The sequence below is a fragment of the Rissa tridactyla genome, chromosome W (genome assembly GCF_028500815.1).
Source record: "Rissa tridactyla isolate bRisTri1 chromosome W, bRisTri1.patW.cur.20221130, whole genome shotgun sequence".
Classification (NCBI taxonomy): domain Eukaryota; kingdom Metazoa; phylum Chordata; class Aves; order Charadriiformes; family Laridae; genus Rissa; species Rissa tridactyla.
In genome coordinates, this window is record NC_071496.1 from 4,509,005 (window position 1) to 4,613,592 (window position 104,588).

The 104,588-nt window shown below is 43.8% G+C and overlaps 1 protein-coding gene across 3 annotated transcripts; it reads left to right on the forward strand.

The window, feature by feature from the left end:
* Positions 1–16,249: 16,249 nt before the first annotated feature.
* LOC128902104 (alpha-2,8-sialyltransferase 8E) lies at positions 16,250–87,750 on the forward strand. 3 transcript variants are annotated; one of them, XM_054184481.1, is made up of 9 exons: positions 16,250–16,393; positions 41,845–42,550; positions 58,799–58,906; positions 71,209–71,301; positions 73,930–74,016; positions 77,112–77,256; positions 79,539–79,651; positions 83,693–83,785; positions 84,758–87,750. In XM_054184481.1, exons 2-9 carry the CDS (start codon positions 42,420–42,422, stop codon positions 85,224–85,226), a joined length of 1,239 nt encoding a protein of 412 aa, XP_054040456.1. In that variant the 5' UTR covers positions 16,250–16,393; positions 41,845–42,419; the 3' UTR covers positions 85,227–87,750. The 3 variants fall into 3 exon arrangements, with proteins under 3 accessions (XP_054040456.1, XP_054040458.1, XP_054040457.1); XM_054184482.1 differs by lacking the exon at positions 16,250–16,393 and adding an exon at positions 16,674–16,714; XM_054184483.1 differs by lacking the exon at positions 58,799–58,906.
* The last annotated feature ends 16,838 nt before the right edge of the window (positions 87,751–104,588 follow it).

The following is a 104,588-nucleotide window of genomic DNA, read 5'->3' on the forward strand; positions in this document are numbered from 1 at the left end:
GACACCTCCCACCAGACCAGGTTGCTCCAAGCCCCGTCCAGCCTGGCCTTGAACCCCTCCAGGGATGGGGCAGCCACAGCTTCTCTGGGCAACCTGGGCCAGGGGCTCACCACCCTCAGAGTGAAAAATTTCTTCCTAATATCTAATCTAAATCTCCCCTCTTTTTCAGTTAAAACCCTCGTCCTATTGCTTCACTCCCTGAGAGGGTCCCTCCCCGTCTTTCCTCTAGGATCTCTTTAGGCACTGGAAGTTCATAGTTTTAAGCTTAGCATTACACATAGTTGTTCACATTTTTGGCATGATTTTGTAAGTACGAAGAACGGAGGCATAACTTAAAATACGGCTCAGATTCCACATCACAAAATGTCAACTACCACCAAAATGAAGAATCCACCTGCGGAGACAGAACAGCTCAACCCTGCCAAACGTTACAGGAGGGATAGTGCGCGCAACTGCAAGGGGTAGCTCTCATCACAGCTTCCGCACGCATCCTTCTTTTCCAAACACATCCTTCTCCTCTCCTCCCACCACTGCCCCTCACTTGGCCACCTCTCCCTCCCACTCCTGCTCTCCATCTCCCAGGGATTTTCAGGTGACACACTTTTGGGGCATTCAAGGAGAGGCTGGGTCTCCTCCTTTTGTAGCCAACAAACCAGCTCTAGAAACTGGTGGTCCAGCTCAGTCAAAAACCTCTTTAAAGACTTAATTACCAAAAAGCAACATTTTCACAGCCCCTCTCACAAATGATATCCCAGAAATTTTTCTCATTTCCATAATCCTTCTGCCTCTTGCTAAGCACAATTCCCAGAATCACAGAATGGTAGGGGTTGGAAGAGACCTTCGGAGATCATCTAGTCCAAACCCCCCTGCCAAAGCAGGTTCCCCTAGAGCAGGCTGGACCCTCCTTCAATTTGCATAAAAAAAATTCCTGACCCTCAGAAGCCCTGGAAATTAACTGTTAAAAACATGACATTTTAGCAAAGGAAGATGAAGTTTTACTAATCTCAGCCTGTCTCCTTCTGTAACGAGAGTCACCTGTAGGTCACAGGAGTGCAGGTAATGTGGTTATCCTTGCAATTCCCTTTCATGCATGAAGTGCTTCACCGGGACACCAAAAAAGACAGAATTGTGAGGAAAAAATGATGGGGAGTATTAACAAACATAAAAATCACACACCACATCACTAGTTTATACTACTGCTCAAGTAAAGAAAAATATAGCATAACCAGCACTTAAATAGATTCCTCATCTGTGTTTGAGTTGCAACTGACAGAGAAATAATGAAACACGCTTTTCTGTCGCTACACCAACAAAAGTTTCTAACAGTCTGGGGCTTAGCGAGCGCATCTGAAAACAGGGAACTTGTCTTCTTGCACAGATAAGATATTAATTTTACAAAAACAACCAACCCACCCCAGCTAAAAATATTATTATATTACAAAACAGGGGTTTTTTTTACACGAACAGATACACTTTCGATATATATAGTATTACTGCATATTCTCATACTAACTTTGGATCTTCAGTTCAACTTTTTCATTATGCATTTTCTCAAGAAAACCATGAAAAAAAGGAATACTTCTAATTAAAATAACCAAGTTCTTTTTAGAGATGAGAAATATCCAAACTAAGCAGCAGCCTGGCCCCTTCCCCCCAGAATGTATTATTTCCCCACTCTCCCCTACATTTATAGTTTCTTTCCATGTCAAAGTCTGCAACGGAGAAGACAACCAACTCACCCCTTTTTTTTTCTGCTAAAGAAAATTCAGAACAAACAAGAAAATTTTTAGACCGTGCTTCCAGTTTTGTCACTGATCCACCTCAAATGAAGGCACTTTATTTCTTAATTTGTTCTGTTTGGTTATTCTTCAATTGAATAAAAAACAGTGTTTCTTTTCCACAATGTTCTAGGGTGTTCTGGCATTCAAAGATTCACTCACGCAAAATTTACACACTTAGAAGATGACCTTGAAATATTTCTGTCTTCTCATTCTTTTCCACTTAAAAGAAAACAGCATCACTATTTTTCTTTTCTATTTTTAGAATTTTTCTGTTTTTAAATTGTGCTGTGCTAAAGAAAAAAAATACATCTGTACTGATAGCGAGAATGAAGTATAGTGCTATAGCTGTGCTATATACAATTATTTCAAAATGTAAATAAATAAGTATTGAGAATTATACCTATGCGCTCTTCGTGTTTGCTAATTATACAGTTCCTTAAAGGAACAAGCAAAATTTACTTCTGATAAACATTTAACAAGCACAGACATCACATTTTTAACTGAAACCTGTATTTTTTCCGTTGTCTCCAAGTTTCCAATATAGTTATATACACTGGCTACGCTGTAATTTTCTTTTGGGGCAAGGAACAACGTGACCACAGCAGTATATTTCTTCCTTATATTTTAAGCATACAGGTCTCCTACGCATGTCCATTTACACTAATTCTAAACATAAACTTCACGCACACGGTCCTCTAACAGGGCTGGATTTTCTCCTGTGTTGAAGCTATTCATATAATCTGAGACAGAATGGTACTGGAGTTGTAAAATCCTTGATTTGTCCCTAAAAACAATGGAGCCTTACTCTCCAGCTGGGATAATTATGTCTGTTACAAAAAGTACAATGAAAACAGAGACATGGAGTGACCATTATACAAGACATGGATGTAAAATGTCAGTTTTGTGGGTTTAGTTGCTTGGTGTTTCAAGAAGTCATTAATATATTACTATCACTTTGTGGCGGAGCTGGAGCAACTTGGGTTTGAGATGGAGAAGAATCCTTAAGTCATGGTGAAGGAAAGGAGAGGCAAGAAGCACCGTGAGAGGAGAGCGGGGTCAGGAAGAACAGGGGTGGGAGGAAAGGCAAAGACAAGGGGAATCTACAGCCGAGTTTAAGGCATTAGACAGACCGTGGGACCCAAAGCTCTCCAATATTATACTTCAAAAGACGTCATCGCAGTCTGGAAGGTGAAGAGGCCTCCCTAAGTGACCTCAAAGCTTCTGCTCACAGGTCTCACGGCAAGCCAACGCCGACAGCATGAACACGTTTATTTCAAACTTTCCATCCTTTTCCTCAATGACAAGACTGCATCCCTTCCCAGAAACTGAAGGTCCGGTGTCTTAGATGTTACTGTATCAGTACTTTTTGCCAGGCCTATAACAATTTAAGGCACAAAGCCTTCAGCCTGTAGGAAGTTAATATTAAGAGTCAAGTTTAGGTAAGTGGCACTCCTTTATTATTGTTTGGTTCCTCCCTTGGCCTAAATGACTATTTTTAAGAACTTAACACTGCTGGCTCACTTTTAATTCACTTTGTTATATCATAGCAGCTGTTCTTGTTAATACAATGGGGTAAACCATTTTTATGTTTCTGCCAAATATCTTGTTAATAAAATATAGCATATTAGCAAAGATAAAGAGCTCAGTTCAAGCATTAATATTAACGTCTTACCAGGCCTCCTGGCAGGGACTTCAGGATTATGTATTAATAAATGCTACCCACTTCCAAACATTTTATTTACCACTTTATTTACACAAATGCCAAACCAGAGTTTACCGTATGTGCTGTTCTGTAACGGAGGCATTGGCATCACAATTCTTTTTGGGTCATAAATACAACTGAAAACACAAAGCCAGATTAAAAATTAATAGCAATTTTAATTTTAAATGTTTTTCATTAAAGAGCTGTTACAGAGTTTATGTCCTGCTGTGACAGCAACCGGATCAAAGTTACCTTGCTATGGAATGCTTGCGGCAGGCAGAGGGGTTAAGGTCTTCCGCATGCAACAGCAAGCAAAAAACGATGGAGATGAAAGCAACACTTGTAGAAGGGAGAAACATCACCGCTTTATTACAAACAGAACATCAGTTTTGCCCAAACCCTCAAGTTTCATGGCCACTACAGCCAGACAATGACTTTGCTCCTTTTAGCTTTGGGTAGCCCATATCCCTGGCTATCAGCATCAGTCACACCTCCAGAGTAGTCTGCCTTCCTCCTCTGCAGGTAACCTCTTTCCCCTAAAGATGTTCAAATTCTGATTGTAACGAACCATTACAGAGCTTCAATTCAGCAATACATATTCTAAAAACAAAGAAAAAGGAAAACATTTATTGAAGCTGACTTAAGTAACTAGAACGTCCATTTCAGTAAATAATAATAGGTATACAATGAAAGATTAAAAGAATTAAAAAATATAAAAGGAAAGGGTTCCGATAGCATTAATCATCAAGAAATGCAAAGATTTACAAGCACCTGTTTATCACAGAAACAGGCTGGTAAATTCCGATTCACCAGAATAAGGAGAGACTCAAAGCAGGTGAAATGCATTACCAGAACGGCAGCGATTTAAAATAACGGGGCAGGCTTGCTAAGGGGAAAAATAAATTTAAAACAAAACAAAAGAACCCACGCTGCAGTGTTTCTAGCAGATTGATTTCCCTGAGAAAATGCTGTTGATCTGATTCAGGTCAGACCACCCTTCCTCAGGATCAGTGCTGCGCAGCACTGTATAATACAGATATTCACAGCCTTTTCCGAGCCTCGTTTGAAGTAATGCTTTTATCTCCTATCCTTACAAACACCGATGATCGGGATTTTACCCCAAATCTTGCACTTGAATTCCCTACACATGTTGGCAAAACGTTGTCAGCTACACTGACGAGGTGCACTCCTCACACCTGCAAAAGGAGGAGAAAAAGAGAAACAGCGGCACCTTCCCTACCCGTCCATCTGGCACCCTTCTAATAAAAGAGCATGGAAGGGAGATAAAAACAAATTAATAAGCTCCGCGGTGCCCGAGTCCCACCGCCGCGGCCAGGACCGCCTCAGCGCCGCCGCCTCGCCGGGCTCCCGTCAGCACCGGGAGGGCGGGAACCGCCTTCCCACCCGGCTCCTTCTCCGCTTCGGCCAGCCCCCGGGGCTGAGAGAGAATAAAGAGAAACTCCTGGAAAGTGTCACACTCCGGCAAGAGCCAGCCGGGCTGCCTTCCCCCGACCCGCCACCCCTTCCCCAGCCCCCTGCGCCTGACAGGCACGCTGAGGAAAATGGCCGCCGCGCCCCCCCCGCCCCGTCCCCTTCGTTAAGGTGGGGGCAGAGCCCGGCTTGCCTGAGAGCGGGCTGGCCTCCTCCCCACGGGAGCACTCGCCATCGTAGCATATGGCTGCGGATCCTACCTGCCGCCTCAGCCGGGAACGAGCCGAGATCAGCTGCCGCCGGGCTCCAGCATCCCCCGGCTCCCCCCGCTGAGCCGCCGCCCGCGGTGTGCTGAGGGGCGGGCGACCTCCCCTCACGGCGGCGGGTCCCTGCCCCGCTTGGCCACCGCCTGCTGCCGCTGCGACCCTTCCCCGGAGGTGAGCTGCCCGCTGCCAGCCTCCCCGCCGCTCCTCCCCGCGCCCCGAAGGCCGCCGTGACCCCCTCCAGCCATGGCCCCGGCCCCCCGAGGGTCTCGGAGGGGCGGCGGCTGCCCCGCTACTACAGGGGCTTCACCAATAATTCTCCCGTGGCTTCTGAACTCCAGGGTGCTGTGCGGAGATGGAGGAGAGGTCCCGGCTTCGACCATCAGGCGAATTCTCTCGGGTTGTGTCAGCTCTCGGGTAAACGGTAGGTGGAGCCCCGTCCCTTCCCCTCAGCGAGGGAGGGAAGGCGGCCGTGGGGGTTTGCCTCTCTGCCGCTGCTGCTGAGGAGGTTTTTCTCTCATAAGATGTTTAGTGGCAGGTTTGATTGCTTGCTTGGAACAGGTAGTCAGTCTGGGTGCCGTAACCCCTTATTAGTTACTTTTAAAAAGAGGTTAAATGACTGCTCAGCTCCCTGTTGGAACGTGAAGGTGGCATTGCCTCCCTTTAAAAATAACTTGCTGTCGTGAAAGGCACTAAAGTAATAACAGCACTTCACGGTTTTCAATGCAGACTTTCACCCGAAAATTGTCTTTTAGAAATATGAGGTAATTAAATTGTCAAGCGCAGAGTGAGCGCGTGGATGTCTTCACTGAAAGCACCAACTTCTGGGATCAAACTAAAGGAAAATTTATATCGTAGTACTTCCTAAGGACTGATGATCGGAAAAGACGACCATCAAATCAAACTATTGTGTAAGCATATTATTATATATAAAGCACTATAGATGGAATAAACAGCTGTATCGGCCATACAGAATGAATGGTCCTTGTCAGAAACCGCTTCCAGCCTCAGGCGTGGAAAAATACTGTTACTTCCAATAGAGCTTCTGCCCACGCAGAACTTGCAGGATTTTACTCAATTAGATAAAGTTTAGCACAATCAAATACATTTAAGATATGAAAATAGCAAGAGCAAGCACTCAAGAAGGAGCAGAAGAGTGAGAATGTGATTAGGAAATTCTGTCCTGCAGTTTTTTTTTTATTAAACAGCAATTTCAATGGTCATAAATGGCCAGCAGGCATTCAGAATTACACGTTACCTCAAAGGCATTACTCGTTTTATCAAAGAGCAGGTATTAGTTACGCCACACTCCTCAAAGTGATACTATAACAGAGGAAATGCCAGATCCGAGAGCTCCAGACCTCCTCTGGCCAGATGCTTAGCAACTTCGCATTGAATAGGCTGTATTAGAAACAAAATGATCTATTTGGCCAAAGTCCTTTACTCAGCCAAGAAAGAAAAAGGCTGAGAGCTTCTGGCCTATTAGCCCCTGTGACTTTGCATGTGCTGTTTTACTCATCTCTTTTCCCCAAACAAGAGGAAGTGTCCACCAAATATTTTGCTGGCAAGCTTTTTCTACCCAAAGGCTCATTTTTCTTCCAGCATGTCTTCCAGGGGTTGTGAAGCAGGTATCGGATAGCTTCCTTTCATCAAGCTGGTTGTGTTACACCAGAGGAAAAGCAGCGCTGTTTTGTTCTGAAGGGCTGGGCAGCACTCGTATGGACTTCTTCCGCAGGCTGAGGTTCAGCCCTGTGCACAGTTCTCTGTCAACATGGAGAGTTCTTTTTGAAGACCTGATGGCTGGTTACAAAACCTTTTCCTTGTGCCTGCGTGCATGCGCACACAAAATTTTAGGACTGTTTTCTACTGCTGGTGCTCAGCCATGATCCTATAAATATCATTGAAATTAACTTTATTTTTCTCTGTCTTTTATTGCATTCCAATTTATGCCAATCTGTGCAGGAAAACAAACCTTACAAAACTGTTGAACGGTTTCCAAATTAACAGGCTCCCTGAAAAAAACCCCTCAGTGTTTACTGGCTTGCCATCTCTATGGGCATTTTGTTCTTTACATGACCTCCTTTCCATTTAAAAATAGCTACTTTTACGCCAAGTATCTTTCAGCCTGTACACTACCTACAAAAATCTTATTACAGGTGCTAACCATTCCTCTTCCTACATTTTCTTTACTTGGAGCACAACCTTCTTTTGTATTTCGGGAGCAATTACTGTCCTTATTCTCTCTTCCACAGCGTTACCTTCAGCCATGGGTATGGAGAGTGGTGTACACCCATTCTGGTTGTAAATTCACTAAAATCAGTCAATAGAGCCAACTAAATTTTGCCTGAAGAAAGCTGTGCCTATAGAAATAGCTCAGCCCAAGGGCTCTGTGCCATTCAGCACACATTTTAAGGGCATAAGTGAAATCGAAGTGATATATTATTTTTGTACCTGCCTTCTTCACTCACTTGAATTTTTTTCATATGCTGTGATACAGCCTAGGAGAATCTAAAATGATTTCATGTAAGTGATTAATTATTCTGTGTTTACAGCAGTGTAAGGAAAAGTAGACAGTAGAAAATTTTGGAAGTTTGAAAAACTTGGAAACGAGAGGTTTGTAAAAGCATAGCTGAGGCTTCATGAAAAGACGTTGGTCCAAACTGTACCCAGTATTGCTTCACTGTTGTATCAAGGGTACAAAAAGCCAGAGTCCTTATTCAGAAAGATGTATTGGAAGAGGAAAAAGATTGTTTTGCTAGTTAAAACTTGTTGGTCAGGAGAAGCCGTGATGGGACAGGAGGAGCCATTTCCTGCTCTCAGTGTTTATTAGAGCTTTTAATCCATTTTCGCTTGCCCTGTTTTGCTCTGGATCCACCCTTTTTCATACACATGCATAGGTTTTTCCTATGTAGTTCCGGATTCTGCTTTCTATTCGATTCAGATAGATTTGGCTTGCTTTCCAGTGCATGGAGTACTTGGTTTTCCTTGGCTGTAACTGAGCCGCATGGTCCTATTTTCTATAAAAATTAATTTTGATAACATTCAGTTGTTTAGAGGATGGGCGTTATCAAAGATTATTTGTACACGGACTTGTGTAGGCAGGGAGAACCACCTATGCTGTCATCCAAGTTACCCACGCAGAAGACAGCTCTGACGTGAAAGCCAGGTAGCCCGTTTGGTCTGGTTTTGAGCCAGTAATGTCGGTCTTTTCTCAGGGAGTGTGTTGACTCAGGGGTGGCACTCAGTTATCATTACTATATAGCTTTTACGCTGGTGTTGCCTGAAGAGCGCAAGTCTGCCTTCGCCTGCTTGTATATAGGATTTTCCCCAGAACAATTCAAATTTGAACCCTTCTTGGATAAGAATGGCAACACCTTAGCCAGCAACTTAGCTTGTTCTGTAAATCCAGGGTCTTAATTGTGTCTTGTTCAAATGGATTGACTAAAATGTTTTCTCGTTTGCAGTATTAGTACTGATCATAGAATTGTAGAATGGTTTGAATTGGAAGGGACCTTAAAGATCATCTAGTTCCACCACCTCTCCCATGGGCAGGGACACCTCCCACTAGACCAGGTTGCTCCAAGCCCCGTCCAACCTGGCCTTGAACACCTCCAGGGATGGGGCAGCCACAGCTTCTCTGGGCAACCTGGGCCAGGGGCTCACCACCCTCACAGCAAAGACTTTCTTCCTGATATCTCATCTAAATCTCCCCTCTTCCAGTTTAAAACCATTCCCCCTCGTTCTATGGCTCCCCTCCCTGATCCAGAGTCCCTCCCCAGCTTTCCTGGAGCCCCTTGAGGGACTGGAAGGGGCTGGAAGGTCTCCCCGGAGCCTTCTCTTCTCCAGGCTGAACCCCCCCAGCTCTCTCAGCCTGTCCTCCCAGCAGAGGGGCTCCAGCCCTTGGAGCATCTTGGTGGCCTCCTATGGACCCACTCCAACAGGTCCATGTCCTTCTTATGTTGGGGGCCCCAGAGCTGGATGAGCCACACAGCTTGGTGTCATCCTGAGGGTGCACTCGATCCCACTGTCCGTGTCGCCGATAAAGATGTTAAACAGTGCCAGTTAAGACACTGCAGTTAACTGGGATTGATCTGTAGCCTATTTGTTTTATTTACCACTTACACTTCTCTAAACCTACCATTACCACCTCTGAGGGGATCCTCTGAAGACAGCATGTTTATTCATGTTTTAGTCAATTAACTATTTGGATTTGATTTCTAGTAATGATGCGTGAGAAGAAAAAAAAAATGCAGCTTTATTACTAAGTGACTCTACAAGAAAAGCTTTTGCTGATATAAGATGTCTGATGAGGCAACTGTTTCTTTATAACAGATCATTTGCATAATTTTTCGATCAATAGCAGGGACCAGTCCTGCAAATTTTTCGTCAAGCAAGCTGCAGACCATTTACCCCAAAATACCACTACGGATTTTCTGCATTACAATATTTCTATATGAATAAAAGCCTGTGATGGACGTGCTTATGGCAGCAAAAAGGTACCTGACCAATACAGTGTTAGAAAATCTGTGAAAGTGATGCCAGTAAACCTTGTAAAGAGCAGAAAAAAATCTAAACTTTGTGTTGCTTTTCGGGACTCTGAAAAGAAAATCCTATGAGTTGTAAGTTGAAGCTGTACGGTATAATAATTTTTGAAGGGCAATGAATAAATTCACTATAAACTTTTGGGATTTTCCAGGGCAGCCCTGCTTTTAAAGCTGAAAGTTGCCTTAATCTGTTGCCATAGTTTTTTTTTAACTTTGTAACCTCTCTTCTCAAGCAGCCTGGGGGTTTGAACCTTTGACTAAAATTCATCTTGAGATTCAGATAACCAAGGGTATATAGTTATGTATTAAGTGTGACTTTAACTTTTCTTTTCCTCATAGGCGTTTTCTTAACAGCGTGCAATTCCTTTAAGCTATTAATCAGAAAGCTGATGAGTTCTTTAGCTATTTTTTTTTTTTTTTTATATTATGCATTGGCTATAGTCAAGCAATCTCTTCAGATTTTGCCTGCACTTTGGGCATGCCTTGGGTCCATCTCACAAAATATTAGGCATTTAACAGAGAGATCTACATTGGAGGCCTTACTTAGCAATGAGGAGAGACAGGCACTTCAGGAAGGCATTTCAGCTTTTTGATCGCCTGTGATTTGTTGTGACTGAATGACTAGTAGAATATGCCACATGATATAATTTCTGCTCCTTCACTGGGTGGTTTGCAAGAATATCCAGTATTGATAGTAACACATAAAAGCAGCACCTATGACTTGTTTCAAAAGTACCGTCTCTGTGTTGCCTTTATTCCTTTCTCCGTAAATCAGTGAGATTGCTGTTGTCATTGGTTTGAAATATTTGGCCCCAAATGACTATTTTTGAAAACCCAAGCTGTAAAAATGAGCATTTTGCAAAGACCAGTGTAAATTTGAAATGGATTGTGTGATCATTTGTGCTAGCGAAACATGCTTGCTTGTCTACCCACCCCAAATGAGCAAGAACGTAACTGAACCAAGTTCATTTAGAGTTGAGGGTTGGTCTCATAAATTACACAGTCTCTTTGCCACGAGATCTGTGCTTGTGAATGAAATTAATAATGCTTCCCTACCTTATCCTAATTTATTATTATAATGCTTCTTATAATTAAGTATGATTGTTTTAAAGTATAATATTAAATATGGTGGTATGGATGGAGAAGTAGCTATGTTTTATCAAAGATTCAAGAAAGTTTAGTTGTTGTGTTCATTCAATTCTGGTTGTAAAACAGAATGAAGAGGAAGGGAAAGTACAAAGAATGTTTTTCTGCTTCAGGTAGAAGGCAGGCGGATTTTCTGCGATGAATTAAATAAGGGCTACCACTCAGCTTTCTGGTAACTTTGCTACATTGAGAACATCTGCCAAATTGCACTGAAAAGGTCACATTTTTTTTATCTGGGAGCAGGATATGTTTTGTAATTGATTGAAAAGAATGGCGTAGGCCAAGTGGCAATGCAATAAGTCTGCCCTGAGCAAAGCCAATGAGGAAGTAAACGCAATTTGAAGAAGCTCTATCGGGAACGAGCAGTCCCAGTGAACCCACGTGTAGAGGGTTTGAAGTCTTTAAGGAATCTCTGTATCTTTATTACTCAGGAAGCGAACAGATTAAGAAGAAGGCTCCCAGCTTGAGCCAGACCCAGCAGCCGGGTTCCTTCAATGGTAAAACCACTGTGATCACTTTCAGGTCTGGGATGGAGGAGTTGACACTTTGAAGCCCATTTGGATCAGCTGCCTGGGGCATTCAAACTTTATCTCTGGCTACGGCCTGCCAAAGTAGATGTGCCCCTTTGAGGCAAGGGATATCACAGGGCCAAGGCGCAGTGTGAGACGGCCAGAGGAAGTGCACCCTCACTAAAGGGGATGGGAACAACCCGCCACAATGGTCATATTAATCTGGGCTCATGAAGCAAATCCAGAGTTTCACCATCTTCCTCTCTTACCACAACTATGGTGAGGCTTGTAATAATCACCTTTATGAACGTTTTTTTTGGAAAAGGTAACTCAATATAGCCTTCTTCAAGCAGAAGATAACTGTCTTAGAGCTACTGTGGGGAGGTGAAAAGCATTACTGCTACAATAACACCACTGTTAAATTTTTCTTCTTATCTGAGTGATGATAGGATAGTTATAAGAGCTTTTTGTGTAGCCTTTCATTCTTCCAGGGACTCCCATCTTCTAACATAACTTCTTCCCTCACCTAGCATCAGCGATGAGCAGTTTACTGTAATGATAAATGTGTGCATAGTAAAAAATGGCATTATAAAAACTGACTGTAACCAGGGGTAAAAGTGTCTGTTGTGATGCTGAACATTTCTTCATGGTCAGTTCTTTACAAAGCAGTATTTTTCATTTTACAAGCAGAGGGATGATTTTTATAATGTCTCTCTCCCCTAGTGCTCTCTGGGAGCTGAATAATAAAATTTGGTACTCTTTAGTACAATAAATAAAATAGGACTCTGATGTAACCGTGAGGCATCAGGTTTCTGCAGAGCAGAGAATTTTGTCACTGATGCATGAGACAAAGTAGTATCCAAGCTCCAAGCATTCTTTCCAGTTTTTATTTGGTCATAATGCCAACAGGTCAATGGACCTGTTTCTGTCATTAGCGGGAACAGATAGGAACTTCTTTTAATCCTTGGCCTGAGCGTGTTTCATAATCAAATGTTCCTTTAAAGCTGGGAAATTACATTAACATAAGAAAAAAAAAAAAAAAAAAGACAAAAAGAAGAATTTATTTCTTAGGCACTGCCATATGCCATTCCAGGTGGAAATCAACAGGGTGCAGTAGGGCAAGGATTGTGGAGGGACCCTGTTGTGCTTGGCTGTTGGAAAGCATATGGTGCAATAATGTTCCAGCTCTGACTGTGAATTTTCCTTCTCTTGTATTCTCCGGCAAATATGTTTGTTCTAATATGTATTCAACTGTTCTGTTTGTGCCTAGGAATAGAGTGCTCCTCCATCTTCAAAACTACCTATTAGATCAAGTCCCACTTCAGAGAGAACCCCAGAAGAAACAGAGAAGAGGTATGAGAAATTTCCTCACTAATTGTCCGAACCACCTTTAAAATGTGGAAGAGGTTACAGAGGCTTGGATTTCAACGGCCTTAATGGAGACTTTAGGATGCTGAAATTCCAGGAGAAGGGATCTCTTCCCATCTTAAGCAGTAGCTGCTCCAAAGAAAAACAGTGCTGGTCCTCAGCCAGTTTTTGTGCCCCTACAGTAACGCTAAGCTGCCGTTGGCTTGGTCTCAAGACTTCCTTCCTAGCCTTGGAGGTGACTGCGTGGGAAGTATTGCATTTCAGAATTTATTATTTATTGTTTAAGTTTCTCAGTGCACTCTTCAGGGCATGAAGCTGCAGCAGCGTTAACCAAACCTGAGTTCCTATCATCCTGCTCTCCTGTGCTTGGCCAGGCACGTCCAGGACTACACAGAGCGCTTCACATCTCCAGGGCCTTCATTTGTGTGGAATCCAGTGAAATGCCTCAGATACATGTGTAATCAGAGACTATAGCAAAAAGTAGTGGTAGCTATATTTGTCTCAGTGTCATCTTTCAGTATCAAGTCAGCATACGATATGGTTTCTGAGTGAGGCTGTTGCTTGCGGCTTCTGAGGAAAAAGGCATAAATCTCAGGCACTTGGCAGTTTTGAAATGAGAAGCCCGTGCAGGGAAGTTTGTCTGTAATCATAAGCAGTTTAATGGCTGGTTTCTATTCTGAAGCTGGAAGGGTTTTTATGTCTCCTAAAACACATCATTATTACCTCTAATGTAACTGTGGGTATCTGCATCGTCCAATCCTTTTTAAAAATCCCATTAGGCTTTTGACCTCTCTGGTTTCTGTCTGCTCAAAATCCCTTAGAGCAAAACTAACCCCTTACAAAGTTCCCTGCACGTATACCACTGAGGGTGCTTGTACAGCACAGGCTTTCTGCACTGTGGCGTCCAAACGGTTAGCAACTTGGAGCCGTGTTAGCCAGCGTGGCTGAAAGGAAGTTGTGGACACGTATTTGGGCAAGGCTGTCATCTGCCAGCTTTGCGGTGTGGTTGTAGTACAGCTATAAGTTACAGGGCTGAAATACTGAGTTGCTCGCTATGTTCCTAACAGTAGCTGTTCCCCTTTCTCCCCTCTTCCTTTCCCTTTCTTCCCTTGCTTTGCCTTAGCTCCTTCTTGCCCCCAGAAGTTGAAAATGCAAAGTAATGCGAACTAACTCGAACTCATGTGCACTAGATGCAAAACAAATATTGCAGATTCTGTTACAAAGTGGAGTCTGATGTGCGCTTCCAGGCAGCAAATGGTGTGACTTGGCAGTGGCACGCAGAGCATTCATCAGATTGTTTCTCTGCCCTGCTGCAGTGCTGTTGTTGACACCGGTATATATTGGTTGAAAGAACTGGACATCATCATCATCGTTGCTGTGTCCTAGACAAAATACTTTCTCGTACTTCAGAAATGTTGAGCAGAGCAGAGTTGGAAACATTTATGGGAACGTCACTTGTGACATTAATAGCAAAATGGCAGCAGCATCTTGCTTTCCCGGCAAGTGCATGCTCTATTACTACTTTCCATCTGCTGAGTTTTTAATTTTATTGTGATTTATAATTTAATGTTTTTCTCTTTGATTAGAATACTGCTCCACAACCAAAGGAAAAGCAGGTAGCAAGGTTTTCAAATGGTAACAGTGGACACTGCTATATTGATAACAATATCCCTTGGAAGCAGTAGGACTTCATCTTTTCCCTGCTCTTAAGCAGCAGATCTCTTCAGTAGCCTGTGCATGCACCTTTACAGCATTTTTAACCTTGATGTCTTTTAATCTACTTTGATTTTTTTGAGGGATATCTGTCTGTGAATAATCACTCTTGAGATACTTAAGCTGAACTTGCAATTTCTCCTTGATCTCAGGATCTGATAAAAGAGTGTTCTCCCTTTCCTTTTTACTGCCTTTTCTGTGGGAGGACACAAAATTCTGAAAAATTCAGAAATGTCACCTTAAGGAGTTTGTAATCCTTTTTGCCCAACTCCTGCTGGCCTCCTGTTATATGGTGGTGATGGTGGTGGTAAATAAAGGATGAAGTCGTATTTCTGTAAGTGTAAATGCAGTAAGGAGTAAAAGCACAGGAAGAAACATATATAGCAAATCTTCACAATTCGGATAAAAAACCAACTCTTTCATGAGAAGTTTTGAGAAATGGTCCCATAAACTGTAGGGCTCTGAGGTGAGTTTATGGTGGAGCCAAGGGTGCTGCGAGCTCCTTATGACCACTGATTCTTCTCCATACTTGGGTGGCAGAGAAACATTTTATCCCTCCTATTCCCTTTTCTCCCAGGGAATCCTGTAAATGTATCTGGTTTGGGAGTTCTAGTCTACCAGTGGGAAATTTGGAGCATGACACGGCCATGAATTTCACTGTGTTAAAGTCCAGATTTAGTGGTGGTGTCTTTTAAACGGAATGCGTTGCCCAGAGCTTGGGGAAAGCACTTTCTAAGTGGAAATGTCAAGTAAACTAAGTTATGACAGAATTACAGAGATGGGAAATTGTAGCAGAAATAGAGAAGTCCTGCAGTGTAACATCTTGCACATTACCTCATCTGCGTGAGTGTATCCAACCAAGCTTGCACATTTATCCAGCTTTAAAACTTCAGACCTGATTTGAGGTGTAAAACGTGACGGAGAGTTGATAAGGCAGGGACATTGCTCCAGATGTCATCAGCAATCTGTTGTTATTGTTCAGTCTTACTGGAGATCTACCTGGAGGCTTTTAGCGGGAGCAGAAAGCTGCTTTGTGCTGCGTGTTAAACAAACAGCAGCAGGCAGTCCTGTCCTCAATTAGCTATTGATCTAATAGCCCATATTCTGCAAATTTTAACCTATTTTTTGTTACCGCTGTACTCGCGTCAGTGGCCTCAAACAGGTCAGTGTTTGAGTCGAGTTACTCATGAGACAGTTTGCAGGATTAATTTGTAGATTCGGCATTTAACTCAAAATTACACAGGAAAGAAGTGTTCTGCCCTTTTTTTTTTTTTTTTTTCCTTTGCTTTTCAGGAATCATACCTATAAAAAGTTGCATTGATTTAGAATTGTGTTCATATTTTAAGAGAAATAAACCTCTTCAAAGGCAGTCTAAACGCTTCTTTTAGATACAAACCCAAAGCTTGATAGTAGAAACGCTCCTTAGAGAAGTTTTATTGACTCCAGGGGATTTCAGTGCCACTGGAGCAACTGAAAAAGCTGTTTCCAGCAAAGGCAAGGATTTATCTCAAGAAAGAGGCTTCCCCCGACACAAACAGCTGCTTTTTGTCACGTAAGAGAGAAAAGCTGCAAAAGAAACAGGATGTAAAGGACGGAGGGAATAAAACTGCTGCTTCCCTGCAAATATCCCTTACAAAGTCTTGAGCATAGGAGGGCTTTCCAGCTCGTGATGCAAGAGCTGAGGCAGGGGGTGGGTTTGGTGGGCTGGGCTGAAATTTGTCATCAGGAGGAAATTGAAACCCAGCATTGGTGGAAGCTGTCTGTGATGCAGAGGTGAAGGCTGGACCTGGCTCAACGCTTAGGGGAGGCGAAAGAGGGGGACAGCCCGCGATTCAAAGAGCGAAAGAAGCAGGAGTCCATGAGTGGCAGTGGAGGAGAAACGGAGAGCAAGGGGCAATCTGGCATAATAGGAGGGCAGCCACAGCACGTGTAGAAGGTAAATAAGTAATCGCAGTAAAATAAGGGGCAATTTGATTGGAAAACGTCTGGTTGCTGCTGTGCTCCCGATCTGGATGGATTTCTTGCAGCTGGTATGTGCTGTTCTCCCTACAGCACGTTTCCGATACATTTGTGCAAACCTTTACAGGAAATCTAGCTCCTTAGTGATTTGCATTAACCCAAAAGCTTTTTAAAAAATTGTGAATCAGCTTCGAACACAACAGAACTTGTTTTCAAATGGTAATTTATTTTCTTTTTTTAAAGTAAAATACATTTGTATCGAAGAAAATGAGAGTTCAGAGACAGGCATGGAACATCTGTAAGAGGCATGCATGTTATGGGAGGGGGGACTGCAAGCAATACATCACTTGCAATTAGCTGCTGAACTTCATGTGTGCTTTAGATTGTTTCCCTTAGATGTGTTAGCAAGCTGTTAACACCTGCACTGAACATAATTGCCAAAAAAAAAATCTTGGAGTATTTAACTAACTCTCATAATAGTTTCATATGTTAAGAGAATGGCGTGGAATGATAGAAGTAGGAAAAAAAGAGGGATCGTAATGGAAACTGACTGTGTGGTGAAGTGTAAACAAATCAGAAGTCAAATTAAATCTGCTCAGATATGATTTGCCTCAACTTGACTTCTCTGGGGTTGCAGCGTGTTTTTTCTTGTGCTACCTAAATAGTATTTGAGCACTGTGCAGATGCTGCCAAGTTAACGAAACGAATATTATTTTGAGCACACAGATGAGCTTCAGGGATGAGAGATCAGGGCATTTGCTGAGGCTGCAGGTCCTACGGGACCCCATTAAACTAAGTAACAGAGCAAATCATCCAGTGTGTGGATGGAAATGGGTGAAGAAAGGAACCTGTATCTTAGCATCTGACCCTACAAATGTGACCGTGGCTCCGCCCTTGAAGAAAGAGATTTAAGATCTTATTTCCTGTTTCCAAGTAAATCTCTTATCTAGGATCTAGTATCCACTATCCACCAATATGTTGACAGATTGCAATAATGAATCTTTCCATCACATCCAGGGGAGGCTGCTAGCAGCATGGCACCTCTCTGACATTACACGCTCTAATTGCATGCAAGGTTTTTAAGAGTGCTGAAACATCACAGAAAAAAGATAAAAACCAAGAATTCAAAAAATGCTGGACCAGGACTTCCAGGATAAATTCCAATAGAGAAAATGCAGCTTGTTTCATTTTGAGCTTGTTTCATGGGCGAGGAAAAAAAAAAAAAATACTTGGCTATTCCTGCAGGAATGCAGAAGCCACAAACACAGGTTACAGTAGCTGCAATTCATTGCATTACAGAGGGATGATGCATCACCCATGTCCGATTGCAGCTTTGCCTTGAAGACCTAAATGACTCCCCAGCCGCCCGTTCGGCCCTGTGCTCAGCACTGCTTTGCACCCTGCCTCTGGGCGTAACTCAAAAGTTCTTGAAAGACTTTTTCACCGATATAGCAGAATGAGGTATTTGATGGAGTAATTAGGTGTAGCATTTTAAATTAACAGTAGCCAAACAACTTGATTTTTTGCTCAAAAATTATCCAAATTTTGTAATGCACAGGGCCAAAATAAGCTTGGTTTAGGATGAATGTACAGAAGCACCTAAACTTGTTTCTAGAACAATTCTAAGCTTTCTGAAGCACGTGAATATGTGAATGCATCGTGTTTTTGAAAGATTGCAACCATTTTTGACTAAGATATTTAAAGACTACAGGTTTCTTTGACCACCAGCGTTGGTTTCCTCCAGATCTAAATCTCTGCTTTTGCAGAGTGATTTTATTCTTGGCTGTTATTCTATTTACTGTAATATTAACTTATTTTTAGAAGTTCACTTCATATTTCAGGCAGAAGTGTGTATTTCTAAAGTACTGAAAACCAGCAGTGTTTTCCTGTCGGGGAAAGAGAGAAAATGGGAGTTGTTAGTATTTGCATTTATATAGCATTTTCTCTCAAAGGATATTGAAACACTTTGAAAATAGTAAGTTGCCCAAGATCCAGGGAGTTTTCTTTAAAAAGTTGTGTGATATTTGCTAGTCAATCACCGAATGTGACGGAGGAAATGCAGCCAGGAATCGCTGAACTCCGGGATTTACATAGGAAAGGAAACCTGGAAGAATGGAAAATGATCTGTCTCATTAAATAGTTCAGCCGTTCATTCTCTGACCCATAGGCATGGTATACTCTGGGTGATACCTGGGGGGCCACACATGAAGGAAGGGACAACCTTAAATTGTTGTAAAGTTGACAGATAACCTTTAGAGCTCAAGTTTAACTGTCTAGAGCTTTGGCAATTGGATCAGTACAGCTTTGGTACCATAGACAGTATTGGTATAGGATTTAATTAGAATAACCCCTTTTTATTGAATTCTGGGAGTGTCAGCTTGCTAATTTTACCTCTAGCTCCTTTTCAGACCAGCGTTTACTTGGAAAGTATTTTTTTAAATTGGGATACGGGAGGCTTATTAGGTCACTGAGAGTGACAGAGTAGAGATGCAATCAACAGTTCATCACTGGGAAAGAGGGTGCCAGAGGAGGTGTTGCAGGTCAGGTGAATTGATCTGACGGGACTCAGGGTCACAGACCAAGAAAATGACTTTTTATTGCATTTGCTCATCATCATCAGTTATAACCCTTAGCATTCATTTATCAACTTTCCAATGATTCCCCAAAGAATTAGGATGTATTTGCTTTACAAAACTCTCAAGGGCATGATTCTTACTATTTCAGCATTAAGATGTGAAAAGGATTGTTGTAAAATACTTAAATGTATTGCTTATAACTGTCATTACAGTCTCCGTTAGGAAAATCAGCTGTAATTGGTACAAGAGAAATAGCTTACTAAAAAATCCCACTGGGTCTCACCAGCAAGGATGTAGACCCACCAAGGAACTTTTAGGTCTCTTTTTCAAGAAGAGAAAGAGAAGTACAACCTCTGAAGTGAAATCTCACCCTACTGTCTTTGCCCTTGAATGCTAAGTTAGAAGAGCATCTTTCTGTGTGACAAATTTAAACACTGACAGTATTTCTGCATTCTTAGCTACTTGTGTAGTTTTAGCAAAATGCCTCTTTTTGGACCAATAACACTGGGCAAATCAGCAGTTCCAGTTTGAACTCAGTTATATCCATCCTCACTCAAGATCTGACAAAGAAATATCTGTTGGCCTGTTTTTACTGGCAACGTGAGAACGATGTGCTCAGTTACCAGTTCTGTTTTGCTGCTGCTTCTGTCAATATCCCATATGTGATTTTACGTGTAAAAATGGTGCGTGATCATCTTTGTTGGAGGCACTCTATATTCCATGTGATCCTGGCAAGCATTTAGTGTGTTGTGGTTCCCGAACTATTGTTATCTCCTCTTTTAAAGGAATTTCTTGTTTTTCAATCCCATTTATTTTAGAGTTAATTTTAAAATTGTATTACTGTTAATATGTCAATTCTGATATACTATTCAGTATCCTAGTAAGGGGCTCGTATCTATCAATATTCTTTCCTTGCTTGAGTAATGAAGCGCAACATCCGGTTCTGAAAAGAAAAGCAGCTATTAGTAGATGAAAAGCAATTTTAGTAGATGTCTATGTTTGTATTTATTGATGTAAAGATAAGCGTGTATATATTAAGATCCTGCAGTCCAATGGACATCTAATTTTTGGAAACAAGACTACAACCAGTGGAATATTCTTAGCATTGGTATCTTCCTAGACCTCCAGCTGAAATTTATACACTTTCCAGTTAGACACCTAATAATAAAAATATCAGTTTCAAAGAGCAGATCCAAAATATTGTGCAGATCTATTCCCTCCACCCCTCAATAGATACATTTTGCAAGGAGTTTGTATTCTTTATGAAGAAAAATATTGCTATGTTATGCGTTGGAGTAATCCACAGCTATTAGTGCCATTAAAATCACATGAAAACCAGGAATGTTGTTTCTTGCAAAACATTTTGAGCTCAGGAAAGGTGGCATGGCTCCTACTGCTTTTCATCTAAGCTTTTGACGTCTCTTAAGGCTTAGAACAGAATGAGAGGTGTTATTAGTTAGGTAAAGGAATCCCACCTGCAGTGCTTTTCATTATGTGAAAAAAAATAATAGTTTCAGTTAGGGGTGAAAGTGAATTGCTTGTGGTCCTAGGCCTCTAAACTCATTAGATTTTCTGAGTCATTTAGCAAACTATTTCTCGTATGATTTTTTTCACTGTTGATTAATTTTTGGCAGCCTTATATAGATAGATAGAGAGGAAAGAAAATCTGCTGTGAGACAAATCACTAAAGTTTTGTAGCATTTCAAAGCAAATTTATTAAGTGGACTTCTGGGAGCATTCATTCAAACATTACAAGAGGCTGCTGGGAGACACTGTGGAACCTCCATCCTTGGAGATACTCAAAACTTCACTGGAGAAGGCCCTGAGCAACCTCTCACAATTTCAGAGCAGGCCTTGCTCTGAGTGGCGGGTTGGACTAGACACCTCCAAAAGTTCCTTCTATCATAAATTAATCTGTGATTGTGTGAGTTTTGGACTCTATGAATGAGTTTAAATCCCAGTTCAGCCAAGGAATCTCATAATTTGAGCTGAGTAGATGTGTCACCTTGACCTTAGTTCCCATTACGTATTCAGACAATATGTGAGCAGTATTGATGCGCCCAGTCTGTCCTTCTGTGTTCACCATTCATTCCATAAAGCTTCTCCAACTTGCTACCCCTCCTTTCTTCCAGGAGTTTTTAAGCAACGATGAAATTTTAAATGATGACATTTAAATTAAATGATGACCTTTAGATGAAAGCATCCTGTTTTCTTGGTTTCTTTCCGTACCAGTAACAACTAGAGTGCTTTTTAAAGACGAAAGCAATATTCTCTCCTATGAAGACAGGCTGAGAGAATTGGTGGGGCTCAGCCTGGAGAAGAGAAGGCTCCGGGGAGACCTTCCAGTCCCTCAAGGGGCTCCAGGAAAGCTGGGGAGGGACTCTGGATCAGGGAGGGGAGCCATAGGATGAGGGGGAACAGTTTTAAACTGGAAGAGGGGAGATTGAGATGAGATATCAGGAAGAAAGTCTTTGCTGTGAGGGTGGTGAGCCCCTGGCCCAGGTTGCCCAGAGAAGCTGTGGCTGCCCCATCCCTGGAGGGGTTCAAGGCCAGGTTGGCCGGGGCTTGGAGCAACCTGGTCTGGTGGGAGGTGTCCCTGCCCAGGGCAGGGGGTTTGGAACTGGATGATCTTTAAGGTCCCTTCCAACCCAAACCATTCTATGATCTATAATTCTATGAAAACAGAGATATAAGAAGGAAAGAAGGTGATTTGGATGGGTGAAAATGTCATCTGTACATTGGGTTCGATCCGTGTTAAGTGTTGTAGTCTTGGCTCTGCCACTTCCACATTACAGGGTCTTGAGCAAGTCATGATATCTCTGGATGCCTTAACCTGCCCATGGCTTGGGGGCGAAGCTTTCAACAGATAAATCCGTGCTGTGGGCATCGAGCCAGCTGGGAGGTCAGGGGAACGGGATTTCATTTACCAGCAGACTGAGCTTAGCCCAGCCACCAGGCTAAAAAGACAGAGAACGGCTGAGCTGAACCCTGGCCCTTAGCGATGGAGGAGGCTGCAATGTATTTCCTATCACCACGTATCTATATCTCTACTCTTTTACATCATTGTGTAGATTCATGGTGCCTCATTTTGGTATTAAGCAGGAATCAAAGTAGCTACAGAAGTGTCAAAAAGAACTGAATGAGGCCTTATCCACCTCTCAAGAATGTGAATAGGCGTTTCTGCGTTGTCTTTGGTAATATTGGAATCAAACTGGGATTAATCTCACTTAGTTTTAGTTGTAAAGAAGCGAGCTCTCTAGTCTAAGCTAGTCATTTAAGCCCTTTCTGTAGCCAGTGGGGGGAGAGAAGCACACCCAATGACTGATTTGTCTGCCTGTCTACCTTAAAGAGCAATGAAACATGTCTGGAGATGCCTGTTTTCATCTGCCGGCTATAGCTGGAGTCAGGTGAACAGCTCTTCTAGACATCTATCACCGAGAGAGCTAACATTCGACCAAATGAGTTCTGCGTTTTACACACCACACACATGTTCTGAGCAGGCCCATAGCAAGAGCCAGCACATGTTTCCTCCAGAAGGGAAGCTGAATTTAATTTTTTTAAAATTTCTGTTCAGAAAAAGCACAATACGTGTCCTTAATTAGATGTAGATGTAATTAATTCTATGAAGACTGAGCATCAATCAAACTTCTTATTTGACACTTCTAATAAATATGCTTTTTTTCCCCCTCTTTCTGTGTATTTAAATTTAGTTTCTATTATTTGCATTAAACAGAGTGAAGTCCCACAGGTAAAGCAGTCCTGTGCTTGAACTCTGGAAGTTGAGCATGTAAAAAGAGGACATTTGGATCATGAACTTTAGGAGCTGGGTACATTTTTATGCATTTTTTTTCCTCAGAAGCGAGTCTGATAGTCTGGTATATTATTTACAGTTAAGATATTTGAATGAATGGACATTGCGTTACTATTTTGTGTTAGGAATTATCCATGTAAAGAAAAAATAGGGCTTGTAGTTCTTCTTAATCTACATGTGGGACATTCCTTGGTTCCCAGGGAAACCATTAAGGTAGGATTTGAAGAGTACCAATGAGAAAATGTCATAAAGCAGAGTTGGAGGCCGAATCTCTTATAAAAGCCTCTGAGAGAGAGTGAGTAACCTTAAACATTAACTAGATTTGAGGTGGAGGTTCCCATTAGTGAATCGGGACCTAAGAATTGCTCCTAAGAGCATGCAGAGTATTGAATGATACAAAGCAAAGTAATTTTAGAGATGTGATGTGGAGTTTTCAGCCTACATAATACTTTAATCCTCAGACCTACTGTTCTAAAACCATCAGCTGTGGTTAATCAGGAATGCTTACAGCAGGGATTGAAATGTTCAATTGGAGTTCACTCCTCTTTTCCAATCAAATTTTTCTCTCCCAACTACAATGCTGACCTACGTACTTGTAAAGGTAGGATTCGGTACATCGTTTGGATCCTCCTTTGACTGCAAGCCATATGAAAAATTGTATTTGATTTAAATGGTGAGACTCGCTTGCTATATTAAGCTGGTTAGTTTTCCCTCTGGACATTCACTAGTCTGTAATAACCCCTCCCCCTCCCCCCCAATTTTTCAGTGTTTTAAAATGTATTTTCAATGTGTTTTTGCCCAGAGATCTGGGCAGAGCTGAGTCGTTGTTCCTAAAATGTACTGGAGCCGTTCCATAGGATGGGGGATTCTTCCGTCTGGCTGGTTCATGCTGCTTAGCTGCTGCCTCTGACTTCCAGGTACTTTCCTAACTTCTTACACCTACTCCCTCAGAGTTTTTCTCATGCAAGGCAGGAGTGATCATACTGGGCTTCTAGCGTAATCCCTCCTGAGGACAAACAGGAAGGCAGGTGGTGGTACACATGCCAAGTGACACGATTTCATCATCACTGTCTTTAGCTGCAGGGAATCTACATCTCTTTGCTAACTAACCCATGTGGTGATGCTCACCAGCCTTTCGGAGTCAGATTAACTCTTTCCTTGAGGCTGAAAGGAACTGCCCAAGTGTCAAGAGAGGCAGAGTCCTTGCCTCAATAGCTTGGCTCTGGTTTTGCTCTTTTTGCACATGGTAGTTGACTCTTTGGACTCTGAGAAAGAGCTGTTACCCTCTGATATCAGGCCAACACTTGAGCAACACTCAAAGTCGGTGTCTCTATGTTGCTGTGTGAGTTCTTTTCAAATCAGGCAATGAATGATGTGTCTGTTATCTTTGCTGGGATTATTACAAATCGTAACGTAAGGGTTGTTACAAATCGCAATAACCCTCCATAGCCAGCGCTGGCCATCACGTAACCACACTAAAAGCCATCATCCAAAGGCTGGACTGAAAGACTTTTAAGCTTGATACCAGCTCCTAGTGTTGAAAGTTTGCCCAGCTGGAGCTGACAGGTCTGGTCCTCTCTATGCATGGATGACGTGAAGGACGCTGCTGGCTGCCCTTTCTCCTGTGCTGGTGCATCCGTCTCTGATTCATATGGAAAATCTCTGCTGCACACTGGCACGTTGTGAGCTGCCCGGTGGATGGTGTGCACTTCTCCATGTGCAGTGATGCCAGGTGGACGTGCAGGAGCTGCAGTGCAGTAGAGCTTTGCAGTGGGTGGGATTCATAATCAGAGGGTTGTTCTAAAGGTTTTTAGTTATGGAAGCGCCACAGATGAATTCTTCATCTGCTTTCACTAGGTGGTATTTCATTTATCATCAGAGCGCCTTGCATTTCAAGAGTTTATTCCTTTTCAGTTCATGGCTGTAGACTTAAAACATACAATTCACATCTCATTAGTTTATTGGCATTTTGAGGACGTATTCTCTGAAACCCATGGTTATTATTTTGCCTGAATCTCTTGCTGTAAAATAAAGAAGAGTTTGTGTCCTTCAGAGTGACCTTAAATGGCAGTAGCACAAAGAAAGCAATCACATGCCATTAGCAGCCTTCTGCTGGATTAATGGCCAGCAAAATCTGGTGAAGATGCCTGGAGCTTTCTAGCGTCACTTTTGTGATTTAGTACATAATTGCCCACGAGCAGCTACACAACATCCAGCAAAGCCTAGCCCTGCCACAACATCACGCGGTCAGGCCTGTGCACCCGCACGTCCCTCCCCACCAGCTTTCCAGCTAAGGCAAATTGAGGTCAAGCGCCTCTCCCAAGGTTGCACAGTGAGGCAGTAGCTCTCCGGCAGCTAAAATCCCCCATCTCTACATGGCTCTTAGGTTTTTTTTTTTTGTCCTGGCCACTTGTGTGACATGCCTTTATCCTTCTGCCTACTTGAACAGAGTGGTTTTATTGGAAAATCAGCCTGTGCTGTGTAAAAATAGAGAGAGACGTGATACGATGTTGTCCAAAGATTTCAGCAGGGCTTTCTTGAAAATGCCACATACCACTTATTCAGGCCATCATTTCGCAAACACTTTCCGCTGACAACAGCCAGCACAGCTGCCAAAAGAGTCCGTTCTTCTCACCCCTTCATCTCCGGCTTCCCTGCACGTGCCTCCGGTGTAGCATCCCCTCTCCTCTTTCCCGGGATTGTTTCTGTGCTTGTACAGTGAATCCGGACTGGGAGGCTGATCCATGTGAAAACTTAGCCTTTTAAATTTGTTTTCTGCTGGGTTTATTCTAAATTCTAAACTGAATTACCTCTCTGATAGTCGTGACGCATCTGTGCAAACATTAATGCTGTACGAGGGAAGAAGCAGTGCAACAGCAAAGACGAGTAGCTGAGAGCAGGACAGGTTTGCTTTTTCTGTTGGGAAGACCAGCTTAGGCCAGGTTGTAGTACTTGCAATACCGCAGCATCCTGTTATCTTCAGCCATTAAAAAACCATTCTGTCCTGGCACACCATGATCATCTAGTGTGGAACGGCAAGTTGGAAACGTTTCAGAAAGTGGTATTTTTTTTTTTTTAATTAGAGTCCGTTAGACCGGTTGCTGCACTTTCATTAAGCAATTTTGCAGATGTAGAAGAGTCAAAGAAAACCCTTTCTGTACCCAAAATTATATAATTTAGCCTCTTCCAGAGTCAGGAGATGCTGCGTTGCCCCAGGGCAGCATGCAAGCAGTGCACAGACCAGGCTTCGGATGCGGAAAACGTGCTGGGAGGAGAAAAGGCCTTTGACAGCCTCCCCAAGCTGTGAGGCAGAGGTCAGAGAGGGGAAGGGAGCTGTTGTACTTTGGATGTTCGATTTGTCAGAATTTGTTTAGTGAAAAAACAGAAATGTTTCCCAAAGCTCCTTTTCTGGGCTCTGGGCACATCTGTTATGTGTTCAGAAAAGGAACTAAAATAACACAGGGGGAAAAAAGTTAACTCCCTAACGTCAGACACGGAGAAGGAGTGATACCCACTTCTGGCTATCAAATTCTAACTGTGAGGGGGGGAAACTTCACTGTCTAGCCCACCCCAAAAGAGCTGGGCACAAAGAGGTTCCCAGTAGCATGTTCAGGAGGTTATGTTATCATGGATGCTCTGGAGAACGGGGTCTGACCCCGGGAATGCTCCTGGGAATGCCTTATACCCAGCTCAGTGCCTGTTATACTGATGTAGTTCATCTTTAACACAAGCAGGATTTTTAGGGGGAAATGCAGATTTTTAGCGATAGCCTGGTTGGAACCAAAGAAGATCCCAGTTACCTTCCCTCTTACTTGTCACCAAGCATCCGTAAAAGACTGGAGCCCAAGCAAAATGAGTCAGGACATGTGGGGTTTGAGGTACCGACAGAGCCTTTGACAAGGTCTGAAATGGGAATGGGAATAGAGAAAACAAGACAACGTCGCTTGGAGCCAAACAAAAACTCATCCGCACTAAAAAATGCCTCCTAAAGAACACAGTCTCTCTTCTGTGCTTGCTGCCAATTGTACTTGATTAATCAGGTTTCTGTGGGGGTGTTTTCCTTCACTCCATTTGTAACAGCATATTTTTTCATAAGTGATCTTGATCTTGTTGCGGATAATTCATCGCCTGCAAGATAACAACTGCTCCGAAAAGTTGCAATATTTTGCCTTCAGAAACAATAAATTCGTGTTGGAAAGCCATAAGTAACTTTTCAGGACATCAGCCCCGCAAAGATATTTGTTCTTTTAAAAGTAGTCACTGTGTGTTTCCCCCATGCGCACACAAAAGGAGGGTGGGAGTTCGGCTGGTTTTGATCCTGTGGAGTTGATTGAAGTTTTCCTGCTGGAGTCTATTAGATAGTTTCAAACCAGGGAGCATTTCTGTGCGATACACCTGTTTCCAATAGCTCCCCCACCTCCATAAAGACAGCTGCAGCAGAAAGTCCTATTCGCTCCGTGGAAAACACATTTTATAATAGTTTCCCATCCCCCAGCCAGATGGGATCAAGCTGAGGCAGCTGCAGTCCAGGTCCCATGAGAAATACTACAAAAAGTGCAATTAAAATAATTAGTTAATGCCATTTTTATCCGGCATGGTAACAGATAGGGGAAAAAAAGCTTGAAATAGCTGTTCTACGTATCAGTCCAGTATGATATTGGATGCTTCCCAGGATTGCTCTAAGCTTTCCGAAGGGCTTTAAAAGAGCTTGTGGGTGCTTGGCCGGTTGCTGGATTAAGGATCTCTATTACTGATGGTAACGGGGGTGGGTTAAAGCCACTTGCATAGTAGATTTTGCTGTAAGAACAAAAAAAAAAAAGAAAAGTGAATCTGAATTGATACTCAAGTGATTTAGATTCTGCTTCCTCCCTTGGAAATCGAGATTGCCTCCCATTGATTTAAGCATGTACTGGCTTAGGTTCTGATTAAGCAGAATTTGCCCGATGATTCAACTTTATGGGGGATGTACAAATGAAAAATACATGGCCAAATTCATCCCTGGCACAACTCAGTGAAATCTGGCGTGTACCCAGTCGTTAGCTGCTTGTTGTTCGAGGGTTCTCTGCTAACCTTCAAAAGGTGCAGCAAGTGAAGATTTCTTTTGTAGGCATTTTAACTCCCTTTCTTGAAGTCTTCATAGGAAACAAAGCAGTGTGTGTACCAAGAACCGCAACCCCAGTAAGCTGTATTTCTTATTATTATGTCAGGTGGTATTTAGTCTGCAGCCAGGTGAGATGACCAAAGGGTGAAATATAACCTAAAAACCAGGGCAGATTCTGTTAACGATCCTTAACTTCCCTGATTTCACTCTCAGATTTCATCCAGGGGTCAAATTATGCAAGCACGGGTATTTTTTTCATTTTATATTCCTGTCACTGTTCCCTGCCATCCCTGTGGGGGAACCTGGAGGTCAGGCATCTTAGCGAAGGGCATGAAAATAAGGGAATGTTGAATAATAAATGCTTGAGGTTATGCAAGCTGTTCCTATCTTTCACCTTCCTAACAGATGATTACAGAATCGCCTAGCTGAGGACGTTTTGGGTGGCTCACACAGTGATTCTGGGGTGTTAGTACGCGATCCGTGAAGCTGTCAATGCTCTCTCTCTTTGCCTTTGCATGGGTCGTCCAAGGAGTTTTTGAATCTCGGTAAGCACTTTGCCACGTGGCAGGGACTTCCAAAAGCTATACGCGATATAACTGGCCATTCCCTTTTAATAGTTTCAAATTATTTCATTTTTGTTGCTTTTTAAATTCTTTCAGTTCTAGCAGAAACCGTATTTTAAAGCATCTGATTTTCTTAAATTGTCTGGAAATATAACTCGCCCTTTCCTCACCCCAGACCATTTTTGAATGTTACTGGGGGGGAAGAAATATCACGACTCCCGTATTTGCCTTGTCTTCCTTTTGACTGTGAGAGGGGGGTTAATGGTGGAAGTGGGAAGAAGGGTTAGAGAAGGGGAGGGCTAGTCATGTGGACAGAAGGCCAGCAGCAAAGCTGGCACATGTTGTTTCCTTCGCATGAAAGTATGTTTTATTCATTTGCTGATGATCGTCTACAGTAGGTATGAGAGAGAAAAAAAAAAAGACCAGAATATTACTGGAAATCGAGGTGAAATTCTGTAGCTTTGTCTCCCTTCAATGGCAGGTGGCTGCAGGAAATGCGAGTTTCTCTGACAGTTTCGCTGGAATTAATATAGGTGACAAATATAATAATCCACTTTCAGCAGATTAAATATTAAGGGGGAAACATTCATAGCTCACTTCCTTATGTTGTTTACTTGGCGTTAACTTCAACTTGTTTTCATGATGTTTGCACACTTGACCCTCTCTCTCACCAGCGTTCAGGCATCCACCATACACATACCTGCAACTGAACTGGTCATCCCAAGCTCCTGCTATAGTCAGGAAGGACAAAGGCGTTTTTAGGATGTGCTTCATTTGACATAGCTTAGAAATTTACTTTAGGATTGAAAAAATTGCTAGTCTCTGTGGAGCAGATTGACTAAATCTCAGCCAACTGCATGGAGGGTTTCGGTAGGCTGTAGGTCCATACATTTATGGTGGGAGTCAGGTATACAGGTATATTAATACCTAGGTTTCCTGGTTCCCATGAGCTGTGTATGATACGTGTCTGTCTTAATGTTATGGTTTGAGGCACCCACAACAATTTACTGTCAAGTTTAGACAATTATTCTATCAGCTGATGACCCCTCCCCACCCGGGAAGGGAAATCGGGAAAACAACAAGGAAACCTGAAGGTTGAAATATAAACAGATTTAATAGAATAAGACTAAATACTTAACAACAATAATACTAAAGAACCAGTATTGATCCTGATGCCAATATAAAATATACGAGGACTATACTCAGCCCATTCCATCAGCAGAAGCCGTGCACTCCCCGCACGGACAGCAAATGTGGGACACTGCGAGCGCTGCGGCTTTGGGAGGAAGGGAAGGGCTCAGGGCTCTAGCACCAGGGCAAGGAGTTCTCAGGATGGCAGCCATCAAGGAAGAGAGAAGACTCCTCAGCAAACTTTCTAGTTTATATTGAATGTGATGTTCATGGTATGAAATAACCCTGTCGGCAGCTTGGGTCAAGTGCCTGGGTCTCGCTCCTCCTCATCCCTGCACCTGGCGAGCTTGGAAACACTGAGACCTTGAAACCCACATACCGTAGCTGGATATGAAATAAATATTTTCAGAAATTCAGACACTAGTGTACTCTAAAAGTGCAGTGTTCCCAAGCATTAGAAGACACCTTAGTGAAAAGTGAAATTGCTGAAAGAGAAATTAATCCTGTGACGCTCAAACCAAGACACTTAACCAGATGTTCCTGGGGCACCTCAAGTGGTTCAGGGTGGCAGTGCTTAGGGAACTGAATCCTGTGCCGAGTCAGGTGGATCCTGCTCTTGCAGTTCTCTGACAAAGCCGTATGTTAAAAGGCAGAAGAGTTTTTTTGCCTTACACGGTAAGTGGACAGCTTCGTGCAGTTGTCCTTGTTATTCCTGCAATACACCTGCAAGGCCAAGAAATGCTGTGATTGCTAGCTCAGAAATAAGGGAGGAGATGCTGAGGAGGGTAAAGATACTCATCTGCGTGGCATACGGAGCGTACGATGAGGTGACTAAGCAGTAGATGACTCCACCGCACCAGGCAGAAATCACAGATCAAGTGCTGGAAGCAGCCGCGCTTTCGCAGAAGTGCCGTTTTGCCTTCCCAAGCCAGCTTGGAGTCCTCAACACTGCAGTGTGTCTCTGCATGAAGTCACGAAGGCAGCTTGGTGAAACACGGAGCTGAGACCAAACCTCCTACTAATTAGCAAATGAGAGTTAGGTCTGTTGTCCCCACTGGGATGAGGATAGGGATGAACTCGGCTTTTGGCCTGCTGGGAGGAAGTTTAGGGTTTTACATTAAAAAAGGACTGGATAGTTCTGCAAAAGCAGCAAACTAGGGAATAGTTAATGATTTTTTAATTGAATCTCTTACTTTTAATATGAATAACCTATTAAAACCAATGGGGTATGAAACACTTGGAGCTGGTGTTTGAACTCACCTTGGATGGATATCGTTGAGCTGTAACTTTTTTGTGGCTCTGTGACTTTTCACTAGCTGCTGGGAAGATAATACTTTTAACAGGAACATGTAAGTTCTGGAGCACAGATGTGCCGTGATGGGAGAGCGGGGATGGCAAGGAAGGGCAACAGACATGAAATACAGAGTTAATGGCTTTCCTGCATATTTTAGGGAAGGATGATATGCCGGTTGCAGGCAGCAGTTGGTGAATTCAAGTATGTATTTAACATTCAAAGTCCATCTCTGCTCTGGGTAGGGCTGGTCAGAGCTTGCAGGGATTTACCAGGTTCATGGCCCAGAGCAAGATATGTATTCCCGTGAAGTTGGTGACCATCTAAACTAAGATCATGTCATAGAATCATAGAATGGTTTGCGTTGGAAGGGACCATAAAAATCATCTAGTTCCAGCCCCCCTGCCCCGGGCAGGGACACCTCCCACCAGACCAGGTTGCTCCAAGCCCCGTCCAACCTGGCCTTCTCTGGACAACCTGGGCCAGGGGCTCACCACCCTCACAGCAAAGACTTTCTTCCCAATATCTCATCTAAATCTCCCCTCTTGCAGTTTAAAGCTGTTCCCCCTCATCCCATGGCTCCCCTCCCTGATCCAGAGTCCCTCCCCAGCTTTCCTGGAGCCCCTTGAGGGACTGGAAGGGGCTGGAAGGTCTCCCCGGAGCCTTCTCTTCTCCAGGCTGAACCCCCCCAGCTCTCTCAGCCTGTCCTCCCAGCAGAGGGGCTCCAGCCCTCCCAGCATCTCCGGGGCCTCCTCTGGCCCCGCTCCAACAGCTCCGTGTCCTTCTGCTGTTGGTGCCCCAGAGCTGGAGGCAGCGCTGCAGGGGGGTCTCCCCCGAGCGGAGGAGAGGGGCAGAATCCCCCCCCTCACCCCGCTGTCCACGTGCTGGGGATGCAGCCCAGGATGCAGGGAGCTTTCTGGGCTGTGAACGCATGTTGCCGGCTCACGTCGAGCTTCTCATCCACCACTGTGCCACAGCAAGAATGTTTATCATGAAAGCCTGTTTTTTGCAGTGCCAGCCAATTCCTCTACTTCATCAACTGGAAGGAACAATGCTGAGGGAAAAGGTACGTCCTTCCTTCACCCAAAGCAGATGGATGCTGTATGTATCGATCTGAACTACAGCTTCCTTGGATTCCCAAGCCAAACCTGTAGTGGTCTCCAAGGTGAGGAGATCGGGCACAAAAATCAGCTGTCAGAGGGAAACTGATGACTGTGCTGTAGTTCCCTGCTGTGCTGAAAGGTCTCAAATTCCCTATTGCTTTGTATTTGATATCGTGCGTTTTTCCGGTTGGGAAAAGTGAATGAAAAAATGCTACCAAGGGTGGTGTATTGTGAGGGACGGCTCCAGGACTCGAAGAGGAAAAGCAAGAGAAAGTGGGAGGCTAGAAAGCTGGAAATTAAAAAGGAGTAAGGGACAGTCTTTGTAGACCCTTTCAACCTTTCTTTTAATTTTCTTGTCTGTTAAACTTTAGAGCAAAAGTTTAATCAGTTTATAATGACAGTATGCAATGGTATAGCATATATCCTCCGCAATCTTTTTGTCTTCACCACAGTAAAAAAAATAAATATGGAATGTAGTGTGATCATTGCCCCTTTTATTAAGCAAATATTTTGTCAGTGATTCCAGCGGAGGTGAACTCACAGCATTGTCCTTGTTTGCCATCTACTCTCATAGACTGCAAGGAGCTACAAATGCTACTAGTTATGATTTTTGTTAGCACATCAGGGAAGAGCTTTCCTCATCAATTAGCCAACTTTGGGACCAGTGGAACTTTCAGTGTGAATCTGGCATCGTGTTTCATTTTCTTAAGTGCCGCATGGCTTGCAAAAGAGGAATATTGATTCGGATGTTCCTGTGTCATCCACATCCGTGACACGATAATGGCACAAAATAAAGATCCAAAATGCCGATATAATATTTAGTTTTAAACGAATGGTGAAAAAAGCAGCTATGTGATGTAGAATACCTGCATTGCTGACTTTTCACCGTTTAATGTCCCAACATACTGAAGCACAATTGAAAGTTAGATGCATTGAGGAATACGTTTGCAGACTCCGAGCCCAATCAACCATATTTTTACTGTGCTTGAGCCCCAGATTTATCTTCCTCCTTTGCCTGGGTCCAAAGCCTTACTCTCTCACTGCCACTAGCTATTTTGTTGCTGCCGTTCGCTCACGTGGATCTTATTTATTGTCATTTGACAGAAACTAAAAATGCAGTTTAGAAAAGCTTTACCAAGAGTAATTGGTTCCCAGCAAGACCTTTCTAGCTACACAGTAACGTGAAAGCATCAAAGCGCCAGGAGAACTTTTTAAAAATGAGCTGCCCTGATGCTAAAATAAGCTTTAATTGATTGAGAATTGCACTGAGCCTGACAATGTGAACCATTTATTATTATTTTTCCTTTCAGGCTTCAGCTCCATGTGATTTAAAGTGACTGAATTACAGTTCCCACATACCTTCCTACCCACACTGCATGAAAAAAACCCCACGCACAAACTTCTTAGCTCCAGCGGAGCTGCTGGATGCACCTGGAAGAAAATAAAAAAGCTGTTTCAAAGTGAAATCTAAATAAAGGTGATGATGATGGGAATGTTCTGCAAAAAACCCCCTATTCTGGCTAAACGCTGTGCTGTGCTTCCCTCCCTCAGAGGAGAGCTCTCCTGGGGATATCTCTCCCTGTCAAAGGCATTTCTTTAATTCCCACTTTTAGAGCACTGGATCCCGGAGGCCAGATGCTGTCGCAACTCCTTGCGTTGGAGATTAATAATAGGCTGTGGATAAACTACCACTCTGGCTTCCCCATTTGAGGTTTTCAAAGAAAAAACACAATCAAGTGACTGTACTGTGCTATTTAAATAAATAACCTGTTCCAGGTTTGCTGGCAAAAGGTCAACACCACCACCAAAGACTGCTGATAAATGTGCAGAACTTTCTGGCCGATGGCAAGGAGGTCCTACGCCAGAGAGAAGGAAGCACTGGGAGTAGGTGGAATATAGCAAATGTCAATGGGGTAGATTATGGGGTTTCTTCTTGGCAGTGTGTTGTGAGGATGGAAGTCTGGTCAGACATTCATTAGTGATAACTAGTGGTACTTTTAAAAGTATGTCAGCCATGCTTATGGTGTGTTTGGGTGTGCGAGCAGGGAAGGCACAGATCACTACCTTTGGCCTGGGGAGTATTTTTAAACTCATGCCATGGGTCATGGGAAGCTGCAGTTTCCCCAAGGGCTATGCCTTGTTTAGGTCAGAACAACTCCCAAGCTAGCCCCAAGCTTTGGTTGAGTTTAAGATCTCATAGAATCATAGAATGGTTTGGGTTGGGAGGGACCTTAAAGACCATCCAGTTCCAACCCCCTGCCCTGGGCAGGGACACCTCCCACCAGCCCACGTTGCTCCAAGCCCCGTCCAGCCTGGCCTTGGATACCTCCAGGGATGGGGCAGCCACAGTTTCTCTGGGCAACCTGGGCCAGGGGCTCACCACCCTCACAGCAAAGAATTTCTTCCTCAGATCTCATCTAAATCCACTCTCTTTGAATTTAAAATCGTTCCCCCTTGTCCTATCACTCCACTCCCCGATAAAGAGTCCCTCCTCATCCCTCCTGTAGGCCCCAATCTCACTGTAAGTCCTTATCTGAGTTGTAGCCCTGGGCAATTCACTGCAGCCAAGAGCCAAACAAGTTTTTTCATTTAACTCCCAAAATTTCAATAGGAGGAAGATGCTTAAATACCCTTTTAGCTGCTGCCCTCAATCTCCCTGCCCGTGTCAGGCGCTGCCTGTGACAGCGCAGTGACTTTTACTGTTGCAGATCCAGCAAAGCTCAAACTGCTGGTAGAGGTGAGGGGTGATCCAGGCCCTGTCTATGGATGAGTTTCTCGGTCTGGGTGGCCAGATGTCCCCTTGGGACTCTCAGACTTGTTTGTCAGCCAAATGGGACATCATCGCCTCGGGTTTGCATCCTAGTATGTGTTTGCAAGCTGAGCAAGTTGCATGCTGCCGAACATCACCCCTAAATCACAATTCCTGCCCTCTGTCAAAGAGGCTAACAAATCTCTCTCTCCCCTTCCTTTCTTGCCTGCTTAAATTATAAATTCTCATGTCAAAAATTGGCTCTGCTAATGCCCCGCCTCAGCATCTAACACTGTCCTGTTCCAGGATTGGTCTCTATTTGCTACCTTAGGACAAATAAGCATGACCGAGGAATTCACGGCCGATCACAGATGCAAAGGAAGGAATTTGAAAGGGTCGCCAGTTTTATTAATAGCTATCTCCGTAACCGCATGCAGGTCAGACCGGACACTGTGCAGAGCTTAAAAGCTGAATCCACACTGTCACAGGAGGCGCAGAAGGATGTGCCTGGTCACAGTACTGTAGGGGCAGAGATTTGTTCCTTTAGGGTTGGTTGTCCACGTTTCCAGTGAGCACCTCCACAGTGCCAGAAGAGGAAATTAAAACGTATTTCAGGAAGAGTGGGGATTTTTGAAGACCACAGAAGCCAGCTGTTTGGTTTTTTTATTTATAATTTTTGTCATGGACTGAACTAAGCCAGGACTAGCATGGACTATTTTAAAAATGCGTCTGAAAACATGTTGGCTTTGCCTAGAAGAGTAACTCAAGTAAGCAGGTAGACTACCCAAGGCAACGCTCGTTGCCTCCAGTGTGTATTTAGTCACGTAATCAGTGCTGCAGGAGGACACCATGAAGAATGGTTTGAAAGCTGAATGTCTGGACTACTTGCAAGTTTGTGTGAACTGAAGCTGACGGTTAATTGAAGAGGAGTATACCTCCTTCCTTCGAAAATCAATGCTGAACTGTGGTAAACAGGCAAAGGTAACTTTACAACAGCCCAAATAATTTTCTAGAATATGTCTCTTCTACATCTTGATTATAAGCGTAGTGTAAAATTTCTGAAGTACTTAATTAGCTTGTTATTCAGAGGGATATTTACCCCCATTCTGGTTAGTAATACTGACTGACACAGCAGAACATAATACAAGATCAGACTCATTGTTTCTGTGAATTAAATCTAACTTTATATGCCATATTTTAGTTTTTTTTAAATATCTCAGATTACCATTTTTATTTTTGCTGTTAGAATTTATTGTTAAAATAGTGAAATATTTATTAACTGGCTTTTTCAGCACTAGGTAATGTGTGATCCTTATTCTGACCATGGGAAATATTTGTTCGTTGTAGTGGTAATGCTAGAATATTTCCAGGGAAAAGAAACGTCAAAACTTTCAGTGGCCATTAAACTTATAAAGTGAGTGTCACTGACTCCAGCACTTTCACAAGAAGGTTCTAAGTTTTGGATTTGATGAGCTAGGTGGGAGTTATGACTTGCTTGGGATACAGGCAGGATCATGTTCCCATTCTGAGAGCAAATGTTGGCCATGGAAACCCTTTGACCCCTCCACGGTTCTGCCAACACCTCAGTCCTGTTGATTTGGCGCTAAAGCCAAGGCTCCCATGCAGTGCTCCGAAATCAAACTTTTAAGAGATGATTCCTGTAAAAGCAATTCGGTCCTGTTTCTTTTTCCCTGCAGGGAAACTGAGCTTCCATCCTTCTCAATTACCTGCAGGGTTTCTGTGAGCCTGTACGGGATCATGACAATGATGCTAAACTTCCTATATTTTCTAGGAATCTGGAAACACCACTGGGAAAGCAAAGCTGTCCCTAGCATTGAGCCCTGATTAATTTCACACTTTGCTATATGTTTTAGCAAGCTATAAGGAACTGTCAATAGTAAATGTCCAGCACTATAGCCATGGCAGCCACTGCCTTAGAGCTTCCTACCAGCGAGAGGAAGACCTCGCTTCTTTTTCAACAGAGATGGTGTCAGCAGTGTAAAAAATATTATGCACCGAGGTCAGTTCTTCTCCAGTGCTTATGTGACCCATAACTGGAAGGAAACTGGTCATGATTCAATAGATGATGTAATGTATATCCACTGTGCAGACCATATGTTATTGTCAGGACACCTCCTCTTATTTAGGCAGCTCCACAGGTAGGAGGCCGGGTGCCAACGTAGATGTTGTCATCTCCTCGTGGCTTAGCCCTACTCAGGAGGAAATAAATGTTTACATCTTGGCTGAATCCTTTCAGCTTCCTTTAATATCCCAGTTTAAGACATATGGATTTGTGGCAGTGATGGGGGACTAGACATTGTGTTAACCACTAGATTATGCTAATAAATTCAAGTTTTATATCTGCAAAAGAATTAATATTGATAAGCATATGTTTATGAGTTTCATATTCAGTAGAACCTTCCAGGCATACACCTAATGTGCCAGTGCTTTGCAAAATCAGGGATCTGTTGACACAGGCATCGTAGAAACGGCAAATAGGCTTCATTTAATTTTAATTTAGGGGGAAAAAAAGATACTAGATCGGGATGTAAAAAGTGTTCTACTAAAACCTTTTACAGCCTGTAGTATTCTGCTGTGCTGTGTGTGAAGTTCTTCAACCTGCATAATGGTCTTGAAGAAGAGTGGAGAGTGGCGGAGTTCCTGAAAGGGAACATGAAGCATGTTTTGCTTTACTCTGAACCTGTACAGTACTGTGAGTTCAACATGTTCAGTCATGTACCCCTTGATTTAAACAACCAACAGACAGATCCTGCTTTCCGAGACACCAAATGCCCTTGCTTTCAGCTGAAATTAGAGTGTGCAATCAGTCAAACGCTAATTCAAATGACAGGTTCAGTGAAAGGTACTTAAGGAAATTCCCAATCAGGCCTGCCCATCCAAAGTGAATTCTTCTCTTTCATTTGCGTTAAAAAATAAACTGCAACTTAGAAATAAGGACTGAATATTGTCCTTTCAGCAGAGGCGTGCTTTTTCCCTGCATGAGAGAAGAAGAGTCTTCTCTCATGCAGGGAGAAGATTTTGTCCAGGTTTTGTCCTTTTGCTAATTCCGCTTTCCTTCTCTGGAGCTTCAGAAATATGGTCTTGGTGGTTAGCCAAGACATCTTTGTATTTGAGATTCAATTTTAACTTTTTTTTTCTTCTTTTTTTTTTTCTTCTTTTTATTTTTTCATTTCATTCTGCTTCATTTGGACTTAAGAGCAAGTGATGAGCTCCCATTGGAGGGTATCACCGTGTGGAACATGTTCGTGTTTGTCATGTCAGAGTCTCGCTGCTCAGGCTGGGGGAGTTTCTGATGATAGATTGTCTCTGATGATATTTAGCAAAGAGCTCACATACAACAAAGGCCAGCAACGTGTAAGCCCAACTGCTTCTGTCAGCTTCATATTATGACAGGCTAAGAGCAGTTCCATTTTGCCACTCTTGCTTTAGCCTCTGAAGTCTATACTCCAAGAAATAATAAAGGAATACCCTTTCTGAGCTTGTGCATATCATGCAGCTTATCCATCTCTCTCTCACCATTTTGTAAGAGGCATTTTGAGTAGCTGATACTAGTTAAGTGGTCCTCTGATGACGGAAGAGATCTTATTTAGTGTGTTCCTGTGCTCTGGCATGAGGCTGACTGGAGTGTAGAGTGATGTGGCCCACCTGGAGTACTACCTCCAGCTGTGGGGGCATCAACATCATAAGGACATGGACCTGTTCCAGCAGGATCAGAGGAGGCCACGGAAATGCTGCAAAGGCTGGAGCCCCTCTGCTGGGAGGACAGGCTGAGAGAGCTGGGGGGGTTCAGCCTGGAGAAGAGAAGGCTCCGGGGAGAATTTAGAGCCCCTTCCAGTCCCTAAAGGAGCTCCAGGAAAGCTGGGGAGGGACTCTGGATCAGGGAGTGGAGCCATAGGATGAGGGGGAACAGTTTTAAACTGCAAGAGGGGAGATTTAGATGAGATATTGGGAAGAAATTCTTTGCTGGGAGGGTGATGAGCCCCTGGCCCAGGTTGCCCAGAGAAGCTGTGGCTGCCCCATCCCTGGAGGGGTTCAAGGCCAGGTTGGCCGGGGCTTGGAGCAACCTGTTCTGGTGGGAGGTGTCCCTGCCCAGGGCAGCGGGGTGGAACTGGATGGTCTTAAGTTCCTTCCAACCCAAACCATTCCATGATTCTACGACTCCCTGTATGCTGCCAGTGCCACTGTAGCTACATTGTCCGTTGCAGGGTCAATACCTCCGTGACCAGCAGTCAGTGCTGTACACAGCGCCTGGGGCCCAGTCATGCCCAGCAAATCTGTGTTTGCAACACAACTCACTGTTATGTCCTTTTCCCCAAGCCCTTCTCAAAATCTGGAGGGGCTCTTTTGCTGCCTGTTTCTTGCTCAAATGCAGGATGTAAAATAATTTAAGAAATTTAAATTATTTTCTGCAGAGGCCTGATGCTTTCAAGGAGGCCTGTCCTTGACAAGTCAAACTCGCAAAGGGCCCCTGGGAATGAATGCTGGCATTGCTCATTCAGCCCTTCTGCATGCATTATATGACTATTTTCACTTACAACGCTTGAGCATATTTTGAAAATTTATCGATAGACATCCTATTTCTTTATGCTTGCACAGAGCTGCTCTGCTTCCAGTTCTGCAGTATTATTGTGGGCTGAAGGCAACAAACAGATTTCTTTTACATGTGACATCGGGAACGGTTTCTGCGCAAGATCTGGCGCAGAAAACCCTCTCCAATTACAATATATATGTTTGTACTTTGCTTTTTGCTTTACGCGTGCAGCTTTCCTGCTCATCGGCCTCTCAGGTGCTGTATCTTCTGGCCAGCTCGATTTAGCAGAGAAGGTTGAGAGGACACACAAAATCAAAGACTGGCTGAGAGTACACGACGCTTCCAGGCTATTTACTGCAGCTCAGGCTGACCATCAGTCCAGGAGAAAGAATATCTCATGGCTCATGAGTTTGGTGCGCTACAGCACAGATATCGGAAGCAAAAAATCACTTTGAATGAAGAGGAATAGAAGAGAAAAGGCAGAAAGTGTTTTCACCAAAACCTAAGTGAAATTGGTGATTGAAAATTGAAATCTGCAAAACTGCCATCATACCCATAGAAGGTCATAAGTAGCCAAATTCTATGCTCTGATACTTTGGTGTTATTGTAAAATAACTCCTGGAGCAACTGAGACACTTTTCTTGGAGATGATTTTCAAAGCTATGAGTAAAAATCTAACAAATCAAAGCATTAAGTGCCTTTTTCTTCACATCTACCCTGACTGGCCTTACCTCTCAGCTTCCCCATAAAAAGCTACTTGTGTAGTATCTTGGGTCCCAACCTGGGATTTCTGATGGCAGTAGATTTCTGATGGCTGTAGTGCTTTTCCCGTTACCGAGAAGGTTATGCGGTTAGATCCATCTAAATGGTATGGCTCCTGTATGGAAACACTCTCGTATTCTATGGGCTTTCACGAACTGATTGTTAAAAGAAACATATTTGGCCCTAGAGCTGAAGACTTTGACAAGAGGGAATCAAACTGCTTTTGCTATTTAATTTGCAGTCCCCTGGTATGTGTATTATTCCCAGTACAGTAAAAATGAGTGCATCCAACTCAGTTATTTTCTTAACCAAAATATTTTTCTTTGACTCATAGGATGGTTTAGGTTGGAAGGGACCTTCAAGATCATCCAGTTCCAACCCCCCTGCCATGGGCAGGGACACCTCCCACTAGACCAGGTTGCTCCAAGCCCCGTCCAACCTGGCCTTGAACCCCTCCAGGGATGGGGCAACCTCCAGGGATTCTTCCCCTGGTTCAGGAAGACCCTGAACCACAAAAGAGTAGGAGAGTGTTTCCAAGGAAGTATCAGTATGTCCTTGCCCTTTTTTTCTGTTTTTCCCTGTGTATCCACCACTGGCCAGTGTCAGGGACAAGGCTCTGCGCTGGATAATCTTTGATCTGACCAGGGATCACCACTCTTTTTATATGCGCAGGTGATAATGGGAGCCTTTATCGGGACTGACAAGTGCATGTGTGAGAGCTTTGAAAGGGGCTGAAGAAAGCGTCAGAGGCTGGATGTCCCCAGGGGGTTCCTGCCTGCAGTTCAGGGTGACCGGATTCCTACCTTAAACGCTTTTGATACTTCTGTTGCTTAAAAGTAGGTAGGGCAAAGCCAGCAGGCTTTGTTTTTTTCTTAGCCCTTAATTTTCTTTACTGAATTGCCCTAGGTGATGCTGAGGACTAGCCTTGGCTTCAGGAACTGGGTTGAAAGGGTTGCACAAAGTTACCTTTGGCCCTTCTTCCCATGCAGCACCAATTACAGCTGAGACAGAGTTCAGGAACAGTCCCTGTTTGCTGCTTCACACAGCTGGGCTGCTGGCACACTGGAACATTTTGCATATGCTGATTTGACTGTTGGAAAATTTAATCGCACAAAAATCTGCCCATTCTCTTAGACGAAGAATTTTTTCCCCGCATTTTGTTGTCAAAATCCTTTTCCCATCTGTTATTGGGGCAAAACAACCTTCTAGCCAGGATGTTTCATTCATGAATAAAGCTTTTATTGGAACTTGTTTTAAGAAGCTAAGGGTTGGGGGAAGCTTTTACTCCCAAAGAAATCAGCAACAAAACTCCCATTGATTTCCCTGGGAGCTGAATCGAGCCCCTCCTGACGATGGGGAGATTTTTAGAGGAGTTACGATGGCCGTGGATAAGGTCTTGTTGCTTTGCCCTTTCAAAAGAGAACTGTTTCTGGTCGAGGAACAATCCGAATATTTGTCTCTTTAAATGAATGGTTCTTAGAGCCTGCACGGAGATGCAGTCTCCCTCTCTGCGGCTGTGAGGCTACTCAGAGCCTCCAATAAATCAGCATGCAGGAACTGAGAGCCGTGTCCTTGAAGAGATGCACGGTGACCTTGCTTACGCTTACTCCGGAGGAATAACCGGGGGGAAATACAGGAGCCCAACTAGTGAGCGGTCTATGACTAAAGGCACTGCATTCTGCCTGCAAATGCTGAAGTACCGAAGGCACGGTACGGACAGCACGCTGCTACACAAAATGCAGCTTTCCTTTCTAGCCTGACCAGATTGCTGCTGTTGTTTTTTTTGCAGGGGGCTGAATGAAATCCTCATGATCGTTACACGCTTGTTCAATAATAGCACACCCCAGTCACGTCTCCTTGCAAGCACATTTCGTTGGAATCGCTGAGCAGAAGCAAAGAAGAGCTGACGACTATGTGTTTCCAACGCGGGTTGCCGGAGCCCTGTGTTTGCCATTGGCTGCAGTTTTCTGGTTTATTTGCAGCTTCCCCCATCTGGAATATGAAAATGGGATTGAAGTAGATAATTGCTAGCAGCGGGTTTTCAAGAGAGGCTTAGATGGAACAGAATGCCTCTTGCACAGCACAGGCTGCCTGAGCTGAAAGAGCTCTGAGAGATGATTTTAGATGTTACCCACGTCTGAATCTCCTGGAAACTTTACCGTGGAAGCAAGCCATTGCGCACAATCCTGGAGCTAACATCCAAAAGGGGCAAGGAAGGGGCAGCAGGGCCAAACAATGGGATACCTTGTCCTTGGATTGCTCAGAGAAAAGCCAGCAAGCGTTCCCCTCCGCTTCCCAGCAAAAGGGGCATGAAGGCGACAATGAACTGAATTTTACCCAGCGGAGCTTCAGTGGCTTTTAAGGATGGGATACACTGACCCTTCGTCAAGCAGGGATTTGCTGGGAAACAGAACTTTGTTCTTCATATTCATCTGCGCCTTTGCCGTGGTCACCTTGCTGCAGCAGATCCTCTATGGGAGAAACTATCTCAAAAGGTAAGGGGGGATTTGAGGGAATAGGAAAAGTTGTCTGATCGGACTGAATGGAGAAAGAGATCCAGCCGTACCATTATAACGGTTCAAACCACTTCTCGGTGTCGTGCTGACAATATTAATATCTTGTCAATCTGGGAAGGTGCATCCAGCATCTGTAATGTCTGTTAGATCATTAATAAAGGAGGATGTTAGGCGGAGTGTAATGATTTGTATGTTTGTTAGATTGTGTTTTAATCCTCAGCTGTTGTAAAAATCTAAGTCTTGCTTAACTTAAGATAGACTGACTTATACCAGCTGAGTATTTGCCCCTGATATAGGCTCTTCACCCTATGTAAGTTCAAACTGAAATGGCTTGAGAGGTTGAAGTAAGGCAGTATGTTCATTACCTGAACTTTAATGTCTTTAGAAACAAACATGCTGATGAAATTCCTAAAATCAAAGTGGCAATATTAGTGTTCCAAATAACAGCACTTTATTTTGTCACTGCCATATTCTCATGAGTTTGCTGCTGAGGCTGCTTTATTGTAGAGCACATCAGCCTTTGATCCGAAAACGGTACCGCTCTTTTTATGGCAGACAGCAGTGGGGATGATCTTCCAAGTGTTTGACCTTGACCCATGCAGAGTTTATTTTACTTAAATCTAGTTTGAGGTGTTATGGCTTGTATGATTTTATAAAGGGGAACGTTTCTCTTACATGCTTTGAGGTAAGTGGGTTTCGGTAGTGTAGGTAGCTGCTGTGGAATTTTTTATTGGAATTTAGCTGCATTTTGCCAGGAGAGATCAATGGTTTGATTCTTGCCTAGTTTGCAACTCATGTAGTTGTTTGCCTTATGCCAAGAACAAGCAAAATGCTGACAAATCAGCAAATGTTTCTCACTGGGAGGGAAAGAACAAGCATGTTATTAATATGTATAGACAGGAGTATTGTAGTTTATCCACAGAACAATTTCTGTGCCTTGCTCAGCCGTGAGGCCTTGGCTGGGGGACTCCATCTTGTTTTGGGCACCTCACTTCCAGAAAGACGTGACTCCGTTGGAAGGAGCCAAAGGAAAGCAGCAAGAACGAGCAGAGGTGTAGAAAAAGTGTGCTTGTTTGGCTTGGAGAAAATTGAGGGGAGATATAACTGTCTTGAAATGCCCAAACTATTTCTGCCAAGAGGAAGGTAATAAACACATCCCTGTGAAGACTCATGAGATGACAAGGAGTCATGGGCTTAAGTTGCAGCCGGAAAAATTTGGCTTTAACCGTGAAGGGAAACTTTTAAAGAATAAAAAGTTGCTTGGGGAGGTATAAAATCTCCATCTTTGGGGCCTTCAGGAATCTGTTAGGTAGACAAGGGTAGTACCAAGCTGCCTTGGTGTTGAGAAGGTGACTTTATGACCAGTTCAGGTCTCATCTTGCCTTATTTTCTCAGTTTTTCCTATTTGTTCTATAGGCCTTGCAGCCCTACCAATACTTGCTTTTCTAAGTTGACGTGACTGCGACAGGATTACAGCAGTGAAAAATAAATCCAAAGTGTAGACTGAAATAAAAAATAGGAAAGTAAAGATAAAATGGTGAGAAGATGCAACTAAAACTCTTCCAGTGGGTGACCTCTGTGGCCGCTCTCTGTCCTGCTTCATGCCCTGGGAGCTTCTCCAGTCATCAGACAGCTGCAAGGAATGAAAAAAAGGTTGATGTTTGTTTCCCCGGCTTGGACAAAGTCTGGTTCTGAGCATTCTGCCATCAAAGGGACTCAGGCAGGGAGATGTGCATGCGTTTTGTCACTTTGGCTGGAAAACACAGTTCATTTATTTATTCTTTTTTTATTCCAGCTTGTAATGGTTTGGGTTTTTTCCTTTTTTTTTTTTTTTTTTTAATCACATGAAAAAGTCTCAGGGGGTTCCCCCTGACTCAGCGCAGGGAAAAAGCACTTTGCCTCCTTTCTGCTGGGAAGTGGTAGTTCCCATCTTCCATGGAAATAAAAATGCAGGATGTGGCAGTCTCAGGCTGTCGGTTATTAATGATAGAAAGGTGATTTACACAGCAGCCCACATCGTTACCATAATATTATCATGAAGGTACTTTTTCACTTTTTCTTTCCCTCTCTCGCTTTCATGCCCTGCAGTGCGTTATGGTGACCATTCCCAGGCAGTCTGATTGCCAGTCTTCTCCGTGCAGGGGTAGCCGTAACCTTTAATTACTCTTTTATTTGACAAACCTCCGGTCTTAAATCCCCTGTTAGAAGCTGATACTGTCTGTGAGGTTCCTTGGACACATTATAGCTTGCACCTCCAGGGATCACGGTGGAGCTGGTGGTTTTGGAGAGCATCCTTGCAGAGGAGAAGTGGGATATTTATAACTCCGGTGCCGCTTGCCAAGCTGGAGCTTGGGGACGCTGCCTAAACCTAAAGCCATTTACTCGCTAGGATTCAACGTGCTGCTTGTGTCACGATAGCCTTTGCTTGCATCCCAACATCTGCAACAATAACAGGCCTCTGGGCGTCTTCTCAAGGCAGTGGGAAGAAATTCCCTCATGTATTTAGAGAAACCTGAAGATTGCCCTGAAATACTGTTCCAGTAAATCTACAATGCTTTTAAGGCTAAATATAACACAGGGCTAGCTTGTTTCTTGCAAGAAGATGGTGGAAATGGGTAAAGGCCAGCAAGGCAGAGGGAATTGGACCTAAAACAAGCAGCTTGGCCACAGCGCAGGGGACAGCATAGACTACAGACTGGTCCCAATAAGCGGTGTGGACAAAGGCACGCTTTTCTGAGTGAAAGATGGAAAAATTAGCTGTATGGCTATAAGCTGTGCCATGCCACTTGCCCTTACAAGGTTTTATTGCCATAAAAACCCACCTGAAGCTCTCCATGGAGGGTGCCGTGGAGGCTGTTGGTCCTGTGTTTGCCCACGGCCATGCTCCCAAAGCCTGGCTGTGGGGATGGCAGGACTGCAGGCAGGAGAGGATGCTCCAGGAAGGAAACTCTGCTCAGTGAAATTTGACAAGGGGCCCAGCCTCTCGTCAAGTCCTCTCTTTCCCCTTAATGAGATATTAATGAGCTCCTGGCATTGCTGGAAGAAGGAAGGGGCAAATGTAGAGATTGAATTTCTAGGTATTCACACATTTTTCACCCACTATATAATGTTCTCTGCTCCTTCCCTGGCTGTTTTGTACCGTGTCATTGGAAAGCAGAATCCTGCCCACCTTTTTTTGCCCTTTTCCAGTTTTCCTCCACGTAGGATGGATGTGGGTGCTCTCAGCAAGGCCAACGCATCGTCCCCGTAGTAGCAGCTAAACTCCTAACGAGAGAGTTGAACTGCAAGCTGGAGAATGACATTGGGAAGCTCTGGTCTCTGTAGCTCCTGATCCTGAGTAAAAAGGATGATGAAATGAGATATAATTAAGGGACTTTAATACGGATCTCTGGGGTAATTATTTTTATTTTAGGATTAATGTGATGATTAAAAATCCGCTGCATTGATCTGCTAAAGTAGGTTAAATGCTGTGGACTTCTGCTTAAATCCAGAGCTGCCGCTTGCTTTTGTATTGACTCATCTTTCCAATTCTCGGCTTTCAGCTGAATTTTCTTTTGAATCAGATGCTCAGCTGAGGGCTGGCCTTTTTTTTTTTTGTGAGCTCTTGTTTGGCCAGCAGGGCGTAATCCTGGATTACAACAGGAAACTACCACTACAGTAAAAAATGTTGAAATAGTCCCTGTCTTCATCTCCCAACCTGTTGTATGGGAGAGATCAACAGGACAGTCCTTGCCTGCTTTGGCAAGGGAAAAATATCAGAGCAATACTTTGCTATAGACCTATATTCTATTGGCAGGGGATTCACTAAATACTGGGTTTTTTTTTTAAAAAAAAGCCTGATTTCTGCTCAGGGTGCGAGTCAGCTGAAGAAGAGAATCTGCCCCTTTAAAAATATTTCTTTTTCAGCCAAGTGAAGAGAACATGTTTTCGAAGCTATTAAAGACTTTAAACAAAGATTACCCTGGGGTTTGTCAGAGGGAGTGTGTACAATAACTCAAAAAAATCACACAGCAAGAAACAGCAAACCTTCCCATGCAAGCAACCTGCATTATTTGAAAGCGTTTCATCTTTGAAATGAGAATAAAACATCACTCCTATGCGTGTGTACCCTGTAATTAATATCAGACTCTCATAACTTGAGGTTATACCACCGTTTGGGGATTTCTGAAGCAGCTTTTATTCAACAGTTGCAAATCAATCCCCAGACATCTTTACCCCTTCCTTACCCTCATAAGAAAGGTGGCTTATGATCCTTTTATACACAGTATGGGCAAATAAGGAATAAACACACAGAAAATAAACCTGGACTATACCTTGAGGGATCATTTACTCTGTACCATGCTATGAGACAAGATCAGATCTTACTTATACCAGCGACAGCAGTAATTGCGATGTGGACACGGAGGCTGCATGTGGCCTGAGTTGTATTTTATACTCAGCTTGGGTTCTTGAGGAACTACAGCCAACTCACGTCAGTTGAGAGATCCGGCCCCAAACCTGGTATGTCCTCCTCTGCCCTATTCATAACACTCTGTGAAGATGTTAACCGTAACCTAAGACCAGTGTTAAAAGTCTTTTTCCATTGAAATATTTTTTCCCAAGAGACGTATGCCGAAGGTCACCTAATGAGTCATCTCTCCAACACACAGCTCCGTGCCCCCTGCTTTACTAACCAGAGTGAAATATTATCCCAACGAAATGACATACGACCTGCGAGTCACCTCGCTGAATCCCTGATGGGGCTGTAGAGCAGGTGTTGGCTTTGGTTTGTTTTCTTCAGAGGAGAAGAGCACTGGAAACTTCAGGAGACAGCAAAGTCTTGAAGCTATATACACCAATACATGTATGTATGGGATATGGCCATCACCTTAAAGTGACTGGATCCTAGTCTAGCATAGCAGGAGAAGCTGAGACTCCAGCCATGCTGTTCTTGTTACGGGATATTCCGAACCGCATTTCAAAAGGTTGGGGATCTGGGAATTGGCATCCCCATCGTGCCTAACTAACCTTGCAAAGGCAGAGAGCTGAACCAGCTCCCCGAGGGGTCAGAGCAGCACTGGAGCCTGTGCTGGGGGAGAGACGGCAGTGGGACGGAGGGGGCAGAACAATCAGGGAGCTGATAGATTAACTCAGCTGCCTCTAAAGTCATTCCCCACTGGTCATCCCATTCCCTTTCTTATTGCTGCTGTTTGTTGCTTTCCATAATGCTCCCGTCTCTCCACATCCAATAGAAGGAGAGAGCTCACAAGTACACGGCAGCTGAATTAAAGCTCTGCAAGAATTTGCAATCACAGCTCTATCGTGGCTGCAACAGAGACGTGTATTGCGAAAAGCATCCCAAAGCCAAAATCTTACCTTCTGCTACTTGGAGGTTTTTTTCCTGATCCATAATTTTAATTTGCTTTTAAGGAAAAGCATTGAGGGGCTGATATTTTAGAACCAAAGCATGAGGGCCTATTATTTCCTCTCCTGTGCTCCCTGGCAGTGCTCTCTATGGCTCTGGTGCAGAAATCAGAAGGGTTTGAATCCCTGCTCTCTCTAAACTTGCTTTATTTCTAGCATTGTTGGGTTGCAGCTCTGCTGTTAAGATGGCAAAACCACTTGCAGATCTAGTCTGCGAATTGCCAGTTCTTCTCCGTTCCCCAGATGACAGTAAATTAAGGGTAATGAAAGTCAGTTATTTCAATATTTCGCGTGTGCAAGTTGCATTATCCTGAGTGTGTCATCCCATGGTGTATTACATTGTGGTCCTTCCTGAGCTCAGACCACAGGGGATGTGAGCCACTACAGGGTGACCTACAGATGGTTGCCCCTTTCGCTGTGGCTGTGGCCATCCGGCAGTCCCTAATCCAGTTCCCACAAGCCCACCCTGCACAGGAATGGTTGGTTTCCTTAGGGTTTGAATCATGTTGGGCTGTGGGAGCTCTGCAGAAGTTTCTTGCCCTGGAGCAGTGAATTGTAGGTGTCCCGTTTACCAGCCGAGAGGTGGCTATCGCCCTGATTAGTATCACTGATTAATACAGAGACAATTAAATCCTAATTCTAATCCAAATAATAACCAGTAGCAGCTTGCTTCAGTCTCTGGCTTTGTTGTGCGGGGATCTAGGCCTGCTTCTGTCCATGCCAACAGGTATTTTTTAATATTTGCCTGAGTATCAAGGCTAACTGCGTTTTCTGCACTTTACACAGATCTGTTGCCTCCGAATAACAAAATAATGGTTGCGTTTTGCCAACGCCCAGCATTCAACACCGGTGAATCAAAGCCCTTTCATCCAAAGTGGTTTAAACCCCGTGACATTTCTTTCCAAAACGTCTCTGTTCTAACCTGCCCTGGACATGTTTTATGTCGGTTTGAAAAAATTAGCTGCTTGCCCTCTGTGTGTACAGGCAGGTACAAAGTTCAAGCTTACCTACATTTGTAGCAAGTCAAACCCAGCACCCAGTCGTCTTCTTTTGAGTTTTTCTACACCTGTGCCTACCATGGCCCCAGCTGTGGGCGATCACATCCTTGACCGCTGTCCTCCATGGCCAGTGTTGCAGACCTAGTAACTTCCGTCTTTTATTTTTGGCCTGATTGGAGTTTCCTGATCGTTCTTACACTTGCTGAGTTTGGTTCAGACATAATCGCTGTGCAAAGCTTCGTATTTTCTTCCTTTCGCTGTGCCTCATTCTTACCCTTGATTGCTTTTTCATTTAATTTCATTTCTCATTTTTTAATTCAAGTGTATTCATTGCTTAGCAGTCCGTGCCTCCCTTGGGAAAGTCATGGACTTAACCTCTCATTTCTTTGAGGCATCCTTGCCCTTCATTGCTTGCATCCATTTTCCTTTTTCATCAGCCCTGCAGATAGTCACTGTCCTTCCACGTCCTCTTTATTTAATTAGGTTTATGCTTTAGTTCTCACGATGAAAACTTTTGAAGTTTTCTCTGGTAGTTTCATGGCACTTTTTGTAAGAACAAATACAGCCCAGGCTAGGCTTTTCACAGTCCCAGCTGAAAATCTGAGGCAGTCAACAGTTTGGAGGTCTTGCACAAATAGTAGGAGGAGATTGTGCCTTCCACTTCCGTGCACGGAGAGAGGGATATTGCCTGCTCCTGTGGCTGATACGGGGTACAGACATGTTAACTCTAAATGGCATTTTGCTCATTGTCTTCAGCACAAGTCCCCGGTGAAACTGGGGCTCTGTGGGCATGTTTACACAGAAGAATACAGGGCAGCGTAGGGACACTTGACCTGGCGCTAAATATATTAGTTTTGGAAACGTGAGATGCGAAGCAATGAGCTCAGCCGGATCTCTAATGCTATGGTGAGATTGCTCGTGGTGCCCATCCTGTGTCAGGTGTCTTTGCACTGAGCTACCATCTCAAATGTCAGAATTTCCTGGTATCTTAAAATATTTGGGTTTTCCTGTGAGTTTCAGGGCTTGACTGGCCTTTTTTTTTCTTGATAAGAAAACAACCCGCCTCACTGTCAGCTCATTCTGTTGCGGGCTTTGTGTTGCCCCTAATTATTACAAATAATATTTTAATTATGAATATTTATTAAACAGTGAATTGATACTGATTATCTATTACTCCTTGGATGTTTATCTTCCAGCCACAGATGAGAAAAGGAAAGATTGTATTGTTTTGAAAGGTATCCTTTGATGTTCTAGTCAACACTCCAGCCCATTTAAGCTGACTAGTTGAATTTTGGTGTTGATTCTATTTTATCTTTCTTGGGGACTGATTTTAGATCAGGTTTTCCAGATGTTGCATGTGAATATTTCATACAAGCTTCAACCCAAATGTGAAATGTGTGACGTGAAACAAAACCTTTTTTTCTGTATAATGGTGGTTATAATCCAGCAGCTTCCCACCTATGTTTCCAATTTTGCTCTTTGTGCTAGTCAAAATATACTCCTCCACCACTTTATTACTACCATTTCCCTCGAACATGCCGAGCCAAGCTTGTCCCTGGTATAATACGGTATGGCCAAGTGTGTGGTGTAACCAGACGCGCCCATTTCCCACATCCTCCACCCACAGTTTGCTTTTCGTGGGACCCATATTTCTTCCTTTTGTTGTGAATACTCCATTCCTGCCCTCCCACCTATTTTCCTACGTTTTCAAAACCTTTTCTAAGGGTTTTTTTTCCCGATAAGATAGGAAGCAATCAGCTCAGCAGTTACCCACTGTCAGTCAACTTGCAAAGCCGTAGGTCAATGAGACAAAAAATGGTCTCTGTTAATGGAGCGAGCAGAAGTATGTATGTCTATGTATCCAGCCTAAAACTTGCATTTTGCTCATTTTACTGGAGAAATAAGTATTTTTCTAAACTGAACCGGTCAGATTCAACCCTGCTTCCACTGAACGCAAACAGGAGTTTTATTACGGGCTCACATAAGAAGGGGAGCGTCCTGCTCATGTACATGAGTTGTCCCCAGAAATGTTTTATTTCTTTGTGCTGTGCCTGGGAGGGTTATGCCCATGGATTCTCCACCGAAAGAGGCCGATATCCACATGATATTTTTCTGGCATTATAGCCCAGGTGAATTGGATCTGGACTGCTATAGGCAGATTTACGTTTCTTTCTTTCATCTGTGCTGTGTCTGTCTAGATTGCCGTGCTTTGAATATTTATTTCAAAATGGATTAGAGTGTTTGAAGTGATAGTAAACTATTCAAGTAAGCATTTGCCTTTCTCTTGTCATCTAAATTCATTGTCTTCAGGGCCTGAGTCTGGGCTTTTTGTCAGGAAAGGGGAGTTTATGGACACGGAGACTAGGCTGCTTTGACTCTGCTGGGTTGGGTTTGATCTCAGCACCTCATTGTTACCGAGTGGATGCTTTACTGCATTTAAGCCCCTCTGATGTCTTTTCAGGTTCAGTGTAAATAAACTTGTTGTTTCTGGCCTGCGTGACAAAAAAAAGGATCCTTGTTTTTTCTCCCAAACTCCTCTTATTGTACCTCTGTTGGCTCCTATGGTTGTCTTCACTTGTGCAGCAATCTCCCACACTGGAGACTCCTGATATTCCTCTTTCTTAGTGAGCTTCTCTTACTCTCTGTTCCATTTTAGTGAGTGTTTCTGATCACTCTGGTCTGCAGGTCATTCATGCATACCACTGCTTTCATTTTATTTTCCATACACCCTGTGGACACAGTGAGTCATATTTTCCTTATTTTTGCAGAAAGAAGGAACTGGATCTTCAGCGAGATTAACCATCTGACCTTCCTACGCCACTGTGACATCCCTGTTAGCAGGCTAGGGGCATCACTTTCCATTTTCAAATCCTGTGATCATTTAACACTGAAGTCTTCAACTCCTCCTCTCAAGGGCACAGGAATTATGAAACAGGGAAAGTGAGGTACAGTGAAAGTAAGTGATTTTCCACTGACTTTAGGAAGCCTATACATACCCTGGACTGTCTGTTTGTCAGGGCAGGGACTGTATATGGCTTCTGTGTTTGGGTAGTATGTAACAGTCTAGTGCAGCACCATGACCAGGCCTGTAGAAATATGATTATAAAATTATTAATGATGTATACAGAATTAATGTATATAGTATTAGCTTATAACTTAAACAGGAGCGGGAGTCACAAAAGCTGTCATCTCCTAATGGCCTCTTTGCTAGGGAAAATGCATATGGAGAAGGAGAACTGCTAGAAAGAAAGAGCAGGGAAAGTGAAGACAAATAAAGGACAGAGCTCAGACAGAAAATGCAGTAATTTGCCTTGCTCCTGGGGACATTCGTATCTTCCTTTCATGCCTTCAGAGAAGGAGTCTGTAGACTCCTCTGCTTCCCCTTGCTTGACCATCTGCGGTAGACCAGCAAGCTGAGTCAGATTTTGGCTTAGCTTCACCGAAATAAAATGACATTGGTTTCTGTCTGGTTTTGCTTGCTTTTGGGGTTAGTCTGCCTCCGGTAGAGGCAGGATGGGGGAAGTGATAAGGTGAAAGATGAGTGGAAATAGCCTTTTTCCTCTCCTCTAAATGAGAAGAGCTGGTGGTTTTGGGGAATGGGTTGGCACTGGAGTGGCAGATGCTCTTCTATGCTGCCACCTGTGAGTGCACCCTCAGGAAGTTTCCCAATGACACCAAGCTGTGTGGCGCAGTCAACACGCTGGAGGGAAGGGATGCCATCTAGAGCAACCTGGACAGGATGGAGAGATGGGCCTGTGTGAACCTCATGAAGTTCAACCAGGCCAAGTGCAAGATCCTGCACGTGGGATGGGGCAATCCCAGGCACAAATCCAGGCTGGGCAGAGAATGGATGGAGAGCAGCCCTGAGGAGAAGGACTTGGGGGTGTTGGTGGATGAGAAGCTCAACATGAGCCGGCAATGTGCGCTGGCAGCCCAGAAAGCCACCTGCATCCTGGGCTGCATCCCCAGCAGCGTGGGCAGCAGGGCGAGGGGGGGGATTCTGCCCCTCTGCTCTGCTCGGGGGAGACCCCACCTGGAGTACTGCCTCCAGCTCTGGGGCACCAACAGCAGAAGGACATGGAGCTGTTGGAGCGGGGCCAGAGGAGGCCCCGGAGATGCTGGGAGGGCTGGAGCCCCTCTGCTGGGAGGACAGGCTGAGAGAGCTGGGGGGGTTCAGCCTGGAGAAGAGAAGGCTCCGGGGAGACCTTCCAGCCCCTTCCAGTCCCTCAAGGGGCTCCAGGAAAGCTGGGGAGGGACTCTGGATCAGGGAGGGGAGCCATGGGATGAGGGGGAACTGTTTTAAACTGAGAGAAGGTGGATTTAGATTTGATATGAGGAAGAAGTTCTTTGGTGTGAGGGTGGTGAGCCCCTGGCCCAGGTTGCCCAGAGAAGCTGTGGCTGCCCCATCCCTGGAGGGGTTCAAGGCCGGGTTGGCCGGGGCTTGGAGCAACCTGGTGTGGTGGGAGGTGTCCCTGCCCAGGGCAGGAGGTTGGAACTAGATGGTCTTTAATGTCCCGTCTAACCCAAACCATTCTATGATTCTCTGATTCCATGCCCCCGTTGCCACTCAGTCCTCATTACTCATAGATGCTGATCACTCAACCACTTGCTCCAAACTGCTTTTATGCCTCACGTAGGTCTCTCCTGAATAAATTTCACTGTGTACATGGTCATGGCCTGCTCTCTGGTTGGAGCCTAGACTGAACTGCCAGCTGTGCTTAAAGTCTTTTGGGTCTTCTCCATTTATTCGCTGTAGAATAGCTCCCTTTTAAAAGCCTTGCCTTCTCGTCTCAGCTTAATTTTCACGTCGCCTTCGCGCTGTAGAAAGGCAATGAGACACTCCTCAGGTGGGACCTCAGTGTGATGGCAGCATGGATACGAAGCTGCTTGCTGCAATCTATCCACTTGTTCATTCTCACCTTATAGTTCAAAAAACCTCATAATTGTTTGACCTCCTCAGCTATTAAAACCTCTGCTTGTGCAGGAGTTGTTTGTTTGGACTGCCACAACAGGCTTTTTACTTTGCTTCCTGCTGCTTCTTGACAGCCGGTCTTGACAAGCCCTTCAGAATTACTGCTGCTTCGTTAATTTTCTGGGGTTTTTTTCACGCCCTCCCGCTATTCTTATATTACGCCGGTGTTTATTTGGCCACATACTGATTCAACATTTACAGTTGACAATTAGGATCAAAATATTGCTTTGACATTTACTTGAAACTCAAGGTCTTTATTGCTAAGACATCCAACTTAACAGTTTCTCTAATGCAAGGAGCGACATTGCGCATACCCTTATTTGTGAGGGGTCAGTCCTGTGATTAATGATGTCCATAAACCTTGACGAGAAATTTGCTTACAGTGAACGGGCAAAACAGCATCTCTGCACTGAGTGTTTCTGGTTCTTACATCTTTTATAAAGCCTTCCCTTGTCATCGTCAGCATCACACGTTGGGGAAACGTACTAATTTTAGAAGGAAAAAGCATTAGGGCAAATTGAGCAAATGGCAAAGTTCCACCATTGGTAATAACTGGTAATGATCCCAGGCTTAAAATTAGCTTTTTTTAACTTTTTTTTTATTAAAAAAACTCCGTGACACGAACTGTCTAAATACATGGGACGCTTCTGTAAGTCATTTCCTCTGCTTTCCTTCTTTTACTCTTTGTTCCCTTCTTTTTTGTTCTGCTTCTTTTTCTCTTCCTTTCCTGTGTTTCCATTCTGCGCGTGCTTTTCTATTGCGATTCTGATTCACAGAAGCTTAATTTACCTCTTCGTTGTTTACCTGTTAAAATGTAGTTAGCGCTGAGAGTGAACGTGGTAGAGTTTTCTCTTCCAACCCAAACCATTCTATAATTCTCTGAATTTAACTACCATAATACGCCAAAGAAATATACTGATGGAGCCGTTCAAGTGTCTTTTCTATTTTCTCAGGCTGTTTGCACATTTGGCCAGACAGCTTTTATCAACACTTAACGACTCACAACAGAGAGGATTAGAAAATTTTTTATTTTTAAAATTGAAATCTCCCAACTCAAGGCTGATCGAAATCAATGGTAAAACTCTCAGTAATCTTTTTTTTAGGAACAGAATTATTTCAGGTCAGTGTTTTTAAACATCTTGTCCTTCATTTCTACTCAGTCCTAATACTACAAACCATTATTTCGGGAGTTGTTCTTACTAGGAGGAAGAGGTTTATTGCACCGTCGCTCCAGCGAATGCAGAGCAGCAGCTTGGTCTCGGTCTTGCAGACTCAACAGCGAGACACACAGCCCTGTGACCTGTGTAATGTTTCTTCGGTGGTGTGTTTTGTGTGTATGTAAGTCTATATGGTGTTAAACTCTCGAGTACCTGTTTGTTGGAAGAAAAGCACTGAACAGTCCGCTTTTCCCGTCTGGTTCAGGGTCAGACACTTAGTTCGCTCCTGACACTAAGCTCAACTTTCTACTTTGTCCTTACCACGTAGAAGTGTCATACCCGGGCCCTTGCTTGCCCTCGTTAGATATTTTTGTACCTCAATTAGATCCCCCATTCTGCCATTTCAAAGCTAAGTATTTTAAGCTGTTCATCGTAAGACATATCTGCCATTCCTCAGCGTTAGTCTTCCTGATCTCCTCTTGGATCTTACCCAAAATGTGCACGTCCTCCTTTAAACTTGGTGCCTCAGCTGCAGTACACACTGTTCCCAATAAAAGGCTTGATGAGAGGAGGGCATTAAAGAGCGGTTTTATCATTTCTTTTGCTTTATGGACTGATTCACCGCTCTCCACCTTTGAGCATTTACTTAGCTTTCCTTCCAGCTGTTACATGTGGAGTGAAGATGTACAAAGGGACGGGACTTTACGAACTGTTTTAATTCTTCATTTCATCTGCCTAAATACTGGCTATGCTTTAGGAGAGTTCACCTCTGAAGGACACACCAACACCAGCTATTTATCTAGAGTAATGCTCTCTATTTCAGTCTGCAAGTAAATATCTAAGCCCCAAATATCTAATTTAAATCCAATTAAAAGGTATGATTCCAACTTGGTTTTCCCGCACTTCTACTCTCTCTCCCCATGTGTCATTCAGTGCTGCCCTTAGCAATTTAAACATATTTTTAAGGTCATATATTTAGATGCCTTTTACAAATACATACGTATTCAAAAGATACATGTTTCCATACCAATTGCAGTGTGGCAAAAAAATGTGTTAGACTGTGGTAGATGGGAATCAAGTGTTTATTTCAACAAGCCTAAAAGTGAAGGTGTCTTAGTGAAAGTGAGAATTTTCTCATATTTTTTTCACACCAATATTCTACTCGGAAGTTGTACCTTGGGCAGCCTCAGCTGATTAAAAACTGTCAGAGCAATGAAGAAGGTATGGGACTCCCAGGCAAACCGTAGCATTGCATTACCCTATAGCCATTAGAGCATAACCTATACACCCTTTGACATGATTCTCCAAATTGATCACCAAAGTAGCCCTCTCCAAGCTGAATGTAAGATGGAAGTGTGCGATATCATGGCATCTTGCCTACAGCAATCAGGATAGTCTCTTCCACTTGTTCTGATTTTTTTGGAAAACAGGAGAATCATAGAATGGTTTGGGTTGGAAGGGACCTTAAAGATCATCTAGTTCCAACGCCCTGCCCTGGGCAGGGACACCTCCCACCAGCCCAGGTTGCTCCAAGCCCCGGCCAACCTGGCCTTGAACCCCTCCAGGGATGGGGCAGCCACAGCTTCTCTGGGCAACCTGGGCCAGGGGCTCACCACCCTCACAGCAAAGAGTTCCTTCCCAATATCTCATCTAAATCTCTCCTCTTGCAGTTTAAAACGCTTCCCCCTCATCCTGTGGCTCCCCTCCCTGATCCAGAGTCCCTCCCCAGCTTTCCTGGAGCCCCTTGAGGGACTGGAAGGGGCTGGAAGGTCTCCCCGGAGCCTTCTCTTCTCCAGGCTGAACCCCCCCAGCTCTCTCAGCCTGTCCTCCCAGCAGAGGGACCTCCAGCCCTCGCAGCATCTTCGTGGACCTCCTCTGGCCCCGCTCCAACAGCTCCATGTCCTTCTTGTGCTGAGGACTCCAGAGCTGGACGCAGTACTCCAGGTGGGGTCTCCCCCGAGCAGAGCAGAGGGGCAGAATCCCCCCCCTCACCCCGCTGCCCACACTGCTGGGGATGCAGCCCAGGATGCAGTTGGCTTTCTGGGCTGCCAGCACATATTGCCGGCTCATGTTGAGCTTCTCATCCACCAACACCTCCAAGTCCTTCTCCTCAGGGCTGCTCTCCATCCATTCTCTGCCCAACCTGGATTTGTGTTTGGGATTGCTGTTACCCAGGTGCAGGACCTTGCCCTTGGCCTGGTTGAACTTCATGAGGTTCACATGGGCCCACCTCTGCAGCCTGTCTAGGTCCCTCTGGATGAAATCCCGTCCCTCCAGCGTGTTGACCATACCACACAGCTTGGTGTCATCGGCAAAATTCCTGAGGGTGCACTCAATCCCACTGTCCCTGTCGCCGACAAAGATGTTAAACAGCATTGGTCCATTGATCGGGTGAATCTTTCCCTAAACTAACTGTACTGAGCCAGTCTCTACTGATTTTTAAGAACATGGACAATTAGTTCACATGGAAATGCCTGGACTGCAGGTACTTGAAGTTAGATGAAGTTGTCTTAAAACAGTTATGACAACAAGAAGTTATGTGCACACATTTCCCCAGTACAGAACAAATAAATTCCTCCTTTACATTTTTGGAGCTGTTTAGAGTGACTCCCCTTTTCTGCTGCAGGAAGGAAAAAGGCCTTATTTTAACACCCCGTGTTGCTCCTTTTTAATTTCCAGTTCTTATAACAGCTGCCAATTAGACTAGAGGATGAATGTGGTCTGAGAGATTCTCCAGTCGTTGTAATAAGCGTGTTGACCGAGAAAACTGGCAGGGTCTCCTGGATGCCCTTTCTTTTGGGCAAAACGGGCTGGCAGATTGCTTCCTGGCTGTCCCCGCACAACCCAGCCGGGAAGTTAACTTTCAGTATTGGCAGCATCAAATGTTCACAACTCAGCTGCCAGGCTTCTGAAATCATGAAATTGGGTTAAAATGGAGAAGGTTAAAAATAACAATCTGCAAGATTCTTTTTCCTTGACTTCTGAGCTAAGGGAAGGATTTGACTTGTGTTGTCAAAAGTTTCTTCCGACCCGGCTTTTTTAAATGCATGTGAGATTTCTACCCAACTATAGGTGGAGTTTCCAGAAGACTGCAAGCATCGTGGATCTTGGAATGAATTTGTGAAAGTTTGGAAAACAGGGCGTTCTGGTGATTGTGATATGCATTGGATTAAAAAATACTGTCTTCCCAAACAGGGAAAAGAGCAATACAGTGTGACTTAGAGAAGTCATCAAATGACAAATCCGTTGCTAGCACAGCCAACAAATTAGAAGGACCCAGAGCTCACCACATTTAACAGCTACCGTAGGTGTAAAATTGAAGCTTGGAGGGTTTGCTTCTTTAGCCCTGTAGTTTTTCACTTAAGTCTCCAGCTTTTTGCACTTGGGTCTCTGGGAATGAAATTTCCAGCTTGCTCCACACATATGTGTGTTGTTTATGAGCACAGATGATTACCGGCCTTCCAATTTGGTTGGGGACCCTGGTGTTGTTTTCAGCCAAGGACTTTTAGAGTCTATGGGAACTGAAAATTGTTTCCACTAGTAAGGTGATGTCTTGCGGTTCTTGGTATCTTTTTATTGTGTTTGGTGAATGTCTCATAGTCACATATCTGTGTTAAAAAAAGGACATGAGAACTCATGCTGATAGACTTAACCTAATGAATGATGTCAAATATCAACTGCCTCGTTTTCTTGCTAGAGGGCTGCAGTTTAGCTGGCAGAATGGAGAGGAATTGGCAAATTGGACCGGCACCTTTAATTTCACGGATGACGGAGCAGTGAAGAGTGGCAGTGACACAGGCACCAGGTACCAACACCCGAGGGAATGACTACAGAGACCTCTCTCTCTCTTTGTATGGACCACAAATGTGAGCACAGGCTGAATGAAAAGTGAGATTTACAGTTTGCTTTGGCTGCTGGGTACTGCTCCTCATGACACAGAAGATGCCAGGGGTGCCCAAATGCTGTGCTGTTTTCCCCCTTCAAGGCCTGGGGGACATTTTGGAATATGCCACAAGCATCCATGTCTCTCTCCTGTTTCCATTCCCCCACCAATGCCATGTATTAACGTGGCAGTGTGAGACAGTGGGACTTGGGTGGGGAACGTCCCAACACGACAGTATTGATGCATGAAGAGCACGTTGGAGAATGTGGCCCAAGGCTTTCTTGATAATAGAATTCTATGTGTTCTAAGAAAGCATAGTTTAACTTGAAATCTTTCCAGGGCCTAGTAGGGGAAAAGCGTTCTGTCAAGATAAGACCGGAGTATTTAATTTATTTACACTGCTTTGAAAATATGAGAAGCACTGATGTGCCGTTGCACATTTCGTACTTATTAATTTGTGGTAGGATCCTTTTGACTGACATGTATCTGAAGGGTCATGAAGAGCCCTGTGCAGAGGCAGGAACCGGGCTGCAGTTGTGCCTAAAGAGCTCCACAGCTATCATGGGCTAGCTGCATAAATCTGCGTAAAGGCGTAGGGTGAATATTTGGGGTATCTTCCTGGAATAGAGGGTAAAAATCCTGAATCATGTGTAGCATCAAGCTCAATACGTAGCAGGGAAATCTTAGAAAGGCTATAAGTTAAAGAAAACATAAACTGAATTAAAAGAAGCTTACTTTTAATACCTATGTATAAATAAAACTCTGGACAAATTACATCTTTTATTTAAAATACCCTAATTTTGGTAACCGTATGCCACTACAGCTGTGGAGCTAGATACCATTTCAAAGGCAAGCGGAAGTATGGAGTCTGCCCTGACAAAAATCATCCAGTCTCACTGAACGGCAGCAATGCTGCAATTCCTGTTACGGCTCTTCTTCGCCGTAATGTGATCCTGTATGAGGATCGCAGCTCGGCTGGATTAACTAGTTAAGGTTCTTTGTAAAAAGAAGCAGCCAAAGCAGCCGTTTTTCACTCAGAGCAAGGGAAAAATGGTTCATTCTATGTATGTACGTATGTGTGTATCTATCAGTCTGTCTGTCAGTCTTTACTTTGGTTGCCTTGTGCGTGTATGCACCTACAGCCTATATATGCAAAGTCTTCAGTTTAGGCACTTGGCGTGTAAAAGGACCGTGGCACTATGACAGATATCTTCTTGAAGACACGAGAGAATTAAGGAATGTAGGTTTCTCCCTCTCGGCACCATCTTTGATTGCAGGACTGCAAAATACAGGCTAGTTGCGAGGCACTGAAAGACAGTACTATTCTCAGTCGCTTTAGCCCCTTCAAAGACAAAGAGGTTGAGGATGCAAGTGGTTTTTATACAAACAGGCTCAAACTGTACAAGTTAGGTGTAAATGTCAAAGGTTATAATATCAATAGAAGACGCGAATTTCAAAGTCATTTATGTTAAGGACTGTGACACTGAAAGATGGGGATTTTGAGTCAGGGATGAGTCTAGCTGCACCTGAATGCGTTATAGATATTATTTATCCATTTGTCTGCTGTCTGAAAGCTGAGAATACAGGACAATAAGAAAGAAATGTATAAATGTGGAGGTGAGACTGTGTGGTGAATAACTGCAGAGCTATGTCATAAATTGTTTCCTGTGTACCTTTGATCACCTTTCTTACTGTGTTATCACTAGACACCTCCTGAGAGTCTTAATCTGCCACCCAACTTCAGGCTGTTGATATCAATTGAAAAAAAACCTTCCTTTAATGAATAATTCTTTCCACCAAATGTAAAACTTGCAGACTACATTTTATCGACCTGATTTTACTTGTATATATTCCCAGGTCTCCAGAGAGATATCTAAAGTGCACGATACTAATTACATGTCAGCATATGCAGAGTAAATGCCTTTCACTGCACGGCTCTGCAGTTTACTGTGTGTTATCAGCTCCCCGTGAAAGGTTTGGTGTTTAAAGATATTTATTGAAATAGATATTGATATGCTTTTCATTAGTTTTATATCATTTATAGATCTATATGTATATAGATACATGTTTATTCATACATATGTGGTATCAACCTGTGTATATTCTATAATTACCTTTTAGTCATGTAATGGTGTAGAGGCATTGACAGCACATTCTGTAGGAGTGACTTATTAGGTGAAAATGAAGGGATTCCAAAGCAAAGAGAGAATAAATGCATTAGCGTTGCAAGACGGCCAGGCTTCACAAGAGTAGTGGCCATATCAAAGCCAATGAACAGTGAAGATTAAACACTGCATGAAAAGGATCAAGTAGGACAGAAACGAAGAATGTCATGTTGTCTGATTTCAGTAGAAACCGACCCAGACCTTAACTGATACACAAAGTTAAAGTGTGGCTTGCAATTGGAATGTTTTTTACCGTCGAGGGGAGCTCATGACTCGGTTTCAGAGAACGAGCCCTACCCTGATTGCAGACAGCTCCACTGTGCCAGGGTAACCACGCTAACCAAGGCTTTTCATCCCACTGCATGAGCCACTTCTGCACATTTCATGGAACATAAAAGATTACGTAGATTATGGAGATAAAAGGTAATATCATGAGCTCAGCTCAGCATCTGTTGCAACCGAGAACGTGGATCATGTTTGTGGCATCTGAGGCATCTGCCTGACAGAGATCTCTGCTGGGGCTTTTTTGGGGACCAAAAGCTTAATTTCTGTGCATATTGCATTGCTGCAGGTCTTCTGGCTAGCGAAGAAGTTGTGAATACTTGCAAGGAGTAAGAATGAAACAGTCCACAACTCCCCAAAGCCATAAGGATGTGTGCTTTCAAACAAAGGCGGACTAGAGGGGCTGCAAGCTCTTTGAAACACCCATTCAATGTCAACCAGTTGTCGAATACTGGCTTATTTTTGGTTCTTCCGTATCAGCCATTGCTCAGATTTCTACCTTTTGCTTTTAATCTTGTGCCAAGTATTATAAATCTTACAACGTCCTTATGGGGAATCAGGTAAAGGATTCTATCTGATTCTGGTTATGAGAAATAATATAAAACTACTTCCTACAGCCCTGATTCCTCTGTTCTTTTTTAATATGTTTTGCAGCCTACTGGGATTGTGAGTCTTCGTGCTTAAGTCTTCATTTTTCATTGCCAAGAAGCTGCCTTAATGATATGATGATCTATCTGCCATACTAGTTGGGTTGTGGTGTTCCCTGCCACCATCAGGCCATCTGAGCTGAAGATAAGGTTCAATGTAGGACTTAGGTGGTGAGACCACAGAAGCCTTTGACGGGTCAGAGGAGACGTGAACTTTATACTTTTGGGCCTGTCAATTTGTAGGCTGAATTCTTCAGTATGACAAATCTGGAGCTTTGTCCCCAGTGGCTACAAAATAGAAAATATAATCAACTGGATTCATCAAATACACATTTTACAAGAATGAACGTAAGGGCTTGAGACATCAGACCTCATTTGACTGGACAGTAGCTAAGGTTGTAGCTAAGTCATAGTGCTGAACTTCTCGTACAAAGATACTAAAACCTTGAGAACCACAAGAAAAAAAAAAAAAAAGCCATTGCTTGCAATGGTAAACTAAAATGTGGTTTTTGAGATGTTATCGATGTGTAAGTGTTGTCATGTGTTTTGTTATGCCTCCCGGGTGGTCATATGTATAGCAACATCAGCAGCTTATTTCAATCAGAGTGTTGGGAATGGCCTGAATTAAAACAGCCAAACAGTGGTTTATTAAAAATTGGAAGAGTTCTGAAGTGACATTGGTAAAATAGGACTCCCTGCAGCATACCCCAGTGCTGCTTGTCAGGAGCCAATGTTGTTTTGACACAGTGACTGTGAAAGAAAAGAAACACCCAAGTCTCCCACAAAGTCCAATTGAATATAATCTCTAGTAGACCATTCTGGGGGCGACATGTTGTAGGGCTGTTTCTGCTTTAGCTCCTGCGGTTACACCCACAGCTGTTGCAGTAGAGCTGTACTGGGTAGGTTATTAGACTGAAATTTTGGAGAGACTTGGGTCCCAAAGAAGTGGACAGATGAGAAGGGAACAACATGGCATTGGCAGGAGTGGATGGATATTTGGTCAATTCACACTGCTCATCATAGAATCATAGAATCGTTATGGTTGGAAGAGACCTTTAAGATCATCGGGTCCAACCATTAACCTAGCACTGCCAAGTCCACCACTAAACCATGTCCCTCAGCACCACGTCTACCCGGCTTTTAAATACCTCCAGGGATGGTGACTCCACCACTGCCCCGGGCAGCCTGTTCCAATGTTTGGCAACCCTTTTGTTGAAGAAATTTTTCCTAATATCCATCCTAAACCTCCCCTGGCGCAACCTGAGGCCGTTTCCTCTTGTCCTATCGCCTGTTCCTTGGGAGCAGAGACCAACCCCCCCTGGCTACCCCCTCCTTTCAGGGAGCTGTAGAGAGCGAGAAGGTCTCCCCTCAGCCTCCTTTTCTCCAGGCTGAACACCCCCAGCTCCCTCAGCCGCTCCTCACCAGACTTGTGCTCCAGACCCCTCACCAGCTCCATTGCCCTTCTCTGGACACGCTCCAGCCCCTCAATGTCTTTCTTGTGGTGAGGGGCCCAAAACTGGACACAGCACTTGAGGTGGGGCCTCACCAGTGCCGAGTACAGGGGGATGGTCACTGCCCCAGTCCTGCTGGCCACACTGTTCCTGATACAGGCCAGGATGGTGGTGGCCTCCTTGGCCACCTGGGCACACTGTTGGCTCATATTCAGACAGCTGTTGAACAACACCCCCAGGTCCTTTTCTGCCAGGCAGCTCTCCAGCCACTCTGGGGTTGGTGTGACCCAAGTGCAGGACCAGGCACTTGGCCTTGGTGAACCTCACGCCATTGGCCTTGGCCCATCCATCCAGCCTGTCCAGATCCCTCTGCAGGGCCTTCCTGCCCTCAAGGAATTCAACACTGCCACCCAACTTGGTGTCATCAACAAACTTACTGATGTGTCATTGGGCAGCAGAGCCAAGCAATCCCAAATGTGTGCTGAGACACAAAGACAGGAGACCAAAATCAGAATGGCAGTGAGCAGCCAGGGCCAGTTTGTCAGGAGCTTTTTTGTGATGAAAAACGCATCCTCGGGGTATCACAGCTATCGTCTTAACTGTGCAAACTGTCTGTGAAGTCATGGGACCAGATCAAACAGGGAATCCAGAAAAGGGGCAGCTCCGAGATATGACAGATGGATGCATGCGCTTTTCTAAGGTTACTTAAGAGGTACATAGAGTTATCAATGAACTGCCTTTGAAGGACAGAAATATAAATGCCACTCCACTTTGAAAGATCAAACTTATGAATTTGGGGCTGGTTTGTGGAAGCACTTTCGTGTCGTTTGGTTTGTTGTTTTTTTTTAAAGAAAAATCTTTAATTTGGAAGACAGGCAGGGTACCTTGGAAAACTGCCCGTGTCTTGGTGGATGGACATTTCTCATGCCATCTGTTATCAAAACCCAGAAAAACTTGTGACACCGTAAGGAGACAAATCAAGCCAAACATTTCAAAATACCCTAGGTGGACAATCAAGAGGTTCATGAGTTTATAGCTTTTAACCTCAGCTACATGAATCTCCTGGGAAGCATTAGTCCCTGTACAAGAATTCCAGATCCTGACTTTTGTTTGATTACTCTGGTTCTTCTAGAAAGAAAACCAGCCTTGAACTAAAGATGCCATTTCTATCTTTAACTTCCAGGCATTGGATACTATTTTTCCTTGCTACACTGTACTGAAAAACCTTCCTGCCACTAGTAATTGCTTCCTGGCGCAGCGTCTCCCTACTCAGTCCCGATATATTTAGATTAAGCTTCATACACCTCTCCTACTTTTTGGAACCCAGATACTTTCTGCAGGTCCTTTCATAACTCTTGCTAGTGTCTCAAACCCTCAAACCTGAAATACCAGAACTGGATGCAGTGATTCAGAGGAGCTATCACCACGTAATGTATAGAAAGATGTATGACTATTTTCTCTTGCTTATATTTTCATTTTTTTTACACGACGCAGTTCATAACGACACATTTTTTTCCTAGCTGCGGCCGCACACTGAAAGTTCGTGATCAGTCGGACATCTACTACATCTAGTAGCATTAGAGAGGAAGATGGTAAAAGATTTAAACCAATTAATGACAGTGACATTGGCATCAGCAGGTGGTAGCCAGGAGGAATGTGAACCATCTATTTTTATATTTGTTGTCCCCAAGGAGGAGGAAAACAAATAGTTTCACCAACCTGTATAAGAGAAGACTGTTCCTTCTTCAGCCTTCTCCTTTGTGCCCACAGCACCTTCTCTCTCAGTTCAGTCTTTCAAGCACCATCCTGGTGTTGACAAGTCAACACAGGCTCTCAAACAGCAGAAACAACGCATGCAGCAATGTGATTTTTTTGTGCCGCAGCCCCGGTGAAGTGTAAATTCATCTGAGGGCATCAAACGTGTCTGCTTCACTTGCCAGTTCTCGGGGCAGGGGGCATCTCATTTAACATTGGTACGTCCACAGGTGGTTTCTTTTGCAAGGTGTAGTGTGAAAGGTCATTATGATTTCCATCAACTTCAGCGGCTGCTCTTGTTCTTGGTGGTAATCGTGTAATCTAGGGAGTGTCCATGAGAGCAGAGCCCAAGGTCCCTGTTCCTGCCTGCCATGGACTTACCTGTCAATCCGCCTCTACATCAGCTTCTTTATCTGCCAAAAGGGGGTCGTGCCTTCCAAATGGGGCCAAAATAATCTTAGGTGAATATGCCATGAGAAGTGGTAGGATGTAGTCTTTGAGGGAAAAAAATCACTGCATTGCTGTCAGGCCCTTAAACCTTTTCACCGAATCTTGTAGTTTTTGATGTTGCCACATAGAAATATTAATAGAAACAAAAGCTAGTGGGATTTGGTTGCTCATTCACGTGAAGTCATCACCCAGTTTTCTCTGCTCTGGATGAGTTTTCCAGAGCCTCTGTAGCCAGGATATGTTCCACCTCAGCAGTATTTTTGCTACAAGGGTCTGGAGATCCCATGCTGGCCTTGCCAGAGGAACATGAGTCCCCATGTGCTTTGAGGTGCGTGCTCTGACACACTTGCAAGATTCCTGAGTAGCAAAGGTGACGCTAGACCCGAGGCTGGCCATGGATCTGCCCATCCTGATGAGTGCAGGCACTGCTAATTGGACGATTCTTTTAGTAAGTATTTAGCAGAAACCTGCAGGGCTTGGTTCATTTATTCTCATTTCTTAGTCACTGGATAATATATATTTTTGGAAAGATCTTTGTTTTTCCTGCAGGGTAGGTGGAATCCTTCCTGCGATACTCTGCTCTCTTGCAGCGTAAGTGCTGCAGCCTCGCCGCGAACGGCGCAGATCTGGCACTGCGGGAACGAGCGAATGGGAAGACCTCTTTATGCAGGACAAAATGGCCCGGTTTAAAAGACGCCTGACAATTACACTCAATTATATCTTAAAAACTTTGTTCAATATTATCAGACAACTCAGTGCCTCAATCCAAGCTCACTCAAAGGCAGGATTGAAGTCTCAGGCTTTTTAATTCATGGAGCATGATCAAGAAAAGCTTGCTTTTGATCAAAGCAGGAGCAGCCCAACTGCAGATGATCAAAGACCGAAGAGTTAGCTGGTATACTGGGAAACCAAATCTGTCTCTCACCAGCGAGCTCAGTAAGCTGCTCAGCTGGAAGTGCGGTTGCAATGGGAGACACGAAGGTTAGAAAAGAAGAAAGTCTCAGTTAGTCAAAAATGGAAAATTACAGAGCGAATAGCATCTCATTTCTGGGCATTCAGTACTGAGAGCCATAAAAAAAGAGTCCTCTCTGAGCACTTGCAGCTTGTGTGGTGTTCAGATGCAGGATTTGATCCTGGAAAACTGTTATAAATTTGAGAGCTACCATTGACCCGAATGGACATCTGAGCTGTGGGTTGTGTGTAGTGCCCCGTACCCTGGGAAAATGCAATCCCACGTGCAGCTGAGCTGTTTGTTGTGATTCCGTTGTAGTTGTGTTCCCTGCTGTAGAGAATCATGAATTCTTGTGTTGGTTTTCCCGTAGACTTGTGACCTCTGAGGGATAAGAGTTATTTAGATTTCAAGCAGGGGAAGCGAAGGCAATGCAGGGAGAGGTCATTCTGGCGATGACATATCAACTCTGGTTTATGGATATAAAACACGATTGTCATTCTTGTAAAGCTGAAACACAGCCCTTTTCCATAGCAAAAGGAGTAGCGTAGTCAGGTTTGTCACTCGTCGCTAATCAAGAGCATAAATCAAAATAAACTGCGCGGCACCCTTGATTCTTAGCTGGATATCAGACTGAGGAAGACGATGAGGAGGACAGCTTCCATTTGTGCTAATTAAGCGTTCTGACAGGCAAATGTATGTTCGTTCACAGAGAACTACGTGGTTTAGAGTGGGAGTTAATAGACAGAAGCAGCACTCAGAGCCCAGGGAGTGGGTGAGACTGATGCTTCCTCTGGGAGAGCACGGCGCGGGGGGGGACCGGTCTCCAAACACTCCCAGCAAGACCAGACCCTGCCGAGCGGAGGAGCTGGGTTTCAAGAACATCCGCGGGGGTTGAGGGAATCCGTGTTCCTTGTGCTAGAGCCTGGTGTTCTGCAAGAGCTGTATTCTGGGAAAGTACAACGTGAAGCACTTCCTACGGGAAGAGGATGTCCGGTGCTCCAGGGAGCTGCCTCTGCTAATTTGCCCCGATGTCTGTAGCAGGAGGGGGCTTGCTGTGAAGCAAATAAATAGCATGAACACGCCTGGCAGAAAGAGAGGAAATTTTTTTTTTTCCTCCCAGTCTGTTGACCAGGTACTGTCTTGCAAATTCCTTATTGCTGTTGTAGTATCATTAATGCTTACAACCTAAGTGCTGCAGCATCGGTAACGTTGACACTGAGGAGGCTCGGTGTGTGGCTGGCTGCTTCAGATGTGGTTCAGGGCTTATGAACGACAGCCCAGATGATGATTATTCACCAGCTCAGACAGGATGAGTTAGTTTCAATCAAGCTGACCCCATGGCCAGTAGCATCTTCTCCCCACTCAGTGCAGAAGAGGCACCACTGTCCATGTCTCTGCCTTTGCTGCAGGTGGCACGTGTGTGTCCCATCAGCAGTGTGTCATCCAGCCTGTTTCACGAGTCCTCCCTTTGCACTTCCACAAGGTGCCAAATCGTGAATTCAACGCTCCCATTGACTCTGCTGGAAAAACTGGAGGTAGTTTGAGTGTTAGAGGCTTGCAGGACAGTCCCGTGCTTTTCGAAGATGTAGGCTAATGGAATAACTCTCCTACAAATGCAACGCTGTCGCATGGGTTTCCTTTCAGATCCGGTAGTGGTTTATTTTTTACCTAATCCTTTCCTCCTTACCCTTCTGCCTCTTTGGTACCACATCCTTTTTCATTTCTATTTTTGGTTTGTGGATTGGGTAAACGGGCAATGATCAAAAGGAATGGCTGGGACTCAGGAAATTTCATCTCTGTTTCATAAAATGACATCTTTGTCTCCAGTGCCACGGGCTGAAGCCAGCTTTCCCCTGCTGCGGTGTTCCCACGTGATAGCATGTGCTGTTCGACATCTGAGCCGCAGTTCTCTAACTTAGCAGCAGAGCCAGAAGTGTGCAGGAAAGATCAAAATACGTGTTTAATCTAGATTTTTGCCATTCTTAGCTGTCCTGAGGCACGTACGAGGTATTGAAATCCAGTGTTAATGAGGCTGATGGCCATTGCTATCCCCCATACTCCCAAAGAGGTAGGAGTATGGTGTGTAACATGCTGAGTGTTGCGTGGGGATGTATACCTGCCTCCAGCTATTGTGTAGAACATGGGCATTCAGGGTCCCAGTCTTGTCTGACTCAAAGAACCAAAGTAAAGAATGGATACCGCAAAATACAGTAAGAAAAAGGAATATTGCAGAAGGACAAAAAAGTTGTCTGGACTGATAGTCAGAGGGGACTCCTTTACTGCTGTAAAATGCTGTGAGCAGCAAGAAGTCCTATGGTGTTGGCTCCACAGAGAAAGAATTCAGTTTAGTTTTGGGAATTTATCTGGAGTACATTCACAGAGGGCTTTGGCCTGGCGCAACAAGGTGAGCTCTTGATCCAGTTTCACTTGGAGCAGCTTTCGAAATGCACAAGGTGCTCAGCTCCAGCTCAACAAGCTGAGCACGCAGGAGATGTGCCAGTGATTTCAGCTAGATTTCAGATTTCAGCTACTCTTTAGTAAAGGCTGAATGTCCAGGTGAATGATTGAATTGGAAGGAGAGACCAAGCCTTTTGGTGAGAGACCAGATGAAGGTTCACGTTACATGAACTTTATCTCCCTTCTGGAGGCTGAGGAAGGCTTTTCCCAGATTTATCACTGATTATGAAGGGCTTTAAATACATATTTTCCTCTACAAAACTAATAAAAATGTATTTGTTGCCTTGAAGATTATGCAAACACATTTCCAAATAGTCACATTTTTTAAAGATTGCTGAGCTATTGGTTTTTTCTGACGATAATCAGTTTACTCCTTTATTAGGAATTCATGATGTTCTCCTTCCACCATCTAGGCATGGCCTTCTTCCTTTCAGTCTCAAGGTTTGTTCCTCTCACTGGATCACCGAAATGGTTGGTTTGGGATTTGGCAAAGCTGGGATGGTGAAAACCTTGGGGAGAGGTGAAGGAAACACTTCTTAAAGCAGCATTTGACAGGATAGGAACGTTCCCAGTTGGTAGCAGATTGCTTTGGGAAGCTCTTGAGCTTTTTCCAGTCACGTACGATAGTCCCTGCCTCCCTTCTATAGGTTAATCTCTTCCCCGCTTTATCAGATTGATTTCTGGATGTATTTACAAGGCAAAATTCAGAAGCTGTTTGTTTTTAGATGCTTCTGGCCTTTGGAGACCCTGTTGGAGATACCTGGAGAGGTTGTTTTCTGGACAATCTCCCTTCCTACAGTTCCCCTGGGAGGTGTGAATGCTTAATACTTCTCCAGAACAGATCAGACTTTGGGTCTCCCACAATTTTGATATTAACTATAAACATGAACTACTAAGGAAACTAACAGTGCTTTCCTGCTTAAGGATTATATATTCAGAACTGAATTCATGAATTCAGGTCAAACATGAATTTTGGTGTTGTTTTAAGATGACACAAACCCAAAATACCAAAATATTACATTTCCAATGATGGTGTAAATAAACCAGGAACCTTGTATTTTTCTTTCGTGTTGAAAATTCAAAAGATAGTTTGGAGTTACTGCCTCATGAATTCTGAGATTTTAAAGGATCCATCAAAATAACTTGCTCTAGCCTTGGCCATAATGCCTATTCCTCCAGGTTGTCTGCTGGTATTTCTTCATTATACTCATAACTGCTCTATGAGTATGCGAAGTTCTTAGGTATTAGGTTTTAATAGAGACTTCTAATGATAAGTAGTGAAACTGATACAGAGCTTTGTTTAAAGCCTACATCTTTTTTTGTCATTTCGGTACTGTCTCATTAAATTCACTGTCCAGCCTGGGCTTTCTCTGGCCCCTAAACACGAGCATCATTGTGTTTTGTTTTCCATTTGCTCCAGTATGATGGCTAAGGTGGAGGAGTTTAACCAAAAAAGTAAATATTTATGTCTATATTTTCATTAAGAATAGCCCTGTCACTCGGGATGCATCTGAGCATTCAAACCCATTCATTGTCAAAACCATCTCAATTTTTTTTAAGAATTTTTTGGGAGTAAAATTCAAATATTCAGAAGAGTAAATCCCAATGAAAAGCTCAGTTGTGTAGAGCTACGCCACAGTCCCCACAGACAAGATGCAACCTCCAGCACTTTGCTTTCCACCTAAGAGCAAAATTTAAGGTATTGGTTTTTAAACTCTGAGCACATTTAGACACCCGAAGGACGGGAACGGTGTTCCTTAAGTGATCAGTGTTTTTTCCCCTTTCAGTGGCAGCTGCCATGTGCTGACTGCTGGAAAAAGTAGCTGGTCCTTGGTGCCTGCAAGATAGATGAACTCTTGTAGAGATGGGCAAACTGGACCTGGGTACCGTCAGCAACGACATCTGTGTTTTCCTGTGAAATAATAACCTGCCTATGGGCCAAACAGTGGAGTCTCAAATTAAGCAGAAATCATAAATGACAATTTTAAGCAAATTTCTGTTGATGTGTAAGACGAGTATGCCAGACTAAGGATTGTTTATAATCTTTCTTTTTGTCCTTCTTCAGGTATTTTGAGTTTTATGAAGGGCCTTTGGAATACAACTCTACCAAATGCCTGGAATTACGGCAGGACATCATTGAGGTGAAGGTTTTGTCTATGTAAGTATGTATGAATGTTTGCTAAAAGGTTACTTTTCAGGCAGAATGAAAATGATAACCTACAAGAAGATTGTCAGAAATGCAAGGCTCAAGAGATCCCATCAACAGGGATTCTCTTATATAGTATCATAGAATCATTTTGGTTGGAAGAGACCTTTAAGATCGTCAAGTCCAACCGTTAACCCAGCACTGCCAAGTTACCACTAAACCATGTCCCTCAGCACTACATCTACCCGTCTTTTAAATATCTCCGGGGATGGTGACTCAACCACTTCCCTGGGCAGCCTGTTCCAATGCTTGTTATGTTCAAGTAGTGACATTTGAATTTGATCTGAGGTCCATTTGAAAAAAATGGAAGCTTTTCACATAGATTGAGGCATTTTGGTTAGGCCCGTAGCAGTATTTGGAATTAAATACAGTGTTTGTTATATTATTTGTAATATTATATTCTATGTCCTCTACTCAGGGTAACTGATGAGTAATAACAGCCAGACTGACTCACAGCAAGGGTCCATCTGGCTTAAGGCTCTATCATTGGCAGTGGCCAGTAGTGAAGGCTAAGAAATGAAGCAAAAAGGTTCCTGGTAACAAATACTGGCATGGGGACTTGCTGAGTGGTAGGTGGTGACCAGACTACAGTAGTCAGGGTGGACAAAAGACCTCGCTGTTAATTTGTTTAGATCTTTTCTGAGACCATTTCTACTTTTTTTGACCTCCACAATTTCCTGCAGCAGTGAGTTTCACGAGTTAATAACGCTCACTAAAATGTAGGAAAATGCAATTCTGAGAAATAATAAAATGTCTGTGTTTTGTCTTTTGTGGTCCAACATGCACATCAGGAAACTAATGCGTTGAATGAGATGTATCCGTGAAGCCGTAGAGATGGAATCAGGCAAAAAAGGGAGGTTGCCAATGGACCTTATTGGACACACAAAAGCGGGGTATTTTTGTGTTGCCTTTTTGCATTTTCAGTATTGCACTGAATTTAGGTGCCTAGGTTATGCCTAATCCCTTACCATATCTAAACCCAGTGGTTTAGTAATCTTATCGACAATCCACAAGGCTTATTAAGGTCTGTAAAGCGCACTGAGAATCTCAATTGAAAGTGCAGCTATACAAATGCACAACGTTAAGCAATCAAGGCGACAGCAAATACAATGTGTTGCTCCCGGTCTGCATGAATTTTTTAGCGTGTCTCCCTCGCTGACTTTTCTGCACAGAAAAATGTAGGTTACGTCCTTGTCTTCTGTGTTTGGTACTGGATGAAGGATACACGAGTAACAACTTTGCACCGCTTGCTGACTTGCAGGGCTTAAAAATAAATAGAAGGGGTGAGAATGTGACACTTCTGCCAGTGCTCTGCTGAAGATGGGGAGTTTTGAATCGCTTTTCTGCATATTTATCAGATGGTACAGAGAATTACTCATTTCTCTTCATCTTATCCGATGGCACATAGAAGGTAGTGGACTCCTACTCAGCTGGATCGAGTTAGCCTTACTTTTACGGTAGATGTCATTTGACATTCATCTCTTCTCCTGTGCTGGGTTCTTCTGATGTGCTTGCTTTTAATGCGCTACATTTCCTAAGTCAGCCCTTACGGTAATGGAAGATTTCCAAGTTAATGTGCTCTGGTGGGCTACAGAAAGTACAATCTGACCTAATTCCTTCCTGTAACTTCCACAGCCTGGGAAATCCTAAGTTCTACTCACTTTAAATATATAATTATCTTAAAAGTCTTTGCTTTATTCAAACATTCAAAGCCCTCAAGCCTGAAGAGAACTCATTAAGACCTATCAGTCTTGAAGAAATCTCAGACTTCAAAATTTCCCAGCCAGATTAGGATATTGCTCCCTGGCCCTACATATTTGCAAGGCCTTCGTTACCTCTGTTGTCCAAATACAGAAGATTATGTATGAACTCGAAGGTAGAAGTTGTTGGAATTGATGCTGTCACCAAAAATGTGTCATCCTGTATCAGCCTAGTGGAAGTAGGAGTGTAATTTTTGGATATAGCTAATAGTATATTTATTAACAGAGAGGGAGGGAGAGATCCTTGTGTAAAGAGCTTTTCATGTCCTCTTACCATCACAGATGCTTAACCGTACACGTGTCCTATTGCAGTTTATAAAATGGATTTCCCAACAGTGCTGTTCCGTAGGATCTCATGGATTAAGGTAACTTCACCCAAATATGATGACAGTTGGCCAAACTATCTGAAGTATCTTTTCCAGTACCCTCTGTGCTGGGCCCTTCAGCTAGGTGCAACTTTTCCCCCCAAAACCACTCTAGTTGCCAGACATTCATTAGCTTCCCAGCAGACTCTGGACAGACTTCGGTACAGTAGATGCTTCTTGCTCAATATTGGATTTTTTATCCTGAAGAAATGGAGAATTCCTATCAGGGAACAGAAATCAGTACCAAATATCTGAAGAGCTCCACCTTTGTATATGTGGCTTAAGGTTGCTATGTCTGAGCAGAAAAAGAAATAAAAATGAGAAATTTTATACTGATAGACCGACTGGTTTGCCCTATCAAACACCTACTGCATGGTACCCTGGTCGCAGCTATTTTAGGAAATTAAGCCCTTGTAATAAAGTGAATTTTTATTTTCTTTCTTTTTATCTTTTAGGGTGAAACAAACTGAATTGTTTGACAGATGGAAGAGCTTACAGATGTGCAAATGGGAGATGAACGTCACAGAAGCTAATTTATTCAAGTAAGAATGGTCTACGTTAATGAGACTGAGTAAGACTGCATTTAGTTTTAGTTTAACTTCCTGTAGAGAGATCAAACTTTCATATGGGTAGCAAGAGTATGCATTATAACACTGTTACTGCTTGAGTATCATACTTTTGAATAAATATGGACTTTTTTCTACTTTAAAAAGTAGTGAAAGACAGCTCTTCTGGCAAAGCTCTTCTGGTACGTGGCACGGTCTTCCCAGGAAAGGCAGGGAATTTGGTTTGAGAAAGGCTTTTCCAGGTAAGGTGGCAGACATAAGGATGGAGCCAAGACTTAATGGCTGCACTGACTACATCAACCTAACTCTCTGGTGGTGTAAAATGGTCATATCATTGGTGACACTGCAAATTTGGCCTACAAAGTACTCAAGCTGGATTTTTTCTGTGGTGTATTAGGTACTGTCGGACTTTGTTTATCACCTCCTTTGTTTTTTTAACGGCTATTGCTCCCTGACTATCTAGATACATTTTCTGTTCTTCGGAGACCTCTGCAGTTTGTTTCTCTAGCACTCTGTCTTTCTTCATGTGACTTCCTCTTTGCTGAAGGTCCTCCATGGTCCGTTCAAGCTACAGCTTTTGAAATTGATCTTGTGAAGGCAATAGTAGAATGAAGCCAGAACAATACTTGAATGCTGTATATTAGTATGTTCAAGGGCCATATTTGAGTAGGTCTAGAGGAGCCACATTATTTCAGAGTAAGTGGAATATAGACTGGTTAAGTCTCTAAGTCACCGGCATGATTCAGAGCTGTTGTTTAGAACAAGGCCCCACAACTTTCTCCCAAATTCTCTTGCATGATTTCAGGAAATAGCTGTCATGAGTTAATGAGAGAATGTGAGAAGGCATGTGCCGAGTTAGTCATTAACATCTTTAAAAAGAACTAATTGTTAGTCCCAGGCTTATATGAGTTTTTCCAACACGAGCTCCACACACAAGGTTTTTTAGATTTTGTTTTTTTAGTATATTTTTTTCTGGAAATTACTTGATCGGCAATTATCAGAGCTGATTTTGAAGACAAGAGCCATTCAGGATTACTATCTTAAAGACTGATTGGAATAAGAGAACTAGTGATTGTGCCCAGAGTGCGTGGAGCACATTGAAGTATGGAGGCCAGCCCAGAGGTGGGACCAATGAGAAAGGACTATCTAAAGAAGACCAGCAGGAGGACCATCGCTCTCTTTCAGGCCACCAACACCAGCACATTAAGAAAAGAACCGCTCTCCATCCTAGACAGTGCATTGGGAGAAAAAAGAAATGAAAAACCCAGATCGCTGGCTATACCTGCCTGACTGATATGATATCTGCTTAAGAAACTCCCACTGGTTCCAGAAAAAATAATCATGCTAGTCATGAAAAAAAAAAAAAAAGAAGTTCAAAGTCTGTTTCATTTTTGTCTTATGAGACAGAGACTTCAGTGTGTGAATGTGTGGGGAAACTGTAGTCTCTTAAAAACAGACCACAGTCTCTGAGTTTGGAGGTAATACTAGTGGGAGGCTAAAAGGAGATGGTCTAACAACACTGAGTTTTGCGCTTTCAAACTTTGTTGTTTCTGGGCCACCAGGTGAGCTGGGGAGAATCCATCAAAAGTTAAGTGGCAGTTACTTAAGCAGCAGGGAGGGAGGAAGCACAAAAATCCCACTGGCGTTTGTCTCTGGAGACTAAGGAAAACAATTCCCTTGACAGTCTTCCTCCATGATGGATCAGACATTTACATTAAGGAACGTGCCTCTGGAACACTAGTTGGACATCAGATTAAAGAACAACATCTCTTTCAATTCCTTAATGCAGAACTAATGACGAGTTTTTTTCATAGCTCAAATATCACAATTCAGTCCCGCTGCCTGCTTGTAATTATTTAACGATTTAGTTATTAGAAATTATTCATTGACTTATTCAGTCTCAATTGCTGCCTCGATCTGATCATCATATCGTGTCATTCTGCATGAGTCAAGTATATAATAGTAATTGGACATCACTGAAATGTTTGCGTAATTCTGTATTTGCTTTCTGGTGCTTGTAATAAAGCCCATAAAGAAGACTGGCTTATTCTTCCAACTCATGATGAGGCCACAAACCCGAGAGGCAAGGTATTTAATCTGGGTTATTTGAGAGCCGTTTGGCTTTGTCTTCATGTTAGTGCATTTGCCATAACATGTATTTTTCATTAAAGGTATAAGACGCGTTGACTGAGAAACAAACTGGCTCTGGAGTAAGAATAAACTGGGGTCAGGGCTTTCGGTTCCACCAGTAAAAGGAGTAAAGCGCTCAGGGAAGGATGGGAGCTAAGATATGGACCACTATTTGAAAAGCCACTTTTCCTATTTACATTTCATATAAAAGAATATTATATTTCATATAATGGGTTTTCTCTCATGCCCCAAATCCCATTTCTGAGATTTCAAACCAGTTCTTCTTTACATTGGAATACCTGCCATTTCGTCCCAGCGACAAAGAACATTTTGGCCCTTTGTCTGAGCCATGACCAGTTCCGCCTGGCACCCATCTGTCGGGGCCCCATCGTCTTCCTGATACACATACGCAAGGTCAAAGGCAAAAGTAACACCTTTAAAAGTTTTTTTTTTGTAATCAAAGCGTGCCGTGCTCCACAGTAGGCTGGTAAATGCGGTAGTGTCTTGGTGTTGCTGTGTTTAAGTCCTTGCCCTGCCAAGCTTCCACATCCCCACATGAATACTTTAACCCCTGCGTTTCCTGCCCAGTGATGAGTAAGTAATTTACAAAAAGTGGAGAGGGACTAAGTTGTTAGGGTGTTTTCCCCAGGATATTGGGGACAGAAGCTCAACTTTGGTGTCTGGAGCAGGGCAGAATTTGCACACGTATTTCCTGCAGCCTGGAAGAGACAGGTACAGGAATCTCATTTCTTCTGTGTTCCTCAATCAAGGAAAATTTCACTGAATATGAAACTTCCTAAAGCAAAATCCAGCGAACCACCATCTTACCCCTCCTACAGCTGAAAAGTTTCTTTTTGCTTTGTCAGGAGTAATAGTAATTAGAAATCCTAAAGCGTGCGATCAAGCTCCTTGATCTTATTTCTCTCTTTTTCATTTTACAGGTCTACTTTGTCGAGGTGTTGCAATGCCCCTGCCTTTCTGTTCACCACCCAGAAAAATACTCCCTTGGGAACTAAACTGAAATATGAAGTGGATACTAGTGGAATCTTCCATATCAACCAAGAAATCTTCAAGATGTTTCCAAAGGTGCCTCGTGCCTCTGTCCGTTTGCAGAGTCAGCTTCACTCTACTTGTTGCATTAGATGCTATCCTGTAGCCAAGCATTTAGCAGTTGGCGGTTTGACATTTTTACAAACTTCAGTGCTTATGCTTTGAAGATGTTTATTTTTGATACGGTATTTTAGATGATTATCCTATTTTCTAGTGGTCATCTGCTCTAGTATGCAATATATATATATTTTTTCCTGCAGAATATTACTGACCTAGCAGCAAAGTGGCTAGTTAAGTAATTTAGGAAAGCTGAATCAAAAATCAGTTCTTACTGATCAGAACTTTTAAAAATACAACATTCACGTATTCATAAACGATGAATCCAACATTTGGGGTAGGTCTGCACTTTTAGGGGCATGATTGTTTCATAATTCATGTTCACAACGACCGACTATTTTCATACTTACTTCGGTTCGCAGATTATCTGTGAACAGGCTGCCCAATTTTTAAATATATTCATCGTAATGATTATTCAACACCTTTTCAGCAAATAATCCCTGACCAGACGGCCATTCAAAGGTATAACCAGTGGGCAATTCCCTTTGCACATAGTGACTGATGTGCAGAAATGGGCTTATGTGACCACTGATTAATCGTGGGGCACACCTCATCAATTTAAAGTGGCGTATTTGCAGGGCGTAACTGAAATTTATCCCTTTCAGAAAGTCAGAAAAATATTCAGGTTAAGCACTTAGATTTGTGTCATTAAAGTTGTCCTTCAGGGTCTAACCGCTTGTAATTTGTTTGCTTTCGGAGCACTACTAAGAGGTAGGGTAGTGATGTTATTGAAATGGGCACATGGGGAACTGGGGCAGAGCAGGGGAAAGGCTCAGATCCAGGAAAGCACTTTAGCATCTGGAGACATGCAAAGAGTGGGTACATCTAACCCCGGGAGTATTATCCTCAAAACCTGGCCTGATTGCGCAGATGAACGCATGAAAGACTATGCTTTTGCTAGGAGTGTCCTATGGCTGCTGTTGTATTTATCCAGGTACGCCCTGAGGATGCTTCGCAGGCTCTATCCCGAGTCAAAGTGCCTTTGGGATTCACTGGGCAGCAGTTATGTGGCCAAAGCCACCCTCTGCCTAGGAGCAGGGCTGCAGCACAGCAAATATAGGAGATGAACAGGTTAAAAGCATGGGAGCAAGACTGTAAGGGCAAGAGACTTGTGCTGAGTGCTGAGACCTGGCTTCTGATCTCCCTGAAAGGAACCATCAAGGCATTTCATGTTAAGAAATCGCTGGATAAAGCACAGACGACTCTATAATGCCTCTGTTAGGCAGCTGCTGCTTTTCTCAGGCAGGTGTAATTGCATGCCCTTTTTGCCTCATGGCTTACGAATGCTACGGAAAGATCCGGGGAATAATCGCCTAGAAATGTCACACCACCGTCGCATCTCTCTGTAGTTTGCGGTATGAAATTATTGTTAAAATATGTATGTACCAAAACGAGCGCCCTCATGCTTATGTAAGCCCATCTCTCCATATTCATAAGGCGGAGCGCGGCTCGGTTCTGCGTCACAACCCTCTCACCCTAATGGCCCAGTTCTGTTCCCGGAGACGTGCTTTTCACTCTCTCTGGCTTCAGCAGCAGCTGCATGTCTGCATATGAAGACAGAATTTTGCCCAAAGGTTACAGAAAAATGCGTCCTACGCAAGTCCAGAAAGGTGCCTGACCAAAGGCTCTAGGAAGTACAAGTGCCAATTAATAATCATTAATACTAATAGTGTTGCAAGCTCTAAAATTTGGGCTAGGTTCTGATAAATAGCTGTAACGTGCTGTCTGACTTAGAGCGACTTCTTGGGCTTTACTAGCTGCTCTGGAACTACGCGTGCAGGCTTCTCAAAAAGCGGGACATCAGAGCCTGAGGAGCGAGCAGTCTGCCGGCAGCTCAGAAGGCAACGCTAATTTTATGATTCATGCCCTCGTGTGGAAACCAGAAGGGAAAGCAAATTTCTAAAACGACTTCTTCCGTTATTAAGTCTGGAAAAAAACAGGTTATTGGGGTTTTTTTTTCCCCTCTGAGTTAGTTGCCCATACTATCTCTAATTGCGCAGAAACAAAACCCATCCATTTATGCACACTATGGGAATATTGCAGGCCAGAACCAGTGTCAGCTTCCTCTGATTAGTGCATCTGCAGCAAGATGCAGCTGCACAAAAAAAAAAAAAAAAAAAAAAAAAAGGAAAAAGTAAAAAAGAGACTTGTTGCCTCCATGTTGCGGGATATTTAACTGTTTCCTTGCTTTCTTGTTGCAGGATATGCCGTACCACCGCTCCCAGTTTAAGAAGTGTGCGGTGGTTGGGAACGGAGGAATTCTGAAGAACAGCCGATGTGGCCGGGAGATTGACAGCGCAGACTTCGTGTTTCGGTAATCACCGCAGCACCATTTTTCTTTTTTGCCTGTTTCAATGACACGTAAAGGATTATAAAACTGTTCTCTCCCACATGGAAACATGGGATTTGACAACCTGGCCATATCAAGCCTGCTTCTTGTAGAAAAAGCAACGCTCCAAAAAAACCCCACCTCACTCTATAACAATTATTTAAAAATTATGCTTGAAGGTATCAATTTTGCCTAATGTGGTTAATCCACTGACTGACTGACAAAGTTGATGTCCTCATTCAGGACATCCCCTGTTACTCGGGCTGTGGATTTATCCTTCCGTGGACATTATCCCATAAGCAGTGTTCTATGCACACGGTCATGATTTTCTGTGGCAGTTCTGAACCAAGGTACAACCTCCTTTGCGTGACAAGCACCTTGTCCAGATGGACTTGGGGGTGTTGGTGAATGAGAAGCTCAACATGAGCCAGCAACGTGTGCTGGCAGCCCAGAAACCCCCCGCAGCCTGGGCTGCATCCCCAGCAGCGTGGGCAGCAGGGCGAGGGGGGGGGATTCTGCCCCTCTGCTCCGCTCGGGGGAGACCCCCCTGCAGCGCTGCCTCCAGCTCTGGGGCACCAACAGCAGAAGGACACGGAGCTGTTGGAGCGGGGCCAGAGGAGGCCCCGGAGATGCTGGGAGGGCTGGAGCCCCTCTGCTGGGAGGACAGGCTGAGAGAGCTGGGGGGTTTCAGCCTGGAGAAGAGAAGGCTCCGGGGAGACCTTCCAGCCCCTTCCAGTCCCTCAAGGGGCTCCAGGAAAGCTGGGGAGGGACTCTGGATCAGGGAGTGGAGCCATAGGATGAGGGGCAACGGCTTTAAACTGCAAGAGGGGAGATTTAGATGAGATATTGGGAAGAAACTCTTTGCTGTGAGGGTGGTGAGCCCCTGGCCCAGGTTGCCCAGAGAAGCTGTGGCTGCCCCATCCCTGGAGGGGTTCAAGGCCAGGTTGGCCGGGGCTTGGAGCAACCTGTTCTGGTGGGAGGTGTCCCTGCCCAGGGCAGAGGGGTGGAACGAGGTGGTCTTTAAGGTTCCTTCCAACTCTAACCATTCTATGAGTCTATGATTCTATGTCAATATCTCCACGCTGTGCAGCTCATGTGATTCAGAGGTGTGTTTCTGAAGTGGTGCAGAGCTCAAGTGCTGGGAGTTACAGCAATGAGTACCGTAGGCTCCAGGGTCTGCAGAGACACCTGGATGAGTGCGAACGTTGAGTGTCTTCATATTATGCTCCCCACCACATGTGGAGTTACCCAGGTTTTGCATAGACTGGGATGTCCCACGACTGGCGTCTCTGGATAATGGAGTTTAGCAGCACTTTTTTCGTCCTTAATATATATGGGAAAGATTTTTTTTTATTATTCGTATGCATGACTAATCCCTGTCTAAATCCTGTTAAGCTCTTTGCCTGGGTCATGGCATATGACAGCTACTCACAGATTCACGACCTGTTCTGTAGAAAAGATAAATCTTTTTACTTCTGTTGGCCTGTTTTCTGATCTTGAGTACGTTGCTGTCTGTTTAGAATAACTGCATTCTTAATTCATTGTTTTCAGACCCTTGTGGCCTCCTCTTGTGCCCGCTTTATAGAAAACTATTGTCTTAGCTCATATAAGGCTTCATATAATTTGCTTTTGAAAAGCCTAGTATACCCCATATACATTAAATAATTATTGTGGATTCCCTAGTATTGTGTGGGATCACAGCTGTCAGTATGGTTGAAAGGAGCGATGCGTGTTACATGTGGAGATGAGAAGCTGTTGAGTGGAAGCAGAAATATGGGCAGCAAATCTCATCATTTATGTATAAGAACTTTCTGTGGAGGTCCCTTTTTACCTTCACAACCTTGAACAGCGCCAAAACTGATGAAAAAGAGCCGATCAGATCACTACAGAACCTAGAAAATCGGTTGCTTTTGGTAGCAGTAATTAATTAAATAGAGGCTTAAGTAGAACTGAAAAATGAATAAATAAAACAGTACTTGTGCAAAAGAAACCCACGGTTCACCATCTCCAAAACACGTGGGACCAGCGTTACGCACAAAGATGTGCTAGTGTTTAAGAGTTTAAGGTCTGCTGACATCAATTTTAAAATACATTAATCATCGCTTTTAAAGTAAAGCTTGTGTTTAAGGTCAGGTCCGAACACATCCGCTTTCCAGTCTAACACCAGTTCACCAAACTGTCAGGAATCACCATCCTGGTCGCCAACGAAGTAATTCTTTAAAATATTTCAAAAACTGCCCGTGGACCACTGCTAACATTCAGTGATACCTTCAGGACACCTGGGAAAATCGTTTATTGTCAGGACACTGGTGGCCAGCAGGATGCAACCAAGAGTTTTCTATGAAATAAATACTGATAACAATGAGTTCTATTACAATACAATATATAAAATACACACGCATGAATTGCATTTACTAGTTGTTAGGGTGTATCTCCATCTACTGGCCAAAGTGGAGATCTGTGATGAGACGCATTTAGAGATGGGACTACTCTCTTTGCAGGGTTGAATTTTTGGAGTCCTACGACAAAACTACAGTTTATGCAGATTGTATCGTCTTCGTAAGGAATTATCACTTTCAACAAATTCCTTCTTTTTTGATCCTGGTGGGAGTTTGCTGTTTGAAAATATCGAAGCTGAATATTCGAAAGAAACCTTTTTCAAATATAATCTAGTGGGCGCAGTGCCCAGTGCTAGGTAGAACTGAGGATTCTAGAGGACTTCAGAAGGACGTTGCGTGACCTAGCAGAGGAATATGCTGGAAATAACATTGCCTATGAGAAAGATGAGGTGGCTAAAATAAATTCTCTGACCTGATAAAGAGAGGCTCTCTGGGAGGTAGATGTGAACCTCCTGAGTCTGAGAAGGACTTGGAAGGATTTTTGTGCATTCTTCTGCTCCCCTGCTCGCTCTCTTCCTGTGGCTGAGAAATTATGATGGCAGCTGAACTCTAGTACTGTGAAAACGCTGAGCATCACTTACCCTAAATACCTTCACAGTTTTCTCCTATTCAGCCCCGATCTTCAAAAATATGAAGTTTGGGAATTAGGCACGGCACTATTTTTGAGATGTGGGGATCTTAACAGTGATGGCTTTTATTGTGGCTTGTAGATCACTTCAAAAAGTTTTCAAAACGTCAGCAAATACCTAAGGCTAGCTTAAAGTGAGAGTAAAACTAGTTGCATGGCCGCTTATGTCCCCTCTCTCTGATGATGGATGCCGAAGCTTTTTTTTAGCTGGGTTTGCTATGGAAGCGGAGCTTGTGCGATAGCTTGTGTGTGTGTGTGTGTGTGTGTGTTTCAGTAACTTCAGCATCTCTTGAGGGATGCTCTGAATTTTTGGAGATGATGGATCTAGGTCAAGGCCAAGGTGAGCGGAGGCTGAGCAAAGTCAAGGTTTGCAAATCTTCGTAAGTTTGCTCCTAATAGCTTTGACATCCTCTGGTGAATCCGTAGAGTCAGAATTGCTGTTCTTACACTGCGCTGGGAGACGTTTATAAAGGGAAAAGGAAGGGAAGCAGATAGTTTCAGATTATTTAGGACTGGACTAATATGTCTCTTATGAAGTATTTCCCCTCAATTCTCTTGGGTATAAAACAAAGCATCTTAAAGGCGACGTTATAGATGTAGTTTATCTATTAATTATTGAATACAGCTCGGGTGTTGCTGAGGAAGTCTTTGATTTTATAGACCGATTGTGCTTGGGGCTTCATGCCATTTCTTGTCCTAAATTGCCAAAGTAAATCGCTGTACTGCTCTTAAGGAAGCAAAATGAGTGAACACTGGCTACGTCTGCAAAAAGGGGTCAGCTCTGACAGACTCAGGGAAGAATCGAGGTTTTCGTTCAGCCCCGAAGTACTTGTTACTTTAATGCATAGTTTGGGCATCAGTGTGTTTCATACAATCTTAAATTCTCGATCTGATTCTAGATTTGTTGCTTGGAAGAAGTGCTTAAACCAGTTCTACTTTCTAGTCCTGCAAAGGCGCAAGGAATCGTTTAACTTTCTTACTAATTTCTTTCCTTTATAGGTGCAATTTGCCTCCTATATCTGAGAAATACTTCACGGACGTTGGGGTAAAGACGGATGTCGTGACAGTCAATCCCAGTATAATTACTGAGAGGTCTTTTCTGGTTTTTGTATTTTCATCTCCTGTTGCTTTTCCAAGTCTACTTTTCACTAAATTTTAACTGTTACAGGGAATTTTTCCCCCAATATTACTTTAAACTGACGCTGTGAATCATACATTTCATTCTGAGTTGAAGTTATTCAGTGTATGAAATGTGTGACAACTGATAGAAATGTGGTAAACACTTAGACTTGCACGTTGATAATAAAAAGTGGGAAGCCGATGAGCTAAATCATTAAGAGCAGAGCCATCCTTCCCCTGGAAGTCCTTTAGCATGCTGGCAAGCCCCAGGCAGATGTATTGGACGCATTTGGGTGCAAGCGACTGGTTGCCACCCTAAATGCTTAAATAAAGTAGCACACATTGTCCTGTGTTTTTAAAAAAATGCCAGTTAAACCTTCTAGCCAGGAGTGACTGAGTGATTTTAATTTTCAATACCTCAATACCGCCTTCCTGACAGGTTTGGGACCATGGGGCTAATTCCTGATTTCCTTTCTTGCTGGGGGAATGTTTCTTTTCTTGAATAACATTAAATCATTTGCTTGCCTTGTGGATTTCTTTTAAATATTAGTAATTTTAGAAGTGTTATTGCTCTACTTTGGTATTTACCACTTTTGATACCGTTCTGCACTGCATAACGCACTATAGAGCTAACCAAACCTTAGTAAAATTGCACACTTCTCATAATAAAATGAGAAGTGAGACATGATCAGAAATGTCTACAGAGTTTGTGCACGGTTTAATGAATGTATTGCCGAAAGAGGAGAGAAAATGTATTTTTTTATCCCCTGCATTTTTGCCCTACATTTCATACTGATACTTTAGCTACAAATCTAAATATATTCCCCTTTCAATTATGTCTCTGTCAGAAATGTTTCAGTAAAAGCCCATTGGAGGTTTCTTGTCTGCTGGCTCCCGACTGAGTCCATGCTGGTCTGACCATCACTCACGTCCTTTTCCCTTTAGATTTCATAAGCTGGAAAAATGGAGGAAACCTTTCTACGACGTGCTCCAGGTCTACGAGAACGCTTCCGTGCTGCTGCCAGCTTTCTACAACACTCGCAACACGGACGTCTCGATCCGGGTCAAATACGTCCTGGATGATTTTGAATCTCAGCAAGCTGTTTATTACTTTCATCCCCAGTATCTCATCAACGTCTCACGCTACTGGCTCGGCCAAGGGGTGCGGGCCAAGCGGATTAGCACTGGACTGATCCTGGTGACTGCTGCCCTGGAGCTCTGCGAAGAGGTCCACCTTTTTGGCTTTTGGGCCTTCCCCATGAACCCCTCAGGGATTTTTATAACTCACCACTACTATGACAATGTGAAACCTCGCCCCGGTTTTCATGCTATGCCCTCAGAAATCTTCAACTTCCTCCACATGCACAGCAAGGGGATCCTGCGGGTTCATACAGGGACCTGTGGCTGCTGTTGACAGGGACACTTCTTCCTCCCTGATGCAAAAGTGTAACAGGAACTCGATGCCTGTGTATGATGTAGGAGGTTTTATTACACCCTGAGATTATGCAATAATTGTTTGATATAAATTTCCTCAAGGCATTGCATCCCATGAGATCTAGGATACCAGCATCTTTCCTGCAAGCAGAGTTGGGTCGGTAACAGTGTGGGAGATGCAAAACTCCTCCGTCCCAGGGTACACGCTGCCCTGGAAAGCAAGTCAGAGAAGAAGCACATTTCCAATAGGTTTAGGGATAAACAGAGCACATTAATATAGTTATCATTTCACTATGAAGAAAAGCACTAAACTTTTGAGGAGAATCAGTGGTGGAGAATTTTAGCGTAGACTGTGTGACTTTACATAGGTTCCTCAGTCGAGTACCTTGGGGTGTTGCCAGATTTTATTGAAAGCACTGTCCTCTGGCATTTGGGCTTTTGACGATACTCTTTAGCATTATAGTTTTAAGGAGAAGTATATAACTTGAGGTCTTTGTTCTGTAATGTCACAAAGTATTGGTGCAAAATAGCAGGTAGATGCGATAGGAATAAACAAGGTCACTTTATGAAATTGTTCAGCCAGGGTAGAAGAGAATGTTAACCCCCCCATTCACAGCATCAAGTAACTGTGTTGATCATGGTGTGCAATTGTTTTAGAGTTTCTTTCTTTTTCCTTCTAGTGTCCTATATTTCTGGTCTCCTCTGCCCATCATGTTTTCTTTCCCATTGTCTGTAATGCTTTCCTTCTAGCTAATGGGTCCACTTCCTCCTACAGTGACCATCTCAGCTTCAGATTGGAGTCTTTTATTGAAGAAGCATTCTCCTTTCACACTTTTGCAAGCTTTTCTTGGGCTGAACAGCAAGGAGATTACGTAGTTATATTTTCTGAGTTGGTTGTTCGGTTCAAATATCACAGCGTATGATAGAAAAAGGCATTTCCTCTTTGATTTTTATTAAAGACTTCGTAGGAGTATCTGAATGTTGATTCACAGTTGTGCAGGTCGAGTTAAATACTGTCAGGTGTCTGTGCTAAGTACTGGCAGGAATTGAAGTTAAAATACAGTGAAGATACTTTGTGTCTTGGATTATGATGCTTATTTTAAAATTAGGCATCTCAAGATGTCAGATGTCTTAACGTGGCATTTTTGTATGTTGAGAATGTTATTAGGATAGTAAAAGGGCTGGTGTATTCTTTAAAAAGTTACCAATGTCACTCTGTCAGTTATGCCAAACTCGATTTTTCACCTGATACAGTTAAACTGGCCGAATCCTGACGCAGAAAAGAGGCCACGTATTACCGGCGTTTATTTTGGCTGCTGACTACCGTGTAGTAGGCTGCTGGCAGATGCCCTTTCATACTGACATGACTGCGGACACAGGAGGGTGAGGTTTGCTGTTTCAGCTCCGCTGGCGTAGTTAAATGAACAGAGTTTCCTTGTCTAAGTTCTTAGTCTGAAGCACTTGGGCTGTTGTCCAGTGCCTTGTCTTGTCTTACTTAGATTACAAGATCCTTGGTCAAGGATTTGGAGTTTGAAGTGCTAGTTCGATATGAGGGAAACTTTTTCTTTTTTTAGGAGAGGGTTTAAATCCAAACCTGGACTTGGATTTTGTTTTTGCAATGCATGAATGCACAAAGCTTCTTTTAAAAGCCTCTGTGCTATGCTGAGAGCTGTGAAAGTCGCTCATGCTGAGGATAAAATGATCAAAAAGGAAGTGAAGCACAATGGTCACCATTTCAAAAGTCCCTACTGACCAGCAGTGACCTGGACGGTATGTGAGAGCGCATTTCCTTAACTTTACGCTGGATTCCAGAGGTCTGATTGCTTTAAAAGCAACCCGTATCCTTGATAAAGATATCAGAACTCACTTGGGAAATACCAGCCAGGGGTAGGTGAAGGACCCGTGCTTAAGCTTTATATATTTGTGTTGTGCTTTTGGTCTTAGAGGTATGCCGTGTAGCACTGAGCACCACCTCGTATCGGCTAGCTGTGAAATAGGCAGCACACTAAGAATGAACGTGTCGCTGAGATAGTTTCCTTGATTTAATATGCAAAAGAGATCTCTGTCTTTGCTGTGTTTTGTAAATGTATGTGCAAAGGGCTTTGATAATGAAGTGCTGTAATGAAAGTGCTATTTAGAGAGCAATGTGACCCTGTGGGTTGGCCGTCTTGCTGTGCGTTAAGCTTTATGATAACGGGAATGACACTGAAGCTGGTACCTAGGGCCCTTACTCCTTATTCTGCCTGAGTACGGGACTAGTAGTGACTTCAGTATTGCTTTGCTGCTGCTGCTTTGCGAAGGTTACCTTCTTTAGTAGGGGGTTTTTCTTTGCTGTGGTGATTGAAGTGAACAAAAGCAAGCGAAAGGAGTCTGCGATGTTGCGAAAGATACTTCCAAAAAGCTGGGAAGGCACTTGAGAAGCATCCACGTGTTGGAAAGAAATGGTGCGATTCCCCGTTTTTAGTTGCAAAAATCCTTTCGGACTTTAGGATAAGGATAAGCAAAACCGTAATTACAGTTAAACTGTAATTACAGTGTCACAGACATTTCCTTTCCTTCGTTTGCTTCATAGAAATGAGCAATGTAAATTCACCCAGGCTGTACTGTAATAAGTACAGTTTTACTGTGTGTCGATTTTGATGGGTTAGAAATCTATAGCCACTATATTTTTTTAAGGATTTTAAAATGTGTGTGCAGGATACTCGCACGTATGCACCAAAGGCCCAATCTTGCCACATTTATCTGAAAAGAGCTCCCATTCAAGTGGATGGGTATTTTATTTGTGTAGGGACTGCAGAAACACGCCCGGACGTGCCTGTGAAGGTGTACATAGGTGTATAGTTAGATATAAGGAGTGATTTCCAAGCCAGAAAAATACTTAAATATATATAAAATATTCCTTGAGATGAAATGCATGTTGCAGCGCGTTTACTTTCTGATTCGTTTTTTCAGGTGTTGCTCAGAAAATGCTTGAAAAACTATGGCGTTTGTCAGAAACGCCATATGCAGAAGCTTTCAGATATTTTTTGGCCTCCTTACCTTGCACTGGGCACTGGAAAATCAGATTCCTGCTGCTGTACCGCGGCGTCTGTGGGGCTGAGTGGAAACGACGTGGTGGCAGGTTGCAGGAGCAGGGTCTGAGGATGGATCCTACCTGCTGCTCTGTTCTCCATGGGCAGCAAATAAATACTGCCCAGGAGATTTTAGCTCCGTGGAGGTCAATGGCGCTGTGGGGTGGGTGAGCCAGCAGTGACCAGCCTGAGCTTCTGCCCGTCCTGCTTAAACGGGCAGTTTAAAAGAAGGGCTGTTGCAGAAAGAAGGACCCTCCTTGTTTTCTGCCATCATTCTTTTGTGTAGTGAGCATAAGAAAATGCTCTTTTGACGTCAAGAATTTGTCTGAGTTTGAGGCAGTGTTTTTTCCCTTTTCCCATGCTGTCAGAGCTCCAAATCATAGAATCACAGGATGGTTTGGGTTGGAAGGGACCTTAAAGACCATCTAGTTCCAACCCCCCTGCCCTGGGCAGGGACACCTCCCACCAGACCAGGTTGCTCCAAGCCCCGTCCAACCTGGCCTTGAACCCCTCCAGGGATGGGGCAGCCACAGCTTCTCTGGGCAACCTGGGCCAGGGGCTCACCACCCTCCCAGCCAAGAATTTCTTCCTAATATCTCATCTAAATCTCCCCTCTTTCAGTTTAAAACCATTACCCCTTGTCCAATGTCCAATCTTAACCTTCTTTGAACAGCGTGATACCTGAGTGATAAGCAGTGACTGTCAGGAAGCCGGGTGTGTTTGCAGCACCCTGCCATGGCAAGTAAAGGGCATGCGTAGCGTGTCATGCTTTCCCACAGAAAAGGCTACAGGCCCCAGAGAAATCCCTTGATACAAAAAATCTGATCTGTCGGAGAAGAAGCGCCATCAGCTGTCTGGTGGCACATCCTGAGCTCAGGCCGTAATCCCAGCTCTGTTGCTGAGGGTATGAAATCTGAGACAGGGAGAGAGAAAATGATAATATTATGGTTTAAGCCCCAACTTCTCATATTATTTAGGAGAGTCTCTTAAGAAGTTCCTGAGATCTGCATAGTCTGGCAACGCAAATTCACTCGGAAAAACATAGCTAGGACTGCTTTCTTGTCAGGTCAACAGAGGAGGCTTATGAATCTGCCAGTGCTTTCATCAAAAGGAAGGAAGTATTTAGGCGAAATAGTTTAGCTGCTTGCTTTTGATTTATGAAATCCAACTTTGCTGTTGGACAGAATGGATTAAATGGTGATGGGGCCATTATAATATTTTAGCATATTGTCTGTGATTGCAACAGAGTTGTTAAAGCCGGCTCATGAATTGCAAAGGGAGAGCCATGCCGTGGCAGCTCCTCCTGCTGTGATTTCAGGGAGGAGAGACATCATGGTGAGTAAGTCTGGCATCGCCTGGAAAAGAGATGTGAAGGGAATACTGGAAATTGCAAGAACAACTTTTGTCCAGAGCCTTCGGCGCTGTGCAGTAACATGACAGCGAAGACAGATGAAGCTTCTCCGCTTCCAATGGCCAGGAGTAGCTCCTCTAGTCCCTGACAAAAGCTGCCCCCATGCAGATAAATTAAAGGTGGTGTTCGTTTCAGATGTTAGATGTAGTAGACGGAAGGGAATCAACTCTAAGAATAGTCCACTCTGGGGTGGTTTGGTGAATCAGTAGAAATGTTCCTCAGACCTTGAAGGCAAAAACACTGGTGGTGATGCAGCTACGTGGCAGGAAGGAGCAAACTCTGGTTTGCCTGTGAGGGAAACCAGGGCGGATAAAACACCGAGGTGTGGAGCGAGAGGGAACATGTCCTTTTTAGTCTCCTGAGGTCTGGTGGCTTGTCAGCAAAGCTCTGATTGCAGAGAGCACAAGGCTGGGTAGTGAAAATAGTCCTTTCCCCCGTCTCGCTCGCATCCACACACATATGAAGAAGGAAACAGAGAAATTCGGCAATCCCTAAAGGCCAAATTCCCATGGAACTTCTGGAGTGAGCTGAGATTTTAGGAATAAAGGAGACGGTATTTATGCTTAGGGCCTTTTCCAAAAATCCGTGGGAAGGGCAGTGTACTTCAGAGAAAGCCTCCAGAAATGGGCCCCGATCATGGGCAGGAAGAGCAGCCTCTTGATTCTCACGCGCTTGATTTCAGATACATTTTTTAAAATATTGTAGATACGGTGCAGTAGCAATCCTGTGTTTTTAATGGCGTGTGTAAAGAACAAACTTCTCTGGAAGCAGAAACGTTGTGACTGTCATTCTCCCTTCCAGATTTCGGCACTTTTCATCTTTTCAAAATCATCTATGCAAAGCATTTCACCGTGGCAGTGTAAATCACCGTATCGAATCACAAATGAGCCCTCTGTACCTATCTGTATGCGTGTGAATCACATGCCTCGAGAGAAGAGGTGTTTTTCCTGCTTGCTTTAAAATACCAGCGTGGAATTCATCAGGGATACGAATGTGTTCAAGGCAGGATTTGGCCCGTTCCCTTTGAAGCCAGCACAATATCCGTGTTTGGCTTCGATAGAAAAAAAACCATGGGGAACGGTGCTTGTAAGTCAAGCCAATAACCCGCATCTCCCCAAATCCCCTCCCAGACTATTATCATTTTATGTCTTATTATCATCCTGTCTAATGTGGGTGAGGCTGCTGGGCATCCCTGTGTTGTCTGCATGGTATTCAAAATCAACAAGCAATTGTACTTAAGTGCTTTTTTTTTTTTTTTCAACAAACTTAAGGGAAATCCAAATGTACGCTAGGCGTTAGAGTTGAGAGAGCTTGAGTCCCAGGCTGTCGGCACCTCCAGCGCTCCCCGAAGCCCTGAGCATCTGAGAAACATCAGAAATGTGGGACTGGGCCGTGGTGGGAAACTTAAAGAAAGACAAATCTGCCTCAGCGCTTCGAGGATTGAAAGCTGTAAATATGTTACCGACGTGTCTGACTTTCCCTTTAGAAGCCATAAATGTTCTCGGTGTGTGATCTTTGGGTAAGTTGATGTACGTTTTTAACTGTACTAATCACTGTAAAATGTGTTAGCATGTAAAATGGTGACAAGCTAAAGCCAGTAAAATCAGACACTCTGTTGGCTAGTTCTCGAAACGTCTGTTCTACCTGAAACTGTCTGACGGACCAAGACACCGAGGTATCTCCAGTGCTCCATACGACTTATGAAGACTGTGATTATTACCCGTTTTAGCGGAGGGAAGCAAGCAGAATTGAATTAATCCCTATTTGTTAACCTTGTGTTGGCCAAGTGATACACTTAATGTCCCCTTAGAGATGAGGAAAGCTGCCTGGACCTGCTCCACCTGGGACAGGACATGGTGAATTTTGCTTCACTTCTGGGTCCTCCTTATTATCAACCATGAGGTCCCTGATCAAACCTCTGTGTTCAGCCCATGTAAATTGTATGGAGCAGCTGCTGCCTGTCGAATACGTCCCCCGTGATCGCTTGGTGGAAAGAAAAAAAAAAACAAACAAAAAAACCTTAGTTTGGAAATACTGGAGCAAAACCGTGTGTCTTCACGCCAAGGGAGCTTGGGTTATTACAAAAATAAAGCCTGTTTCATGTTTGTTGTTTCTGTAAGGCGGTGACAGTCGGGGTGGAGAAATCCAAGCGGAGTCGTGGCAGTTTCATGCTGATGTTAATCCCTCGTGTCCATTGACTCGCCTTTCTTTTGTCAACCTTCCACCCTGTAATTTTTGCTTATTGTTTCTGTAGCTGTATTATGGTTGTAATAGAAAGCCTATCAATTGATGTAAGCCATAACTAAACCAGTAATCAGGGTATTTTTTGGGTCTGTGTCACTGTGTTTGAAAGATGATTTAGTTCTATTGAATAAACCACTTTAACAGTTTTATGGGAAAGGCAATCTTTGGGCCGCTTTTTTTGTGCCTTCAAACTCATTTGGTGTTTTCTGCTGTTCTGCGTCTCTAAGCAAAGAGAGTTGGAAGCTCAGCGGATAGCAATTGGTTCGTGTAACTAGAGAATACCACGGTAGAATTACATGATGATATAATATCAGGTGTGTGCACAGGTATGTACAAGTATATGTAGGGTTATATGACGATATAAATGGAGAACTTGGTATTTTGATCACTGGACATACGAGGTTGCATGCTGGTTTGTAGCCTACGATATATATGGGCACAGTAGGGTAATTTATTGCTAGAAGTAGAAATCTGTATGCAGACAAGCTTTGAAAAGCTCTGCAGTCCCTGGGGTTTTGCCTGCTCACGCCGTCCTAACAGCTCTGTCCTTTACTGTCCTCACCCTTTACTTAAACCCATCTTCCTTGGGTCTGGTCTGTCTTAACGTAGCCGCCGTCTTACAATCTTACACTTCCATCGACATTCTCAGCATCAGGAGAATTAAAACATAAATGGAAAAAATATTTGTATTTGGGAATACAGAATAGCAGATGAAACAACCATGCGTTTTTTGAAACTGGGTCTTTTCCCGCGGCATTCCATTGTTCCTAGATTATAAACCGAAATAGGAGTAGGTAATGGAAATAATACGGTCTTGATCTTAGCACTGGTGTAAGGAAAATGTAAATGACTTTGAAGAGGCAGAGCTGCGGTGAGTGCTGGAGGAATCACTTCTCATTCTTGCTGACATTAAAACCCATGGATGTACTTCCTTCCCCCAGCTGCTTGTGATTATTGTTGGTGATTATTCAATCAAGAAGAGGAAACATGTGGAGAGGGAAAAATGAATAGACAAATTGACACTGGATGATATAATTGCTGTCTATCACGTTGCAAATTGCTCAGCTAAGCAAGCAATCAAAGAATGGTTCATTTCCTAAAGACTGCAGCATCCGTCATTTTCCTTCGTGGCGTTTGCAGCCTTTCCTCTGAGAAAGTCTCAATAAAAGGGAATTACGGAGATGTTTCACCACAGGCTGTCTCTGACAGTGCTCAGAAGTGGATACTTAGGGAAAGAGCAGAAGAAATAGGGAAAGTAATAATAATAAATACCATTCTAGTATGGTAAGTAATAGTAATAAATGGCCCTTCTGCTGGTGTTCCCTCAAACTGGTATTGCTGGTTTCTAACTTTGGCCTCAGCAACGCTGCGTGCTACTGAGTGTCAGATTTTAGCTCCGCGCTCGTGTGACGAAGCGATTCCTTCTGCTTTTGTGAGCTGCTCCGTTCTCCCAAGGGCACCCAGCAAGATGCCTTTGGCTTGTGGGACCTACTAAGTGGAGTCAAGGCAGATAATCGCCTGCCTTCTTCCACCACAGGCATCAACTCTCGGAATAAAACTTTATAAATCTCTACTTATCTTTTTTTTTTTCTTTCTTTTTTTTCCCCCCCAACCAGATCTAGGTCTGTGATGAGCACTGCTAACCAAAATCTGCTCTTGGGCTGCGAAGTGCTAGCAGTCAGGTAATTTTTATCACTTAGGTTGTTTTCTTGCTCTAAGGTTGCGGTCACCTCTAAGCTCTACCAGTGTGTATAGCTAGAGAAATAAACCATTTAAATCCATAAAAGATCTATTGTCCACCACACAGAGGGAAAATATTCCATTAAGTGTGTATAACTGCTGCCACGGGCACCTTTTCAGGTGGAGAAGACACCCTGGTTACAAAGATGGGGGCCTACAGGAGAGATGGGGAGGGACTCTGGATCAGGGAGGGGAGCCATAGGACAAGGGGGAACAGGTTTAAACTGGAAGAGGGGAGATTTAGATGAGATCTGAGGAAGAAATTCTTTGGTGTGAGGGTGGTGAGCCCCTGGCCCAGGTTGCCCAGAGAAGCTGTGGCTGCCCCATCCCTGGAGGGGTTCAAGGCCAGGTTGGCCGGGGCTTGGAGCAACCTGGTCTGGTGGGAGGTGTCCCTGCCCAGGGCAGGGGGTTTGGAACTGGATGATCTTTAAGGTCCCTTCCAACCCAAACCATTCTGTGATTCTGTGATTCTTTGACGTCAATGCCAAAGCTTCCTAGCTGTAGAATCTCAGACCCCACTAAATTTTTGCTACACCTGAAAACTATTGAATTAGTAAGTTCAGGTCTCAACCAAGAGTTGGGAGGATGAGTGTTGTGTTGAAGGTGGGATGTAGAAAATAGATGGCTATGTAGACCTCGGAGACAATGATACAAACCTCAGATCCTACCACTGAAGCAACACAAATGCTACCGGAGGGTGTCTCACTAGGTGTCTGCTACTGTGATAGCCCTAAGTAGACATCTCCGTGTAGAAAGGCGGAGATGCAAAACTGAATTTTGAAATATTTAACAAAATAATCCTTTTCTTGCTCTCCTTTTGAATGAATGACATATGTATCCCCCAACACGCTCAGATTATTCTTATCCCCTAAACCCACAGTTGTACCCCGTACACAGGCACTGTCTTTTCCTGTCTTGGATGTGTCAGATATCCTTTCACAAGCCATCAATGAGCAATTATTTCAGCTCGTCATCACCAGCTGTGCTTTGCTTTTCATTCCAACTCGTGGAGGTGAAATCAGAGGTCCAGAACACCTCGCCTACTCTTCTCTGCCCAAAGCTGCAGAAAACCACTGTAGCGCTAGTGTCCTCCCTCCTTGCTGACAGCATCCCTTCTCTGCTTGCATCCTCCTGCACCTTGGGGACGATGGGGACATCTTTGCCTGCTCCATCCCTTGCCCGTGATTCCTCTTCCTCTGGCAGCACCTGGCAGGGACTTATCAGAAAGATAAGAGGATTTGGCACTGGAAAGAACTGTGTCCAGTTCTGGGCTCCCCAGCCCAAGAGGGAGAGGGAGCTACTGGAGAGAGTCCAGTGGAGGGCTACCAAGATGATCCAGGGACTGGAGCACCTCTCTGCTGAGGAAAGGCTGAGAGCCCTGGGGCTGGTCAGCCTGGAGAAGAGCAGACTGAGAGGGGATCTCATCAATGGTGATCAGTATCTAAAGGGTGGGTGTCAAGAAGATGGGGTCAGGCTCTTCTCAGTGGTGTCCAGGGACAGGACAAGGGGCAACGGGCACAAACTGGAACACGGGAAATTCCATCTGAACATGAGGAAAAACTTCTTTCCTTTGAGGGTGGCAGAGCCCTGGAAGAGGCTGCCCACAGAGGCTGTGGAGTCTCCATCTCCGGAGATATTCCAAAGCTACCTGGACGTGTTCCTGTGCAACCTGCTCTGGGTGACCCTGCTCTGGCAGGGGGTTGGACTAGATGATCTCCAGAGGTCCCTTACAACACTGACCATTCTGTGATTCTGTGAAAAGGTTTCCTGAATTCTCTGTCACCGGTGCGTCAGAAATCAGGCTGTAGGGATGTCCTTGCTGTTGGACTAGCTGGTCCTGCAGGAGAAGGACAAGGGGCCCTTGGACCCCCATCCATCCTGGTTCCTGGGATTCAGTGCTGCCTTTTGAGACCTCCAGACACGTCAATGTATGAAGGATCTCCCAGACATAAGTTTTGCTGCCAGGCCAGGTATGAATGATAAAATTCATCAACAACAACAAAAAAAAGCTTTCTCTGGGCTTCTTTGCATCTTTGGAAAGAAAAAAAGGGCTCAAATCCACTGTTTTCCTTTCACAGGGCATCTTTTTTATTTATTTTTGCAAGGAAGGGAGAACACAGAATAAATCCTGTCAGGTGTACGAGCGGCCAGGGCTGTCACACTGTCAGTTTTAGCAGTCTTCCTGCCTTGCTGGACTTAGACTCACGTCTTTTTGGAAAATGAAGTTCATCCTTTTCCCAGACGAGGCCAACGAAATGCCGTCGAGGCCTCGGAGATGACGCTTGGAGCTTCGCAGGAGCGTTTTCGTCTCACTGCCTGTTTGCTTAGCAGCACTCGATAAAACCTCAGGCTGCCGTCAGGTCAGGCAGGCAAATGCCTTTCAGGCAGGGGAAGTCGATCTTGGCAACACCCGTGTTTCTAAGCACGTTATTTCCCTTGAGAAGTGCTGAGGCACTGAGGGAGTCTGATAATTCCGCCAATAATTTGCCATCTTTGCTGCTCGAGGCGAATGCCGTCAGGCAATAAAATAAAATAGTTGAGTCCCTAATGCCGTGCTCTTCGGATGTTTCCGTCGGCGTGTGGTGCAGGATGATAAATACGGAATATATGTCCTGTGCAGTTGAAAAGATTAATGGCATTTTTGACTCCCCACGTAGGTGTTTCATGAAACACTGTGTATTGAGAATGGTTTTTGTTGTTTCAGAAGTGTCTCCTCAATTGCATCTTTAATAAATCTCTCAGAAACTTTGCTTCACATGGCAACATTTGGGAAAGGTTGATGGAACAGTGATGGATTTCAGCATTGCACTACGTGGAAAACTGATTGAATAGGCTCTTTGAATGATGGCAAAAGTGAAATTTAACCGCCATCAGATATTCCTCTTTCTCCTTTAATGGAGTATCAATTAATTATGCAGAACCGGTGCTGTCCTTGCAACCGGAGTAGGTGGTCTCCTTTGCCCCTCCAATGCTGATGGTCCAAGTATCCTGGAGATAAAACTGGTTAAAATAAACATATTTTGGAGAAAGAACAGCCGTGTCTCTGGAGCAGTGAGGGAATTTAGCTGAATATCCTTCTCTGTTTACCTATCATGCCCATTTTGTGACTGGCTTGCCTCCACTGAAGGTCCCATGGACGGTGGGACACAGATTTGCCACCTGCGGGAGGAGATCCCCGGGGGGGACACTAGAAGACTTTAGTGTCTGAATTAATGAAAATATTTACTCTATAGCCAAGCATAGAGGTTTCAAGGTCTCAGTGTTTCCGAGCTCTCCAGGTGCAGGGATGAGGAGGAGTGAGACCCGGGCACTTGACCCAAGCTGCCGACAGGGTTATTTCATACCGTGAACATTAAATTCAATATAAAATAGAAAGTTTGCTGCATAGTGCTCACTCTTCCTTGATGGCTGCCATCCTGAGAACTTCTCACCCCGGTGCCGGGGCCCTGAGCCCTTCCCTTCCTCCCGAAGCCGCAGTGCTCGCAGTGTCCCACATTTGCTGTCCGTGCGGGGAGTGCACGGCTTCTGCTGATGGAATGGGCTGAGTATAGTCCTCGTATATTTTATATTGGTATCGGGATCAATACTGGTTCTTTAGTGTTATTAATGTTCATTATTTAGTCTTATCCTGTTAAATCCATTTATATTTCAACCTTCGGGTTTCCTTGTTTTTTCCCCGATTCCCCTTCCTGGGCTCATCAGGTGGCAGAATAACTGTCTAAATAACAATAAATTGTTGTGGGTTCCTCAAACCATAACACCCTACGACAAGGTAATACGGAAGCGGTTATGAAAAGGAAGGCGGCAGGATGCTGCAGAGCCTCTGCGGGTCACTGCGCCAGCTTCAGACCAGCCCCAGGGCCAGACTTGGTCTGACCTTCTGCCTTGCTGCATGCCACGGAGAAAACTTAAAAGCCAATCTCACCTGGCACCTTTGCAACCTGCCTCAGGATGTTCCTGGTCTTGCTTGAGCTGCCTTCTTTTCTAATGAAGAGGCGGGATTCTTTTTAATGCGTTTCTTCTTCTACTTAACACTCACAGATTTATGGTTCTTGCATGTCTCTTGCCTCGCAGCCCTGTACAATGACTTGTACGCAGCAACGCAGATGTTGGGATTAGATGGACTTTCCTCGTGGGAGCAGAGAAGCCCTGCTGTCCTCCTGCTGCTTCAGGGGCAGCTGCGACAGCAGTACGTAAGCCAGTACTATATATTTATTGGTGAATGTAAGGGTTGTCCCCTTGCTTGCTGGGGCCAGGCAGGCTGCAGGGCTACAGCCCAACCTCCAGCTCACCCAGGCACAAACACTCTGTATTTCCCCCAAAACCACTCACTTCTCCTCGAGCTATACGCTAATTTGACACTCTTATTTATTATAAACTCTTAGGGATAAAGAAGGACAACCATAATGACTAGCTCAGTAGTCGCTGCTTTAATCGTTTAAAGTTTGGAGTTGCTTCATCTCAAATCACAGACCTGTTAACACTGGCAGAACGACATCTTTTGCCTCTCGGTATTTCTTTGTCCACTGCTACATTCAGACTATCTGGTTCTGTTTAGATGATTATATCTGATCAGTGCGTTGCCTCGCTCATCAGAATAAAGAATAATTAATAAAAATCAATTTATACAGTATTTTACAGAGAGCAGATCTTGACTTTGTGTCTGCAGAGGCCTCTTATTCTGTAAAACAAACTTGCTGGCATCACTTTATTTAGCCTGTTAGCAGAATTGGACGTTTACACATCACCGCAGGAGGAACCGTGCGTGTCCACAAGCTGAAAACATCTGAACCACATCCGAACCAGTTCTGCGAGCAGTGGAGCTGAGGCAAATTGTCTCCCTCTGGATTTATGGATCATGGTGGGCAAATTATTTTTTTTTTTTAAATAAGTGCAGCAGTGGGTTTATCCCATATTAGACCTTGGAGGCCTGACCCAGCAGAAGAGATGTTATGAATGAACAGAAGAGATTAAACCAGATTTTCTGACATGTTAGACCGCGGAGATCCTCCTCCTTGGTTGGGATTTCTCCGCTTTGCAAGTTTTCCCGTATAATGAAGGCACAAGTATAGGTGCACCGGCCACAAAAGCTCTTTATTTCCCTAAAATATTCTGTAAACTATCTAAGAAGAGACCGTGTCTGGGACCAATTTGCTCTCAGCCTTGGTTGAAGTTTAGCACAGGAGTTGGAAGGCAGGAGGGAAGGATGGAGAGACAGACACAGGTTTACACAACCCGTTCTCTAAGAAATGGTGTCAACAGGCAATATTGACCCCAAAATATTAAGTGCTTGCCCGACAACTGCTCTGCTATCTCAACATTTTTTTATCCCAGTGAATTTGCAGACGCTTTGCCGGGCTGATGCTAAACTGCTTGTCACAAGAGAAGAGGCTGATAAGGCGCGATGCAAATGGAACTGGGCGATTCTCTTGGGAAAGCGGCAAGCATTTGCGTCTTTATAAGCTCTTATTATTGAAGCTTTTGGGGGAGTTTTCAACCAGTTCCCCACATGCTGACTGTCCTCCGCAGGGGCTTTAATGCGCCGAGCTCTCATCAGCTGCGGGTCTTTGCGGCACAGCTCATTTCCATCTTCTGCGCGGAGTCTTTTTGACCACCCCTAGTGCGACTTTTTAGTAAGCATTGCCACACTTTTGCTTGGAAAAGGTATTTCTTTTTTATGGTTAGCAAACTTTGTTGCTGACTGAGAAAAAGATTTCATTGCTGGGGATTAATTAACCTATACCTTAACAGCTTTTTCATCTATTAGCCTTTGGTTGTTTATTTTATAATAATATATATATATATACACATACCAGCAGCAAAAGCAAACAAGATTGAGTGAATATCAAATATATGTTTTTACAGAGCTTCAGAAGACATTAAATTGTCCCTGCCCTCTTATCCTAGCCAATATTATTTTGATTTTTAAAATTATTGTTTTCTGCTGCATAATTTTATACCATGATTATGTCTATTTAAAGGGGCTTGCTATGAAATATTTGTTAGTCTCCCGGAAATCCAACCATAAATCATACAGACTTAGATGGGTCTGGCTGGGTTGTGAGCCTTGACCGGCTCTTTTTAAGGCCAGTCATGCTCTTTGCACGAGAAGACTGAAGGTGCCTCATCTCAGAGCGTTCAGTTTCATCCTTTTTGAGTGGCAAATGAGATCTCAGCCAAGTAGCAAATGGCTTTTGTCCAAAGCTGAGGTCAAGGTCTCGCTTGTTGACCATTTGGGACGCAACCCCACTGTGGTGAGACCCTGACAAAGGAAGAGGTGAGAACTTGTCTTGTCTCTTTGGCCATTGATCTCCAACAGCCTGAGTAGCACTAATGAATTTAACTCTGTCTTATTCGTATTCTTGGTGTATAGATGGAAGCACAGCGATAGAGAAGAGTTGAGTCTGCACCTCCTGCAAATAGAAAACAACAATATTTAGCGTGAAATTAATCTCTCCTAATTTTAGGCATCTCCAGTGTAGAGCCTATGGGTGAGCTCTTTGCCAGGGCTCTGTTTGTAGAAACACACCCCAGATTTACAAGCGTTGTCCAGGTGTTGGTTTTGTTCCTCCAAAAAGGCATCAGAATGATCCCAGTTTTCCTGAGCATCCCTCATCCTGCCTTTCCGCTCCCTCCTCTGCGTCACCCCGGAGGCACTAGAGCTAAACGGAGACATCACCCTGCGCCCGTCCTAAGGCCAAGGTTGGGGTTTGTTTTCTCTGAAAGATGAACTCATGTCCTTAAAGAGATCTATTTAAATAAAAAATAATAATAAAAAAATAAAATACGGGCTGACCTTAAACTTGGAGCAGTCTCCTGTTTTGTGTAACTAGAGAAACCAAGCGAACATCTAGCTGATGTGTAGTGCTGTAATTTAGAAAGGGCATTCAGCCCGAGAGAGCCAGCTTGTGTTGCAGAGCAGTACGCGCCTCGTGGTCTGGGCTCTGATATTGGGACGTAATTGCTTTTCTAATATCCATGTATTATTTACGCTATGCTACGGTTGCAACCAGTGGCGAAGTCCTTTCGACTCCGGATCTGTTGTTACTCTAATGTATTTATTAAAGCAATGCAAGGTCAGGCTAACCCCAGTTATTCGTCTGTAGATGACCCAGCTGAAACCAATAGTTTTAGTCCTGGGACACCAATGTAAGTGAGATCCAAATCAGGACTTTGCAGTATTAATTTACTTTATGGCCATATCTTGATAGGTGGTTACTAAGTACTTTAAGTATTAATGCTGCTGCTTTATTTATAACACAGAGATATGTCTTACATGTTTCATAGGTATTTCTTCAGGAGAAGGGCTTGAAGGGACAACAGAGCAAGACGTGCACACCAAAGATGATCTGATCAACAGTGACTGAGGCAACGTTACTCTTCAAACTCTCACTAGCTTCAGTTAATACTTTTGCGATCCACAGCCCAGAGATTGTCTGTATAAAAATATCACCCTGCAGAAAACTGTTGGCGTGAGATTTCAGATTACTCCGATTTTCTTCAAAGTGAAATTACAGACTGGAATGGGCTGGGGGAGAGCATAGGAGCTTCATTGGCTTAAAACCTAACTCAAAATATGGGTGTACTCAGCTCTCCATGGCCTCTGGCGAGAGGAGGCAGGGCCAGCCTGGGCAAAGAAAAGCCCAGGGAAGGAAGGCAGGGGAGCGCCGTGCAGGGAGGTTTCTGGTCACCATTTGTAACATGCTCTGTGCATGTTTAAGGCTGATTGTGTCCCACCTCACCACCCATACATTGCTCTCCTTGCTATAAGCATATCTTTCCTGTCTTTATCTTTCCAAGGACACGTCCTTCACCTTTCTTTATCTCCACCTGTAGCACTTGGGAAGCCCTAAGGCACACAAGGGCAATCACCTCTACCACCATTTGAGATATTTGACTATAGTTTGAGGTAACTGATGCTTGTGTCGGATGGAGGCTACTCAAAAAAAATCCCAGTTCTGGCTGAATGCCAGACAGTTTGGGATGTCGGTACCCTCTCATGGCATTTGTGGGTCCATCATTGTGGTTGCTGGGCCACCCGTCCTAGATGTGCAGGCAGAGAGCTTGGCTCCCGTGGTCATTAGCTCACAACCATGCAACAAGTCTGGCTTTCATGGCAAAATATCTGAGATATTGTCGAGAAGGCAGTCAGCTGTACTGGATTTAGGTGGGTGTAAATGTGTAAATGAGGGTGGTGCAGCACAGTTCCTCTGCTCTTTGCTGAATTCAACAGCTCAAGATTGCAATGTCCTTGCTGCTTGTGCCATGAACCATCATCTTCACCCCACCATTATCTTGCTCTCTGGTTTGAGCGAGTGTAGTCTGCAAGTTTTCCCACGTTCCTTTCTTTTGGGGGAGTTTTCTCTGGTCATGTATGTCGGAGGATGTCGGAGTGGGAGACGGACCCGGAGTAACGATGGAATCTCAATATGAGTATGATCGTTCTCCCTTTATTCCAGTTTCCACAGAGTATATATAGACAGGCAATAAGAGCACGCGCTAGCGGCAGCTATATGATTGGCTTACAGTCTCTGTTCACGCACTGTCCATGCAGTTCATTCACAGATCAGACTGGTTACAAGAATTCACATAGTAAATTACTTAGTCATTAGCACAACATGTTTTCTACCTTCTCAGTTCCCGTTTTTCCCATGTACTAATTCCATCTTCTACCACCTGTTTTGCCCTTAATCTAATCTCTCATAGTAGGGAGGCTGGCTCACATGACCATTTTCTCTCAGACACATTCCTACAATACCCCCTTTTTCTTCTTGAGCCAGCCAGACCTTATGCATGGCATTTTCTATCATGTCAGTCACTTTGCGGAGAACACATGAGGCTACCATAATCAATAATAATATAACCAACAGTAGCATGAGCCCTTGCTTTAGTAAGTCTGATAACCATCCCGTTATACCCCATGAGTTTGACCAATCATCGAAACCATTTTTGACCGCTTTTAATTTGGACATGTTATCCTTGTTGTGACGCTCTTAGCAGGTTATATACTAAACACAATTAAAAAGAGAATCAAAAAGAACCCTGCTAAGGCAATAAATACCCTGATTCCTAAATTTAGCCCAGAAAGCCAATTTCTTTGGATTTACCCACGAGAAATCCTTTTGTAATATTTCAAATACATTGCGGTTGCTGACAGCACAAGCGACCCTGGAAAAACAATCGTGGTAACATTTCTATCATCATAGTTACTGGTTTTGAAAAGGTATGTGGCAAAAATACCCACTCTAACGCAGTCAGGCTCTTTGCGAGTGCATCATCCCACTGTCCTATGAGGGCATAAAGTTGAAATTCTTGTAGGAAGGTGTTCAATGCGTCTTGCAGCAGTAGTAGACTATATTTTATCTTGCAACATACTGTAATGCCTTCGGAGTTGTTGGGGTTAATGAACATAGAACTTATGGGGGGGGGCAGGGGCAGACACAGTGCTTCCGGGCATCCCCTGTATCTTCAAAGTGCGCTCACGTCTCTCTCCCCCTCACTCATGTCTCTCTCCCCGTCCCTGACCCGAGACAGCCCCCTTATATCCTGCACTGGATTGAGTGGAGAAGTACAGGCTAGAGTCGCTGCATGCATGGCCAGTGCATGCAGCGAGTCCCACCAGACTCTCCTGCACTGGACTGAGTAGAAAAGTACAGGCTAGAGTTGCTGCATGCGTGGCCAGGGTATGCAGCGAGTCTCACCAAACTCATGATCCAGCTTTGCTAACAGCGGCTGTCTGATACGTGACTACATTGTTGTAATCCCTTCTTGTTATCTTCTTCTGTGAAGGTCAGGTTCTCATGGATACACACATAGTTTTTAGAGCAACATATTCTACAACTCGTACAAGGGTACGATGCAAAGCGGCATTTACAGCTGATCGTATAATGCTTATTAAACACGGCAAACAGCATACTCAACATAACAGACAAATTCCTTCCACACAGGCGATGAGTATAATTTGCTTCAACCAACCCCACCCCCAAGTCCATCCAGCAAAGACATTTCACCCAGTGGTCTCCACAAGTTGCTGATTCGGTCGGTGCAGTTCCTGCAGCTGGACATGGATGGATTTGGAGTGGTCACTCTAGATTCATACAATAGAGTCCTTTAAAATCTTGACAACCATGTCTGTGAGCTGAAAGCAAAAAACCAGTAGCAGTTCTGTTTTGCAACATCGCATATCGAATACTATCTACATCTAGCAATAACTCAGAAATAGCGGTACTAGTAGCATTGTTAAACTTATCCTTGGCAGCAAGAGAGTCCTTGTTCTCACGAATCCTTGGCAGCAAAAGAGTCCTTGTTAGCAAGAGCGCATGCGGACTCCCTGTTCTTGCTGGTACTGTGCTTTGATCTTCTTCCACAACAGGCCAAGATTCTCAAGCAGCTGGATAAGGTGTCTGTGAGTCCATTACAGGCTTATGTCATCCAAATGTTTTTCTTGCAAGCACCCGAGACTGAATAACAATTGGTGTGATATCTGTGTTTTCCAGCACCCAGGTGCGAGTCCCTTGCGTGTATTTACAGTCCTCCTCGCCGATTTTCCGTTGCTTTCCCATATTCCACCCCCTTGCTCAAGAGACTGCTTCTGCTGGGTTCATTTTAGTCTCGCAGGGTATAACACAGAGCAATCTACTAAGGCATGCAATAACATATACACATATAGGAAAAAACCCAAAAACATATCTCTATGGTACTGCTTTGAATCAGGTGTCCTATTTCTCTTTTTCTGATGCTTTCTCCTAGCGCGTATGGCATACTTTTGTGCTAACGTGGCACATTTCCCATCTAATTATTCCTGTTTGGTTTCTCTTTTTTTTTTTTTTTTTCCTCTTTTTTGTTTTTTTTTTTGTTTTTTTTTCTTTTTTCTTTT

What these genes read in the sequence shown, in the direction of transcription:
- LOC128902104 (XM_054184481.1), top strand. Translation starts at nt 42,420, where the DNA reads ATGGGATACACTGACCCTTCGTCAAGCAGGGATTTGCTGGGAAACAGA. An exon ending in GGGAGAAACTATCTCAAAAG is followed by an intron (nt 42,551 to 58,798) that starts GTAAGGGGGGAT and finishes TTTTCTTGCTAG; the next exon opens with AGGGCTGCAGTTTAGCTGGC. An exon ending in GAGGTGAAGGTTTTGTCTAT is followed by an intron (nt 71,302 to 73,929) that starts GTAAGTATGTAT and finishes TTTATCTTTTAG; the next exon opens with GGTGAAACAAACTGAATTGT.